This window comes from Pempheris klunzingeri, chromosome 21, assembly GCF_042242105.1.
Source record: "Pempheris klunzingeri isolate RE-2024b chromosome 21, fPemKlu1.hap1, whole genome shotgun sequence".
Taxonomy (NCBI): domain Eukaryota; kingdom Metazoa; phylum Chordata; class Actinopteri; order Acropomatiformes; family Pempheridae; genus Pempheris; species Pempheris klunzingeri.
Window position 1 is genome coordinate 12,961,173 of NC_092032.1, and position 144,179 is coordinate 13,105,351.

The 144,179-nt window shown below is 41.8% G+C and overlaps 6 protein-coding genes across 9 annotated transcripts; 2 read left to right on the forward strand and 4 right to left on the reverse strand.

The window, feature by feature from the left end:
• Window positions 1-16,838: 16,838 nt before the first annotated feature.
• On the forward strand, window positions 16,839-19,887 carry slc35g2b (solute carrier family 35 member G2b). Its single transcript, XM_070853194.1, has 2 exons — window positions 16,839-16,970; window positions 18,205-19,887. The coding sequence occupies exons 1-2, from the start codon at window positions 16,938-16,940 to the stop codon at window positions 19,480-19,482; spliced, it is 1,311 nt and encodes a 436-aa protein (XP_070709295.1). The 5' UTR covers window positions 16,839-16,937; the 3' UTR covers window positions 19,483-19,887.
• Window positions 19,888-22,012: 2,125 nt separating this feature from the next.
• Window positions 22,013-48,822, forward strand: nck1b (NCK adaptor protein 1b). 3 transcript variants are annotated; one of them, XM_070852578.1, is made up of 5 exons: window positions 22,013-22,197; window positions 32,276-32,328; window positions 32,783-33,023; window positions 42,949-43,700; window positions 44,332-48,822. In XM_070852578.1, the coding sequence occupies exons 3-5, from the start codon at window positions 32,798-32,800 to the stop codon at window positions 44,530-44,532; spliced, it is 1,179 nt and encodes a 392-aa protein (XP_070708679.1). In that variant the 5' UTR covers window positions 22,013-22,197; window positions 32,276-32,328; window positions 32,783-32,797; the 3' UTR covers window positions 44,533-48,822. The 3 variants fall into 3 exon arrangements, with proteins under 3 accessions (XP_070708679.1, XP_070708680.1, XP_070708681.1); XM_070852579.1 differs by lacking the exon at window positions 32,276-32,328; XM_070852580.1 differs by lacking the exons at window positions 22,013-22,197; window positions 32,276-32,328; window positions 32,783-33,023 and adding an exon at window positions 35,891-35,975.
• A 93-nt stretch (window positions 48,823-48,915) lies between these two features.
• bdh1 (3-hydroxybutyrate dehydrogenase, type 1) lies at window positions 48,916-52,443 on the reverse strand. The gene is made up of 5 exons (XM_070852581.1): window positions 52,213-52,443; window positions 51,769-51,879; window positions 51,412-51,553; window positions 51,158-51,310; window positions 48,916-50,210 (listed from the first exon to the last, which is right to left on the reverse strand). Exons 1-5 carry the CDS (start codon window positions 52,423-52,425, stop codon window positions 49,744-49,746), a joined length of 1,086 nt encoding a protein of 361 aa, XP_070708682.1. The 5' UTR covers window positions 52,426-52,443; the 3' UTR covers window positions 48,916-49,743.
• A 2,404-nt stretch (window positions 52,444-54,847) lies between these two features.
• Window positions 54,848-65,884, reverse strand: gyg1b (glycogenin 1b). 2 transcript variants are annotated; one of them, XM_070852582.1, is made up of 8 exons: window positions 65,777-65,884; window positions 63,796-63,931; window positions 63,494-63,668; window positions 63,229-63,391; window positions 57,822-57,948; window positions 56,416-56,632; window positions 56,071-56,109; window positions 54,848-55,824 (listed from the first exon to the last, which is right to left on the reverse strand). In XM_070852582.1, exons 1-8 carry the CDS (start codon window positions 65,781-65,783, stop codon window positions 55,678-55,680), a joined length of 1,011 nt encoding a protein of 336 aa, XP_070708683.1. In that variant the 5' UTR covers window positions 65,784-65,884; the 3' UTR covers window positions 54,848-55,677. The 2 variants fall into 2 exon arrangements, with proteins under 2 accessions (XP_070708683.1, XP_070708684.1); XM_070852583.1 differs by lacking the exon at window positions 56,071-56,109.
• A 1,335-nt stretch (window positions 65,885-67,219) lies between these two features.
• On the reverse strand, window positions 67,220-71,966 carry cpb1 (carboxypeptidase B1 (tissue)). Its single transcript, XM_070853177.1, has 11 exons — window positions 71,861-71,966; window positions 71,156-71,231; window positions 70,673-70,797; window positions 70,451-70,550; window positions 70,268-70,369; window positions 70,063-70,167; window positions 69,860-69,970; window positions 69,641-69,731; window positions 68,963-69,165; window positions 67,885-67,969; window positions 67,220-67,588 (listed from the first exon to the last, which is right to left on the reverse strand). The coding sequence occupies exons 1-11, from the start codon at window positions 71,923-71,925 to the stop codon at window positions 67,401-67,403; spliced, it is 1,251 nt and encodes a 416-aa protein (XP_070709278.1). The 5' UTR covers window positions 71,926-71,966; the 3' UTR covers window positions 67,220-67,400.
• Window positions 71,967-72,295: 329 nt separating this feature from the next.
• agtr1b (angiotensin II receptor, type 1b) lies at window positions 72,296-78,865 on the reverse strand. Its single transcript, XM_070852930.1, has 2 exons — window positions 78,765-78,865; window positions 72,296-74,435 (listed from the first exon to the last, which is right to left on the reverse strand). Exon 2 carries the CDS (start codon window positions 74,340-74,342, stop codon window positions 73,251-73,253), a length of 1,092 nt encoding a protein of 363 aa, XP_070709031.1. The 5' UTR covers window positions 74,343-74,435; window positions 78,765-78,865; the 3' UTR covers window positions 72,296-73,250.
• Window positions 78,866-144,179: the final 65,314 nt, after the last annotated feature.

A 144,179-nucleotide genomic window follows, 5' to 3' on the forward strand; every position in this document is an offset into this window, starting at 1 on the left:
AACAAATAAACACTAAATAGATAAACCAGCAGCCTGTTAGTTTAAGGTAGCATGATGACTGGAAACAGCTGCAGTTGCCAGGGCTACCAGCATCTCTATGGCTCGCTAATTAACGTGGTATCTCATTTGTTTAATCCATAAAGCCACAACCTGTGGGCTTTACGCCTCATGTTTGTCCGCATTAAGCAAACGATATGACACTATGTACAATATAGACAATAAAAACTATTACTTAGTGAGCTTCAGAGATGCTGACAGGCAGATGTTGTTACCCTAGTTGTTTCACCCTGTTTCCAGTCTTCATGCTAAGCTAAGCTAAACGAACTGAGAGTGGTAACGAACCTTCTAAATCATGGCCAAAATGTTAAGATACTTCTTTAAAAAAGAAAAAAGGTGCTTTCTAACTAGCATTCCAGTCGTTACTGAAATATTAACCACATGCAAAGAGACATTTGGAGGATGCAACAAGAGTTCTGACAAAATCAAAACAGCTGGCTTTAATTTCCCTAATGATGATACTATGATATGGTGATGTGCTTGTTATGTGCTTGTATACGAGTAATTTTATACATTCAAAATTGGAACTGAGAAAATATTGAAGCCATTTGTAATGAAACAACTGAACTATTGAGTCTGCTTTCAATATTTCATCTTTATAGGCAGCAGTCCAATGCCTAAAGGTAATGGTCAAATACATCACTCATGTTTACTGGCCCTGTGATTGGATTTGTCTTCTCTAATAATGTTGCTCTCAGACTGATGTCAGGGTTTTTTTTTTCTCCATCTACTATTCAGTGTGGGCAAAGGAGCCTTTTAGCTTGCCTGTTGATTTAATGATAAAATGACTGCCATGTCCGCTCGCCAACACACACATGCAAACACAGACAGTAAATATAATCCATGCCTGCAGCCAACTATGAAGAAATGCCTGAAACACAAAAGATAAAAAATGTGGTATGACAGTTCAACCAAACCAAAGAGACAAACATCTGATAATTTATTGACATTTTTAAAAATATTTTTTTCCCATTTAATGACATTTTGTTTCATGAGATTTGTTCCCTACCGCTTAGATAGGACCAGCTTTTTCTATCTGATGTATCAAAGGATAAACTACATGAATACTCTAATTTTAGAAATGCTATGAAAGGTCACGCTTTTTCCACAAACCCTAGCATTTTGAATCACATATTTACTGACATTGTGCATTTATATTTGTATTAGCAAATGCAGGAATATCCATCAATCCATTACCATGTTCTCTGCCAAGTCCATCTACTTATCTGCAACACATCAACAGCAAAATTATTAGAAATTGCCACTATTTTGTCTATTGTGGACATTACAGGATTATATGTGACATTACAGCAAGTGCAGAATTGCATCATGTTCTGTCTCTTTACATTTAGATATTCATACCTGGGTCACTGCCAAAACATCCAAACAAAACTGTAAGTGCAAATACATGTGGATTACTGTTTGATGTATAGGAGAGGATCCCGCTGAGGATATGAAAGCAGCAACTATTGCTCTGCAAAAGAACAGACAGTTGTAAGCTGATTAGTTTTTAACCTTTGCTTCAGTACATTAAACACAGTGCATGAGTCAGCTACATTTACAATGTTTGTTTCCCTCCATTTTCACTGATTCTTTTTTTTTTTTTTTTTTTTTGGTTAATCCCTGAAGATCTGTGACAAGAATAAATGAAAATAAACCGGAATTTAAAATGTGATCACGACATACAATACTCTGGGATACACAGAACACTTGTGTTCTTTGAAAAAGGATTATAAAATGTTTCAGATGATACACTATAGAAAGACGGTATGTAGATATGGCCAAAACTATGTAGACACTTAAAATTACACTTGCATGTATTTGTTGTACATTTCTTTCGAAAACCTCGGGGCCTAAGCTGCTATAACAGTCTCCATCCTTTTAAGAAATTTTGTATACTGGCTGCAGGGATTTGCTCCCATTCAGACACTCAAGCATTAGCAAGGTTGGCCGACGCCATTCCACCTCGCTTCTGTGCAGACCATGTGCGGTCTTCCACACCAAACCAGGAAAACCATTGCAGCACAAGCTGCAAAAACAAAATTGATATATTATTACCTTACAAAGTTGATATGGTACTCATGACAGCCAGCAATTTCCTGTTTACACATCGATCAATGCACAAATAATCATCCTCCTTTAGCTCTGATTTTGGTTTTTACCGAGCTCTGAAGAAACTTTGTTGTTATACTGCGTATTATATTAGCTAGTTGCTAGCTTTGTATGCTGTCTGATGCTGAGCAGGTAGCATGCGGCTGCCTTTCTGCTGCTAGAAATGACGTTATGGGAGCTGTCAGAGTGAACCAAAACAGTAAAGGTGCTGGATGTAAAACCAAAACAATGAGCTGCAAGATATTAAAATTCTCTGTAGAGCCGAGGGGAAATGGCAGAGGGTGATAAACTGGGTGGGTCTTTCACTACAAGCAGCTACTTTTACATTACACATCATAATTTGATCTATTTTTCATATAAACATAATATTGATAGCTTTGTTATTTCCTATAATTGAAATCAAGGGTCCGAGCCAGGATTGTCCACATACTTTTGGCCATATAGTGTATGATATATTGTTCAAACCTTTTGAGGTTGCAGTGTCATTTCGTGCATGACTTTCCTTCATCATAAATACAAACAAACAACTGCCCTCTAAAAGCTTAACACACTTGAATGAGTAAATACTATTAGAGTCTTTCTGCGAGTGAGAGATAACGCCACATCAAGCACCCAGTAAAATGTACCATAAAAATGACATAACACTGAGAATTACGGCAGTTATCGATTCAGGAGTCTTGTCAGTTTTTTATTGCCCAAATAATGTTGCACCTCCTCTGTCTGCCTGCAGCCTCTGGGTCAGTGATTACATGACATGGGTACTGCTCACCTGACCCATCCATCTACGTCACCATTCAATATGAGTCATGCCTCATCGTGTCGTGACCACCTATCAATTCTCCCTCTCTCACGCTCCTCCTCCTGATCCCTTTCTCCCCCTCTCCCTCCCTGTCTTTCCTCGATGTGCTTCCCTGACATTTGTGAACACATTACTGCACAAGTACACACTCTCTACCTATTCCTCCTTCATTATATATAAGCTAAGCAAGGGCAAATCACAAAATTACAGACAATATGTGTAGTCTGATGAAGATGTAACAACTGCCACTGTCAAGGGGACATGGGGGCTTGTTGTTGAAAGCGAAATAAAGCAGCATGACCTGATTACACATCCATTGCGTGTCTCCGCCGTTCAGTATGTGGCATGACTTATTCTCTCTTGAGCTTCATTTTTGTATTCTGTGGAGTCCTAGAAATAGCATTTCGCATTTCAGGCTCCTTTGCAGTCTGCCAGAGTACCCTGTTGACAGCTGCCTGGTCTCATAAATAGGCTCCCCCAGGCCAGATCCTCAGAGAGGAAAAATAGTGCGAGAAATAGGAGACAGAGAAAGAGCATGATAACAGTTGGCAGGACGAGGATCTGTCTCAGTTTAACATGTGCTCATGTCGTTTCTTGATACCAAGAGGAGGCGTGCCAGAAATGAGGGCAGGCAGCGCTTCAAAACCTACTTTAGCAAAGCCCAATACTTCTTTGTGTTGGGAGTTGGTATGAGGAGAAGGGAGAATCCTCTCTAACGAGGCCATTTTGGGATAAAGTGGCAGACAAATCAAGAAATCCTCTAACAAACAGCAGACACTAGCTTACCGGCTCTGACAATAACTTCAGTAACACCGTCTCTCCTAGCAGGAGTTCCTTCTGTTAGCGTAAACGACCTTAAAACTTCTTCTATTTATGGATCCATGCATATTTAAAAATCACTTACTCAGTGATAACGGTGTAAGGCAGATCATACTCTCGCCATGATTCATTGTGAGTAGTGTTTCTGATCAGTGGATCAGTTTTAATGCAAGTGAGTGGGAGGGAACTAATCCACACCTTCAGAGACCCAGACTATCCTGTGGCAACAAGGCCAAAGCCTGTGAGCGGCTGTTACAAGAAAAACCCTTGAAGACGCAAAAAACTACGAACAGCAGCTTGCAACTAATGAGGATCTATTTGAAAAGGATATGTCGCCAGGTTTCTGTGAACAAGACTAAGAGTAGAGCCATGCTCGCAACTGATTTATACTTCTGCAGTGAATCCGTCCTCAGTTTAATGTCCCGGTTAATATCTGTAGTCTCATTTAGCCACATGTTAACAACTGCCCTTTTTAAGACACCTAAAAGCTTCAGAAATTCAGGAGTGGGCTGTTTACTGATGTATTTTATGTCACAAAAAACAAAACGTGAAAAGCACAGACTCTATTTCGGGTATTTATCCAAAAACCCAATGACTTCAAGATGAGGGAATGTAAAACTGTTAACTCAGTTCCAGGTTTTGGGACTCATTCCTGCAGCACTCTATTACAGATCATCCTGTTTTCATGGCAGTCATTATGGATTCTTAAAAAGAGCTTTGTTGTTCTTACTCACCCATGGATTCAGTTATTAACATACATACCCCATGTCATCAGTAATGGTAAATGGTATCATATCTTCTTAATTTCAAATAATCCTGGGGCACAAAAGAGCAATTGACCCAAGCTGCTTGAATATCAGAGGTGTCTTATTGGGTCAACTCATTTTATATCTGTATTTTATCACTATTTATCATCATTGTATGTATTATTGATGAATTTGTGGTGATATACTATAGTGTAGGGTGTGTGTGGTGGTGGCTAATTTGTCAGTTAGACTAGAGTGAGGTTGACGACAGCAGACCAGTGTTTCCCGTTATTTTGGCTGTGCCCCTCAGGATGCGACCTAATCATATCAGTCTGCTTCTGAACATGTAATTGCCCAATGTTCATTCTCTCCCTTTTGCCATTGCGCTGCCTAGTTGCACACGGTGCAATTTGTGCATCCTCGCTCTATGTGATATCAGCCACCTCCTCGCGGTCCATCTGTTCACACAAAGGAGGTGCATGAGGTTGTGTTGTGCACCACTGCTGACCGGCTCCATCTGGTAACAAGGCAGTAAAGATAATGGCCACCGGGAGAGGTAGACGGTCAATAAGGGCTATAGCTAGATCTGCAGGTCGATGAGGTTTTCTGCTGGCTCTGAGGCTGAGGTGCGGGAACAATGATAAACTACAGAGTGCTGTGGTGGCCCTTCGGTGACTTGTAGTAAGCCTGCAGGGAAGAAAATGCCTTACTGGAGGGCTCGTGTGTGCTCTTATTCAGATTTATGTAATGTACAGATATTGATAAAGCCTTTCATGTGACACCTTTTATTTAAACTGCAGCTGAAAATTCAAGATTTTTATGGTAAAACTTTCTCAAACCACATTTTCTTGTGCTGTGTGCATGAAAACCCTGCTATTATCTAATTTTTTTATCATCCCACTATGATTTATGTCCTTCATCTCATGACATTATTCACTGATTAAAATGCATCAGTGCACGGGGCTATTATAAAATCAGTTTTAGCTTAACATAGTGATGATGACATTTGAGGCTGTATTTTATTACAGAATGTTGTGCTTCTGCATCCCTGACATGCCTGATTGAAATGTTGCTGTTCGCACTGGCTTTGTTATCTCACATACTTTACATCCTCTTCTCATTCCTGATTATCTGATTCTTGTCAACCTTTTCACCACAAATGCAAAATTAGCTTAGCAACGGGTTTCACGTCATGGCAACTGTGTTTGCGGAGATAAATGTAATGGGATGACCTGATCGCTCGAATCAATATTCTGTGGTATCTGGCGACAGGGAGCGTTTGGAAAAAACGTCCCCATCAGCCAGAGTCAAAACAAACTGCCCCGCCTCATGGTCTAATGCACTGACAGAACATGTTGATGGGCATTTCAAGGAGGCACTCCGAGGGTGTAATGGAAAATGCAAGAAGTCTTGTTGAATTTAAAAGCTGAATCGAGAATATGTGTAGTCTGGGGTAATGAAGAAATGGCATACAACATCCATCTCTTTTTTTTCCCCTGAGAGACAAATAGTCATGGAAATGGGAGCTTAATAGAGAAAAGAGGCAGAGTTGTTCTGTTTGACACATTTAGAGGATGAGTCTGGCACTTTTATGTTATTGCATAGCATATCCCATTAAAAGTACTACACCCTGTCCATGACCATGCCTTCTAAAACACACATATGTACAAATATATATACACATATTTTGAAACAGCTGAGCAAACAGGGGTAAACAGTGCATTTTTCACTATTTTCAGGTGTGGATTAAGATCCATTTTATTTCAATTTCCCCGTAGTGGGACTAATAAAGGAATATCTTATCTAATCTTGTGTCCCAGGGACTGTTTACAGCACCAGGGCAGAGTGATGTTGGAAGTGACTGCACCAAATGTTCTTTTTTTTTCCTTTAATGATAAATCAGTGCTTAAATTTGTCTTACTCTCATTTCTGTTTTTCATATTTCCTCACAACATAGAGATATATATGCTTTCATAGCCTAGTGCTGTGGTTGTCAGAAGTGATAAGCCTGTCTCCTCATGTGCACATATATGCAGTCTGACGTAGTGACGTAGACAGAGCAGGTCTTATATGCGCATGTTGACCTGGTTAGCAAGTAAGCTGGGTCAAAGTAGGCTAGGTGTTCAACACGATGTCATAAAAGGGGATATTCGATTTCCTGTCAAAACCTTCCTGTGCGCCAGCTAAGCGCCTGAGAGAGAGTGACAGAAACAACAGCTGACAGGTTGACACCTGCACCTCCCAGGTCTGTGCCAGCAGACCACTAGCAACAGGAGCAGCTAGCCCCACTCGGTTCTACTACTCTTCCTTCCCCCCTCCTGAGGCTACTCATAAAGCAGGTTCAGCTTCAGACCACCAGAAAACTACGCACTCCCTGTCTCATAATTCACTGGGGAGAGCATCACCCACTCCTGCAAGGCCCTGCTCAGCTGCTGATACCCATCTTTCTATTTTCACCTGCTTTCATTTGGCCTCGTGTTCTCTCTATGTTAGAGATTTTAAAGATATATGGTCATATAGGATAGCCAGCTCTCATTCAGAGATTTCTTGTTCAAGAAGGCTACAAACTTTTTATTAGATTTTGATCAAGCACTCAGCACTACTGTGTTGTACAGTACTGTCCAGGGTGGAACCATGAAAGAAGTGATAACTTTGCAACGGGTGAATTCATCCATGCCCCCCCTCCCATTTACAGCAACCATGCTCAAGGTGTGGCTGTAAGTCAGTCTGTGAGTGGGTCAGTCCACCACTTTGGTTCAGACTGAAATATCTCTATTTGGCCACTATTGGATAGCAGACATTCATGGTCTCCAGAGGGTCAGGTCAAAATTTTAGTTCCTCCGAAACTTTCACAAATGACCAAAAACCTGCAAAACTAATGACATTTCCATGAACTTCATGTTTAGTGCTGTCAGATTTTAGCATGCTAGCATGCGATATAAGATGGTGAAACAAGCACCTACCAAGTGCTCCAGGCTGTGAAGCCCATTTTCCATTGTGGCCAAACTGTGCATCTGGAAATCAGCACATATATTTTTTGAGAGACTTAAGCCCTGCGAAATAACTCGTTTCACCATCAGAATTTGCTCAGTTTGGTCAGATAATATTTGGAAATTCTAGAAGAGCCACAAATCATTTTATGCCCATTCAGTATAGTGGTGGATTAGCCAGGACACGCTTGTGCGCATGCTCCATGCACATGCATGTACACATGCTCCGCATGTTAGCATACTGATGTTAGCATGCCACTCAAAGCTCCAGTGTGCAAAAGTACAGCCTGTTAGTCTAATTAGTAGTTTTTGGACAGCAAAGGAGCTCTGTGATAGAGAGGGTAATAAGTTGTATCAAACCTTGGCTGCACATGCAGTTCTTTTTAATATGATCAATTTCTTGTTGCTTTTGGTCTTTTTGTGATTTGTTGACAATAAGAAAAATGTACAATATCACAAGACCGATCACTTAGATTTTAGATAAAGCAAGCTCAAGGAATCAAAATAACGCATTGGCAACAAGCTTCATCTCATAAAACAGCTTGTCTTAAAAGTCTGAGCTATATCAACATATATTCTCTTTTCATGGAGTGGCAATGCAGCGTGCAGACAGTGATGAATGGGAGGAATTAGATTTAAATCTCTTTCATATGGGGGCTCCACTGACTCCATAATCCAGACCCCATAATTCCCCCAATAAATCTCCTTTCTCTCTGACCTTCCCCCCTCCCACTACTCCATCTTTAGACAACCCTGTTATGATGCAGATGATGATGATTAACAGCTCCTCCAATAATTTGGCCCCCAGATTTGGCTATAATTACTGTTGTGCATCACAGTGCTGTCACAGCATCGACATAACATATCATAACACACTGCATGTCTTCTTCCCTCGCTCTGCTGTCCAGTAAAATACATTTATTCTCAGGTGTGGCAGTCAATCTGATGCCCATTTGCTGCTGTTTGAGATTGATTTTACTCAGGCCCTCGGCGATGGTGATGGCGGTGGTGTATGCCTCAGTGGACTTTCCATGAGACAGCTGAGGTGTAAAACAGAATATCTTATTGATCCGTTTTCCTCTTTCATGACTTTGTACAAGGGCTATGATACAGTGATATTACTATTTCACTTCTCATACCAAACAAACAGAATACAGAACAGAGAGGGAGTATGAATACATATAAAAGTCAGTGCTAGATGGCAGAGTTTATGCTAGGAAGCAGAAACTAAGTAATAAAGTTTACAATTTGGAAATTCATCTTCATCTTTTCAGCTTCCTGTTTCACTCTATCATGCTCCTGTATTTTTACCCTCCACCACGCATTTATAGCAGGAATATTATCCCTCCGGTGATTGTGACCTCTGTAAGTGACTCATGACATCTGAACAAAAAGTTTAGAGCTGCTTCATCCTCCAACGATGTGCTAAATGTCAGATCTGGGTCAAAATGGTCCAACGTGATCATGAGTTGGAAAAAGAGTCAGCAGTCAGCACTGACTCATCATCCCTCACCTTTGGATGAAGCAACCAGACATAAATATATCAGATAAAAACCACTAATCATAATGTCTGTGACTAAATAACTGGCTGCTGTCTAGTGTCTGATGTGTTCTCATCAAATCCGTTTGCAAGTCATTTACTTCAGAGAGAGCAACTTTCTTAGAGTCAGTGACCAAATGTCCAAGGACCACACCAAAGCTCTGATATGCTTGTGCTTGCAACTAACGATCATGTCGATTAATTTTGCCAATGAATTTCTTGATTAATCAAATAATAATCTGATTCATTTATTGTCCAAAAATATTCTAAGAAATCCCCAGAGCCCAGTTTGATGTCTTGTTTTGATTTCACCGCTTTAAAATGACTTGTTAAATCTATTGATTATTTAAATTGTTAATTTAAAATTGATTAATATACTCGTTGTTTCAGTGCTTGTGTGTAAAAAGAAGAGTGACAAGCCATTTGCCATTAGTTTTATGTACGGCTACACATTGATAATTAATTCAGTATCTATTGATTCAACAGATGCTGAATTAAATCTCCGACATCAAAAATGAAAGATGGCCGTTGCGCTTAATGGTTGGCATCATTTGAATGACATCAGACTGTTTACATGGTTCTTCTGGCATCAGATTTGCGTATTGGATACAGACACACTTTACTGAGCCTACTGCTGATGTAGATGCATCTAATTTGAACTGCAGGTGTGAGTTATTGGTGTACACTATTGCGCCACAGCATTTGCAGCACCTGCTGTCATAAAACACTTTGATGAGTGTTGTTATCGTTCTGTGTTTCTACGGCAGCTACAGCCTGCAGGACTCTCTCACACAGTGAAACTGTGATGTATGCAGTCACAGTTTGGTCCCTTTTGCACCTCATAATTTGGCTGACGCATCCTCTGTGCTCTCCATAACAGCATGATGGATGCACACCGACTTTAAAACATGCTTTTGTGGCTGCTGCACTCTGATGAGCACAACACAGCTACCTCTTGTGCTCATACTGTCTACAGTCGTTATCCCTCTCTTTCAGCTAGCTTTAGACAGGACTTTCAATAAAGCATCATCCATGGCAGAATAATGATCCAGATACTTGCATAATTGTTAATGTATTAAATTGAGCAGAGGGTTTATTTGTGATGTGGGATCAGAGGAAATGTGACGGTTTAATGAGCAGACAGATGCAGAGACAAGGACATTCTAGTGAAAAACGTCACATGCATTATGGATAAGCACACACACATTTACACGCACAAAGCCTGCTGTCCCTGCTCAGCTTCATATGCTAAAGACGTCTAAAAGGGTTGAGGACCAGGCTAATCAAAACCAGAACTGGCCATGTCTTAACCACAGACTCAGATGTAAGGTTAAAGCACCTGGGGCAAAACTGGATGTTTCTATTCCAGATGGTCTATCCAATGTTATTTTAAGATAGAGGAGAAGATATTTCATTTGTAGTGCATTTTGTTCAGCCTAATTAAGGGTCTCTGATATAACAAAACCAGGCTAATCTCAAGGAAATACATTTAATGATCAGGACCTCTCAACACTGAAGTATGTGGTGGTGCCAGCACCATGGAAACAATGCCAATGGAAAGTCAATTAGGATCCCTTGCTGTGGTGGACACAGTAATTTCCTGGTTCAACAATATCACACAGTAGGCAGTGGTGGTCATGTGACATAATTTCAAGAGCAACAAAGTCTGCATAGGGACGACATACTTAACTTATGTCACGTATGCAATTTAAATCACTTAACTTACGTCATATACATAATGTGAAATAAGTTGTGTACTCAACATAACCTCACTCCTGTAACTTACATACTTATCTTAACCCAAACCATGATGTTTTGCAGCCCTGCTATTGTCCAGGGTGTACCCTGCCTCTCGCCCAATGTGAGCTGCAATTGGCTCCAGCCCCCCTGCGACACCTAAGGATAAGCAGTACAGACAATGGATGAATGGATGGATGATGTTTTCCTAAACCCTCGTTGAAGCTGGTAACTCATGCTATAAAGAAATGTTGTCCAGAGGCTTTGATATCTTAAGCAGAAAGGTTTACTGACATTTATTGTTGGCTAAGGAGAACCGAGAAATGATCAACCTTGTGTGAACACTGCCTGATGCCGCCTCAATTCTGAAGTTTGCTTTCCGTGATCAGTGTTTTAATCCCTGCTAGGCATGCCAAAATGACTGTATGTCAATGTGAAGTCATTATACACATACCAGTGAATAGTCTATTGGTTCTCTGGTTTCTAAACCAGAAGCCACTATCAACATCAACCCCCATTGCATTGTATGAGTCACCATCAACACATTCTCCTTAGAAAACAGTCCATCTTTCAGTCCGGAGAACAGCCGACTATCACCGGTGACCTTGGTAACTGTGACAATGGAGCTTCACTCCCTATGCAGGGTACCAGCCTTTCCAAACAACCAGAAAGCTAGACTGTGCTCCATGGACAGAGACACAAACATTTACAACCCCAACAATGTATTTTTGTCCCTAAATCCAATCATATCGTCTTGGTGCCTAAACCTAACCAAAGTGTGATATATCATATATAACTGTTTCTTAGGTGCTGGCATTTAATTTAAAGCAGAAATATTCACTCTTGAACAGGCACAGAGGAACAGTGCCCAACTTCTCCACTTGAATACTCTCATATGATGCTTTCTATGCCACTGAGTTGGGTTTTTCAAGCTCACTCACAACAGCAAACAACACAGTTCACTAATCATTCCAGGATGCAGTACCTCACCTGAAAATGTCACTGAGCACGACATACCACCAGACCCCTTTCAACTCAAGTCTCACACATGCGAAAAGGTGATGAAGACAGTGTGCGGCACCAAATCGTGACTACAGGCAAAGTCTCACCTGCTAGATTCATTTCCACCCAGTGATGCATCTTTTCCTTTAGCTGAATTCACATTTTTACCTTTAACATATCAAATTTTTCCAACACTATCCCACATAATTCAGTTTAGAAGTTTTTTTTGCAGAGATATAACATATATTGTGAACCCTCCTTATTATTTTGTGGTACTACAACAATTGGACTGATATCAAACCACCTCTGTCCAAAGAGGTATGGCCCTAATGCCAGCATGATGAAAGTATCATACGTATACACCCGGTATCCGCATCAGATGCGTTGGTGTTTGTACGCAGCCAAACATACTAACACTAAAAATTGAACTCTCTTAGGAGGAAACACACACATTGAATGACACAACTATCCTCAGGCCAGTTTCACACAGAAAATAAATTAGGCAAATCTTAAAGTGACACATCTGCTGCTCACATTTAATCATGCTAATCAAAGTCTCAAGGTACCGCCACAAGCTGGCTGCGAGACATCTGAAAGTTAATAACAGACCCCGCCATATTCCTCCCAAGTGGTTCACTGAATTGAAATTCCCTCAGAAAGCATTGATAAGCTTTGCTGAGTATTGAGTTATTAAGAGTTCGCAGCAAAGTCTCACTGCAAACGAGCTAAAACAAAAAAGGAAAAAAAATCGACAGCTGCTGGAGATTCAGGATCCAATTATGCTTGGCCTCGGCTGCTCTGAGGAGCTGATAATATCACAGTAAGCGAAAAAAAAAAGTGTGTTTCTGTTACAGTTAGTACAAGTTTGAGTGTTAAGAAGATGTTGAAAAAGTCTGAACTTCTTTCTTCTAATTATAGCAATCTAATTGGATTGCTGTTTTTGGGTAAGTGTAAGAAATAGAAGATTTATCAGATATTTGAGCACGATGATGTTATTTAAAAGCACAACTTTTCATCTTATTGAATTGAAATTCAGAGTCATGTCTACGTATGTGCTCCCTCATTATTGTCTTGTCAGATTCTAATGGATGCGCCATGTGGTCAATTAGCTCCTCCATGTGTTGTCTTCCCCTGTTGTATTAGTGATACTTATGTGAGATAAGACTTTATTTTTTCGTCACACTTTGAGCCTTTGTGATACTGAAACTATTGTAATGACCGATGACAGTTCGGGGTGGAAGAACCAAATCAAAACCAGAGAGGAGGCTCCTTTTTTTTTTTTTTACAAAAGTAGGAATCCTCCTCTGCTCATACATTATTAAAAAGGCTAGATTTAGAACAAACTGCTGAGTTGGCCCATTTATGATTCATGGATGTTTGAGGCGTTATTTGGTTTGGGGTTGAGCAAACAGAGAGACAAATAAAAGCGCGGATAGCTTGCCAGCGGGGATGACCTATTCTCAGAGCAATGTTTGTAGGTAGCATTATGCTGGAAGAAGTTGGCTGGTCCATGAGAGCTGGGCGAACATTAACAGTGTGTTCTCTCAGACAATGAAAGTCTTACAGCCTCCAGCTTATCTGGAGAAACAGCAGATACACAAGCTGAAATAATTGTTAATGTGTTTATAAATTGGTAGATGTTGTGCACTCACATATGAATTTAGCTATTTAGCACTGTTCTTGTTGGTTAACAGGAGAATTGTCTGGCATGCTTGATCATATTCACTGTGGTACTTAGTTTTAGCTCCAAAGGTGAACAAAACAAGAGCCACATCTATTCTTTCACGCACAAATTGCCTATTTAAGCCTCCATTTTCCATTTATTCCACTTTATTTGCTCCATGTCAGTGGAATCCTTCTCCCACCTTGCCCATTCTCCAAATCCTTAAATTGCCGTATAAGCCCGTCACTCAGTGTACCAATAGAAGAGATGGTACTTTGCTGTGCTCTGGTCTCCACCCATTAAAACGGAGATATAACTGCTTAATCAATGACAGATGGCCTAACCCCCAGACGGATGATAAATGGGCCACATGTTCTTAGTGAAAGCCTTTTAGGGGGAAAAAGCAGGGAAAAAAACACAAGTGATCAATACAAGACACACCTCAAGGCCATCCTTTCTCCAACATGCTCACTAAGAGGCTAGTAGGGGTAATACAAAATTCCATTTTCAGTAGAGAACAACTCACTGCAAGAAAATGAAGTAAAGAGGATTAAAGACTGTGATCCTTTGAGTAATTTGGCTGCGAAGGTTCAGCCACCACTAAAATGTGTGAAAGCAAGAAAACAGCTCGCAGATACCAAAATGAAAATGCTTGAAATGTCAACCTAGTGAAAGTGCACAGTTTGAGTTACTGTGTGAGGTCCCTGAGATCAAGAAATCATTAGAGAGGATGTCCCTTCTAATTTTCAATTGTTTTTTTCTTTTTTCAAACATGACAATCTCTGAAACAAAATTAATTAGACGACCCGTGGAGCTCCATTTCTGGCCTCTGCCTTTTCATTTCTATTGCATTGTTCCAATCAGTGCAGAAGTGTGATTCCTTGTAGAAAAACTATTAACTTATGCACATGACTTGAGATTTTGCCACTAATTAGCCCATCGTAGTTCCTGTGCATATTTGTCACAAACTCAAATTATCAGTCGAGGTTGCATTGAAGCTTGCTGCACTACAGGGCACAATAACAAACTAACCCACTATCGCTAGCAATTAATCATAATTATGCGCTCACATCTGTTTTAAATTGTCCTTGTCCTCACATTTAGCTGATGAGCTCAGGCAATTTTTGAAAGCTACTTATATGTAAAAAGATTGCAAAGGACCAGCACTTTCCCTACAAGCTGATATGCAATACAATCAATATACCTCCATTTTAAGGAAAGCATCTGCCTGTGAAGCCTCTGCTAAAGCTGCCTGACATAGAATTACTGTATTCAGGATTAGGAAAGCTTAAAGTGTCTCTATCCCTGGAGACGTTTAATAGAGCAGATTCATTCCCCTGTTAAGTGAGAGTAAAAAAAATCTCCAGCATTTTACTTCCTTGAACTCCTCTTCAGCAATCACATTTTTTCTTAAAGGTAGTCTTAAAAGCCATCCATGAATTTCTTATGGCGAGATTATGCACCCCGGATGGTAAAGTGAGAAGGCATGACGCTATTGCTTCCCAGTTTCATTGTGCTTCAATGAGCTTATGGTGAGTTTATGCTGTTATTTTCTCACCCACACATACACACACTGGAGGCTTAAGCACTTATAGCTTCATACACATCTCAGAAGTCATTGGAAAAATAGTTTCAGTGGGAAAACATACAAAGACTTCAAAAAGCACAACAGAAGCTCACAGCCAATAAACCTATGAAAAGATTTTCAAGTTTCACATTTTGAAAAAACGTGTCTGGTCGCTTTCTTGCCAAGAGTTAGATGTGAAGATTGACACCACTCTGGTGTCTGTGCAGTAGTTACGAAGGCTAGCTTAGCTTAGCATAAAGACTGGAAGGTTGGGGGAGCCTCCGTCCACGCTAATGAGATATTACCTGCTGATTAGCTGACTCTTTTAAACCTTTTGACACAGCCAGGCTAGCTGTTTCCCACAGAATTCAGCCTTTATGCTAAGCTAACCGTGTCCTAGCTGCAGCATTATATTCAACAGGCAGACATGAGTGTGAAAGCAAATGAGAGAATTTCCAAACTATTCCTGTTCCTTTAATGCAACAGTTCTGGACACATTCTTTGACATCTCAGTTGTAGCAACCGGTTTTGTGAGTTTTTGTGATGCATCACCTTTAGATTAAGAAAAACTGAGCAATACTCAGTGATGTTTTTATGGATATTCAGAATAACACATAAATATGACATGCCCAGGTGGTTATATGCCAGTAATTCTAAAATGCTCATCATGTACTTAAACAGTCACTTAAACTATGTAATGTGGCATTACTCTATTATAATGTGTAATTATTGCACCTATTATAAGTCAGTTATATCCCTATAAGTTCATAGTCTGATTTATGGCAACTGTAAATAACTTATTGTAAATGTTGACACAGACTTAATTGCCACAGTATCACAAATCACCTGCCGTGGTGCTCTGCATCAATTAAAACCTCAGTCATGTTACACAGGCAGCGGCCCTATGATCTGTTACCAGCTGGGGTTCCTGTTGCATTGGCCGCAGGCTAATCTCAACAATCTAATTTTAGTGCTTTCAACTTCCCCCATCTTGAAGTGACTTTAAATGCCTGCCTGCCTTTCATCAACATGTGCCACCCCGCTTTACTTTCATCTGGGGTGGTTTTGCATCAGCGTCCAGCACATTTGGCTTCTTTTCCTAAAATGGATCACTGCATATAGCGTATGAAAGTGACGGTTAAAGTGATCTCTTGACAGACAGACAGACAGACAGACAGACAGGGATTTATTGTTCTTGGGCTGGCGGGGACAAGCAGTGAAATGAGTACTGCACACAAGACCAGCAGTCCCATGGGAGTCCTTTTGGAGCTAATGAGAGCATCCCGGAGAGGATTATGGGAATCCCAGTCGCTTCAAGCTTGACACCAAATTAAAAAAAAAAAAAAAAGGCCTTTTCATCCAGCATGTTGAGGATGAGGAGCAAAAGAAGAACAAGGTTGTTCTGTTTCCTTCACAGCATCATTAATTCAGATCCAGAAAAATCCTCTTAAAGTAGATGGGTTTTAATCTCATGAACATGATGATGATGATGATGATGATGACTAGCCGACGCACATCCTTTTTCCCTCCTGAGAGATGACGAATTTGAGAGGGACTAAGTGGGGAGCAGTCTTAGGGAGAAAGAGGAGGAGGAGGAGAAACCACTGGCTGTGACAGTGACAGTTGCTTCCCCCACCACCCCCTCGCTTCAGCTTCATCATCATCACCACCATCATCATCATCACCCTCAGCAACAGCAGTTTCAGCTTCAGCAGCAGCAGCAGAAGCAGCAGAAGCAGAGGCAGAAGCGGCGTCCATCGACAGCGTGGGGAGCAGATAAGCGGCGCACAGCTTCAGGAGGCGCTCCGCTCGCAGGGGAAGATGGAGAAATGGCAGTTTCAGCTGACCATATGTGAGGATCAAGAAATCAAAGGAGGTCTTCATTTATGATACAAGCCCGGGTTTATGCACCAGGAGGAACTATTCAAAGACCAAAAGGTAAGACATTTGCCGCACTCATTTAATACCACAATGCAAACGCATCAATGTGCGAGGATTCTGATTTTACAGAAAGCCCGCAAATTCACGGTCTTTGCATTTTTATCAGTTTATAGCATAAAACACACATAATGGCAACATCCTGCATGTATCAATCTAAATAGTAATTTTGAAGGAAAAAATATGATTTTTGTGTCGATTTTTCTCTCTCATATTTCTGAAAATGATATTTTTGACCCGTTTTGTCAGTTTATGATATTGAGCCATCCGTAAATTGGCTTCAAGTGCTCACAGCGTCGCTTTTACGTGTCTCTTCGGACTCCAAAAAGATCAAACGTCTCCTTTTACAGTGTTATCCCGTGATTATTAGAATCGTTTATTATTCAGGATGAAGTTGTAATGATGTAGGCTATGTGCCAAAAAGGAAGAGCGACCGCTTGTAGGAGGAGAGAGGGTGAATAAGAGTATCAATCTGCCCCCTTGTGGCTTTGATTCATGCTGTGTTTTAAGGAACTGACTGTATTGAATGTGGTGGGATTAAGATTTTTGAAAATATTCTGTATCAGTAGTTTTTGCTCTCAGGCTTTTCTTTATTTCAAAATAAAATTAGTTGATTTTATAACAACATTTGGTAATCTCACCCTCAAACCAAATCCCATTGGTGCTCAAAAGATCAGATATCTCTCATGACTGAAGGGATTAATTCAAACGATTCAGCACCGTCTAACCCTTTCACACTGTCCTTTTTCCAGGGTATGTTAATTTATGGTGTGCAACTCCATTCATCTCCTAAGTGGCCCACATTCATGTATCGTCCCCTCTGTGCTTTCCTGTTATGTAATTTCATCCCCATCAGACTGCATCAGGCTCAGAATGTTTGCTGCTTGGCTTATATGAGCCTGCATGGGATAACACAACGCAAGTGTAAGGCTAGGCAGAGTAAAAAGGTAAGTGAGACAGGGGCGATAAGTGTGTGCCTTGTCCGTGTGCATGCATGTGTGTGAGCGTGAGTGTGTGTGTTATGTGTGTGTGTGTGTGTGTGTGTGTGTGTGTGTGCATGTGTGGGTGTGAGGGGTGGATACTGAGAAAGCAAGTGATGAATTATGCAAACATTTCTCTCAGTTTCAGAAAAGCTCTGTTTTGATCATTAGGGAGGCAAATTCAGATCACAAGGCAATAATAAGTATTATTTTAGCACAATTAACACTGGAATGGTTTTTATTCCATTTTTCAGATTACCCCTTCTGACGCACAAAGAAACATGGATGTATCTTCATCCTCACTGCAGTACGGATCAAAAAAGCGGGTTAAGATTCACCCGGACACGGTGACAGTGAAATATGCCACTCACTTCCCCCAGCCTGGCGATGAGGGGTACGACGACGCGCCCTCTTTTGAGGACTTTGGCGCCTTTGCAGAAGCTAATGTGGGAAAGAGACTGGTATCAGACAGCAAAGGTGGTAGGACTTTCTTTGGAACCATGGAGACCCAGCCTAAGCCTCCAAACGTGCAAAAGGACAAGGGGGTCGGGGGCCAGCTGGCCAGCTTCGGTGAGGCGAATGTGTTGGCCTCCAGGGTGACCTGGATGGCCTTGTTTGGAGCAGCGGTGGCTCATGGATGTGTGGCACTGATTACTCGTTTAGCAGCCGACCGCTCTAAAGTGCCCTCCCTCGAGCTGCTCTTCATCCGCTCCGTGATCCAAGTGCTGTCCATCCTGGTGGTCTTCTATTACCACGAGGCCCCCTTTGGCCCCAAGGGCTACAGGCTGCGTCTCTTCTTCTATGGCGTGTGCAACGTAATCTCAATCACCTGCGCCTACACCTCTTTTGCCATAGTACCGCCCAGTAATGGCACCATCATGTGGCGTGCCTCCACCACAGTTTTCAGTGCAATACTGGCCTTCCTGTTGCTGGATGAGAGGCTGGGCTACACAGATGTGGTCACAGTGGTGGGAAGCGTGTTCGGTCTGTGCCTGGTCATGGTGCCAAACGTAGCAGATGAGGAGAAGTCCAGGCTGGGGTTTTGGAAGGAGGCCTTTGGCTACACAATGACAGTGATGGCCGGCTTGACTGCTGCCCTCTCTATGATCGTCTACAGAGCCATCAAGGAGCGCGTCAGCATGTGGACGGCACTCTTTACCTTCGGCTGGACGGGCACGGTGTGGGGTGCCTCCACCATGTTTATCATGCAGGAGCCCATCATTCCGCTGGATGGGGAGACCTGGGGCTATTTAATTGGGATCTGTATCTGCTCCACCGTGGCGTTCCTCGGAGTCTACTATGCTCTAAACAAGTTCCATCCAGCCTTAGTTAGCACCGTGCAGCACCTAGAGATCGTGGTTGCCATGTTCCTCCAGCTCATCGTCCTGAGGATGATCCCGTCTGTCTATGATGTCATCGGAGGCCTGGTCATCATGGTCAGTGTGTTCACGCTGACGGGAGTCAAGCTGTACAGGGTGAGCAGGGCCATTCGGCAGGATTATCAAGAGATCCTAGACTCGCCCATCAAATGAGTTTTGATATGTCAGTCTATTTGTTTACAATGTTGCTTGGTTGTGCAATTTAAAGAATGTCTGGATCTTCATCTGATGATTTTGTATTGTTGTGTTGTTGGAAGGGTGCCAGTTGTGTAACCAATGTCTTAATATTTGTGTGTGAAATAAAAGACAAATGTAATACGGTGACCATTTCCCCCCCGATAGTACTGCTTTGATGTCAAATTATGTCAAAGACCAAAATGTCAGCTCAAAAAAAGTGTGATTTATTTTTGCTCTAACAATTTAAACCATATTGAATCTGGTCTTGTTGTGAGTGTCAGTGTCAGACAATCTTTTCAATGATATGCACCTTAACATCAACAAGGTGTCCCTCTGTTGTCACACTGCCACACTTGTCACACTGTGTAAATGTCAGCCCAGAAACCGTTCATACAGAATAAAAATAATTACCACCCACGTTTCATAAAATAACTGGTATTGCTTTTCTTAGCCTTAATCTGTCACTGTGTAATTTCTTCAAATAAAATGTCATTTTAGAGGAGGATGTAGTGACTATCGTATACAATATAACTGGGATTATTAGTGTACTATAGATTTACAAGTAGATTGTTCAAGTTTCTGGGAGATCAAACAATATTTTGTGCACAGGAAAACTAGCAATCTGTATTCTTCCATACACTATTTTCTCACAGCTATATTTTGTGCATTAAACTTCACCTCCAGTGCTTTCTCACAGCCTCTCATGTATGTTCTGGCCCCAGCAGCTGCTTGATATGTAACACTAGTGATTACATCCCTAGATGCTGCTTCTGTTTACTTTCATACGCATATCAAACTAATGCCCAGAGGCAGGTGCACTGTATTGAATTAAAGTCCCCTTTAACAACGTGAGACCATCTTCTTTTTCCGTAGTGGACGATTCAGGCAGTGTTTCCTTTCTCTGTGAGAAAACCAAGCCGAGGCTGTCAGTCTCTGCGACCCACCCGCCCTGAGGCAAAGCAACAGTGATGGAATGAAATAAAGACATAATGATGATGCAGAGCGTATGAAAGACGACATGTTACCCGTTGCTGTTCAAAACTGAAACAACATGGATGTTACAATAACAGCCCAGTAGGTGGCATTCACAATCCACTTCATTACCCAGTCACAGTTAGCCGTAGTAATATTTTATTACAGTATATTATGAAGTAATTTGTGGTGAATGCAGTGGTTAAATAGCATTAAACAATTTAAACACCTGATAGAAAACACTTCCTCCAAACCCTTTTAATTTAGTGAGCAGATACATGGAGCAGAGTTATTGGACATATTTGTTGCTGACTACACACAGCACATCACCTAATAACGTGTTCTACATTTATGACACTATTGAATGTTTAACATGCTTTCTATTGCAATGGGAAATGTGGTTAAAACCACACACACACACACGCACACACATACAGCAGAAGTGTGGCTGAAGTCAGATCATTCTGTTTGATGACAATCTACCATCAGTGTTATGGTGAATAAATTTGCGGTTAAACTACGAGCTCCTTTCATTTATGACCAAAAGTTAAAGAGCCACCATCATAAACACATAATGATGTTGCAGAGTCTTTGACTTTGAAAACACACTCTGCCTGTCATGTGACATTTTCTTTTTAAACACCATGATCAGTAGCTGAAGTTTATTTTTCAAACTAGAGAGATGAATAAACGGAGATAACGTAGGTTCAGCTCCTATTTGTGCTGTATCAGTTTTGTTTTGAGATGGGGGATTTGGGTGCAGAAAGCAGAATACATGTAGAGGAGGCCCATCTGTTTGAGCAGGAAACAGACTGCATCCTGCAGCGAGCTGCACAGCCTTCCAAATTACTCTGCAACCCTCCTCACCACAGACATGTTTATTAGAAGTACCATCATTTCCCAGGAGGGGCCTGAATGGAATTTGATTATAAGTTATTGTATGTGTGTGTGTGTGTGTTGCACATTACAGATGACTGAGCATTTTTTATGAAAGGCTCAAAAACACCAGATGTTCAAACTATTAAATATATCTATACATCATAATAAAGCCATCCTTGTTCAAGTACAAACAGGCATATAGCACTGACCTGATTGTCCACAATTTTATATACTAGATATGCCAAGTTGTAAAAAGGGCAAATTATCACTTTTACTAAACTAAACAGGATAACATCAAGTGCTTCAAAAGTCTTGAGTACAACTTTTGGATCACTGATCCTTAGCTAAATATTATTATAAGTAAAAAACAAACAAACATATAAACTAAGCTCTGCCCATGTCTCGTTTCATACACACGTTTCTGTAATAGCAGTGATTAGCTTGTCTCTCCAGACCCAAAAAGCAAAAATCATGATGGATGCTCATGGGAAAGTAAGGCATCAGCAGCTGCAGTGTGATTGACTGACAGCGCCCTTGTCCAATCAATAGAGAGCCGATTCCACTGCAGCCAATCGGATGCGAGTGGGCGGGACCAGGAGTCTGAACAGCTTGTGAAGCTGCTGCTCGCTAGCTTAGCTGCGCCGCTGAGCAATGACATGCTCTGATACAGAAATGCTATTCCAACGGGGCACGGCGTCTCCTCAGACAGGCTAGCTTGCTGGAGTGAAAAATTAACCAGCCAGGGTTCTGGGTGTCATTTGTGTGCACCCACTTCTTGCTTGTGTGACGCTCCTACACGCTTTCTGAAGGAGATAAGAAGAGGTGGCCATCATTTATCGGGTAAGACGTGGTGTGACTGAGCAGGGTAACGTATGGCTGTGAGGTGCCCCTCACGGTGAAGCTATCGGATCCAGGCTTCCCATGAGAGCTACAGGCTAGCTCCTGCTATCCCTCAGTTCACCGAGTAACGTTATAAGTCACGTCGGCTAACCGCTAGCTAGCTGTTAACCCAGACAAAACCAGTCTGTCGCCTTGCCAACATGGCCAGCAGACTGTTACCCAGCTGGCTAGCGGCTAGTTTGGCTCTAACCGAGATATTTGTAACCACTAAAAGCATATGTAGGTTTTTTTTTTCATAGGTTAGTCAAGTTACATAGCGTGACACGCTGTTAAGCTGAAGTTATAGGCTAAAAAAGCTCAGGGGAAAAAAAACTGCTACACAGTCTTTAAATGTGGCTACACTTCATTTCGTGCAGTGTACCACGTTAACGCTTTTATTTCTGAGAGAAAATGGAGAGGACGCCTTAACGGGAGCCACTGTAGACGGTTTACAGTACACATCTTCCAGCTATTTTACTGCATTCACAATGCCTTGTTGTATTTTTTGGGATGCTTGTATTATTTATGTAATGGTAACTAATGCTGAAGTTTAAGTTGTTGGCTGTTGTGCACTGATTGGACCCAGCTTGGTCATGGTCACGATGGAGGCATCCCCTGACATTAACTTATGCTTCCCTGAACGTGTGTAAAATAGCTTGTTATCTCTGATTGTAAACACAATAATAGTTATTATAGTCAGTATATCATCTGCTGGTTTTTGATGATGCATCGGAGTTGGGGAGTATTTTCATATGCTAAGTTTAAGGTGATGACTTCAGGTATCTTGGCTTGTCTGAACAGTCCCAAACTCAAAGATGATCTGTTTATGATGATATAATAGCAAAGCGAAGCTGGCACTTGATAAATGACTTGAATCATTTATTGTAGTTGTTGCTGATTCAATAATTTCAGCTCCAATTCAAAGAGGGGAAACTAACACCTGCTTATCAGTAGGTTGTGTCTGTGAACTTTCATCTTCCTAGGTAGACCAATAATAGGTAGGCAAATGTGGTGTGTAAGTTTCTGTTTTTCTAGAGAATCGCTCCCTCTGTTCATCCCCAACCTGCCATCTTTGTTGTTTCTACCTTGTGCAACCAAAGCCAAACTAAATGTCATGCTTCAGCAGCACAATGGGCGATAAGGCGGTATAATAGTTGGCAAGCTCATGTGGCTTAATGCTTGCGTGACCTGTTACAAAACTTTCTCACCAGTGCTGTGGCACAATCAGTTGATTAATCTGACGTGAGCATGTTATCTCAGATATTTATTTGGAGATATGTGGTTGGTTAGATCTGAGTGGTTTAAAGGGGGTAGCATGTGTGCCTTTCCAAATGCTACAGGGGGGGTCTTTTGCAGCTGCTGAATAGTATAGTTTCTGTAATTATTGTCACGCCGACAGACCTCTTCACAGTCTCTCATTAAGGTTTCAGGGAGGTGAGAGGGGGTTGAGAGACATTTGGTCTGCTCTCAGTGGGAGTCGGAGGGAGGGACAGCCACAGTTTGCAGGGAGAAAGATGGTGGAGACCAGCTTACCAGGACGATTTGCTGGAAAGCTGAAATTATATTTCTCTCAGGCACTGAGGCCAATTTGTGAGACACGTCAAAAATTGGCTATTAAGAGATCTATGGTGCCTGTCAACTGCCAGATCATGAGCTCACTTTCAGGTTAGATGACCCCCTCTCAACTAAATCGTTCACTATTCAGCCATGCATGGTGATATCGCAGTGATGTGGCCCTATTTATAGTTCCTGTTGACTCAGATACCCTCCAACAACACCCTTGTTTGAAAGTTTCGACTGTATAATCTTATGAATATGCAGCGATGACCCTTTTTGTTTAAGATCTCGCCCTTGCCTCAGTGCCTGCTATCAGTGCCCTGAAGCAGCCAAATATGTCCCAGCAGCCAAGGGGAAAATACCAACTGTGCATTTTCATGATAGCCAAAAAACTAATGTGGCTGAAAATTTCCCTGCTCAAATGACAGGCCCGGGAATTTAGTGTATTAACTGATTTTAGGGTTCTTGTGAAATGGACAAACTGGGGATTTTTCTCTGTGGATTAGTCTGTCTCTCTTCTCTCTTGTTATCTCCCTAATCTCAGTTATTGCATACGCTCCCTTCCATTTCCTCATTTTCTTGTATGATTTTGTTTCTTTTCTGTCTGACAAGTTTTCCTTTTGACTGCTCAAGCGTGCTTGAACGTTTCAACAGTCAATAACAAAGGTACTTTCTATATGTTAACTAAGGTCAGCTGCTGAAAAAGGAATTTAATCTTTCGTCAGAGCACATAGAGCAGGAAGAATGACAATTTTACATTACCGTATCAGAATGAAGGAGATATGAACACAAAATCTCTTCAGCCTTTGATGTATGCAACAACAAAAGCGTCAAATACTGCTTACTTGCTGGAGTTTGGTGTGATAACATTACTCCCCACTTCTGCAAATCTTTATAGACTCAAGGGTCTGTGGTTAAGATATTTGCTATCATTTCTCATTTGGTGTAAATTATTTGACTTCCTCGTGTAGGAGAAAAGAAGTGTGCAGTCTCAGTGGTGTTTTTCTCTATTAGTTCATTATGGTTTCAGGGTTTTTCTTTCAGTGGCTTTGGCAGTGTGAAAATGAGGATGTGTGCACTTGCAACTGCTGCTGTTATTGTGATGAGTGAAGTCGTCTTGTATCCATGACCAAAAAAAAAGCACAATTGTGAAAATGTGTTTTTGGAAGTGGAAGTCTCGATGAAAGTAGACTTGAGGCACAGCTGCGTTTCCACTGAGGCTATGTTTAGTCTGCCCACCTCTAGAGATTTTGTGTGAATTCACTAAACCAATAGTAGATGTAACCATCTTCTCTCTACCACAGCTTTGGAAACATCAAAGCACCTCTGAGGACTCTGAATCAGTGGTCCCATGTGAAGCATCCAGACCCTCAAATGGTTCTCCATATAGCACTGTTGTAATTAAAATGTCTTAAAAAGTCTGCACAGAACATCTGATTTTTATGCTCACAATGTACAGATCAATTGACCAACCACGACTTGGCTGCAAACGTGTAACCCCATGTCGGTTTTGTCCACCGACATTTCCAGTAAAGTTTCTTCAAACCAGACAGCGGCGTCCTCAACAATGTTGACAAAAACAGAGAAAGCAGCTTTACTTTGTGCACTTCTATTTTGAGCGTAAAGTAAGAAGACAAATTAGAGGAAAAAAAAGAAAAATGGAGCCGCAGATGGCTGAGACAGCACTCTCAGTCAAGACTACAGCCCATTCATCTCAGTGTCCCTGGGTCCCAACCTTTGGAGAGGTTAATAACAGCCATTGTCGTCTGTCAGTGTTGTGTTTGACAATAGCATATGTTCTGGCTGTACGAGTGGCGGCTTTAAGTAAAATGACATGAGATTATAATGTAAAAGAACCCCCGGTTTTGTCAAGCACAGTCCTCCCAGTGTTGTGTGAAATGTGTGTAGGCTGTTTCTCGGTCAGCCACCACAGAGGTGAGCGTTTCTCCGGAAAAGCTTTTCTTTCTTGTCTCCCTCCCTATCAAGCATCAGATTTTTCTGCCATCGCCGTGCAATCTTGAATGCCTCCCGCTCTCAAGATGCTCACACACAAGTTCCAACACGTGGCCCTCCCAGACTTGTGTCCCAAGTGGCTTGTTCAGTCCTATTGTGACAGCACCCAAGGGCTCATATTCAACAGGATGTAGGAAAACTAAGAGGAAGCCAGTGTATCCATTTCATCTCTCTGACACAGGCTGTCTGGCATTATTATCTTGTGGTTTACAAATGATCTGCTATTTTGACTGCAACAATAGCTTTTTCCAGAAGGCTGCAGTTGCAACGAGATATACAGCTACAGTGTTTGCGTGGCCAGATTTCGATGTCTTTTACTAACTCTTTAATGCTACTAGCAGCTTTAAGTAGCCTGACACCACACAAAACCAAACCACAAACAGATTTATTGTACTGTGGTGCTTGATGTTGGGAATCCTTCTGCTTTGTAAACTCAGATTAGTCATTGGGAAATCCCCTGGAGCTCTCAGACTTTGTGAGGTAACCTGAAAGGTTTATTTTGCTGTTGCCTTGATCCCACTTTTCTTGGATGTGGCCATCATCGGACCCTGGTAGCTGTAAGCAAACGGGCCACCCAGGACAACAAGTGGCAACTACAGCTACTAGCAGGGCGTGGATGTGGATGCGTAGGCTCTGCTGGTGTAGGTGGGGTCTGAGAAAATGGATCCTTTCTTATAGAAGTATTATGTTCTGTTGGGTATTTGCTTACAGAGAAGATGCGAGTGTTTTCATGCAAGTAAGCTGCTGCTGAGGACAGTTAAATATGCTAAACTTGTTTAGTTTAAATACTGGTATGTGATAATGAGATATGTGAAGCCTGTTTATATTGTCAGTGTATTTCCTAAAATACTAATGGGGTGGTCTTATTTCTAAATGTAGCCGGTTCTACAATCATTTTTTTTTTTGTATTTGCTGTGGTGTCTGATAGGGATGCTTTGATCAGGCTTTTCAGGGCTGATACAGATCACTCATTTACTTTTTTGTGATGATCTTGATTTTTTTTTTTTTTTTTTTTTTTTTTTTTCAACCATCCATATAAGACACCCTGTGAAGCAGCCACTTTTGTGTCATGTTTTTGTCATCCCTTTTTATTGCTGAGCTGGTCTCACTATTCCAAATTAAAAGACACAAAAAAGGGACTTGCGAATGACTGCATCAGGCATTTTGTAAGACAGTTTGCTAAAATTGTTTTTATCAGCCGCTTCATACTGTGTGGCATCTCATCCTGTTTTCCAGCCACAAAAATGCCAAGTCAGTTCACCGATGCCATGTCTCTGTGCGCCAGACAAGTAACATCCAGCCTCACGTTTGTGAAGTGGAGCTTGTGTGTGTGTGTAATGAAATGAGAAGTGAAAATGAGGAAGTGAGAACACTTTTGAGCAATGCTTGTTTATTTGCTTTATCTGTATTATGATTAGTTATTGAGATTGTCAAATTTTGCAATAAATACTATGATTTGATAAGAGATTGCTGCCATACATTTCAATGAGGAATAGTCTGTAATTAAAGTTGAGTATACATCGCTCTAGAGCAATAAAAGAGCTCTTTGGTGATATATTATCAAGATTGCCCTAAGCTTCATAAATACTGCTCTTGTCGTTTTAGTTAGTTTATCTGTACAGTTGTCTATACGGCTTAAGTGCTATGCAACATATTTCAAATGGCGGCATTTCTGTATGTGTCTCACAGATTTGTTTTGAGCATAGACTGAGCCTTTGATGTGAAGCTGGCCTAAAAGAAATCTCGAGACTTATGGTGTTGGTTGTTGCTATGAGAGTAAATCTCTGGCAATTCTCAAAGGACACGAGCCCCAGTCTATTTTAGGCCATTCCCAACTGCTGAGGGTGATCCCGAGGGGTGGATAACCAACTGCTTTCACACAGTCATGAGTCAAAATGCTTAGCCCAAAACACTAGAGGCCCCTTTGTCCTTAATTATGTTTTAATATGATAGTGGAACAATACAGTTTTCAAATGGGGAATGCCATATTTTCTCCCAGTAGCACCAGTGTTTAAGTTTTGATTTAGACGTGGTCTCTAAATTGAGGTATATTACATACATCAGTGCAAAGATAAGTTATCTGAACTCATCTGAGCTCCAAGGTCGAGCCTGCACTTTGTCAGATTGCATCACTTTCCCATCATCCGGTCACCCTTGTGTCCACACTTCCTGTCTCACAGCTGGCCTGCCAAGTCTCCCATGACCCTTTGCTGCTATGCTGCTGTTTTGTTTTGAGAGAATCTAGGACAGCTGGGATGAGATGCTCTCTCATGGGTTTTTAGTTGCCGTGGTTCGAAGTGAAAAGGAGCACAGGCGTGTATTCGAGGGGCCCGTCGCCGTCCCGCGCCGCCCGTTTGTGCAGCACACCGGCCCCGTGGCCAAAACGCAAGTTTTGGTGTAAGTTGGAGGGAGCGCAGCAGTGCCAGAGGGGCTGAGTGAGCAGTGAGCATACAGAGCACATTCCAGAAGGCAGCAGAGGCTGTGATTTTAGCAGGCTGTCACAGGGATTAGGTTACTCTGTCTGCCTCTGTGAGCTCATGCTGTTGCCGTCTCAGTGCCCCAGCAATCCTGTTGAGCAGCGGTACAATATTTGCTCCCACAGCGAAGAGAAACAAGGATCCATAATTGTTCTCTTGTTTAGAATACTCAGTATTCAGTTGCCGTAACTTCATTTTTACAAATAACCTCTGATGTTAGCCTTGTAAATAAAGTCAGAGCCATTCACTGGAATTCATGCTAAACACTAACACTATTCCATTCATTTCCTCCTTATGCATATCTCTAGTATTATATCCCTATTGTCATGCATTATCACATAAGCCACTGGGTGTGCTCTTCGACAAGCACTCCACTTTTGTTTTTTTTCCCCCTACAGAGATACAAGGGGTTGTGGCAGCAACTGTAGGCTGCAGGATGTGGTGAACGTTGAACTGTTGTTTCATAGTAACTCACAAAGTTGCATCCTGCATCTCTATTACACCACTGATGCGCAGTTGTCGTGGTTTGTGGTCAACAGTGCTACTTATTCTTTTTAAACTTTATAAGAAAAGGTATTTTCTAAAAAACCTAAGTAGAAAATCACAGCCCTGTGCTTTTTAAGTATTAAAGATAATCATGCCAGATTTGGATTAGTGGTCTAGTGCTGATGGGAAACAGTTGTTGGCACTCGTGAGAACATGAGTGGATCAGTGATACTAACATTGGTTGACCTGTCAGTGGCCCACAAGTGCTGCTATGGCAGTAGATAAAATGGACTCTCTCTATCAGTTTGGTATTTAGTAGTTAACAGTACAGTTTTCTGTCACGTGAAATCATCTTTGCACATTGGGCTCATCCTTGCATTATTGTGAATGAAAGATTTTATTATTTTTTGATTAACAGAACCATCAATTCTGATTATCTATTGATTGTTTTAAGTTATTCTTTAAATTTGGTACCAGCGTCCCAAATTTGAGGATTTGTTGCTTTTCTCTAATTTATATGATTATGAATCAAATATTTTTTGATTTGGGACTGTGGATTGGACAAAACAAGAAGTTTGAGGAGGACATCTTGGGCTTAGGGAAATTGTGATGGGTGTTTCTCACAATTTTCTGAAATTTAGTAGACTAGGCTAAAGGATTGATTCGTCAAATGTGTTATTCAGAGTTTCATTGATAATGAAAATAATAATTAGTTGCAGCTCTAATCAAATACACTGCTATTAAGTTTCCCAATTCAGTGTTCCATAGGTGGACCACTCATTTGCAGTGTAATGGGAGCTATAAGGAAGTGGTATGCTATTCATTTATATTAATGAAAAAAATGAAGATGGGGACATTCTGTTTGTGCTTTTCTATTAGCACGTAGTTTTGATTATCATGAGGAAGGAACGGCACCAGAAGTAGTAGCCACAGTTAGCGGGGAAATCCCTGCCGTCACCACTGGCCACCAGATTTGGTCCCCTGTCTACCATTCTTTGCGGTCTGGTCGCCTTTGTTGACAACCACAAAGCTTGTGCTTACTGATTCTGTTTTTGCTTTATGTCTGGTGCCCAAGTTATTTTCAGCTGGACACGCTTCTTCAAAACATCTATACGACTAGTTACTCATTACAAAGGTCATGATGGGAGCAGTTATTCATTACATCATCATCACCATCATCACTTCTGTTTGAATCTTAACAATTCACAAAACATCTTAAATGTTAAAATCAAATTAATCTTGTGACAGGAAGACAGCCCCACACTTGTTGCATCTTAAGCCCAACCATGATTGGTTTTACAGGTTAAAAAGGCTCCTCAAAATCACATTCTAGCACATTGAACATATAATGATGCAATGTGTTACTAACTTTGATTCAAGAGAAGTATGGATTTATGTATGAGAAAGAAATCAAAAGAAGCACATGTGTGCTGCAGGGTTTGTGGTGGACTGGATACCTGTTAATTCTACCAGGCAGCAGGGTAAAGTGAGATCCACTGTGGATATGACACCATCTGAGCAGTTTGACCTGTCTGACCCCGTGTTTAGTGCTTTGGAGTGGCGTGTGGCCTTGGCTCAGTCTGGAGCTGCGCGATTAGCTCGGAGCATCTGTCGCCCAACTTTTTGATCCTCCCTCACATCTGCACTCGTCGTAAGTCACCGCGGTGTTAATGTGCACTTACTGCTCAGTCACTCTAGACAGTGGGGGGTGAAGGAAGTTAAAAGACGCGAGAAAGGGATGCAGTGTGCTTTCTGAAAATGGGAGATATCTAGCAAAGGGATAGTCCTTTATGGACGACTCTTTCATGCATTGGAAGGGAAAGTTTAAAGTGGGAAAAAAGAGATCGTAAGGGGGGGGTGTTGTAAATGGAGAAGGAGCAAATATACACATTTGTCAGCTTCTCTGGCAGACAGTTATCCAGCCCAGCCCAGGGAGTGGAGAGATTGTTGCCTTTGTCTTGGTGAAAGCGGCAGCACTCGAGGAGAGTAAATCAGCTCTTTGTTTATGTGTGCCGCTCCCTAACATGTCTCCCAGTGTTCATTAATTTAATTAGAGATGGACAAGGAGCATGCAATAGCATGCCATGAGATAAAACCACAGCAATACACCCTAATGTTATTTGGTAAACTAAGTCAACAACACCCTGCATGGGGAAACATATCTCAGAACACAGGTGTCCCCCTTTTTAAAACGTGCTTATATGAAACACAGCCAGTTTGGGATCCTTTATATTACACATTTTAGCTTTAGACCCTTTTCATGGTCTTCAACCAGTGACGAGGGAGAAATGTGACTCTATAATCCTCTGTTTTGTTTTCTGAAATGATGAACCATCTCATCCAGATCTTGGCTTTTTCCTTCAGAAAAGCATGAATGACGTTCTTCTCAGCTCTCACCTATTGCTTATTTACAGTTCATTTTAAACCTCTTGGCTAATCATACTGAAAGCCAGCTTGGCTCCCAGTGCTCCTCATGTTTGCGTAAGATCAGGTTCGAGGCCTATCTCAAGGCCAGCTGCAGCTGAAACCTAGACACCACTGCTTCACATAAAAAAAAAAAAAAATTAAAAAAAAACAGAGCTCTCGATCAGTGAGGTCAGTGTGGCGTTCCTGAAGTTAGTCAGGGGGGGAAAGGTGAAACTCCATCCACTCCCATGACATCAGAGCAGCTAAGCAGTTGCTTCAAAAGTGCTTCACGCTTCCTTCAGTGCTGCTGTATGAACCTAAGCTTAGCCTCGCTGTGCTGATGGCTACACGGGTCATAAGACTGCTTGTTGTGAATGTGCTCATTGTTGAACACAAACAAGTTTTGATTGTGCATCACAGTACTCTCAAATCATAATTTTAAAACGGCTTGGGAGCTTGAAAGTTCTTGTGATAAGCAATATTGCAAACAATGGAGCCATGCTTGTAATGCAGATCACATAATCACAGCATTTGCATAGGCTGCACACTTGGGAATATTTTTAGGCCTGTGCTAAATTCAAAGCAATATCCTACATCATTAGTGCTCAGTGAAAGCTTCACTCCCTGATGTTGCCACGGTGCTGACGCACGGTGCCCCTCTTCTTTACTTTCCCTGTTACAATAGTCTTTGCCATCTTCCTGGCTCCCAGGTTCATGTTCAATGCTGAACACAATAGACAATTGCTGGACTGCTCCTGAGAGGAAACCATCCCCTCTGTAAATTTATGAAGAATGTGGACACTGAGAGATTGGCTCTACACTCTCTGGCAGCTGTCAGTGTTGAAAACTGAAAAGAATAGTCATTTATATCTGTTATTTCAAGAGTACAATCGGTGGGGGGAAATTATGTCTGAAGAGACAAACTGTGGAAATGGTAGCTGGCATACATTCAGCATAGTATATTTGGATAACACTGTCTGTATCTTGGCATGAGTATACCATCAGCACAGCTTTTAGAGTTGCGTATTAATTTAAAAACATTTGTGAGCAAATTTTGAGAGTCAGTTTCTAAATCTCTTGCTTTTTCTGTCTTTTCTTAGGTCAACAGAGAAGTGTCAGAGCCCTTGAAGTTCTCAGCTTTGATGCAGTACAGGTACAGCTTTCTATTTCCAAACACAGTTTCTAAATTTAATTTTGGTGCGTCTCTTGCAGTACCCAATGACTGTGTCATGAACAAGCAGCACAGTTGGAGAATAAAATGTGTATGAAGGCTGGGAAGACGGAGAGGAAACAGATGCTCTTTGTCCTAGATAGGCAAGATATTTCACTTTAAGGCGAAGTTCTGTGGCATTTGGTATCCAAATATGTTTTTTTAGTTGATTTCCTAGTTGTGTTTATGTAATTTAATTCATATTGATTTGTCATCATTTCAGAAGAACAAGTACAGCAGTTGTAACAGCAGAACCTTGTCCCTGTTATGACTGCTGCACATAAACACTGCCCCAGATTAGATTGTACAATAAAGACTTTTTGCAGATCAACTATGTAGAATATTCATTCCAGCCGCTCTGACCTATGTTCTTTGTCTTCTCCTGTCTCTCCACCAGTGCACCTAGTGCAAGATGACGGAAGAGGTGATTGTCATCGCCAAGTTTGACTACATGGCCCAGCAGGACCAGGAGCTGGACATCAAGAAAAACGAGCGCCTCTGGCTCCTCGACGACTCCAAGTCCTGGTGGAGGGTTCGAAATGCCACCAACAAAACAGGCTTTGTGCCGTCCAACTACGTAGAGAGGAAAAACAGCGCCAGGAAAGCTTCTATTGTGAAGAATCTCAAAGACACACTTGGTAAAAAAAAAAAAAAAAATCAGTTCTGGTTTCAGCATGTGATGGCTAGGCAAGCATTGGCCAGATATTTTGTTAGTTTACATTCTCCAAAATCAATGTTTATTCTTATTTTAGGAGCTCACAAGCCTCCAGTTAACCTGTTTGGTATTTGCACTCTAAACTTTTAGATTTCTTCATACATAGTTGGTTATATTTACTCAACCCAAAGGGAGTAGCATCAGAAAACATCCTTTATGTAGGGTAACGCTACCTCAGTTTGTCTTTAACCACATTGTTGCGGTATCTGATGTGCTGTATAACGGCCTCCACAGGAAGATTGTCTCAGGCTGATGTCTGATTGGTTGCAAGACTGAGAGCTTCTTTTTTCTCACAGCTCACTTAGACTGAATCTTTAGTTCCTGGATAGAGTCTGTATAGTTTAGTGTCTATTGTAAGGGGCGGTTTTTCCATTTTACCTTGAAACATTTGCACAGGTAAGACAGTAATATGTTGATATGATTTTTAGCCGTTTTTTGGAGGTTAAATACAGATTCAAACAAAGCTAGAACTTGTTTTATAACTGGCACAAACAAGAAAACCAACCTGTCTGTTTTGTGTTAACAAATCTGAATATCCCCACTTTCTGTTTGTGTGTATTGAGTGTTTGAGGCTATCCTCCTGCCCTTTAATCACAATCAGAATTGGAATGGCACAGGTGTTGTCTGCTCTGTCAACACAAACGTAATATTTCTGGGCACCGCCATTTACCAAGGGCCTTGTACCGCCAGGAGCAAGCCAAATGTTACTGTGTATGTGAGCCAAGGTTACCATTTGTCTTAGCGTAATTCTTCTTGATGACAGACATTCATGATAATTTGGGATATACACACCAGTCTGGAACACAGCCAGATGGCCTGGTATTAGTTTTGCCTGTGATTTCACTTTTTGATCATTTCTTTTGCACATTATAAATAGTGATGGTCTTGTCTTTAGTTTCTGGTGCTTTTCACACTCTAATCTCCAACTTGTTCTGCTCTGCAGGGTATCATTAAGAACATGATGGGATAACCATGTTTGTTTGGACATGTCGGCCATGTTTGTTTACGCCAGATCTCATTAGGTTGGGTTAAAGGTTGTATAGCAGCATTTTTTTTAGTTAAAAGCACACTAAATCGTGTTTCCCTTTTTTTGTAAAGGGTACATGTTGTTGTGGCTGTGATATTATTGCAGTAATAATTATAATCATTGTCTGTTTATTGTAGTTTTCTCTAATTTTTGTGAAGCTGAGATATAAAGAAACCAGCACCTGCTGTTTACAGGTCCATTTCACAAAAACATAACATCAAACCACACTTGTGAGACTGACAAAGGAGGCAGCCTCATCTCCTTTGCTTGTGTTTGATGTGGTGATGTTGATGCATCACTGTGTAGGGTGCTCTCTGCGAGGAAGCCCTGCGCCCCAAAGTAGCTTTTCCTTGCACAGAGGAGCAAAAGAACGGGGGGTTGTTCTAGATACTGCTAACCAGAAGTGTGTCATCAATTTTTAACTATCACACACTGCAGTGTTTGCGAAACACTTATCTGTTGGACACGTGAACTCTGTCTTCCTGTTAGCTGCACTGTGTTTTTCTTTTTTTAAATGTCCGTGTGTGTTGTGGTGAAAAGAGAGTGATGACATTCGGGCATCACAGTGTGCTGAAATGCACTTATGAAATAAGAACAGGGAGGGGCCTCTTTAGCTTTTCTTATATACTGCTCATTTATTGTTTTGCTTCATCTTTTTAAAACTGACTGGAGTCTTTTCCAGTCTGTTTTGTCCTTAAGTGTGTAGATTTTTTTTTTAATATCTGCCTGCTCTGTGTGTGTGGTGTTTTGGGTAGGGGCATCTGTTCACATGAGCCTCCCAACTACTTCCCACCTGTCACTACATCCATTGATCAAATAACCTCAGGTGAACAGCTGCAGGAATGACACAAACACACTCGCTCATGTACCGGCTCAGGTCTCACTCACACATAAACCCAATAAAACACGTACTAATGTAAAACACGAGTTAAGGCAAAATGGAGCCTCGTTAAACACCAGTACAATCGCAGAAAGCTTGTAAATACTTCACCTTCACTTCTCGTTTTTTATGATCAATAAGTAGATTGAGGACATTTTAACTGGCAGCTTGTGGGTGGTTATGTTTTCCGTGTGTGTGTGTGTGTGTGTGTGTGTGTGTGTGTGGGAGAACAATAAGGGAAGCAGCCTGATGACCACACTTTCATATGTTATGTGGGAGGAAAAAATCTATCTTTTTTCTATTTCAAACAAGCCGTTGCTGGGTGTGGAGTGGTGTCATCGCTTGAAAGAATGTGCGAGGGTATGATCTGTCTGCAGATGGCTGTGTTTTGTTGTGTGTGTGTGTGTGTTTCTGTGTTTGAGGACTCATGTTTCCTGGGTTTGTTGTAAAGTTATGAGTGTCTCTACAAACAGCAGTCATGTGACAGTGAGCACTCACTGACTCACTCAGCTGTTGCAGCGTCCCCACAGATCCCCACAGTGTTTTTCTTTTTTAATTTTTTTTTTTCGATCACTACCCTCTCACAAATCCCAGCCTGCTGCTAAATGGTGATGAAATTGCTCCTTCACTTTCCCAGTATCTCTCTTCTTTTATCTTTTTCTTTCTCTAAGTCTGAGCTCCAATCCCCCCTCCACCTCCCTCCTTCTTCCCCTTTCCATGAGGCCTCTGTACTCTGCCTTCCAGAGCTGAACTGGAGGCCTCTCTTATCCCGCGCCCTCATTGGCCAAGCCCGACCACATGGTCACGGAGTGGGCTGCCCTGCTACGCTATCCGCCCAGCTCTCTGGGTGTTCACATGGAATAACTCTACAGCTGCAGTGGGAAGAGAGCAGGGGCCGGGAAAGAGACGGAGAGGGAGAGACGGCAAGCCCAAAATGGACATGGCTAACCTATTCAAACATTTCTTTCGTGAGTTTTCCACTTTCCTCGTCTTCTGCAGCTCCTTAAAGTTGTTCTGTCTTGTTTGTCGTTTCACAAGTGCTCTACAGAGCTTTTGTCTGAAGTTTTAGTGCTTCCTCTTTCTCCCTCTGACTGTGCAGGAGCGGTTGTCAGGTTTTTGTTTTTTCTTTCTTTTTTTTTTTCATCCTCCCTGTCGTAATTTTTACTTTGGTTGGAAGTCGGTCTCAGCTTAAGGTCAGCCAGATGAATGTGTCATAATTAGAGCAGGCGGAAACTGATTTTTGCACTGACATGTTGTGCTGGAAGGGAGAGGGAGAGAGGGTGTCTTAACAGCTTTTGAGGCTGTGTCTGTGTGAGCGGCTGCAAAGACTGGGTGGATATGCTTTTGAAAAGCCTTCTGCTGAGCTGAAGCCTGTAATTGCCCCAGCAATCCTTCAGTCCCTTTCTTTTAAACACACACACACACACACACACACACATATATATATATATATATCATACTTTTTCTTTTAATCTGGATTACATTATCACGGTTGAAGACCCTCTCTCCACCCTGTGTAGGAATATCTCAAGACATGACCAAAGTCTGTTTTCTTTTATGCTACCCTCAGGGCGAGCTCTCTCATTTTGGGAGCCACCCCCCCACCCCACCCTACCACCAGTCATGAGCTACAGTTGAAGGGACACGGGGTGTTCATGTAGAACACTGTAGTCATTGTGTTGGGAGGAGGAAGGGGTCTCTGCTGATTGATGGGACCCGGGCGACCATCTTCTGCACCTCGCTCGGTTATCAGAGGAATGTCATTACCTCGGCAGCTCTGTGGGCCGCGGATACTTTACAGCCACACTGTCACACTTTTTCAAAAGGCCCTGGCACACACCCGTGCTGTAATCGCACCTTGTAACTGTTGAGTGGTATCTCCTGTCTCTGCCTAACTTCCCCACTTGTGCATGTGTGAGTGTGTTTGCCGACTGGCCTGCTTGTAGTCTAAAGAGTCCACAGACAGTTATGGGCTGAGAAGAACATCGAGATGAGCTAACAAACCTTTTGCTTGTGTAAACTGCTAGTCTCTCTCTCTCTCTGTCTCTCTCTCCCCTCCCTCTGTTTTCCTGTTTCTCAGCCTCCCCAGTGAGCGGAAACTCTAATTTGAGCCACATTTCTCCCTGAGCTTTGGAGCAGTGCAGGCCAGAGAGGAAGTGAGAAGTTAGAAGGAAGTTGAATCATTTTGCGGGGTCTGTCCGTGTCGGACTTTCTGGCAGTGTCTGTCCCTCGCTCCCTCTTCCCAACTCCCGCTTCTTTTTTCCAAACCACCCTTTACTGTTCCCCACCACGACCAAGACATAATCATAATTAAGACATTGGCGAAAGAGTCGTCAGTGTCACTTGGGCCTGAGACATTTGTTTTTCTGAGTCTCCTGCCATTAGGAATTGCCTGAGCAGTTGAGTGCAGTGGTCTGGGCTTGTTGAAGACTCACCAGAGTTGTAAACATGTTTGTAGGAAACAGTAGAAGTGTGTACAGCACACCCATCATCTTTATGGCCGCAACTAATAATTATTTTCTCCATTAATTAATTAATTGTTTGGTTTATAACAGAGTTGCAACAATTAGTTGATTAATCGATCCACAGATAATTGGCAGCTCTTTTGATAATTGACAGTCATTGTCAACATTGCCAAGGTTCCATCTTTTAAAATCTGATGATCTGATGCATTTCTTTGTCATACATAATAATAGACTGAATGTCTTTGAGTTTTGGTCTCTTAGAGGGAAAAAATAAGACATTTGAAGACGTCACCTTGGGCTTTAGGAAGTTCTAACAGGCATTTCATGATTTTTTTTTAATGATTCTTCATGAAAATGACAGGTAGATTATTCAATAATGAAAATGGTCATTAGTTGCAGCACTAGTCTACAGAATGTCAGCAATGAGGGGAAAAATGTCCGACAAGCTGGATCTAGTTACTTTTTGCCATTTTTGCTTTAAAAACTGCTCAAACAATAAATTAATTGATCAAATAGTTGGTTTTACTCTAATTGTCTCATGTCCTGCTTTGAATGGGTTTAGTGGTTGCCTGACAGTAATAACCTCCTGTTAACAACTGAATTAAAAGTGAGGCCATGTCATGAGCAGAGCTTGCTATTGTTGTCACACTACTTCTTTGTTACTAAATGAAATGTAGCATGAAGCATCAAAAATTGTCATGTGCTAAAAGCTGGCGTCACGTCTGGTCTGTTTCGTGAACTTGTGAAGTTGTTTCGATGAATCACTTTCTGATTTAAATCATTAGATGCTTTAACCACATAGAAATGCTGCAACAGTTTGAGAGTGAGGTTTTCATTCCAGTGTTGCTGCAGCGATACAGAGGCAGATATCAATAGCCAATAGGATTTCAGAGAGAGATTAACTGCTGGACATAAAATCAATTAATACAACCCCCTGCTTGTTTTACTATCAGGAAGGGTTCTATTCAGGTTAGCCCCTGACTGTATCGCTGCACTGTGCAGAGCTGTAAAAGAAGTTGAAAGAGCTTTGCATGTTTCCTGTGCAGCCATCAGTAAGCCATGTTAGCAGCTTGATTGAAGCCGCGGTCTTAAATACAGCGTGAAACCTCCCCAGTGAAGAATACGCCAATTCGCCCTTTGGTGTGTTGCCTTTTACTTTGTTTGACTCACTCTTTCGTGATGTAATTACATTTAATTTGTTAAGTCTCATTCTAGTCCATATGGCTGTGGGTTGCTGCACTGCGTCACATGTCTTGTGAATGCGAGTGACACATTGTTGTCAGACTTTGAAAAGCCACGGCCTTGCAATTTATTTTGTGATAGGGACTCCCAATTAGGTTTTCTTTTTGTGAGCAAAAAAGCCATTTCACTGCTGCTGAACTGGTCCCAGTGACGGTGTTCTGCTCAAGTACGAGGATGTTCAGACACTGTCAGACAGCCTGACGCAGGGTGTTGTCGTCCACGGAGGAAGAGCCCTGGAATGGAGGGAAACCGAGGGGTCGAAAGGGCCCTGGCAGACAATGGACAACCAGCAAGCGTTGGGAGGCCAGAATTAAAAAACAAAACTAGTTCCTGTCTGTCACTGGCAGACATTCTCCCCAGCACTTTCTTCTCCTCCCGCTGGCGCACCCCACCTGTAAACAAAAAGTGAAGTTTTCGAAGGGGTTTAACATACTCGTGTTCAAGTCTTTGTCATTGTTTTGTAGTGATTTACTGCCATCTGACGCAACATGATTTCCTTCCTCTGCATCCTTCTCTCAGGAAATGAACAGGAAAAAGCATCTGACGTTGAAACAGAAAAGTTTCCAGTGAACACTACTTTTTAATTTCTCTGCTGTCTCTAAGGCTCTTCCCATGTAGGAGTAGCACTGTGGTTTGTGGGTTTCAGGGGAAGCGCTCAGCTACCACATCTGCACATACACAAGCAAAGTTCATGTAGTCTGCAGTATTCAGGGTTAGCTTCAGGTGGAGAGATCACATATGGGCAATGAGAGGAGGACTGTGCTTCTCTCATGGAGGGAGGAGTTTGGGGAGTCACTGGGGGTGGGAGCAAAATGCTGTGTATTTTTAGTTTTTCACCTTCTATTACCGTGGAGTTAGTTAATCAAACTATTTTGCTTGTGCAGGCTTTCTTGCCCCTCTCAAGATACAGTGTTTTAATTAATTTCTACTGGGTTGTGGTAAAGATGGCAAGTCTGGACGGTACTGTGGCCTGCTGGTGAGATGTCCCATGATTAGCGATTCAACAACCAGTGATGTGTCCGTCACAACTATAAGTCCAGACTGAAGTGCTTGACCTCAGACTGCCCAGCCATTGTAATTATGTAACTTTTTTACAAGCCGATAGGTAGTCTATAGCACTCGCATCCAGATGAAGAATGGTAAATGTGGCACAAAATTTAGCTCGTTCTTTCAAAAAAGAAATTTTTACTGGTAAAAAATATTCCTAACTTTTCGTACATGTCCTTTGACAACTTCAAGTTGTGTTGAATGACACAGTTTTTCTCCATACTTTTTTAGAAATATGGTTCAGCATTTTGCGTGTATTCCACCATGTATTTAGCATCCCATACTCCAGATAACTCCCCATCTTCTTGTCTGCAGTCAGATGTGTTTCCTACAAACATTCAGCCTCTTGTCAATACCAAAATGCCAGTGGACATGCCTTGAAGAGGTCCGTAGATTTAATGGTCCAAAGACCTAAGCTTCATTGGACTCCCAAACCCAGCAGAAAAACTTGGCAGAAAGTCAAGGAAGTGCTGGCCAAAATCAGTTGAGCAAAATGCAGCTGTGTCCACCATTAAAGACGGTGTCCTTGCTCTAAGTAGCACCGTGCTGTGCGTTTAGGGTGACAGCCTGGTAAGATAAGAGCTTTTGCTAAATTGTAAAAGGAAGCACAAGCATCACAGTTGTTCCTCACTGCTGTACAAGTGAATTCTCTGCAATTAACCTACAACAGCATGACAGATTGGCCATAAGAGAAGCAGATGCCCTCGATAACAACCCCTTATCTTCTCCCGGTATCTCCTACCTATAATTGTGCAGGCAAATCCCAACTTCCCCTTATTACCTTGACCTAGATGGAGCATCTAGTCAAATGCAGTTGTCTCTTGGTTCTGTGCTTTTTTTAATGCAAAGCGCTCGTGTGACTATAGCAGGAAGCGGCAAATAAAATCCCAGACAAGGGACACAGATAAGGGCAGAGTCACCTGGCCAGAGAGATAAAACATGGGCTCAGTTGTCTCCACTCTCAGCTGGAGCTAACAGATACTTTATTTATGCAGGGTTGACCCCTAACCTTTGTTTGGAGCTAACTAGGTCATTTCCAACTGTGCACAAAATACGTCCTGGGGCCTGCACCTGCACGAACAAGTTCTCTTCCTCAATATGTACATGTGATATTTTAGCTGTAGATACAGTCAGTATCATTTTTGTACCAGTTTAAACATTGAAGAGGAGTAAGCTGTTTGTGTTGGTGTATATACCTTTGTTCATAGGTTTTGTGGCTTTCTTTAATTCTATATGTATATTCATATATAGATTGTAGATGTTTTGGTCATGGCTTTTTGCAGCTCTCCCTTTGAGTTATTTACGCTGCACAGAGACAAAACCTAACCTCGCCAAGCAGACATCAGCTCTTAACACCCTGTCTGGAGTCTGTAGTTATGTACAGTGGTGTGACTAATAACAGGGTCTACCTGGAAGCAATTTGACATTGGACTCTCGGCGCTACCATGAAATTTGTCTGCACTCCTTGAGTCACAGACACATTTCAGTAACAATTTATCTGTGGTAGAACCAATTCAGTATGGCGTTGTGACAAATTAGTCACGTTCCTCGCTAAGAAAACAAACACACACACACACAATCATCCCAGCACAGTCCTGGAGACTCCACCCTGCCTTCCTGTGTAATTTCACCTAGCTGACTTTGGATTATGCAAGCAATAGCTGTGCAAACGTAATCAGAAATAGCCACCACTTAGGTCTGCTCACCTTGTCTGGTATCAAAGTCTGTCTCCACTTTAGTCTGGTTTGCCTGCATCATCAGTTAGGCTTTAGATCTGTGATAATAACTGTAATGTCATATTTGCTTTGCAAAAACCAGCAAAAAAAAGTTGTGGACTGTTTCCACAAGTAATATATAGAGAGATCAATGTGTGAGCACTAGAGCTGCTTTCTGGTCTCTTGGAAAATTTAAAATGAGGTGTGATCTCTCAACTGCGTCCACTGCTAACCACACATGTGTTTCATACAACTGTTAGCATGCCGGGCTGCCAAGTGGAAATTCTTGTCCAGTAAGAGGATGACCACAGGCCTGCCAAAGCTCGGCCTCCAGGCTCTGTAACCCAGGAAAAGGCTAAAGGCCCCGGTAATCCCCCTTCTGTTAGCCTCCGGGCTGTTTTAGAGATGACGCCACTGAGCGCAGGTCTTGCACCATGCCAAGAGGTTGTCCGCATGCATGTATGATTAAAATTCACCCTGTGGTCGTTCACTGTTTGACTAGCTGACATTTAGCGTGCACACAGAAAGGAAAAGCTACTTCTCTGCTAGATCGCAGTCTTGATAAATATGCCCTTTTAATCATCCCTGCTCTACGCTGAAGGGTCAGCTCAGTGGGGTGCCTGGAGCATTGAGGGGGAAGGGAGGGCCGGAGGAGAGGAGAGTTTGTGTGGACAGAGGGGAGGAATGAGAGCAAGAGTGTGCTGGCAGAAATGGGATGGAGTTGGGGTATCCAGCTGCTGTGTAAGCAAGGCCGCAGGTGTCAGGGCAGCCGAAGTGATTAGCGCAATGTGATTAGCAACAATGAGATGTGACTGAGCCCTTTTGGCTGAAGAGTTAAGGCAAGTGTAGCTTGTAATTAATTTCAATGTTAGGTAGCTGTGCTTTGATAAACTGGTGTACATTTTTTTTTTGCTTCCACAGGATTTATAGTCCAATGCCAAAACAGGTTTTCATCCCACTCTGATTTATTTTTTAACATTTTTGTTCCCTCAGCACCTAGGCCTAATCCCCAAGAATGTATCTGGATTTGGAGTGTGGGGGTTATGGCACTGTAATGTGGAAAAGGAATGATTTTTAGCCCTACTTACCCGCCCTCCCTGTATTTCAGCACAACCCCCTAATGCTTATTATCACCGCCTGGTATTTGTCTGGGATTTCTTCTCCTCCCTTAAATTTTCAGAGGTGTTTTTTAATGATGCGTGTGTGGTTTTTGTTTTTCTGTTGAGACTTGTTCCACATCAGTGAAGGATGTGAAAATTGCAATTCCAGGGTCTTGTGTTTTAGTAAAGTGGAGACTTTTACGTTTTAATTTACAAAAAGACCCGGAGGCTTGTGTGTCTGCTAATTCAGGATGTCAGCTGCCTTGTAATTAAGATTCTGACCTAATCCACTGGATGTAATTTTAGTGCAGATGATGATGATGTTTTTCTTTATAAACTCTTACACCTTTCCTTGATTTGTTTTTTTTCTAGGAATTGGGAAGGTGAAGGGCAGAAAAGGGATGAGAGACACAGCCTCCAATGCAGACACGGACATGTACGCAGATAACGGCGAGAGGCTTTACGACCTCAACCTGCCTGCCCTGGTCAAGTTCAGCTACACGGCCGAGCGCGAGGATGAGCTGTCTCTGGTGAAAGGCACGCGAGTGGTGGTGATGGAGAAGTGCAGCGACGGCTGGTGGCGCGGCAGCTATAGCGGGCGGTCTGGCTGGTTCCCCTCCAACTACGTGACAGAGGACGTGGACGGGACGGCGGGGGGAGGGGGCATGGGTGGGCTCGCAGACCCGGCCGGATCGCTAACAGAGAAGCTGGCGGCGGTGGTGAACAGCACCACGAACGGGAACAGAGTGTTGCACACGGTCCAGGCGCTCTACCCCTTCAGCTCGGCCAACGACGAGGAGCTGAACTTCGAGAAGGGCGAGGTGATGGAGGTCGTGGAGAAGCCTGAGAACGACCCGGAGTGGTGGAAGTGTCGCAAAGGGGACGGACAGCTGGGCTTGGTGCCTAAAAACTACGTCACTGTGCTGGACTCCACCTCCCATAAACCCGCAGCAGGGCCTGCTGGGCCGCCCACACCTGACTGTGACTACATCTCGCCCTCAGGCAGCGGGCGCTTCGCGGGGAAGGAGTGGTACTACGGCAAGGTGACGCGCCACCAGGCGGAGGTGGCCCTCAACCAGAGAGGCTCAGAGGGCGACTTCCTCATCCGAGACAGCGAGTCATCGGTCAGTAGCCTGCCCCTGCTTACCAAACGATCATTGACTTTGTTTACATGGCATTAAGGCCCCTTTACACTCTGATTTTGGCTTTCTGAGCTGAGATGGTCAGAGAAACGTTCTAAAATCTTTGCTTTGTGGTCCAAGATTAAACTGAGACACATTCACAGATGGCCAATTTAGAGTTTCAGAGTCCAAACAAGATTCGGTGCGAGCTACCAAATTCTGACAGTGTCATAAATTTGGGAGCAAATTCTCATAATGTGATTGCTGCTACGACCCTAGTCAGCAAACCAGCCAATCAGATTATCACGTGTAATGATGCAGAATACAGTGGCCAGTGCGACAGTCACTGAGCACCAATTTTAAATAAAGTGGAGGGTAAAAAGCCTCTCCTCCTCATCCTCTTTTGCGGTTTTTCTATGCATACAAATGTCAGCACAGTAGTCAGCATTTTTTTATTGTTGTGCTGGATCCAAAATATAAGAGCAGCATTTATCTCGCATTCATTGCAACACTCTGACATGTCTCATATTGATATCGTACAGTCTGACAAAAGATTTCATTTTATGTTGTTGAGTCAGGAGGCGGAAATCTCAAAAGCGCCCTGTGAACACTGTTTTCCTTTTCCTCTCCACAGCCAAACGACTTCTCCATCTCCCTGAAGGCGCAGAGCAAGAACAAGCATTTCAAAGTGCAGCTGAAGGAAAACCTTTACTGCATTGGACAGCGCAAGTTCAACTCCATGGAGGAGCTTGTTGAACACTACAAAAAGGCGCCCATCTTCACCAGTGAGCAGGGAGACAAACTGTACCTGATCAAGGCTCTGGCCGCCTCCTGATCCCTCTCTGTCACACACACACACACACACGCACGCACTTGCACACAGAAACACACATACACACACACTCACTCCTATACATTAACTGCATCCATATATATGTATACAAACAGATACTTATGTCAGAACACACACTAACATTTAAACTCCCAGCCTGAGGACTTTAACACATCATCAGGACTTAAATGCCCGATTTGTGAGCATTCCAAGAGGAGGGATGGAAAAAGCATGGGAGAGACACAGAGGAATGGAAAGGGGAGGCAAAAAGACTATGGACTCCTCAGAGTTGACTACAGACCTCTTGGTCACCTATTTTAAATTATCCAGATGTGTTAGGTCATAGGCAATGCCATGTATTTCCACCTTGGTATCTATTAGAGTTGCATTTAGTTTCCTTTTTTTTTTGTTGATAATATATAATCTTTTTAACAGTTTCTTTTTAAAATGTGATGATTTTTAACTGTAATACACCACAACCACCCGCATGTGGCATTTTTTTCCCCCAGATGTTAGCAAATCCAGAGTCTAGCCTATAGAGGTCTACATTGCAACTCATGTTTGTGTTGTCTGTCTTAATTGGTTCTTTACGGTTGTGGACTCGCTAATCCACAACTTCTGCTAACTGCTAATCATGAATAAAAATTAAGTGACCAAAATATATTTATTGATACAATTCTAATAGGATCATGGTTGTAGAGATCAGAATATCACACTCATGAGCGTCTTTTTTTTTTTTTCTTTTTTCGGAGGATTCCTCTTCTTGTGCGAGTTCAAACTAGTTGTTCAGCTTTCTTTTTGTACAACAGAACTGCTTGTCTCACATATTGCTGTATCCATATCATGTGAATGTTACAAAGCCGAGGCATCGCAGACAGTTAGGTAGGGGGTCAGGTGGGGGTTCAAAATCCCATGATTTGCATGCGTGCACGCAGACAGAATAGCGTCCTCACACCTTCACCGTGTCTCCCAAAAGAGAGCGACGGTCCACACGAGTGATGGAGGGGGTTTATCCATGTGTCTAGAGGTCATGTGAAGAGTCAGAGACTTCCTCAGAGAAGAGTAGCTCCCTCCCCCGCTTCTGACAGCCAACGGCGTCCTCCCGGTGCTGCCAAAGGGGCCGTTTCTCTGGAGAGGAGGAGGAGGAGGAGGAGGAAGGGCAGCAGGGCGGGGAAATGTACGCTGACAGCAGTGTGGCTTCCAAACAACCCGCCAGTTCTGTGGAGCTGGGAGGGGAAATGGAGGGACCAGTCCAGGCAGTCCAGGGGAATGATGTCACTGCTCCTGAATTAGTGATCACTGGAGGGAATGGAGGAGTTGAGGGGGGTCACCCAGGGGTCGCGTTTCTGCGGTTTGCAGCGCATATACATCAAGCTAGGAGACGCCCTCTTCCTCAAAGAGGCACAAAGGATTTTCAGAAAACAATTCCTTATGGCTGTGCAGCTTAAAGAGAAGCAAACTGGTTTAAATGCTCGATGTTTTCTTTGATATGTGGACATTTGGTTTCATGGTCTAAGAAGTTTTGGGGGATCCATCTTGTTTCTTCTGGATTTGTGGTCAATGTCAAGTTAGAATACAGCGCACCTAAGTGTTTTCAGCAGATTGTAGTTCATATTTACAGCACAGGTCTCTAGTGAATGGAGTGAAAATGGACCAAGGAGTGTTTGAATGTTGACGGGCAGCTAGTACCAGCGTGTGCAATCAGAGCTGCAGCAGGGAGCCACTCCAGCCGTGGGCTTAGGGAGACGACGACGACGACGATGATGATGATCGCGATGCTTGTGATGATGAGTTCTCCAGCTGTGGCCAGTTGGACCCGAGTGCACAGAAAAAGAGAGGGGGGGGGGGGTGATTTCGTAGAGGAGGAATGGAAAAATGGACCCTAAAAAACAAAAGTAGGATCAAGGGAGGAGACTTGGAGAATCTGTTCCACTGAACAGAGCGTCTGGATTACCGCTCCCAGTCGCGTACGGGTGGGGAAATGAACGGAGGCCAACGCTGATGTATCACAGCAGAGAAGAAAGGATCTTGGATGGCAGTGTTTTGGGAGGGCTTCTAATGTCTAGTCAGTCCATGCATGAAAAAGAAAAAGTCAGTAATGCCACAAAGGGCACAAAACATGGGTGTGAACCTCTCCATTCCCCAGGTGATCAACAGAGCTGTTGACGGAGTGTTTTCTCTGCTGTTGGAGCTGTAAAAGAATTTGAATTATGATAAGCAGCGAAGTAATTGGCTTTCAGTTTAATTTTATGATGGGTTATAAGTGGCATGCTCTGATTATACGCCGACAGTAGCAGTCGAGATCTTAATTCAAGTGATATCACATCTTATTAAACCGCAAAAAACAACATTCCAGGATTAAAAAGCTTCTGTCAGGAGTCGAAAGATCTTGTTCACGATGACTTTTTTTTTTTTTTTTTTTGGTTACTTTTGGGTCCCAGTATTTATTTCAACCGAACCTGTAACCTTTATTTCAACTTGTGTACAACATCTGTGCCTGTATTCCCTTCATTTTCAGTGATTCCCTTTTGCTTTCTGTGTTCTCAGTCCCCACATAAGTATTTGGGTTACAGGAATCCTGTTACGTGTCATTTATTTCCCCCAATCCCCGGCTGTATTGGTGCCATTTCTTTCTGCCACTTTTCTGTTACACAGTGTTTGCCTACAGTTGTCCTCAACTGCTATCAGCAAAAAAACCCATTTTGATTTTTTATTTTCTTTTGGAGAAATTTCGTCCCTGGCTTCCAGTTGTGCAGCATCTGCAATATCAAGCAGCATTAAAGTGACAAACGCCAACGCAATGTGCCCCAGTTTGAAGGATTTAGGAGATTTTAATGTGCCTTCACAGCTTTCTGTCAACCAAAGGTTAAGTGTCCCCTTTCTTTAAAATCCTTTATCTCGTTCTTCCCACTTCTCTTGTCACCGCTGCGTGCTATTTGGTTAAAGCTTTGCATGTGCGTCAGTCGAGTCTGATAGCAGAGCCGAGGTGTCGGGGTATTTCCTCATATCGGGCTCTCTTTGTTGACGCAAGCTGAAGATGTCTGTCTAACTTTTTTTTTTTTTTTTCTTGTCATGTGTAAAATGCTCATTAGGTGATCTTGTGTGTAGTTTCAAGTGACCTTACCTTTGCCGATTTCATCAAGTATAACTTCTTAATTGAACAGCGAATGCCTACATGTACAGTATAAGATATGCGCTGATGTTGATTCAGAAACATAACCCCAGGTGTGATGTAATCATGACCTGAATCTCATGTATGAGCACCTCAAGTAACGGTATCACACATTGTTGGTTGTGAAGAAGCTGTCATGGTTTCCAAGGAAATAGTTTTTTATGTCTGTATGTATTTCATATACGACTAGTGTAAGACATTCACTTTTGCAGTTTAGCCACTTAAATATGTAAAAAAGAATCAAATCCTCAATACGTAAATGTTTTACTTGATATTCAAACACAGAACCACAGCATCTCCCTGCTTAGATATTGTTAGAAACTGGGATCTCTTTTATTTTACACCAATGGAGGCCGCATGAGCAGAGCCTTGTAGCTGTACAGAGACCATTTGAAATCTGCTTAAAAAGACATCGAAGTCACTTGTGACGGATATTATCAAGAGATTCACTCATCAGACTATTTTCTGTGATCAAGAACTACACTGCAGCCGGAGCTCTTCTTGTTTCTCCACTGCTAAACAAGCCTGAGATAATCTTGAATCCTAAGACTGATTTCTTGATAATAACCAGAACGAGTGACCCCCGTGTTTAACTTTGGTGCTTTTGTGCTGCTTACATTTCTATGGTGTTCTTTGTCTCACAAAGCTTTTTTTTTTTTTTTTTTCTTTCCTGTATGAGAGAGTGAAGAAAACAGATCCATGCTGTGGAACGATAAAAGGCAGTGCTGTGAAATTTAATGTCATGCTCTTAATACTGTTTTTATGGAGGGGAGATCGTCTTCAGGTGTAATAATTTAGAAGAGTTTATTAGAGTGTTCAAAAGACGTAATAAACGACATAAAAATCACCGTCTTGTTTTTCTATGTCACAATGTTTGGATTCTCAGGAAAAGTTGCTGAATGTTGGTACTTCCACTTTCATTTCTTCTTTAAGCAGAATTTTACTGGATTACAAAATACAGCACTGTGATGAAGTATCCTGACTATGACGGCTAGGTAGTTTTTTTTCTTTCTGTGCTCCGGCTTTGCTATAATGTGATTACAAAGCCGCTTAAATTGCTACATTAACATCATCCAACAGACAGCAGATGATTCATGCATGAGGGCAGTGGTGATGGTTTTGTATGATGCAGGGACGCCACTTGGTGGCCATTTGCGTCATTGCAGTTACCGGCACCACCCAGGCCAAACTCAGATGAGACCAACATAACACCATCACATTTTGGTCACTTTATTTCAAACCATTCTTGAGAAAAAATTATACTTTGATTGTAATATTTTTCAAAATAAAATGCTCTTCATTCATATTCTATATACAAAATACTTTTCCACCAGACTAGTGGAGGGAGGGAGGGTGGTTGTTTTTTGTTCAGCGTGCCCATTAATCACGTCAATCATCCTCGCCGTGGAAGTAGCACGCAGGATCTCATGGAGCATGTGAGACAAAGTGGGCTTGTGTTGTCGTTACGTAACTTTTTGGGGCGAGTCGAGCCAAATCTCACCACGGCCTTACAGTAGCTGACCTTGGTTTGTTCCGGCGTCGGCCACAACAGAACAGCAGGAGCCTTCTCTGGAGCTCTACCAGCTTTGGTCCTCATGCCAGTGAGGCTTTAAAAGATTCCCATAAGGCAAAACATTACACTTATCAGAGGCAAAAAAAAGAAGGGGACACACACAACCTTTTTTTTCTTAACGATAATATCACAGCAAGCAATAACGATATAGTATTTCTAGCTACCAGTACATCATAGCCCTGCTGAGACCCAACACAAAGTAGTTACTACTTATCACGGAATATATCTGAATAGATAAAGTTATGGTTCTTGTCAGACATACAAAAAGCAAAGTGCAATAATTTAATTACAGTTTAAAAAACCATTAAGTTTTAAGGCTTGATCAGTGAATGATTTCAAGTGCTGAGGAATACATAGCAGAGACCCCTCTGAGTCTGTAGATCGACGTAGTGCTACACAGTTGGAAATATATGCTACCTGTGATCTGAGGGCTGAAATGGAGGGAGCTTGCACAGGGACAGCTTCTCTTTTAGAAGTAGAGGAAGTCAGATATGGCACCGGGCAGGTGAGTCATCAGCTGCACCCTGATCCACCAGTGCGGCTCTATGGGGTTGTATCGCGTGTAAGGACGCTTGGACATGATGGCATCAGCGATGTCATCCAGGACGGGGGCCACGTCCCTCTGTCCGCTGTTGCAGTAAGAGCGCATCAGAGCCATGTGTTGCTCAAAGTGGGCTTTCCCATAATCCTCCTTGACACGCGAGGGCGCCTCGCTCCACAGCTTATTGGCCGTGGTGGCCACGATGTCACGTGTCAGGATGCCAGTGGCCACGATGAAGTTCCCTGGTTCGATTATGGACACTTTTACTCCCCAGGCCTTCATCTCATAGCGAAGGCAATCGGAAAAAGCTTCCACGCCGTATTTGGACACACAGTAAGGCGACCGCAGGAAATTTCCCATCCGTCCATACATGCTGGCCAGGTTCACAACGCGGCCTGCAGACATCAGGTGACAGAAATGTAGTCAGGATTTTAAACTTTTCTGCAACCAGAAACCTGAGGATATTTCTCCTTAAAAATACTGATTCATTTGAGTGTAAAAGGAAAAACTATTTAATGCATAAAACAGTGTGAGATGAAACTAACTAATGCCCCAGTTGCAGATTCAGACTCAAAGCCTGTTAAGCCTCCACGTCCAAAGTTCAACTGTCTTTGAAAACACTCTAGAAAAAAAGCACAGCCCGGAGCTGAGCTTCAATAAGCTAATAATGTAACGGCATCGCTGCTTCTGGATGAGTCGCTCATTACCAGTTCATTAACAGCAGCGCAGCACGCGGCTGATAATCTTTGTCAGACAACATCTTTGACATTTGCTTTTCTGAACAACAAGGTCTCTTTAAAACATTACCTATCAAGCTGTTGTTGAACCAAAGCTGTGGAATGAACAACTAGTCAGTCCACAGTACTTTAATATTTTCTTTAAAATGTCAGCTAAAAACACACCTCTTTTAACTTTTTGGATCTGTAGCGTGAATTTATAACTTTCTATTTACCGTTTCTATCCTGGTTTAGTATTCATTGTATATTTGTATTGATTTTTTAAAGTGCTCTCTAGCTATGTCAAGAAAAGTGACATTATTTTCAACATTTAAAGTTTTTAAAGTAAAGGATTTATATTTGTCTTTCAAATTTCAGGCTTGTTTGCATTCTTAACATTCCTCACAGAAGTCACGGGACACAATTTAGTGGTTTCTTTCAAACGAGGAATTCTAGGAATGCTCATGATCCTTCATAAAGAAACAATGGGAAATAAACCAAAATGAACCAAGTGCTTTTCCCTTCGAGATTTTCGCTGTTTGGCACTGCCATGTTGTACTGACATGTCTATGTGTCACAAAGCGGTGATTGTGTGTAAAATACAGTGTTATTTTCCAGGTGCTGACCTTTGGCCCGGCGGATTAACGGCAGAACAGCTTTGGTGACCCTGATGGTGCCCCACAAGTTGACCTCTGACACCTGCTTGTAGGTGTCCATGGAAGTAAACTCGACCTCTCCAAACGTTGACACACCGGCGTTGTTCACCACAGCCCACAGACCTGGGTCATGACCAGCGGGACAAAGAAAAAGTTAATCAATGAACACACACACTTTTTTTTTTAAACTAAGTTAGTGAATGCAGCTGATTCATTTACAGCACCTCTTTCTGAATCCGGCAGGTTGTCCTCGATGAATTCCACAGCCTGGTTCACCTGCTCCTCGCTGCAGACATCCAGCTGGACTACCTTCATGCGATCTGAATGAAATTCCTCCAGCTCCTTTGCACCCTCTCCACCTTTATCCTGCAGGGGTGACACGTCTCCTCGGTTACACCGACCCATGACATTAAGATGGTTAAGATCAGAGGTCAGAGTGAGCGATCATGTTACAGTCCGACTCAGAATAAGAGATCAGATTGTGGGTTTTTTATAAATTAGGGGTGTATACAAGCCTCTCTGTGTGCCACTATTCTGTTGTTAGAAGCTACACGAGTAGTTAATTTATGTTCCATCCTTACCTTAAGGAAGCATCCAGCAAAGACCATGAAGCCAAGCTTGTGCAGATGTTTGGCGAGTGCATGTCCAAACCCAGTGTCACAGCCTGTGATGAACACAGCTTTCCCCCTCACCTGCAAGATGTACAAAAGGACAACAGCAAACCTTAGGTGCATTAATATCTGCAGCAGTGTAATAAAATAAGAATATTCCACATGGGGACATTATGAGCACAACTAGATTACACATGTACAAAACAGCAGTATTTCACTATTTGCAGCAACTTCTATAGTTAATAGCGTTATATAATTAATATAATTAGAATATAATTAATAGCGTCCGTGTTATGTTTCACTTGTGGGAAGTGCGTGACAAACTAAAGTGTGTTACAGGACAACAGAGCAAAGCTTAACATGACACACTGGTTCATTTTCCTGCTCATGTGAGAGTCCACACTGTAACGTTACCTCCACCAGTCCTCTGGGGATTCGAGGCGTCGCCACATACAACACAAAAAGTAAATACAGCACAACTATGCACTCGGTCACACTCGTCTCCGGTAATCCCAACATCCTCATGGCTGCGTTCAGCAGAGTGGGCAGCCCGAAACCCAGCAGCACGGTGAGAAACACTGAAAATGACACCAGGAGCGCCACTCGGAACACGGAGAGCGGAGCCATCTTGACGGAATAATGTGTTTACTTTCCTGGCGAGGTCTACATCACCCACGGAGGGGTCACGGCACGCCCCCTGTAGCAGACCACCAGGAGCGTTCACAGCAGCAAGCTGGGTCCTGGAAACCCGCTCTAAGAAGACGGAAATGTTATTTTAGTAAGATTTCTGTCAGCGAACTCACCATATTTATCTTTTTCAGTAACAATAAAGCGTGGAACAGTTAAGCTAGGTGGCTAACGCTAGCTGTTAACGCTTCTAATTACAGTATGTACCTGGGCTGAGATAGCGTTAGCAGTGTCCAACCATTACGTTCACGGAGTTAGCTTGTTGTGCAAATTAAAACGTGTGATTAAAATATTTTTTGTGAAATTCGAGATAGTTTTTAGACTTTATTAAAGTCTGGTCTGGCTCGTGAATGAGTGGAGCGAAACCGGAAGTGAACCCGGGGTAAAATTCTTTCTCCTAAACCTCTTTGTTTAAACGACGTTTCGCAATTCGAAGTGTTTATCAAAGATACTCTGATATCATCTCTGGTCTTCTTCTTCGTCAGTTTCCCCCATTGTTGGCAGCAGCATTTACTTATTTTACATTAATATCAAAAAATTATTTTTTTAATGGAAAATGCAGCTTTTTTTCAATGGCTTCCCTGTAATGTGACGCAATGGCTCCAAATACCGGAAATTATTAGCATACTATACTTCACAAATAGGGCACCTCTCTTTATAATGTTTTTAAGTGCCTCTACTGTTTTTGATTTTTTAATACATATTTTTATGGAAAATTCCTGATTTATTCTCTCTTTTTCTTTGATACCGATAAAATCTCTCTGTATTTATATTGGTTTTTAGTGCTTTTATTTTCTTTTTCACATTATTCCATGTAATGTGACTCCAAATCAATACCAGAATGGCTTCCTTCATCATTCTTGTCTTTATTTTGTTTCATCTTACCTACATCTCACTGACATCTCCTCCTAAATATAGACATATCCAAAAAGTAAATTAATCTAATTTGAAATTTAAAAATCTCTCTTAAACCCAAAAACAATATAAGCAATGACATCCAAAAACAGCTACAGTCCAACTACAGTCTGCTTACAATTTAACCACAATACATCAACCATTGCAGTAATGTTTGAAGTATTCAATTGTTGGTTATAATGAAGACTGGTTAACCTGATACTTTGATTTTAAACACCACTGAATTTGTGAGTTGAATTCTGACAACATGGTATTGAATACACTGTCCAACAAAAAGGAATCCTTTGCAGAGGGCAAATGACCCTTTATCTTAATGCCAAAAGTTTGTTTTCTGTCTCTGACCCTTTTTTGAAGCACCTCATATTTGGAGCTTAGTTGTCGAACCCCTGTGCTTCGTTTTCTAAGATGTCCTCTACCTCCCTCCGCTTCTTTCTACCTCAGGTGCATTATCGCCACCTACTGCTCCTCAGGACCTCAGTCCAGTCATGTCATATGTAAATATTAAGAAGAAGATTAGAAGAAGCACTGACATGCAACATAAAGAGGTGAGTCCCTTTTAGACCAGTGTAGTTATCATTTCTGGCATTGGATTGGTGTCACTGCCTCACATTATATGTAAGCTATTTCCATTAAAATATTTAGGAAAAAAAATAGAAGCATTGGAATCTAGCATGAAGAGGTGTGTCCCATTTGTCCAGTTTAGCGATACATTTTGGTGATAGTGTCACTTCACATTACGTGGAAGCTGTGGAAAAAAAATGCCACAAATTTTAGTGTAACATTAATGTAAAATAGATATTTTACACATTAGTGTTTAAAGGTCATGTGCTACATAAAATTAATTTAGCTTAATTTCTAATCATAATTTTCACCAACATCGCCATGTCAGCATGGAGGTACTGCAATCATCGTTTTTTGATTAAACAATAATTCATTGGTCCCCAAGTCACCCTGTAAGGTTTAAGGGCCCAGGCTGAGAGGTGAGCCATGTATCTACTTTCTCCCATTTTGTGTGCGTTTGTTTGTAGGACTTTCAGGGACACGCACACACACACACACACACACACCAGACTTACAACCTGTTAATTGAGTTTTGGGTCAGTGGTTGAGGGTAGTGTTTGGTTAAGGAAAGTAATGGTCAAGTCTCCAGCATATGAATGCAAGTTTATGCAGATACCTCAAGTGATATAGTGTGCGAGTTTCAAAATAAGTTGCTGGTGTACCATTTCATAGAATGAGCAGCCTTCATTTTAAAACATTGGTATTACAAATACTGGTAGCCAGTTTTGATACATATTTCCCACCTGACAGAGTGAGTAACCTCACTTACTGTATGCACCATTATTCTCCTGTAGCTCACACCGGGAGAGCAGCTCAAGTATCAAAGAACTGGTTTTGAACACTGACAACTGTAGCTAAAGCAAAAAAAAAGAACAGACACGCCAGAGCAAATCCAAAAACATTTAATGTTTTTAATATTTCCAGATGACAGATTTTGTGGTACAGCCAACATCCTGGTCATGTAAAACACAGAAAGTTAAAAAACCTAATCATGTACAGAAACACTGCTAGTCAAGAACAGGTAGAATGATGGCAATGGAGAGAGAAAGACACTAAGGCACTAAGGATAGCGTGCATGTATGGCTAAATGACCATACTATGGCCTTTAGAAGTGCTGTAAACATGTTTTAAATCTATGTTAAACAGAGGCTGTTTTAAATTCAGAAAGGCAAGAGAAATCAACTTCTGAGAAAAGATTATATTAATGCTCAGAAGACTGCTAGATGACTGCATAGTAGAAAAAAAAAAAAAAAAAAAAAAGAAAAATGTTCATGTAGGTGACTGCTAACCTTAGACAGATACAACAGGCCCAGGTCAACTCGTTGCCATCTCCTTTTCCATAAAAAGGAGTCATGACATGAAAAATATATTGTAGTATCTTAAAAAAGTGAATTGGTTATGTTAAATCTTTCCTGATCTTCACAGTGTAGCAGAACAGATACCTGTGGCCAGGTGACGGTCTTGCATAGACTATTAAAGCCGTTCATAAGGTTTAAATTTTAATTTCCCATTTAAACGGCGCCGTCTTTGGAGTGTGGAGGGCGGGTATGGAGTGTGGGGGAGGGGGGGTGCTGGTGGAGGGAGAGACTCAACTCATTTCTAGTTGAGAAACAGGTAAGGAGGGAAAATGCAACCTGTTTTACAGTATTTCCTTGAAAGACCTGTGGTGATTGTTAAACTGCAAGTGCTCTTTTATCATCCCGCTGCCTTGTCTCTTTATTTGAGAAAAGTGTCGAGCTTTCTCTTGATATTGTCAAATGAGTCCATTCCCATGTAGTCTGCCTGACCTTGCTCCCATTTCTGCTTCCGTTCCTCTGAGGACATCTGGGGTTCGAGTGCTTGTGCATGTGAAAGGCTCTCAGCCTGAGCAAAAGTATAAAAGAACACACGACAGTGAGACAAAGAGCAGGAAAACAGAAAATGAATCAATGACTAGACACAGACTGCACGGAGAACATCGTTTGCGCTCACTGCTTTGTGTAAGCACTGAACTCGCCATACGCATTAATGGCAAACAAAAGCGAAAGCTCTGATTTTAGAGGAAGATCAGTAACACTGTTAAACCAAACTGTTATTGACTGCTACGCTATTAGAAAACCAAACCCATACCTGTCCACTCTCAAAAGTGACCATGTCACTGTACTGGAACTTTATGAGATGAACAGGAAGACAGAAAAGGGGTATATCATCCAGAATCGGAGCAAAATATGGTGAAAAGTAAAATACATTTCAGGTGAAGCCACACAAATGTAACAGCTGAATACAGTACAGTTCAAAATAGGTCAATCAAGTGTTTTCCAGCATTAACAAAGCACCACAAAACGGAGCCGTCCAACCAGGAACCCTCGAATCTTCAGCTCTGCCCATTTCCTGCTGGAACAGACTGATACACCAAAGTTGCGTGCAGTGTAAACACAAGGCTGCAGGTCTAATAAGACAAAGATGGGCGCTCACCTCCACACATCCAGAGTTGAATGGCTGGTCTCCATATTGCTCCTGCAGCATGGGCACCACAGCGCTGCAGTACAGGGTCCACCAGTCCAGGAGGAAGCTGGGGTGTGCGCTGGCCTCGTGCACACTCCCTTGAATCTGTTTGGCTTTGGGGTCAAACATGTAACTCCACGGCTTGGTCTTCCCCAGGAAATGGACCACCTTGGCATTGCCACCATATCTGGAATGATTAATATGGTCAATGAGAGTTAGAATGACGCCAAATATTACAGAAGATTGATGGTTAGATTTGGTGAATCAATTTCAGATAAGTGATTTACATTCAGAAAATATGTTTTTTGTGATCATAAAATTATCCCACATTCAACAGTGAACTGAGAAATGTCTGTTTATGTGTTAAATACAACCTGCCAAGTTCGATTAATGGTGACTCCTGGTCTGTTAGTACAGACAGCCTTAATCCACACACCACTTTATTCTTGTCCGACACGGTTGTATTGTAAGGTCGGTTATGCTGGGACAAAAAAGTGGCGACTGCAGTCTGCAGAAAGTTGTGTTGTACATGTTGTCAGCAAACAAGTACATTGGCCACAGTTTTTTATCATTTTAATAGAACATTTATTTGAAAAGCTCTGTGTTTCTACTCATATCACAACATGAAAATATCATGTAAGGTTACCCTTTGTGCTATTATTGTAGTGGTATTAGCAGGCTTGTACTGGACTACTTTATATTGAATAGTGACCATCACAAACCAGGCCAGCCCCTACAGATATAGATTTCTTCTTTGTACTGGCAAACCGCATCTGGTCCTGTGGGGGTTGTTTTGTTTGTTGTGGACAACTACTAACAAGTAAACACATGTTTATCATCTGTGTCATCCTCAGGGTTGCCAGGAAATGCCAAACCTAAGAGCATGTTGATGAGGTTTGTCTCTATGGAGGAGAGGGGTTTAGAAGCAGGGAGGCAACGAGGATGGGGGGGGGGGCTTAAGAACGGGTCCACAATGACCAGTCCTAAAGGCGGACATAAAAGGTCTTTAAATAAACTGCTCTATTTTAGGATTTGGTTTCAGCTGTTGGGAGCTCAGGGTGGATATCCAACCCAGCGCTGAGGCCTGCTGGGGGACGCTCCGGCAGAGTCGCTGGAATCTCAGTGCTCGTCGCTCGTAACCCGATGTCATGTCACGATGGCACTACACGTTCATGTGATCTAGTATCTGCTTACACCTTGGCCTTGCACTCGATACCTCAGTCACATTGATGGACTCTCTGCTGTAGTATAATCAAACAGTCTTGTGGAGGTGTATATATATATATGCTAGTACCTTAAACAGCAGAATCACACCCAAGTTGAATTTCTGTGGTGTTTCTGAAAAGCATTCACACAGTAGTCAGACGGACACTTACTGCTTGAATGCTGGAAGGTAAGTGTAGATGGCTATGCTGCTGAGGTTGTAGATGAACGGGAGGTGTTTCGATATGTCAGCTGTTGCCCAGTTGCTGAAGAAGCCATTCAGAACACCTTGGTCACCTCCTGCAACAGAGGGGGGAGGAAAATTAACATGGGACAGACTTTTCTCAGAACACCAGTGAGCGATACTACAAGAAGTGTGTTTTAAATTCACATCAAAAAACTGCATGTAAAAAGTGTTTTTCCCAGGCAGGGAAAACGTCAGGTAGCTACAGGTGTCAATATAAGAGTCTAATTTCTTTGCATTACAAGCATGGACATGCTGTGAGAGTTGGCTGTTGTGGAGGCTTCACAGCCAACTCTGCTTACGCAACGCACAGCTTACAAAATGCTGTGACGGGTTTAGAGTATGACTGGATAGCTTTTTTTTTTTTTCAAAGAGGAAAAGCTGAGTGAGGGTGCAGTCAGATGATCTGCACACCTGTGACAGCCAGATTAATTAGTCTTTCCGCTTGGTCTACATTTGTCAGGCCGCTTAGATCGGGGCAAGCGAGCCGTTCAGACACGTGTACCCACACACTCAACACTTCCTTCCAAATTTGAAATAAAAAATTAAATATGCAGTCATGCATGTGCACAGTGTAGATTTATAGTGAGCCCAGTGGCCTCACAGAAGGTTAAAGAGACAGGATGTACAGACCATTTAGGTCACATGTGCATTACTGTTGACACCCTACTCTTCACTGATGGCAAAATATCAAAGATCAGTGTGTTGTAGAAATGGCCGGGCAGGGGGGGGGGGGGGGGGGGGGGGGGGGGGTATATAAATATACACACATATATATATTTATAGGAAGGCTAGGCTCTTTTGGCTAATCCATGACAGCAGTGAGGATTTATTCATCTTATATTTGACAAAGATTAATTGCCTGCCGTTTGCCCACTGACCTCCTATATTTGGCTCAGTTCAAACCCAAAATCTGCTCAGCAACACAAGACGCCTTTCAAAAGGCTGCAGTATCATAGCTTGTTAACAGATGCCAATGCTGGTTCGATTGCTTTATTACATCCTTCATATTGTTGTCGTACATCATAATGCTGGACATACAGTAAAGGTCTGAGTGTTAAAGATATAGCAGATTTCCTATGTAATATCAAACACCTCAAAGAAGTAAGTGAAATTAGTTTTACCAGCTGTCCATGTAGACAGTGTGGGAAAGTGCACAGCCATTAGTTAATTCGTTAAAAACATGTTCCTGCATTAAAACATGCTCCTGCATGTTTTAACGAGGATGAGAAAAATCTCAAATACTTCCACTTCGAATCATATCATCACCATATAAAGCTGATATGGCAAACTTGTCCATTTACAACTTTTTTCTGTGCTAGCAGAACAGGTAGCGTACAGTTTTATCTGAGCTTTTTTGCTCAGAACATCTGCTTGCTGTGGAGACGAGACCGATGAGATCAAAAGGGACTGAACCAAGCAGTTCAGTTGCGAACCATAAAATAAAACAGTGAAAGACACCAAAATGTTCTAGTGAGCTGAGCTGAACTGTTGAGTCGAGATGACTCTCTGGGTTTGTCAGATTTTTCTCTTTCTCAAGAGACACAATGCAGAATAATTTAATCCATTAGTGAAATACTGTGGTTTGTGCAGCTTTAATCCTCACTCCAATGCAAACTTTCAGTGGGATGTTTCACTTTTGCCTGACATTTCATATCGAGCAGCTTTTAATATTAACTGACGTGTTCCTGCCCTAAAGGTGCAACACAAATAAAGTCAAGCTGATTGATCAAATCAAGTACAGTCAGTAATCCACCCACAGAGTCCTCAGAGGAGCCTGATCAGCCTCAAGACAAAGAACCTGTGTGGGTGTAACCTGGATGTGCAGAGGCACCATCTTTTTGCTGTAAAGTATAAACTTATTCTTTGATATGATTCTAATTGGAGATGCCTAATTTTAGACTTTTTGTACAATTTCTGGTGTTTATACAATATTTGCCATTTGAGAAGTTTAGTTTATTACATGAAAAAAAATCTAAAAGTAAGGCATCATATTTAAAATGTTTGCCCAGCCCCATTTGTGACTACTCAACTTTAAATAATACAACTAGACACAAGTATTTCAGATGTTCTGCCCCCCCCGTTCTGGTGACATAAATTAACATTGTCCTCTGGGTTAAACATTTGATTTAAAGTTTGCACTCGAGTTGCCTCAGATCACACGCCCTCACTCAATTTGGCAAATGTAGAACTGGGGCATTTTCATGGTGGCTGCTTATATAAACACAGAACTTGGGACAGTTTGGGGTGGAGGGATACATGTGACGTGAAGTAGGTCAGTTACACTTCAAGTATACGACCAGATCTGAAGTGAGCCTTGTTAAATCCTTTTTTCAGTGAATATCTCCTCTGTCACAGCATCAAATAAAAACGCAGCACTGAACAACCAGAATACTGGTTTTTTCGAAACCAGGCAAAAGCATGACACAAGCTTATTGACTATTCATGCCGAATTGCTTCACCTTGTTGCAACATAGTAAGTGACTGACTCAAGGCGAGATGTTGGCCTTTAATAGAACTTTCACATGTAGCTCCTAAAGAGCACAGGACAGGACAGTCTGAAGCCGCAGACTGCTGCAGTTTAAAATAACACACATAGCTGCTGTTTGTCCCAACCCTAAACCTCCACTGGGGATTTCAAACTTAATATGGGGCTGAGTGTCTTCATTTTGAGCGGATGAGCAGAGCTCAGCAAGAATGTGCATCCAACTCTGCCAGTTTGTCTTGGCAGCAGACGACACTGGAGCTACAGATGAGGAGATAGAGCCTCTGGGTGCAACCACAGAAATTATGTTCTTGTTGTCTTTCTTCAGTTTTGCCAATATCATCCATGGACTGCAGAGGTGCACATGCACATCGTGTATTCCTTACAGGAGAGTGGAAGCGAAATGCTAAAGGTCAAAGCATTTTCAACTCATGCCTCAGTGCACATGAAAAAGACAGTCCATGGCTAAAAATAAGACAGCTTTATTCATTAGCATGCCATCAGGCATACAGACTGACATCACATTGAAATATTGGATATAAAAATAGAAATAAAGCGACACTGAAAAATTATTAATTTTCATTCAGAGGGGTCTTTCCTGGAAAAATTAAGACAATGTCTTTTGTTTGTGGTTGTGATGGAATAATTCTTGCCAACAAATACTTTTGGCAGCCAAAATGAGTCGGCACTTGAAAGCTTTGGAAAAACCAATTAGTTTGCTTAATAGTTGCCAATGAACTCCCCCTGATGGAATCTCTTTCACAGTATCACAAGAGAAAACAGCTTGTCATTTAATGTTTAAAAAAAAAAAAAAAAAAAAAAAAAAAAAAAAAAAAAAAAAAGGTTTACTGCAACTAACAAGGACGAAGCTTGGCTGTCCGGAGCCCTACTATGAGTTGCTTCCTGTTTTGTTTACGCCCCAAACAGTTTCCTTTGTTTAGTACCATTTTTTGAGGCCACAGCACCCCAAGTAAACAATGAGTGTGTTTAGTGCCCAACCACTTTATGAGCAAGTAGGCAAGTGTGGTTTTGGCTTATCGTGAGCGTGAAAGGTCATTCTAGACCTTGGAAACAGCATTTTCACAAAAATTATCTTAACATATAAACTTGTCCCCCCCAAGGCTTTCGTCCACATTTCAGTCTTCAACACTGAGTATAGTCCTAAAGCAAATTTTTTGTCATGTGATTGAGACGATATGTGGTTGAAAACTCTAACCTCAAACCTTGAGTTAAGATTATTTTGTCCAAATAGTTATGCTGCATTTTATCGCCTTTTGTTTTTGAAACAGTGTTGAGAGCAATGCAGAGTTCGTCCAGCAGAGAGCATCGACAAGTTTATTCTCTGTAAAATGTCCCTTTCACTACCTGTCTTGGCCACATTTTAACACAAATTTAGGCTGTTCATTTAAAACATGTTTCTTTTCACCTAAAATTACAAGTTTATAGTCTCTAGAAAAAAAAAAAAATTACCCCTCTCTGCAGTTAAAATAAAGGTCGACAGAAGCAGAACACTGAAGGCAAAGTAGTGGCCTATTAATGCATGTACTATGTATCAAACTAAGCAACTATTTACATTTGATAATGAGTGAAAGCTGCAAAACATAGCACTGTACTAAAGTTATTAGCGTATGTATATAAAAAAAAAATTTAAAAAAAGGGTATGTGAAGCAGGTCCAAGTGTTTGAAAGGGACATTAACGAAGCTTACCATTAATAAATGTACTGCCATGGTAAAATGTTTACTGGATACATTTTAAAACATTTCGCTTTCAAAAAGGAAATTGTTGGTTCAAATGTCACGATTGTAGCTGTGAAGTTCAAAAAGTGCTGCAACTTTTTCCCAGAAAGCAAAAGGTAGTAAACCTGCCACATAAGAGAGCCACAGCACCAGACGAGTACGGCGCAATGATCTTTAAAGCTGCTGATTTGAGAAGAGCTGCTCAGTAAACCCGATCTGGAGCCAAAGTGACGACCACAATTCAGTTACAGTACGCCTCGCGGAGGGGAGTTGTTGAATGTCAACCAGCGCTCTGTGCAAAATAGGGCCTCTCAAATTTAACCTCCACCCCACCCCAGCAAGCCCCTGAGAATAACTCAGCAGAGCTAGACAGTCTGTGACAGGAGGGCCTTGTGTCCGGGCACCGGGCTCGATAAAGGCCTTACTTAAAGCAAAAGATAAACAAGCTCGGTTTAACATCACGTTACCAAGAACCCAATGTTACTCAATGCTGGTCAAACCTAAATGTTTCAGACCAACTAAAAAAAGATTGCCGACATCAAAACTCAGTGGTGGTACACCAGAAATACTTGCAATTCTAGACATTCAATCCGTTCTTGTTGAGCACTTGGCAACGAAATGTGAAATGTCTATTTTGAGAGAAAACTTGTAAATGACACATAAATTTCATTTAATACCAGCATGTTGAAATAGCTTCAATATTGAGTTTATGGAATCATTGGAAATAGTTTTGGGGAAAAATCATTTGCTTTGCTGTTGAGAGATAAGATTAATACCACTCTTATTTAGCATATGGCTGTTAAACATGAAGATAAAACAAAAAAAAAACTTGTTAGCTTAGCATAACAACTTGAGACTGGGGAGAAGCTAGCATGGCTCATCCTAGGTGCTAGCACCACTATGGCTCACCAATTAAAATGGCATATTTTGTTCTATTAAATTCATACAAAAGCCCATGTGTAAAAGTTTTGATCATAGGTTAAATTTCATTCATGCTCTTGTGAAGTGAGTGAGTGTGTATCCCTTGGTGAGGTCTTCAAATAACTCGTTTTGTTCCAACAACAGCCCAAAACTAATTCATTTACAGCATCCAAATGTGTTCTTGTTGACTTACCATCAAAGCTGCCGTGTTCTGTAGAATACTGAAGCAGTTTGCCATAAGTCTCCATTGAAGGACAAAAAACAAACACACCAGAGTTGAAACAGTCAGGCCAGCCGGGGTCAGGAGCAGCTGACAACTCTTCTCTGTCAAACAGCTCATCTATATTTGAAAGCACCTAGGATGCAGGAACAAACAAGTACACACACGAATAGTTACAGTAGAGCATCTAGAATTATTCTTGCATGAAAGAAAAAAAAAAAAAAACATTCAGTATCACCAGTGTGTCTGCATCCATGAAAACACATTTGGAGTAATGTGTGAGAGTCCAGCAATGGAGTTTGGTGAAGGTGACGCCCAGATCGGGCCTCTTCATCATGGCCAGGTGTGCCGTGTCGCCGCTGTCCAGCACGTCCACCACCCTCACCTCGTCAAAGATTCTCTTCAGCACGGACCTAATGATTCACAATACCACAGAATGAATCATCATCAACAATCCAGGTGGAAAACAAGACTTGAAAAGAACGCCAACGGCAGTGATTGAGAAATGCTGCCCCGCTGGTTGCAGGTAAGGTTTCTTACTGGCAAGGCTCCGACACTTGTGGACCAATGAGGGCCACCAGCTTCTTGGTTGTATTGTGGCTGCGAAGGGACTTGCCCAAAACCATGACTCCCCGAGCATAGCTGTCATTGGTAGCCAACGTCACAAAAGCCTGGTCTGCAGAGGACAGAAACACAAAGAATTCATGTTTAATTAACAAAGACTTTTTTCCTCATGGACACTGTGATACTATTAGAAGTTGGCTGTTGCTGATCTGTGATGTTAAAATGTTAATTTTGATAATCTGCTTTTTGCTGTAGGCAAGTTTACTGCACATCAAAAGTCATCTACACGAGAAAAACAGATGTCTGGTCACATATAAACACACGTCATGTAATTCAACATATTTGATGGTGGACTTGAAGATGTCCGACTTTGTCCGCCATACACTTGCTGATCAAACTCAGGAGCAAAGAGTACAATCTGCATGTCAAATAATGCCAATAGCACAGTTAGTGGAAAGCAGGGAGCTCCAGTAGAGATAAATCAGAATAAATCTTCAGTCTAACAAGTAGCCGTTGTTATTTAACAGACACCAGGACATTTACAACAAAATTAGCAAAGCGTAGCTGCAATAACTCCCCCCCCTCTAAGTGAAAACAGAAATATTTTGGGTGGATCCTTTCATATCTAAAAGCAAATAAAAACATCTGGCGACTTATTGGTCCAATCAACCCATAATTTCCTCAAGCGCTACGGTCTGGCTTCAGTGAAAGATTTTTTTTTTCCACTTATTTGTTAGAAGAATAAGACAAGTATCCAGCAGCAGAATAACAGTCTCATAAAAAAAAAAAAAAGGTGAATTTTATATGCAGTGTGGTGCCTGCTCTGAACCACCACCTCCTCTTACAGCAGGGAGGAAAATCTGTCAGCTACCTGCCAAGTCATGTCTCAGAACAATGAGTCGCTGTGAGAGAGGACACATAAACTGAGATGATGAAGTCAGCATGGCCGCAAGGGAGCTTGTGTGCCTGCAGCATGCGGGCCAACATGGATCCCACTAGGATTGTAAATCAAACTCTTGGTACTGTACCACTAGCAATGGGCAAAAAAACACAAAACAAATACAGTATGTGCAAATTGTTAAATGCCTCAAGGTTTCTATAATTTTGAGACAGAGCGCAGTGTTGCCAGGAAAAGTAGTCCACTCTCACTGGCTGCACACAGCACCACACCTCCTCTCTGCCTCACACCCCCTTTTAAATTGGTACCAGCGCTGCAGGATTCTATGCATGCAGCCCAACATGAACCTGAAGAAAGCTGAAGAAAGAGAGCAGTGAGTCCAACCACAGCCTCAGCTAGGTGGATGCCTGCACACACACCCCTGCTATCTGCTATCTCCCTCATTCAGATTAAATCACAAGTGGGAGAGGAGTTATGGACGATCCTGGCGTACAGAAGCTCAGAGTTTCTAAACTAAACTAAACTAAACTAGTACAAAAGGGGCCCCTGCAGAAATATTGCTTTTGTTTTTTTAAATGACTTCATTCATAAGAAGGGTGTGGCCAGGAGAGATAATAAGCATCTCAGTTACGTGGTTTAATCACGGCTCATGGTTTTAGCTTACTTCTCCTCAGCATGACACGGACTGGACCAAACGACATTTATGGCTGTCACATCTGGTAAACATGTTTTCAGACATGGCTGACAGCTACATGCTTAAATGTAAGTTGGTCACTGCGACGGACAGCAAAGCACAAACGGAGACGGCACGTACTTTAACCCCACAGACCCCAGGAGACTGCTGCTTAAAATAAACACGACCAAACGACAGAGAAAGCGACTTTTGACGACTGCCATTTTAGCCACATTAGCTGCAAACTGATATCAAACACCGCGAGACTTTTAACTTTTTTTTTTTTTTTTTAAAGAAAACTTCAAAGAAAACGCATTTAAGCGAGAGTTTGGCTCCTCGGTGACAGAGACTACACGCGCTGGTTGAGAGGTTAAAATGTGACATACCTGCCATGGCTGAGGAAGAAGTCGAAGCTACTTTGTAGCCTGGACTTGAGGACACGGCGGCTTTGCTTGGAGGAAAGGAGCGACTAAATATACAGAGGTGGATTTATACCAGCGTGACAGTAGCCAGACACGGCGTCACGTGACGGTCCCCACACACCCACCTGCTCCCTGCGTGAGCCTCCCACACCCCCAGCAGGTCAGGGAGGGCGTTTATTCACAGATTTAAAAGTACTCAGAGTAAATGTCCGCACAAGTAGCATTTCACGCCTCAGAGCAGACTTTAAATGATGTTTTCCCGCTTTTAATTAAGTAAAAAAAGAAAGTGTTGAGGAAGAAAGGAAAGTCCAAAACGTTAGATCTACAGTGACATTCCCAAGACATCACTCTGCAGCCTTGACCTTTCCGACAACTGCCACGTCACTGGTGTCATCTTCACATGTGAGGACAATGTGGAGATGGTGATGATGCCTTAATGATGTGCTAAGATCAGGAACAAGATGTTCCTTAATATACATTTGGTGTTTTGTCGCCATCTTGTGGATGAAGATGGTTTTCAGCCAGACTTTGGCACGAGGGGCAGCACAGGAGGTCACTGGTCTTCTTCTGCTGAATTACATAACAGTGAATTATTTTTAGTGGTCTCAGTAGAGCTCAGTGTCAGATCATGATGGTGTGGTGGTACTTTTGGAGATGGAGCTACTTAATATTTATTCTATTTTTTATATTTAAACGAAAAATAGTAGGTGAGTGTGCTTAAAATGCACAAATAATGGAATATTTCTTTAACCGCATTAGTGATTTTTGGAAAAATATCATCACAGGTTAGGTAGCTTAGCCTAGATTAGAGTAGAAGCATATGAAAACCTTTTTATTTACAAATGCTGGATGTTATGTGTCTACCTTTGCAGAGAAATGTGTGTCACTGCAGTTAAGTTCCCTGCTGATCTTTGGCTCCTTTATTTTCTCCACTCAGGCAGATGCTTGGCAGAGCGGAGCCGCTGCCAAGGAGCACTCTGTGGTCGTCACGTGCTGCGCTGCTGGACTGAAATCCTTAAGAGACTGATACCCCCGCCCGCCCAACCTCCACTGCTGGAACAGTGCCAGCTCAACCAGGGGGATCACTGGGGTTCAAAGGGGCTGATACAGTAAATTAGAGGATGCTTTTGTCTCTTGTGTTGTTGTTGTTGTTTTTTTTTGTCTATTTTAAGGATGAAGACACTGAATTGTTCAGGGCAACAAACTGGATGGTTTGTGTTGTTACATTTAATGTTTTCTTTGACCATGAAAGAAGTTTTCTGGCCTGTTAGTGATGGGCTATAAAGTGTAAGCATTATTTTACTCACCATACATCACTGTTTTGTTGTATATTTTCATACAAATGACAAAGGCTCAGTCCATCAGACACTATATTATCATATACACATAAAAAATTGATTCAGCATGTGGGAATGGATCATTGATTTTATTGTTTGCACTCATCTTGACATTCTGTCAAGCACAGCGAGGAAACATGGCGGGTGGTGCCCGTATCCATGGATACGGGCTGGAGATGGCTGAGAGATTGGAGGGGCTGGGGGCTGGTACAGAGGAGCTGAGTTGGCAGGGGTCCTGGCTGTTCCGCTCTTTAATAGAGGTTCTTCTGCACGTAGGCGGCAATGTACTTGACGGCCAGCATGGTCTCCTCGCATGTGGGCTTGATCTGAGACTCGGGCAGCAGGAAGCCATAACGACCAGTGTCACGCAACTCGAAGGTGTAGGAATACTTCACTCCCAGGTCGTAGGCCCAGTCATCAGAGCCTCCAGCGGCGGGGTCTGAGGGCAGATAAGGAGAGAGGGATTATTCAGAATGGGATATGCTGATGACCTGGGACAGCCTGGACCTGTTTTCATATAAATATTGCTTTCTGGGGTCAAAATCATTTTCTTTGCTAGAAATAGCTTTCTCTCATGAAAAGTCATTGCCTTTTGTTGCCTCTAGAGGCCATATCTCTCAAAAGAGGTTTGTGTGTTTGGAGCACATCATATTGCATGTTATTATGGGTGGAAAATACACTATCACGCTACTATTTCCCCATGGAGACAAATGCAGCAACATTTGCTGTACTTACAGATGGTTGCAGCACCGGGTCCGCTGGTGTAGCGAGTACCATACAGACTGCGCAGAGCAGCAGAGGCGCCCTCAGCAACCTTCAGCTACAAAACAGAGACGAAACACAAGTCAGATATGTTAAAGGACCAATCAGAAGATTTTTAACCCGAGCTATTAACTCTAAACTGAAGAGACGCATAAGCAATACTAAACAGAATCAAACGATTAAAATACAGCTGGGAGTAATAGTAAATAGATGTTTTTCTGCCCTGCAGCATCCACCAGCGAGCCAATTCAAACAAAATATGTTTACTGATATTACAGAAAATAGTTAAAAGCTTCAGTGAGTTCCAACAGGAAATGAAACCCTCTGAGAAATGCACAAGCAGGAAATGATGTTTCTGGGAGGACAGATGAGTTATGACAGATCCCTGGAGTTCTTTTGTTCTGCAAAGTATGAGGAGAGCTCTTAAATTGAGAGTGAGTAATAGAGAGGCAGAGACGTGCGATCTGCCTCAGTTAGTGTGAGAGCTGGAGCAGGGGTGTGAGTGTTAACTGCGCAGCCCTCGGACACCCCAGTGAGAGGTAAAGGAGCCATGAGAATGAGGCCCATGAGCAGGGAGTAAATGATTTGCAGCAGCCTTTAGATAACACACACAATGGGACTGGGTTGGATTCTTGCTTAAGCTTTTGGAAACACCTTTTTTATAATCACTTTCTATCATATTATATCAGATGCTTTGCTCTGAAAGTTCTGCAATTTGTTGAATGTAGATGCACACCTTATTGGAAATGCTGCCTTTTACTTTTTATCTTTGTTATTTGTCTGATGATCATTAAATGAAGAGCCAGCTCGATCCAGAATGTAACATACCTGTGTTTGATGCAGTTAATCTATTGTTATTGCATTCCCAAAGCACATGTTTCCAGTATGGCTGTATGCACAAGGCTGCCACACTATAATGACGCATGTGACACTGCCACGGTGAATAATTATATAGTCGCTGTTGCTGACCGAGCATCTTAGTTAAAACATCCACTGTCCTTTTTCAGTTTTATGTTCACTACGACATTGATGGCTGATAATGATGACTTACGAGCTCACTGTGGTGTGCAGACAGCTCATAGGTGTAAGAGTAGGGGAAGAGCAGCAGCTGGGAGTAGGAGTGGATGGTGATGTAGGCCTTGATGATGGACTTGTTCCTGCGGATGAAGTCGGCTACGTTCTTGACCTCGATCTCAGACTCAGGTTTGTAACCACAGAAGGTGTCGCTGCAGGGGTTGCTGGAGGCTCCAATGGCTGCAGAGGAAATGACATCTGATCAGCTTTTCTTTACTTCTTTAAATGCATTATGACCACGCTTAAAAGTGCACTTCACTGATTGTGCACGTGAATTTAATTTACTTGTCACAAGCAGCGCTATACAGCCTGTGACAATAGCTGCAGTCTTCTGTGGCTCTGGAGAAGGTTTTCTAAAGTCGGACAAAAAACGTCGGGGAGACCACAGATTTATAACAGAAAGCCTGCTTTAAAAACTGGAGCTGTGGAGTTTGAAAGATGTGGGTGTTTAGATGCTACCAAGCTGCATCATGGGAAATGTAGGACTGAAGGTTTTTGGGGTGTGACTCAATCTAGTCAATGAAAGTCATATCACGGCCTCTGCTGCACAGATTTTAGCCGTCCTCACATAAGCCTCCCGCCATCTTTACAGAAGAGCATTCTAACATCGCTGGAGTGCCCCTTTAAGTTAGAAACTTGTATAAGTTACACTTACTGCACCAGCCAGCGTTGAAGTTCCTGTTGGGATCGGCTCCAATGCAGCTGGAGCCAGATTTCCTGGAGCGAGTCTTCCTCCACATCCTGTTCTAAAGTCCCACAAGTCGATAGAATAAACATGTTAGACATGCATTTAACAAATAAATAAAATTAATATAAACAAGACAAAATTATCTAATGGTCAGGCTCTAAAATTATGCTTGAAGTTGTAACATACGGCCTTGTGGGTGTAGTCGTAGCCATCAATGTTAAAGACAGGCAGGACGAAGACATCCATCTGGTTGAGCAGGCTGGTCATCTGAGAGTCACTGCCGTAGGTGGACAGAGCCTGAGGAAGATCGGGAGGAAATTCTGTGCTGTCAAATCAGTGGAAGCTTCTGTTTAAACGCTTGCTATGGCCCATCCAGGTGTCCCCCTTACCTCCTTGACAAACCACTGGCAGAAAGCAGGAGAGATCCACTCTCTAGCGTGGATACCGCAGTCCAGGAAGATAGCGGGTTTGGTGGAGCTGGACTTCTTACCAAGCTGTGAAATCATAAAACATTTGTTAGATGTAATTGCTGGTAATATATATAAAAACATCTTCAACACAAGCCACTGATATAGCAGACAAGTCTTGAAATACCTTGAGAACAGTCATGGGGCGTCCCTCGTAGGTGTTTCCAATCACCTGCTTGCTGATGAGGTTGGAGTTGGAGGTAGCAATGGAAGCGATCCAGGACTGGACCTTAAGTTAAAGGTAGAACGCATAAGTCAGGAAATAACAGTCACTGTAGAGTTTGTTACTGATGGTCTTTCCTCCTCTTACTTTGTCCCAGCTGTTGTACTTGGTGTAGCTGTGAGCTCTGGGAGTGGGCTTGTTGTCAGCCTGGCCATCAACAGCAGTCTGCACGTCCTCAATAAGGATCCTGAGGAGGGATTATTAAAAAAAGTGTTAAAACATCACATGTAAATAATAAAATCTAGTCTTCCAGATGTTTTCATTGCATGTTCCCTGCTTTTATTTTGCATGAATCGTCTAGTGACCTACTCGTGCTCAATGCTGCTCTGCTGCAGGATGGTGTACACCATGTCCAGGTAGCGGGCAGGCACTCTAATGTCCACATCAATGTCGATGGTCACCAGCTCAGAACTCTCTGGACTCCAGAAGTCGACCTGCAGATGGCGCCATAGCCAAACACTTGAGCATGTTGAGAAACTCAGATATGAAATCCTAATACAAACATTTCAGCCTCTTGTTTAACAAATTGTGATTAGCTGAGAGAAATTCTTGCCAAAGATCCAGCAAACATAGACAGTATTTGATCCAATCATTCCAGAAATAATGAGTGCAATTAGAGGTGATTTGCATATCTGAATGAGCAATAAGTGGATCATCAAAAAGACCCCAAAAAGTACAGTTTAGGTTCTTCCACCATCAGCAAATCAATTACACCCCTGTAGCGAGCAAGGATGGCTTCATAGGATGTGTGTGTGTGTGTGTGTGTGTGTGTGTGCGAGGGCAGCAAGGTACCTCAATGCTCTGAGCCAGTTCCTTAATGAGGGTCACATGCTCATCAAACACAGGCTTCAGACGGAAGACTTTTTCTCTGGTGAAGAAAAGGGAGAGATAACAGTTAGAATACAGTACAATAGCCACAGGTTTGTGCCTCTTGTGAGACGCAAACATGTAGAAAATGCAAACTGCACAGGTGCTGGCCTTTCAGTGTATTATTCAGTGTTTGCCGAGGTGCATGTGTCATTTAACATCTGTAAACGTTATAACCACCCTTCTGCATCATTTCCCCTCCACAGTCTCTACAAAGATATAGCCAATAACTGTTTTATTTCTAGTTTATACATGCTAAATTCCACCTTTTAGCTAATTTTCCTTAAAAAATCTGTATCATCGCGGCTGCATAAAGCTGTAGTGGTTGAAAGGCTCTTGGGTGGTCTTGTAGCAGATGAAGGGTTATTGGTTTGAGCCATGTTTCTATCAGTGTACAATACTGCTGAAGTATCATTGAGCGAAGGAGTTAGTCATTTTGACTGAGGATAATTGCTGAAAAAGACCTGTTTCAGAAAGAGGACTTCTGTTGTACAGCACTCACTTTGCTCACATTGGCTCTATATAGCAAACAGGTCATGAATCACAGGACAGCATGTGTTTACAGCGATAGTTTAATGATAACTGATATATGAAATATGGCTTTGGCTTTAACAAAGACTATATATTTACCCCTCGAAGCGAGTGATGTCAGCCAGGGCAAAAGCCACCAATCCGAAAAGCAGGAGGACCTTCATGTTGGCAGTGAGGCTGATCTCACAACTTGAGGGCACTTATAACCCCGGCCTGCCACGCGTCCACCAATCCCCATCTGTGGTGCAGCAACATGTAATACATCCTCCCAAAAAAATCTTACTGTGCACCTGTTTTTTTTTTTTTTTTTTTTTTAGGTGCTACGTGGAGGAACGAGGGCTTGTGTGATGCGTAGTCAATGATTAATAGAAACTAGAGGAGCTTTGAGACGCAGTCACTCAATTTTGATTCCTAATTGTTACTTAATCTCAGATCAGCTGTTATTACAAATGACACGTTTTCATGACCAATCAGGACGGTTTGCGTCTTTTTATTGTGAGGTAATAAAAAAAACTTAAGATTGTGTTTTTTAAATTTTATTCATACTTTCATATATTCACAAACTGTACACTTACAGGGTAGGAAAAAAAAAATCTGTAAACATGTTTAAATATCACAAAGACAACCACCAGATAAACTGACAATGATCACCCTACCTGGAGTGTGTGTAGCACTCCTATTTATACAGCATGTTTCCCCCACGCTAGGCAACATTTCAAGCATTTCAAACTTATTATGCAATCATTTATCATAGATTTTCACAAGGAGCACATTATTTGACATGACCACATATGAATTCAAACACTAGCTATCATACTCACATATGTTATTAACTGATATTAATTAACTTACATCACATGCTTGCTACACTTTTCCAATTGTTCCGTGTGTACAGCTGCTGGCAGAGCGTGCATGGGAGGATTATGATATTTTCTTTCTAGCTTTGGCATCTTTGCTGAGCACTTGATCACTGTTATAAGTGGTGATAGACCCGCTGAGCACACAGAAGGATTATCACTGGACAATATATTACTGCACCGTATCCTTTAGGCACAAAATCCAGCAGTACATGCATCTTATATGAATAATGGGATAAGCGATAATTATGTATAGTCTTACACTCTCAGTCTTATACTCCATTGATATAGTTAGTTCCTTGATTTTCTTTTTTTTTTCTACCTCACTGATGTCATTGAGTTTCTTTCACAGGTATTGAGAGACACATTTGCCAGCATGAATGTGATGAGCATAAGTGTTGTGTGACGTGATGGTTTAGGAATAATCATTGCATTGCACAAGGTAGTGAATGTCTCTTGGACTAACTTACAGAGGGACGTGAATACAACATTTTAACCATTCTGCATGGTTCAGTGCTTGGTAATACAGTTGGGGTTTTAAAGAGCATGGAATGTCTCCATCCCCGGGCCCTTAACCACAGACCAAAAGAGCGGGGAGAATGAACTTGTACCCTCTTTCTGTTTTGTTTTTTTCACTTAACGTCGGAGGAGGCCTTACTTTTGGCTGTGAGGCTCAGTGTCTCAGAAGCCTGAAAGGAGAAGGCGCTCATCTTGGAGCTAATGCTCTGGTGAGGCCCTGTGGGTCCAGCTGGCGCGCAGCGCAACAGGCGCAGTAAGTTTTTGCGGAAGGTGTGCCCGACAAAACCGTACACAATAGGGTTAACGCAGCTGTTGAAGTAGGCAATGCAGATGGTGAAGGGCATGGCGGTGTCAATGATTTCCAGGATGGCACAGTTTTCCACCAGTATCAGCTGGGTGAGCACCTGCATTAAGTGGAACACCTGATGGGGCACCCAGCACAGGAAGAAGGCCAGGACAGCAGCTGCAAGCATGCGCAGCACCTCGTCGTCCCGTGAACGGGAGCTTTTCTGGATGTGTCTCGCCCCCAGCAGCGCCCGTCCGATGCGGCAGTAGCAGGTGATGATGATGACAAAGGGCACCAAGAAGCCCAGCAGGCTTTTCATCAGGCTAATGGCCAGCAGGAGCTCCTTCAGCCTCATGGCATTTTCAATCTTCGCGTGCAGAGTGCCGCACACTGTTTTGTTAGAGTTTGTGATGTTGTGGACATCCCTGGTCAGTGCTGTGGGCACACTGAGCACAAAGGCGAAAAGCCAGATCACTACGCAGGTGATTCGTGCGTACACCACAGTGCGGAACCTGCGTGATCGCACTGGGTGGACAATGGCGAGATACCGGTCAATGCTGAGCGCTGTGAGGAAGAAGATGCTGGTGTAGAGGTTAAACATCACCAGCCCTGCACTGGCCTTGCACAGGAATCCTCCAAAGGGCCAGTGATAGCCTGTGGCAGTGAAAGTGGCCCACATGGGCAGAGTGATGAGGAAAGTGAGGTCAGAAACAGCAAGATTGAGCACAAAAATGTTGGCCACTGTCTTGAGCTTCATGTAGCAGTAGATGACAGCCACCACCATACTGTTTCCGATGATGCCGATGACAAAGTTACAGCCGTAGACGATGGGTATCAGGGTGAAGATGAATTCGTGGCTTCCAGACATGCCGCATGTCAGGGCTATCCCTTCTGTCGCTCCTGCCGTTATATTCTGCATTTTCCCTTTTTAGTGCCAGATCCTGGGACTTTTAAACGGGGGCCCCTGTCGGCAGTGACTGATACAGGCCTTGGGCGAGGGCCTCAGTGAGTCCTATAAAAGAAACACAACAAAAATGTCACAGAGAGTCGATGGGAAGAGCCATCATTACCGCTGGCATGGCCCATAAACGCTAATCCACACGAGAACCCATGAAAGTGCTCACCCTACACCAGCTCATTAAAGACCTGCACATTAAAAGCCATCCTGACGCTTTGTTATTTCTGTAAAATAAGCCATGAAAAACAGATGTTGTATGTTATTCAATAGTCTAAAAATGCCCTTTAAAGCAGTGCTATTTGGACAGTCTGCACTTGACCCTCTCCTTTAAATCGTCTCTCGGCTAATGAATAGCAACACTAAAACTGTGCAGTGTTTTATCAAATGGTCTGTCCATCGGGGTGGACTGTCAGCACCCGGATGGAGAACATTTATGCCTTGTGTTACGACCTGTGTTGATGAAGACTGCATGGCAAAGTGCGAGCTTGGATAACAACGCCATTAAACACTGAGGTACTGAGGGAGCAGGAAGGAGAGAGAGAGAGAGAGAGGGAGGGAGAGAGAGAGGGAGGGAGGGTTGAGGCTCCAGTCACTGTAAAAGACATGTCACGTTTCAAACCCTTGGTGTGCAGAGATACATTGTACCCAGCATGAGAACTTCTAATCAGCACACACCTAAACAAACAGGACAGCAGGGATTCGGCTCTGTGGAAACTTTGCTCTGTGAGAAAATCAAACCTGCGTGCTGCGGAAAATTTGCCTCAGGGCGAGTTTTGGCTTCATTTGTACAAGCAGAATGTGAAATGTGATTTAAAAACAAATTCTCCCCTTTGTTGAGAGTCTTTATGTTTAATAGAATTGCTAAGTGAGCTTCATTAGTGGGGCTGATATAATAATATCAGCATAAGCCTGATGTACACTATTTCTATAGCTGCCAAGATAGATGTTACTAATTACATGAATGTTTGCAGTTACATTAAAAGCAAAGCCAGGGGAAAACTCTCTGAATACAGAGATCAACATAGCATAGCATGTATAACACATACAGATAAAACATAGACGCCACAATAAAAATGGAAATCCTCTGATTTCTAAATTGACTTGACTAAGCAGACGTCTTGCCACAAGATGGCATTCTAGCTTCAAGATTTCCCTCGTTTCCATCTCACAGCTGACACAACACAGTGATATCAGGGTGGAAAACGTATTGATTAATTTTGTTTTGCCTTTGCGAACTCACATAAATCTTTTTGAAAAATATTGAAAAATAGTTTTATGCAGAAATCCAGTTGCTCTTGTCGCTCTTACAGCCACTGTGGACTTTTAAAAACCTGCCCTTTCTGCATTCCTGCTGCCCTCTGTTTGGCATTAAGACAGCCTGAGCCCTTCCAGTAGAACTATTTTATCTCCAAGTCAAAGATCTCCTCATTTTCCACCAGGTTTCAGATGAATTCTTTAAAAAAACCCTTCAGTGCACTAAAGCAACAACCGTATCGGTTGCAGATGTGGGGACGGTTGTGCGTGGAAGATGTGTGGGTGCCAAGGGCAACAGAATAATGAAATATCTCTGCGAGTTTCCTGCACAGACCCTGGTGTAGTAAGGCAGGGTAAAGCACCAACACAGATGTCATTGCTTGGATTTACTGTTCATGTGTTTTCTTTCTTTAATGATTATAGCAGTGGGTGGCTGTAAATTTAAACTATACAGGAGAGAGCGACAAAACACGTATCAATTTCACAGTTTAGGGATTTAAAACTGTTTTAGATAATCTCTTGATGCTAAGAAGATTTTTGATGACCACAAATGGAAATGTGGGGGAACATCGACACCACATGCCTTTTACCATTATTGGTATGGTTGGCATTTTAACCGCCAGTAGTTTTCCATGAGGGAGATGCTCAGGGCGAGGGGACATAAGGGGAGTTAATATAAACAAGGCTGAATGTTATTGCTGCCTATATATGTGAGTCCCATAATAAAGGTGAGGTGGCACAGGCAGAAGGTGACTCGGAAGCAGGTGATTTAGTGTGGCTGTGTCCAGTGAGCTACAGCCCAGAGTGAGATGGCACATTACTGAATGACAGCCATAAACCCCGGGTGACCACAGACAGGAAGGTAAACAGCTACTTCACAGGGTCCAAGAGCAAGCTGCATCCTCTCGGCCGCGACAATGGACTGCGGGGTCCTGCACTGTTTGCAAACACAGCTGCTCACAATGAATGATAAAAATCAGGATTAGAGGGAAGTTTGGGGACGTTTTTGCTCCGCAGTGCAGAGGTTGACTCCTGAATGACACTGCAGCAGCGACATTCCGCTTCTAATCCTATTTCGGGGTATTTAAATGCAGCCTCTTCCTGGGATCATGGGAATTTCTTCAAAAAAACCTAGAAAAGATAAAAATCACAGCCCAGGGTTGGTTTGGGTGGAAACGTGGTTCCCATCAACAGAGCTATCTGAGACTGCCCTTGGCCTGAGCGCCCGGCTGCTCTGACATGAGCACCACCATCTGGCTGCCCATAGAGAGAGCCACTAAAATGTCCGGTTGATGGAGTTAATGATTTATATCAGCCCATTATGAAGTGAGGTTCATCCTAGTAGGAGCACACCATCGCAGCTACCCACCTCATGATCATCCTCTCATTTAGGCCTCTTCTGTCAACAGAACATCCTGCAACAATGGGGGCTTTCTGATGTTGCAACTTAGACATGTTAGAGGAATACAAACTTGATACCTAGCTAACAAATGCCAGTTTTAACACGAGATTACAGCCTCATTTGTCACAATTACTTCTTGTGGAGTAATAATATAGGTGTCTAAAAGTGTGGTGCACCTCAACCGTAGCCTCCTACAACTCACTTCCTCCTGTGTCTCAACTTACAGGGTGTCACTTCGGCTAGAGAGTTTTTGAAGTAGGAAACTTGACCAAGAGTAAACACACTCACGGCTCACTAAAGAAACTCTTCAATGTTCAGTATGGCTGTACCATGCATGGAAGTTGATTGCGATTGCAAAAAACGCACCTAACTAACACAGTTGTCCATTTGAAATGCGTACATACATACATATATGTTCAGAAAGAGAAAGAACAGATGATTTTGATTAGGTGTGTGTGTGTGTGTGTGTGTGTGTGACAGAGAGTGACAGTGTCCATGAGCTAAATGAGGACTTGACTTCTGCACGGAGGAGAGAAGCTAATGGAAATATTGGCCTCAGAAACCATGTCTGCATTTTTCTGTTTATAAAACTGCACTTTCATGTGACTTGCACAATTAAACACAAACAGCCCCCAAAGCGTCCCTTCATTTCCTGTTCTGTATTTTATGAAATGTGCCATCGGCTCTTTCAATTACAATAACAAAACAAATTAGAAATCCTTTTCTCCACTACTTTTTTTCAATCACCAGGATAGTTTGTTAGAAGATTGTTTCACCGTGATGAACCTGAGATTATGCTAAATAACACATTCACTGGCTCTCTGAGTAGCTTTTGTCTCCAACATAGAAGCATTAGGGGGGAAAATAAGTGCAGATAAACTGATACAACTCATATAAACTCATATAAAGCTCTAGGTATTAGAGCGTGATGCTGAGCAGCCCTCTCTGTGAACAATTTGGAGGGGAGCCATGACTTTTTTCTTTAACACGTTCATTCTCCAGTATCACTCTACTTCTCTTTCCTCCAACAGTTACGCCTGTCTCTCTCACTGACAATGCTGAAAATTAAATTTCACTTGTTGTTCTCTCCTTTTATTCGGTTACCTTTCCCTGCTGTTCCGCAGCCACCCTGTTTCCTTTGCCATCTCCCTGCCTGGTCTCTGCCGGATTAAACCCTTCATAAGTGGGGATTTTTAGGGAGCGCAGAGCTACTGTTTGTCAGGAAGTGGATCCAATTCTCTATGGGAATATGAGACAATGTAAACTTCACTATAGACTCCATCCTTCTCTTCCTGTAGTTTGCATAAGGCAGCTCTGCGTTATCCCCATCCCTGCTGCACAGTTACAGTAGCTGCTTTACAGGCTCTGCACACTCAGGACTTTCACATGAACAACTTCAACAAACAATCCCAACAGGTAGCACCAATCAAGTCAGTGAATGCATCTATTATGCCATTTTGTCCTTTGCATTCGCTACATGTGCTGGTTCCCAAGGTAATGCCAGTGACTTTCTACAAAGAGCTTATGAGATGAATATTTAAAGACACTGCAAACTTTTTGTGCAGGTATTGGAGCGTTAGAAACACCTAAAAGCAGCCGTAATGAGGTAAGAGAGAGGCTATCACAGAAAGTCACACTTGAAGAGTTAACAGACTTAGACTGCCAAGTAATTTCTTTAAAAGTTGGTAAAAACATCTTCCTGAGAATGAGGTAATGTGAGCTCTTACCTGTGGTGCTGAATCAGGAGGCTGCTGATGCTTTCAGAGCAGGACAGGCAGAGAGATAGAGAGAGACCACCGCAGCGTGCCAGTGACTGCCTCTGATTTAACTTAACTGGTGGAGCGAGACGAGCAGGAATACCGTCTAACACACAAACACACCCACACACACACACACACACACACCCCACCCCACACCACTACTTTCTCTCTCTCTCTCTCTCTCACACACACACACCCACAAACACGCATTACAATGATGAATGAATTATATTGGAGCTGGTCAGTTACGTATTGTCCTGGCCCATCTCTCTCAGTTTCTAACAGCCTGCGCACACACACACACACAGACACAAGATCTTACACAATATCACCTCTCCTCCGCCTCTCCCTCCCCTCTATCCTCCCCTCTTTCCACCCTACTCCCCAAGATCCATCTCTCTTGCCCCTCTCTTAATGCCTGCTTTTAATCACTCACTTTCTCTTTCATGTGAAATGTATTGCTGCTTTTGACGGGTACGTCTGATTCAAGTGCCAAATCTAGGGCCTGTTGCACACTCTTCTTCCGAGGGTGTTCAATTCAGCGACGCAGTTTAATTAAGACACACAAATGCACACTCTCATAGACAGCTCTTTGGCTGATCTTCCTTTAATATCATGACCACCTCTCTTCCTCCACCAGAGATCATCTCTCATCATATGACAGTCCCCTGTCCCTTGTCCTCTGCACAGCATGAAAGGGACAGCCAGGCTCTGACTGTGATTGGACCTGTCGACACACTGTATTAATAGCTGCCACGAGCTTGCCCTTGGCTTGGATCAGGGTGTATTTGGGGCTAGCAGAGGGGGGAAATTGGCGGGGTGGAGCAAAAGAGTTGGGCTACCGCTTTTCTTTCACTCCTTGCTGGACTTCCTAAAAAACATTTCCTGTTTTCCAGTGTGATTCAGCTGTCAATCATTTGTCAATCTTTTTTTTTCTTTTTAAAAAAAGAGGTGAATGTATTGTTTGAGTGCACATGTGTGTCAGGCTGACACCCCCCCTGTGGCTGAGCTGGCTTTGTCCAGGCTATTTAAGTGTGATTGTGGCACTTGCTGATGAATGTGACTTGTAAAACTGTGCTACACAAAGAGTAATTTCAGGTACAGTAAGTTTGATTGGTGCAAAAAATAGGAATTTGAAGTCTGCACGCTTAACAGTTGTGTAATCCAGCTGTATTAAGAAGGGAGGTCTATTTTTAACAATTGCAGACATCCATCAGACACACCTAGGCACTAAAGATCTCTCACTATTCTTCTCTTTCTCAAGGTCTTGACAGGTGTTGAGAAGTGGGTCACATCCTCACCTCTCTGCCTGAGTCCAAAGCGGCTATCGCAACTCGTGGAGATGGATAATGATGGATGAGGCTGCTGGGCTGTCACCCACTAAATCCCCTCAGTTTCAGTGTCCGCGGCGCAGACAGTGAAGAAAGCCGTCACCTGGGTTAAAGACAAACAAGGAAAGAAAGGAAAAACAAACACTTTGGCCTAAGTGGTAGTCCTGTTTGGTGGCTTTTGCTCGCTCATGTGTGACCTAGTCAAATTTGAGAATGATTGCATTTACCAGGCTTTCTATGGCCGCCTCTTTGGAGGTCACACAGGGTCGAAAATCAACAGGCACAAAGATCTGTAAAACTTCTTGAAAATACATGACATGCACCTGAGTGCTCTTCATGCGTCATACCTGTCATTTGTCAGAAGAGGCAGGTTGCAGAGGGGAGGACAGTATTTCACTCTATCGGAAACACAGCAACAGAGCCATTTACACCTCCAGGGGATTATGATCAGGCTCCATTATGCCTTCAATTACTGTGAATGACAAGAATCCTCCATTAGGCGAATGTTATCTTGTTGCAAATCCTGTCACAGCAATGAGCGCCCATATGGTATCAAATCGTCTGCATGGTCTTGGTGTCGCTGCCACAGGAGTTATCAACAATGGCAATCTGACCCAGGAGACCCCTCAGGAAGCGAGGAGCGAGTTATGTATCAAGCTCTGAATCTACACTGTGTTTCCCACAAAACAAATAATTCTCAGCTGGGGACAGGATGTTGTTGCAACACCCCACACTACAACATTGATTTACACTCCTTGAGTACAAGCAGAAACTGATGTTGATGATCTAAAAATGGACACTCTCAAATGGTCGTTCCCAGCTTATTTCTAAATCCGCATTGTGCAACTATTGGGAATCTGATGCAAAATCCAAAGGATGAGGTAATTTATCACATATTGGGTAATACATCATTTTCTGGGTGAGTAGGGCCAGAAAGAGGACAAGGCTTCATCTCAAGTGTTCATACCCCGGAGGTGTGATAGAGGGTGATGTTCTTGCTAATCAAATCACTCTAACAAGATTAGCTGTGTTAGCACTTAAGCTGTAGTAGAATGAATTGATGACTGAGGTAATTACTGGCAGCACAGAGCACTGCGGGGAACGGTGGACCTTTAACAACAGAACAACACGGGCACGAAAATGCCAAACCATCACATAGCCGCCTGCTGAAGAAAGACAATACTCTGTGAGGTCTGACGACTGAGCTCCAACCATAAAGCGCTGACCAGTATTGAGTGACAAGTAGCTGAGTCATACCTATAAATATATTTGATATGTTTACAGGTCAGTGCTGTGTGTTTTCCATCACGGTTCCATCTATGTGTAAATTGATGGCATTTTTTAACAAGCGAACAAGCAGCCAAGTTGAATTTAATTAAACTCAAATGATTAGGAACATCAGCTGCATGTTTCTTTTCTCACATGCTTGTCATTCATTTCTGTTGAAAGCGCAAGTTACATTCATCTTCAGATTTTCTTCAAAAATCTGTCCATCGTGCACATGTGCACATGTTGCATCACGCTATGAAACTTGTTTCCGCATCATTCCCAAGTGAATTGTACTCATAGACCTCTTGCACAACATTTTCACATGCCATAGCAGGAAAAGCACAGGTGGAACTAATAACATCAAGGATGTCTATGTTCCAGCCATCATTGTTATGAAGTGCAGCAATTAATAATGTTATTAGACCCACCTGTGTTTGACAGGACAAAAAGTATGCAGTAGGAAAAGCTCAGTTTAACTTTACCTTTTAAGGTATCGCCATGGTTTTAAACTCAGAGGCGTGAATGCAAAGATAAAACATGAGAGGCACAAACGGAGACCCAATGATAAGTTGATACAAGGTTGGAAAATAGTGCAGTGAAGCTAGTTTAGGCTGACAGCAAGCATCAGTCATGGGTGAAACACTATTTGCTGCAATTTCTATTCAATACACCCGTGTACATTATGGGTTCAGTTCCCAGGGACTGGGCTGCACCAGAATTGATTTGGGTTGCAAAATACATTTTAGGAATTCCTTCCAAAGTCTTTTATTTAGGATGTATATCTTCAGTGCACTTTTGAGCCATGTGAGGGAGCTTGTTGGCATTTCTACTAACTAGCGTTACAGTTAACGGTTTTCAAAGCTGCCATTCTGCAGGCAAGTGCCTGTCAATTGCATCTAAATGTACTAATTTTGTCTCCTTTCTAAAGTCAGTCTTTAAAATGCCTTTTGTTTTACTGATGAAAGGAAATTAAACCAATGACATAGCCTGTTAACTCAGCCTCAACGCAATTATTTAGGCTCATTTATAGTAGTATTTAACACGTGTTTGTACTTTCAATAAAAGGTACATAAAACAAAGTTTTTATCTATTCGAAATAATAGAAGGTGATGTGGAAATGGTGAAAAAAAATCGTCATGAACATTAATTTATGCACAATTTCGCTACAGGTATTTTGGGCGCAATGGTTTTTGAAAAGTGGGTCCCTAGAAGAAAAGTTGGGGAAACACAGATCTCGTTAATCTATGATCAGGTGGCCTTTCGAAACTCTCGCGAGATTTGAGCTAGGAGTTTAATTAGTCTTAAATAATAGCGATGGTTTGAAACAACGCGTACAAATCTCGCGAGGTCTTAAAATGGCGGTCTATTCAAACTTCGATTCCCAAAATGCTACAAACACTTTACGGCTATTTTTGGTAATGTAGCATTTTAGCTAACTCACCGTCATCCTTCTGGTCACCGCTGCTTCGGGACGTGTTTGCGAGGAAAACAACTTTGTCTGGCGCACCTTCCTGCTGCTTGTGGCCCATTAACTGGATCCTCCATCCAAACCTGAAGCGACGTCACCTGCCCTGCTGTGGAAGTCTGGTTCTCGCCAAATTTTGGTCCATCAAGGTAGGCACTTGCTGCTGGCTGCTGATATACATTGTGTGTAGAGGTCTTGGCTGTGTTCAGGTGCTGTTTGTGGCTGCTTGCTGTTTACTGCTGGTCGACAGGTATGTTGAGGCCTGTGTCTGCTGCCTTCCATTTAAATGCAATATTAGCACGGGTACTAATATTAATTGTGATTTCAGTTATTATGTTTTCTGAGCTTGGTTTCTGATTTCCCATGTAAATGATGATGCTTTCATGCTCTTGATTTGCATAGTGGTGAGATATGAATAAGAGCCATTCCTTTCAGGTTCTTGCTGTTGTTCTGGTGTGGTTTCTTTTTGCATTAGGTGGTGTCACCTATATAGCACTGCTCAGTGTGTAGCTGTTGTCTTGCAAACCACCTTCCCTTGTATTGTTGTTGGCTTGATTGGGAACTGAACATGGCCTTTTTGTCAGATGCTATTGTTTCATCATGTTGTGGCTTTATTGTTATATTTCTCTCTTTATGTTTATGCCTTATTGTCATTTCTGTGTTGTTTTGTGGTTTGTGCAGATGTTACACAGCTCTGTGCATCTCTACCACAACCTTGCACCAGTGTCCAAAATGGCCACGTCCTGCCTATCAGTGCTGCATAACGTTTCCTGCTCATTTTCTCTGCCGTGTTTCTGATTTGCAAACTCTGCTTTAAAGAGCGGCCGCCGTTGCTGCTCACTTAATCTTGCATTTCACAAGCTCCACCTCCACCACAGCATCCACATGTAGAGTCTGTGAGGAGTAAAGTTTATTATCACTGCTTCCCGCTGTGCCGAACCTGGTGAATGCTTGCGGGGAGTGATGAGGTCAGAGTCTGGATGCCAAATTTTCACATAATAAATCCCTGTCATGTCAGTTGGCTGACTGAACCACCCATATCTTCTGCTTTAATGCCCTAACACCATGATATGTGCAACAGTGTGCAGGTCAATATAACTACTGTAGTTTAAGAAGCTTAGTTGATAAACTCTTACTTGACGAACAGCAAGCTGACATGGAGACAGATGCTAATTAAGACATTTATCAGCTTAATTAGCAGCTAATTAACACAAATAGTTATGTGTAAAATATGGCGGTGATTACAGTAACTAGAACATATGAGCCTCGTATTCAAGACTGATGTTCATCAAGGGCAGCCCAGTGCTTCAGTTAACAATGACAAACACTAGGAATGATTTGCATGTGGTTGTAGATGTTGAAGGCTATGAAATATATATTCTCTTAAAAAGATGTTTTGCTGTGTTTTTGCTTGTAGTGCAGATAATATGACCGGAAGACTGGGCTTCAGTAAGCCACCTTTTTATGACATGTATTTTATCTAATGGACACTCAACACTCTCAACACTGCTTTATATAGACGCAACAAACATCCATCTGTAGAGAACTAATTTCTGTGCTCCTGACAGTCCTAAACATCCAGGACTACATATATCACCCTGGGATGGCTCACAAGGGACCCGTCCAATGTGACTTTAACAAGGCTTTTATTTTCTCAGCACGCTGCGTAGGTGTCAAGGACAGCTCTAGCACCATCCCTCTGGTGCAGTCAAGGTTCAGAAAATATTTACTGCATCTCTCTCACTGAATGGACCTGCCTTGTTAGTGTCGTTGCCCGTATGACCTGGACTCAAAGGCTGTGTTTGTGTTGGATGAGTGAGAGGGACGTGGACAAAGCGTAGTAGGACAGAAATTGTGTTTTGTCACAAAATGTGTGTTTGTTTTTTGATTTTGATCTGGAGGTAGTCGGGAACACACACACAACCTGTAAGCACATTGGTTTTTGGATTGACCTCTTGACTCCCGAGTTTCAATCCCTGCTCAACGTCACGGAAATCGCTGACCCAGAGGTTGACCCTGGAGATGTAAAATTATGTGGTCGCCACACTCCTCTGCATCTGAGCAAAAGAACAGATATGACAAAAACAACAAATCTTTTACACAAACAGGAAGCGCCCATGAGATTGGGAGGAAAGTGGTGGGAAGGCCTGTAACGGGCCTCTAAGAGTCACATTGTTTAGGTCTGGGCTCTCCAAGGTTGCCTTTTTACATCTACACACAGGGAGGGATGGGAAAATATTAAAAGGGGGGGAGGGGGTGCTGAGAGAGGCTTGTCTCTTCTCCCTTTAGTGTAACCTCTCCCATGAATATTTTAAGCTCTTTATTAGATCCATTGAGGATTTAGGAAAAATGGCTTGTACTTCCTTCCAGTCCTGTGAGGGTTATAAGCATAGAATGACATTTGAATTCAATAACAGTGAGCTGTCATTCAGACATGTCTTGCTTCCTTAAGGTACTATCTGTTCAGCCAAAGGAGCATTATGGACTGAGATAATGGAGGAAGAGGTAATGTTGCCCTCAAGCAAGGAAGTGAGTGTGTTGTTCTGAAGGTTTGATTGTGTTTATTAAAGCGATTTGTCATTACATTCAGACATCCCAGACACAGATTATAAGATCGTAAACAAATAAATTTTCCTCTATGTCCTTTTATTCTAATAATTTCTTATTTTCTAATCTTTTTACACCCATACTGACAGTGGGCTGTCAGTATGGGTGTGTTGATCCAAATGCTCATTATTGCTCATACACTGTCACTGCTACTTGAAGTAGATCTAAGTTCGTGAACAGTTATGCTCTCTTGCAGTTACTGTACGTGTTCCTGCAGTAAAATCGGTGTGTGCCTGCGTGTGAATGTGCATTAACATAGAAAAGTTCTATGCACACACTGGTGCACCAAGCATCTGGAACCTGTTTCTTATCCCCAGCCAGGCTTTCCTTATGTTAACATGTGAACAGCATTGAGTTTTCTTTCTCACCCATGACCCTCCCACTTGTAAAAGAGTCATAACCAGGCAGGGAAACATTACCAATGAGTTTTCAAGCGAAGTCGACCACAATGAAGCGCAACAATTAAACAAATATTGATAATAAACGTCCAGCAAATACCAGCTGGACACTAAATTGTGCTTTTCAGGTGCAGCTGTGTGTTGATCTATCCAGGAGGGTATGTACAGTTTCTCAGCTTGTACCCACTTCCCGTTTAGACCCCCTCCTGCCACGCTGTTGCTCTCTGGGGCTGCTGGGGAGTTTGAGATCAGCTGAGTCAATAGCCCAGACGCCCTGCAGGCCGTATAAACACCCCCATCCTCCGGGAAGACCGTGACTCGCGCCATGCTGGCGATGTTTTGTCATGTCCTCATCTCTGTAGTAACAAACACATTAGTCTGTGACAGATTTGTTTGGAGGAAATGGTTCAGACTTTGAAGACCCTGGCGTATCACAAATAAACAGGCTTTCTTTTGTTATATGATATTTTTAATTGGAGCAGCTCATAATGCATTAAAACAAATAATGTTAGACTTTGTTACTTTTTCTGAATAGAGCAGATTATGTTGCTTAAACAATATGAAAACATTAAATGATCCACTGAAGAAATACTTTGCTGTATCAAACACTTGTGGCTTAAAGTTTGTCTTTTTTTTTTTTTTATTTCTTTTTTTTTTTAAGAGAATGTGGCTGGGATTTGCTTTGATTTATGACGGCGACAAAGAAAAATGGCTGAAAAGGGTATCAACAAGTATAGTATATCAACATATTTTCACCAAAATATTGTTAAACACATAGCTTCTGTCTTAATTTTGAAATGTGGCCATTGTGAACATGAAGCACTGGTCAGAAGACCTGCTGTCTTAGAAGTTTTTCTTGGTTGTCCTTTTATAAATGATAATGAGTACTCACTCTGCAGTTTAGAAACATCTAGTGATAAACTTGTCAATACTTCAGGAGAAACCTGGGAGATGAACGGATGGAAAGCAATGAAAAATCACAAACGCTCGAGCAGGAAGCTGATGATTATTGCCTTGTGATAAAAGGAAACCTAAAGGTTATGATTCCAGTGGATTCCTCTTAGTGTTCTTTGTACTGCAATAAGCTCCATCCAACTGCTTCTGGTATAGTTTCCAGTAATTAACCCGTATACCTTTATCCCCTGTGTACCATACCAGCCATGACTCAGCAAATGGAGGCATTAACCTTTTTACAAGAACATACTGTATTGCTGTATCACAACTCTCAGCTGAGCTCCACTGCTGACGCTGAGTGCAAACAATGATTTATAATCTGAAAGCCGGACTCTAAAAGGCCTCAGTCGTCTTTCTCTCCCTTCGTCATCAGAATCCTGCATGTTTGCTGCGTATTCTGGGACGCCGAGTTCACTTGACCCAAAGAAAGTAACAGGTCAAGAACTTTGTTCCAGCCAAGTCCAGCAGTCCTCTGTCTATCCCTCCAGTCCTGTTTTGTACACTATGATGCAGATAAGAAAAAATACAGTACTTGTGTTTAGCCGTGTTTCTGGTGAATTAATCATAATTCCTTTGAAGGAGACACAGCGGTGTGATTCCCTGGTGTCTGCTTTTATTTTCTACTAAAGACCAAGTGTTCTGAACACAGTAAAACTTTTCCTGCCCATTCCCTGCATTTTCTGCTGAAGTGGCCTTGCTTAGGGAGTTTGTCTTGGCCAGTTAATGGATGGCACCACGGTCTTGTAATCATCTTGGAAGGAGGAGCTCATACTGGTTTCTAATTTTGTTCTCTACCCTTTATGTTTGTTTTTTGGATGTTTGGAGAAGCAGACATTTCGAGCATCTTTTGGCTTCTTTTAATGTGACATTTCCCAATGAAGTGGAATATGCAGGCATGGGATCATTTCAGCAGGGATGTAAGAATATCCTTCAGGGATTTTATTCGGTTTGCTCGAAAGTCGACATAGAACACGAGTCTCTGGAGAACCACAGGATTTCAGAGCTGGATATTAATCCTCCATTTACCCCCACCCTCACCTCCAGTGAAAATGAATGTATTCCATTTAGACCACAACTGCAGCAGTGCAGTGTACACAAGGCCTTTTTCCATTTGACCTGTGACACACTGCAGCCAATTAGTGCCTAATTTACCAACTAAAGGCATCCTATGCTTCGACCGAAGCTTGCCTGATGAAACAGCATATCAAACCCCTCCCCCTCACCATTCTGACATTGGACAATTTTTGTAATTTCCGAAACTGACAATCAAAACTTTGAACAAACTTCTGTCTTGCATACACCATCCTTAACACACACCTTTTGTATATACTGGAAGGGGTTAGCTGGTTGGCCGAGGTTACTTTTTGCTGGACGAGATCTATGTATAGGTCCCAGACTGTAGGATGAGATGGCAAAAATGTACATTTTCAAGGATTTTGATAAAGATATGAATGTTCAATAATGATTTTTTTTGTCAAACCAAGAGAAAGCAGAATAATTGACGCAGGATAGGAACTACCAGTCTGTACTTACTAACATCCAACCTCAAGACAGACGACTAAAATGGTGTACTGGAAACAACATACTTCAAGCGTACACACATTGCTTGGAAGCATATTTTATTGTGTCAGCATGGTCAAAGGTTTGGAAACCAAGCCAAAGAATTCCCCAACTGGAGCCAAAAGGGTCCAGCATTTTTGTTTTCATGGACAAGAACCATTTTTCCCCAATGACTAATACATAATGGCAATAGTAAGTAATACAAATGCAGGGAAACATGAAAAATATTTGTCATTTTTTAATATACATGACAAAAAGTATTTTATAGAGATTAAGCAATAAATTAATGCGTCCTTGCACATGATTGCGTGTCAGTGTTTCACTTTAAATTTGTCTTTAAGCTTGACTGGTTGGCTTTATCATCAGCTCATCAAACTGCTTTGAATCTTTGTGAATCAGTTACTGAGAGGTAACTAATAACCATTGCTGCTAGCACAATATTTCAAAAACAAAAGAACGTATATATTTTTCACCATTATTATGATTGGAGTCCAGGGCTTCTAAATTGGTCATGAGATGCATGTACTTTGTTATTCTCCCCTGATAATCGCAGAGGCATTCAGCTGCCACATGGGTGCTCGTACTGTGTTTCTGAGGTCAGTTAACCCCTGCTGAGAGAGCCGCAGTGGATGGGAAGAGGAGTGGAGCTAGAGGAAATAACACAGCAGCGGGGTATCTCATGCCAATCAACATACAGCAAAGTGAGAAACATTAGCCAAAAGACTGATGCTTACCTATTTCCCAAGACTGTGTGGGTTGATGTTTTTACCTTGTCTCAGTGGGGTTATGCTGTGGTTCCTTGGATATTTTATCTCATAGGTTTTGCCTGTCGTATGTTGAGGCAGTTTAAATCCAATTACTGCATTTGCTTTGTTTTTACTTTTCTTGTATTAAATCTACAAGTAAATGAGCATCTTATTTTCTGCTGGATGACCGTATTGTCACTCTCATTATGGCATTTATCTCTGTTACCACATGACTTGACATTTAAGGGTCAAGTTTCACAGTACTCCCACTCTGGGTCGGCATGAAGAGAGGAGGCGACTCACAACGAGTCAACTCCTAATGAAATCCCTTCCTGGGAGCTCTGTAAATATTTTCATCCTCTCCCTCAGCCTGCTGATAGACTAATTCCACTCGCTTTCCTAATTAATCACTGAGGAGTGAAGAGTGGCCGAGACGGGAGGAACTCAACAAGCGGCCGCACGACTGTTGTCGGAAACTGTCCACATCAACACCGTGTATGCAACCCTATCCTGTCCACTAATCACATACACATCTAAGCACACGTGTGCACAGGCAGGTAAAAATAGCCCTTGTGCTTTCAACTGGCAAGTCATTTATTTTAGAAATGTAATGCAGAAGTTCCATTTAAAGCTGAAATGATCAGTCGATTAATCCATGAATCAACATAAAATCCCAATTGTAAGGATTTCTCGCTTTTCTTTGTCTTATGACGAAATAAACAGAGTGTATTTGGGTTTGGTTGGACGAGACAAAACTTTGGGGTTTAAGTAGAGGTTTTTCACTGTTTCCTGACATTTCACTGAACTGTCAAGAAAATAATTGATTGATTGATTAAAAATTGAGTGTTGGTTGCAGCTTTAATTCCACCTTTCTTTATACAGAAATTAGAGCTTTCTCAAACAGAAAAGCATGCAATCTATAAACATAAAAGTAATGTGTTCATTGGATCTTATTGGATCACATCTTCACTGAGTTAATGTTCTAATTAGAAACACCTGCAGATCAATATAGCTTAATGCTCTTAGTGACTTTAAAATGCCGGTCAGGAACTGAAACCATGGTCTTTTCAACACTTTTTTGCTATATTCAATACAGAATAGATGCAGAAAGTAAATAATCTATGTATTTCTCTATGGTGGGTCATTGCCGGGCCCCTGGTGTGTACTTGGCCAGTGAAATCCCCCTTGATGAAGTAAAGGCAGAGGAGGGGGTTCCCAGTGCCTGGGAGTTTGCAGGGAAAGTTTTCCCAGCCCAGAGGCCTTCATATGGGAGCGGCAATTCTGAATGGCTGCCACTGTATGGTGAAACATTATCAGCAGTGCAAAGCTTGGGTGCAACTCTCTTTACATATCATCATAATCAGATAGACATCCTTGTTTTTGGTTAATCCAGGTAATTTAATACCTGATAAATCAATGTCGTCATCCTCACACTGACACACGCACAGGACCAATCCAGTTCATCGATTCCCAACACTGAAAGTAAGCTTTATAAAGTATAGCTGCCTTGATAAACAGTAGAGAGAATTCTCTTTAGAAAAATCATCTCTCTGTATGTATATCTGTATTATATCTATTTAACACCCAATCACATTATTATGTCTTGCTACATTTACTTCTATTTATTAGGGACATGCTGCTTTGAGATTTAAAAAACTTGTTTTAGTTTCTTTCCCAAACACACTTTTGTAATATTTAATTGTCCAAGTAGCCGCAGTTATCACAGCATTACGCTGCCGATGGCCTCACGGAGGGGAATCTACTCTCCATTATAAGATGGGGCTGTTTTCTTTAATAAAGATTCATCTGCGGCAGGGGATGAGAAGAAAACATTCAAAAACTGCACTGAAACACAGTATTTCCAGATTTTGTTATTGCAAAAGATTAATCATTCCTCTCCTAATTGAAATAATACACTGACTTTGTTACGGATATATACTTATAGTCTGCACAGCTCATAAATACACACACACGCTCGCACGCGTAATCCAGCTTTGACAGGTGAGATGCACAAGTCATGCTGAGGAAACTGTTGAATCTGTCTTTCTTCCAAACTTTTGCATGGCTCAGACTCCTTCAGTCATCCTGGTTATTTGAAAACCATTACTTGCTGATGGCTGTAATACTGATTGATGAAGTTGAGTTTCCACAAGAGCCTCTTGTCTGTAACTTGGAGTCAGCCAAAACCACAGATGGATACCATGTGGGTCTTCATTATATGTAAAGGAAACTGCTCATCTTGTTTTCATAGTTTTAAGCCTCATCTATTTTCTATATAGTATCAAATGTGTAGTCTGTTTCTCTTGGCTCATGAACAGTATCTGTTTCATATTTGAGTAAATAACCCACGGAAAGGTGTGAGCAAGGGTCACACCTTTTGGAGTGTTAAATGCAAAATTTGATGTTAATAGTGCACTTACACATGCTAAACAGACGTCACAGTTAATAGGTTCTCAGCAAACTGTCCATCATGTTTATTTAATCACTCCTGATGGGCTTTGGGTGATGCAGGCAGATATTGGTCTCAGAGCGAGCGCAGTGCAAATCAGGTTAAATCTTACACTGAATGTGGAGGTGGCCTGCAAATCTGGCCCCTGTTCCATTTCCCCTGGCTGCATTACCCACTTCTAACAAAGTTACGGCACACATCTCATTTTTCATTGGATTAAAAGGGCCATATAGATTTGGACATGAGACACCGCGGTACATCAATCCCCAAGTGCATCTTCCCTGCCGTCCAGATCGTCGCGCACACCCACACCTTCCTCTTTCACACACACTTTATCAGTTTTTCCTCATAACTGGATGTAGTTTGTTGCTGACCTCCCTCACAACAGTCGCTGCTCATTAGCTCCTTGTCTCTTAATTACATTAGAAAAAAGGGGAACAGCGCTAACGATGATAATTTACAATGACTCAGACCCATTAAAAGCTATAACAAGGCAGACAATGGAAAGTAAGGCCACTGATAACTGTGAAACGATCTTTTTTGTATTGCTTTTGTCTGGAGTTTGGTGTTGCAGAGAATTAAATGTGGATTAAAAACAGTACAAACATGGAATAACAGTTTTTTTTTTCTTGATGCGTTATTAATTTCTGTAGTCTTAGCTCTAGGCATGTCCCTTTTTAAAAGTGATGGTAGAAAGCCAGCTTTTTTTCTTCGGCATGAATTTATGTGTTTCTTCATGACGACCAGCTCCATTTTTCATTTTTCACTTCCAAAAGGGCTGATTTCACAACCACCTCTTAGATGAAGAGGTTGTGAAATCATCCAAGAAGTTGATGTCAAGCCCTCAGACAGTTTTACACCATTATATAATTCCCTGTTTGACGACTTGTCATTACTGATGATATGCTTTGTTGAGAGGCAACCTGATGGACTGGGGCGAGAGCTAATCTGGTCAGTAAATATGAGTGTAAACCATAGTTTGAGTTAAAAAACGTGGTTATGTATCAAACTCCGTTAACATCACATCCACATTTTCCAGAACAGCAAAACTCAATGGATTCTTTACATCGAAACAAACTTGAAAAAATACTATTATTCTTCCCTTCTTGGGTCATTTCCTCTCTCTCTCTCTCTCTCTCTATATATATATATATGTATATAGCATAAGTTACACTCCCCAGAGCAAATTACTTTGAGGCAAACCTCAGTTATTGAGTTCGAGTGACATTTGAGGGACATCTTCCCATATTCCTCTCAGCAACTGACGTTTAGATTTTGTTAGCGTGACCTCTGTGTTTAGTCAAGGACGTGCCGTATGTTAAACATTGAGGAGAAAGAGGTTTCCCTCCATGGTAAAGTTATGCTCCCTGGTCATTGGTTTGCACCGTTCAGTCTGTTTTGAAAGAGGCTCTTTCCCATGCCTGTTTCCCATGTATTGTGCAACACGATTTGTACAAAGGAAACGTGGGGGCCTGGAGACATACTTCTCATGAATCCAACAGGTTGCATGACAAACAGTAAAATGGCAGAAATTCATGACAGTATCTCTTTAGGATAAGCTGTGAGTTTAATGATTAGACGTGATTCAATTATTGTGATTTTAGGTATCTCATATACGGCCTGCTTTATCTTATTTCATATGTTCAGGATCTTCTTGTAATTGACTACACCAAAAATACATCACACAATATAAAGGCTGACGATCACGACTGATTTACTTTTGTATTGAGACTTGAATTAACTCTGAGAAGGCATGCATTATGGCGAGAAGGAATGAATAAATTAAGGAGGGAAGGGTGGAAAAGAAGGTAGAAAGGCATTCAGAAACTAAGCTATGAATCAAGGAAAGAAAACCGTTAATTAAGGAAGGAATTGAGGAAGAAACTGAGGGAAGAAAATAATTATGGAATTACGTAAGAAAGGAATCAAGAGAGAAGGAATTAAGGAAATAATTTAATTAAGAATTAAAGGGAGAATTTTAAGTTATCTAGAAGGAATTGGGGAGGAATTAAAGAGGATTTTTTTTAAGAGTCTCTTCATTATACTTCCCTCCCTTGGCGTTTTTTGATTTTTAAGAGCATTACTTTGATATTACATTCTCAAGAAAAGCTGTCAAGCTGGATAATTAATGGGCTTTTTCAGTTCACAGAATGAGTCTATGGATGACACACATTATTGTGCTGTATTGGAGTTACTTTTTCACAGCTTGCCTAAATATTTAAAAGACAGCGCCAAGAACTGTCAAACACCAACATACCTTAGCCATGATATACACCATTATATATTACCAGGTAGGCCATCGTCTCAGACCACGCACACAACAATAAAGAGGACTCGCTGACGTCACCTCAAAGGCCTTCAGAGTCAAGCACATGAAAGGGTCTCACTGTACCATTTTTTCACAAGCTTTACATCCATTAAGGACACTCATGTGGAGCCGGCTGAAACGCAGAGAAGCAAAGGCGTCAGCAGGCAGCTTGTTAACTGTGCGTAACCGGGCTGCGCTGATGTCACTGCAGAGGATGTGTACCACAGCTCATTGTCACAAAAAACACTGTTCCTGGAGAAAGGAGGCTCTGGACTGTTTGATAGGCGCGCAGTAGGCCAGTAGATCACTTCCAGTCACAGCTGGCTCTCTGTTGTACTTGTTTCCACTGATAAGGTTTGTGATTTTCCATAGTCTCCACAATGTGCCTAGTTTTATGTGGCTGTGCATGTTTTCTATGACTATGAGGAAAGATATAACTTATCTTCTGTCCATGTATTTTACAATTACTGTTTGCATAGCTTTAGCAAATGTGAATTTTTATAAACATGATTTCCGTTTCTTAAATGATTTGCTTTTGATTGTTCAGCTTTCTGATATTTTAATGAAGTAAAATGAAGCATTTTGACTCCTTTCTGCTTGATCACCTGTTTCATGAAGCCTTTCCCATCTCTCAACTCTGCCCCATGGTGGACACATGAATTAACACCTGATTGAGAGTCCCTCTCTCATTTTTTTGGAATCCTTTCTCTTCAATAACTCTTGAAGTTGAGTATGAAATGGTAATACACCATCTCTGAGTGTCTTCTAAAGTTGTCATTTCTCCAGAAAATGAATTAAAATGGCTGCCTGGCATGTTTGGAAACAGTTGTGTTTCAGAGGTAAATTTAGTGTTTTCATTGAGGCATTATTTTTTTATTACCACATACAAGACAGGACAAAGCACATTATGATTTAGCCCCATCAATTCCAGCCATGAACACTTGGTACAAGTAATCTTTTTTGTTCAGCTCGCTGGAGATCTACCAGTCTGACAATCAATTTAAAAAAACAAAACAAAAAAAACAAAGTGGATTAAAATGTTTATCCAAAATGAAGACATCTCAGCAGATTATTTATATATTTATGTGCTGCAAAGCAGACATTGAATGTGAGATGTGAATTGGATGGCTGCCATCTTGTGGTTTCTCATCTCAATTACACAAAAACGGATCAATTCAATGAAAGGTCATTTCATGAAATGAAGTAATAGATTCGACCCTTCTTTAGCAGCAATGTAGCTCAAGATTGTTTTTGTCCCCCCGAAGATAAATTTGGTTCTTTCCTGCTTAATGTTTACTTACATTTCATTTTTGTTTGTTGGTTTGCACAGACATGAAAGGTCCCATGCCAGAGGTCAATCTAATGTTTCAGCATCAATACACATAGCGTATAAACCGCCATGACGCCCTAAACATTTTCCTGAAGGCTTTTTTATATAGAGGTTATTAGTAGTTCACACTGCCTCTTTTAGTTGTTCGTTGTTTCTGGCCTTTTCTTATGGATGGCAGTGAAACACAGGCTTGCAAAATCCCCCCCACCCCCCTCGCTCATGTTCCTCACCTTGTGCTGAGCTTTCCCCAATACATTAAACTTCTGCCTACTTTCCTGCTTCATGAAATTTTTCCGCAACTGAGATTCCTGAAATTGCCACGACACTTAAATGACCTCCTCCTCACGCATTCAGTCTAAGGTGCTCGGCAATAAAATGGCAGCTAAATCACTGGAAGTGTGCGTAGTGATAACTATTAAGTTTGACCACCCCACTGGAGATCAATTGATGTGTTGTAGCATGCAGTTAACGGCTGAATGTTTGCACGTCCCATGGTGAGAAGTTGGGGATGCTAACTCTGTGCCTGCACACCAAGCACATCAACTCGCTAGCCTTGGGCAAAGGAAGCAAACATGCTGGAGTATTTCACTTTGTTTGCATCCCTAATGTCAGAACAAAACGGTAGCCCCGGCGGTAACACTCAACGCTTTACTTGTTTATTTATTTCTGTATTTTTGCCCCCTTCTAATCTCCTGTTCCCGAATTAATTACTCAATTAGCATAGTAAATTAGCGAAACAATTATGATGCATGGAAAACTTCCAGCGCACACCATCACAGCCAGTCTGGATGCACTTAGTGAAGTGAGGAGGAGGAAAAAAAATAAAAAAGGGAAACGAGAAGCAGGCAGGGTGGCTCGGAAACTAAAGCCAGAGAATTTGAGAGTTTGTGGAGATATAAAACATTTTAACAAACAGCGCTGCCAAATGAAATGCGATACCCTCTCCTCAGTGTGAGATGCAATAAAAATAGCAGTGCAAATTTATTAGCAATGTATAAAAGTAGCAATGAATTAATTCTTTCTGCTTCTTAGAAGGTTGCATGGAGTGCACAAAGAATTAAATGCTTTCCTTTTTCTACCCCAATGTTCTCTCTCTCACACACACACACACACACATATGTAGAGATGCCGGAGTTGTCATAAGGATGAAGCTAATGAAAAAATGTTGAAAAACTTTTTTATGATTTCCAAGTTATTGCTGAAAGCCTGCAGTTACTTGCATTCACATGTACAGCAAGTGCACAGTGTATGTCTCCAGTACACCATGCAGCAGTTCTTGTGTAAAGTTCCCCATTTTAGCCTTTTTGGAATACACAGCAGTGGGAAAATTGGCATCCATGTATCCCACAACTGGACGGCTGTGTAGCCACCCACTTTGTCTCTTCCAGCTGGCCTACAAGGAAACGGACGAATATCAAAACGCACTCTTCCTCCTGGCAGCTCGGACTGTGACAGCTCTCATGTCCCGTTACGCTGTAACACAAACTGGAACTCTGCTTTAGCCAAAGAGATTCAGCTCACAATTATCGGGACAGGTCAATCGGCTTGAACGGGTCAAGGGATCGGCCGCTGAATAGTTACCACTCTTAGGTCTCATGATGAGGGAGAGTCTGTCTAAAAGGGCATCTCCGTTGGTATAGGAGGCCATTTCCCAACCAGCACCTCCTGTATACTGAGAGAAAGTGTTTGTAGGATGCAAGCAGAGGACCCTCACTGTTGTACCACCTACCTGTGAGAGAGCACTGGACCAGAACCAGCCTGCTGTGCAGGGCGTGGGAGGGACTGACCCTCCTGTGTGTGTCGTCCATCGGCTTCTTATCTCTGAATGCAGGAAGCTGGAACCCCTCACTACTCATCTGGTATGACAGGCTGACAGCTGTGATGGTCGAGGATTCTTGTCATGATTCTTGTGTAGGCAGTAAAAGCGGTTAGTGGTGTTTGAGTCCGTTGTGGGGACCAGTCTGCCGCATAATTTGTAATGTATGTTTTTCTGGTCCATGTCAGACTTTTCATACTCAAACCACGGCCATGGAAAAGAAGTATAGAAGTAGTTATTAGGTAGGAGCTCCTTGGTTTGTCTTGGAGTCCTTCCCTTGTTCCGAGTGACCCCGCACTGTGCCACTCTCCTCCATGTTTGTTTTGCCTTTACCAATTTTCTGCCTACATCCATGCCATGCAGAAGAAAGAACACAACGAAATAAACGAACGCGTCTTTATAATCGCACAATACACATCGTCATAAGGCTCTTTGAAGGAACTTTTTTGTTCATGTTTCCATTGTTCCTCATCTTCATGTGTCGTTTGCTTTGGTCTGAGTTTAAGGCATCTGCTGTGTTGCAGCTCTCTGGTCTTTCCCTCTGACCTCTGACCAGGACACAAACGGCGGTCAACTACAGCCCACTTGGACTGCTCTCTTGGACACAGGAAGGGTAGAGCTGTACACAAAGACTAAACTTTAATTAGATTTAATTAAACAGAAGATCTGTGAGGTTTTAGCTCCGAAAAAAGTAAGTTTTCACTGTATGTGTGGTTTCAGGCAGGTGTGGAATGGTGGCATCACAAATTTCCACTGGCGTGCTCCCAGTGGCATAAGTTCCTTGTGAATATCACATACCTCATTACGCTCCACTCAGTTTAGGTTGAATGTGTAATTAGTTTAATGAGTGTTGTCCACTGAGAGTACTGTGGAGGGACCCATCTCCTAAGCTAATGTATTTGCATGACAGTATAAGAGGCGAGCAGATTGCACATCATAGTCTAACAGTAGGCTACTCTCCTACGTGCAATAAAAGATCAAAAAGTCACTATCGGTTGAAGTGAATGGACTAACATTACGAACTCGACAGCTCTTTCCATTTTAATTGCATTAGATTGCTTGGCAAATATCTGCTTTAATTTGTCCAAGTTTGTCCCCCCCCCCCCCCCCCCCCTTCTTTCATTTATCTCTTCCAAGGCCGACGCAATCTGTTCAGTCTTGTCATGTAAATAAAAGCTGCATCTTGAAAAGAGGAAATTAAATTCAAAGCATCCCACTGGCTGCCTGGCAGCTACATCAAATGACTGAAACAAGAACCTCTGTTATACTTTCTTTGTTTGTTGTGTTTTGCTTAAGAGCTTAAAGCCACTCCAGGGATAAAAGACAGTTCAGGGGCGGAAGTGGAGGAAGATGAAGCAAATGATGTAGATGAAGCTCGCTGATTAACGCACCAAGTGTGCTACATTCTGCACATTTTGGCACTGTGTCCAGTATAATCAAATGTTGGTAAATGCTTTAATGCACTAATCTGATATGAGTGAGAGCAGGCAGGAGTAGGATATAAAGCACAGGACTTGTTAGGACCTGTCTTCTTGTACCTACCTGATTGCAGTACCTGCGTACCTTTTCCATTCAGCCAGACAGCAGAGGTCCAAAACATTATGAGAAGTTGTGCATATTTTGGAACTAAAACTCAATTAAAAATGACTTCAAACAGTCTTATAGCTGGAAAGAGACTGTTTCCTGGCTGTTGCACTTTAATTCAAAACCCATCTATATCGCTAAACTGCTCGAGATTGCAAATTCAGTGGTCCTCTCTCGCTCGTTCTCTCTCTGTCTCTTATTTTTTTTTTTTGGGGAGGAAAGTCAGCAGTTGGAACGTCACCAGTCTTCGCCTGTCAAGGCTGTCACAGCTGGACTCCGCTTGTGAGTTGATTAAAATAGGAGAGTCCATAGCTAATTAAAAAGCTCTTCCCTCTTAATGCGGAGTGTTAAATAAAGGAGCGGGTGAGGGGATATAAACAGCCTCCTGACAGATCGTTCATTTGCAGAAACTCCAGGCTCCCTGTTGGTTTGAGCGGAGCGTGTGAGAGGAGTGTTGATTTGGAGTGGAAATTCAGTGTCAAAGGTCACCTTTATGGAGAGTATGGCGCCATCCTTTAATTGAGTGTCCGTCCTGGGTATCTCCAGTGCATAAAAGTTTTTATTTTGTGATTTCATTCCAGGTTTAGGCATTATAATATCCTTTTTATGATATTGGTTCCCTACCCACGGTGAAGATGGGGAAAAGAGGTAAAAAAGCAGCCTTCCTGTCTGCATTTCCTCTGCCGGCTCAAAGGGCAGGTAAAGTCTTCAGCCTGAGTTTTGTGTTTATTTTACGTGTGACCCCCGCTGCTGCTGCTGTGCTGGTTGGAGCTACCCCTGGAGGTGGGGATGACGGGGTGAGCAGGGAGTGTTTTCCAGTTTAGAGTTACAGTATTCTTGGACTGTGGTCTTAGTTCTCTACTGTAATTACTCCCTATTGTACGGTCAGACTTATCGTGAAGTGACACCCTTATGACAACCAGACTCCCTTGAAAAAACATAAGAATTAAAAAAAAAAAAAAAAAAGGTGCTTCACTTTTTTTTAAACATTCTTCTCGCTACATTTAGTGATGCTAGATTCTCCAAATTTAGTGACATTTCATACCCAGGAATGCATGCTTAAACATAAATAGAAATATGCTGTATACTGTAGCATGTTTGAATTTCCATGCGCCTCTTTCCCTAGAAAAAGTGAATATGATCTATGGTTTAGTTGGTCATGAACTTTGTCATTTTCAACACCTGAGTGCCCCAAGTCACCCAAGAGGCTGAGGGGTAACTGGTGCAATCTGAGCACTGAGATCATTATTCAGCGCACTGGTCATTTTTATCCATTTCCCACATGCAGTAGAGGTAGACCTCCAGTTCTGAATTGTTACACTAAGACAAAAAACACTACCCTTATTTTTGCTGAAATAGAAATGGAGACTGGCATGACTTTAAAAAGAGAACGGGCAATATTTTTTAGGTATGTTTTTCAGCTTATTGTGTCCTCCAGGCAGGATGGCCTGCAGGAGACATGCCACATTGCGCACACACTTGCTGTGTAGTGTTATGTGGCTGGCTTCCTGCCAGTGGCCTAAAAAAAATAAACAATACACCATCTGAAAAATAGGTGAAACAAAACACGTGCATTACTCAGTGAGGATGGTAGCAGTAAAGAAAAAATTTCTGGTCATAAATCTCACCCAGTCATTCCAGCCGCAAAGGTGGGCAAGAAAGGAAATATTGTTTTGAACGTAAGAAAAAGCGGACAACTTGACTTCAGCCTGAAGTTGCATAAATAAAGCTGGCCGTACAAAACGGCGGTCTTTAAGAGCTTTTGTGTGGCCGCAGAGTTTTATGATCCTAATTCTTTCGCATATATTGCCAACATAAATATGGCACTTCACCGTGGGATGTTCCACTGAGGGCCGTTAAGACCACAGGCTTGGCAGCAACAGGTTCGGATACACAACTTTTACTGCAGTCCCTATGAATTTTTCCTATCGATGCCTTCTCTGCATGTTTGGGTGTGAGCATCAAAAAAAAAAATCTGGATTTCTGATGCTGATGGCAGATGATTTGGAGCTTAAACACATGGGAGAATACATCTGAGTTTTGCATCAAAATAGAGAAATTAATAGTGCGTTATGATAGTGAATTGTTATAGTATATAGATATGTTTGGTGGGAGAGAAGAAAGCGGACATTTCTCTTTAGTACACTATACTGTATAAAGACTGTCGCTGAGTGAACACCATAAACAGGAAATATTGTGTTTATGAAAGTATGAAAAAGCAAGACTTTTGCAAAGAAAGATTAACATTCTCCTCTATCCAAATTATTTAAGATCATAGGCTTCGAGAAAACAGAATATGAGAACCTCAAAGGCTATGATGCACAACAGGAAAAAAGCAGTTGACTATATCATCATAACCCTTTGGCAACAACACTGTGGTGGGTGATTCAGAAACATGTGCTGCCATTTTATCATGCCGAGGGCCAAGTTTTGGAGCCTTAAACACCCCGCCAAGGCTTGATAAATCTGGCTTGAAAAATCTCATTTGCAGAGAGTTAGGCATCTGCAACAATATTTATCTTCTTCCCTGTCCAAGGGTAATGGGTTAGGCAGGATGGATGAGGGCACAGTCCTCTTGCCTTCAGGTGCAGCGATCTCACAGAGGACCCGTAGACAGACTGCTTATGACGAAGCAAAAGGAAACACATCAACTCCCTCAGTAAACATATCACCATGGTTGAACAATTGGCTATTAGCATAATTAGCCAGCCTGATCTTAGACTTTTTATGTGTGTGTGTGTGTGTTTGAGTGAGGAGTGGGGGAGCAGTGGGGTTGTTTTGCTGTTGTTCCACAGCAATTAAACCCATCTAATTTCAGGAAGAACAAACATTCTTTGGTGGCTGGGGGAAAGCTTCGGGGCGCAGAAACTTCAGGAAAAATAAAGTCCTTGGTGGCACCAAGTCTTGTCTGATGATGTTTGCTAATTATGCAGCCAAGCACTTCCTGGGAAAACACAAAAAAGTAATAGGCAAGGGTCTGCGCCTGAAGCTTATCAAGAAACAAGCAGGCAACTCTATCTGGATATGGCCTTTTGTATCTCGTATAGAAAAGAAGGGAGGAGGACGGAAAAATAAAAAGAGCCCGAAAACAGAAAATCTAAAGGTCAATTTCCAGTGAAGGACTCTGTCTCAGATGTAATTAACCTTTTGATTTAGGACACTCTGTCTCGTAAATAAGCTGGCAATTAGTTTATTTGGCTATCATGTGATAGTAATGACTCTCATTAGCATGATGTGACCTCCTCTAATCTGTTGCCTCCCAGACTCTTTCGCTGGATTTCTTGTCCTGCCTGGTGAACCGGCCTCTGATGACTGCTGATGCGTTCCCACTGATAGACCACACAAGTCTAATGTAAAAGGGAGAGTTGCTGTGAAGTCAGCACTTCTGTCATCTTTTTATTTCTGCCGCACTCAATCTAATTTTCTCTCCATCAGCCTCTTCACTCTTTCTGGGATTTGCTCTTATCTGCAGAAAGGCGGAGGTCAGAACTCTGCATTTGGAGTGCTCTTTTATAGTAAATACTTGACAGCCAACACATGCACGAGTGATCAACTGCTTAAAAGCCGCTTTCCAAATCAATTCGCAGAAACGAGTCATTTGTTTTTGTTCTCACAAAGCACGCGCTTGCAAGTTCAGATATCAGCTAGGCAGAGGCTACTCGGGTTCTGTAACTTCTTTTTCTTTCTGAAAAAAGTCAATTGGGAAACAAAGTTGCGCAGATAGCAATCAAGAACAACAGAGCAAAGTGTCTTTTCACATTATCAGGTCTAAGTAAGAGTTAACGAGGCAGAGCGTACAGGAAAATGCAAGAACATGGACTCTTAGACTGTAAGCCAGGAAGCCACGGGGTGGTAAGATGTGTGAAATGGTCTTCCCTGTGCAGCCTCGCTGAGCAAGGGCCACAGATGTAAAAATACGGCCTGTTTTTACAGCACACTGACTTTATTGGTGAGTTTTTGATGTAAATGGCGGCAGCAATCGCCTGACTTGGAACTTGCTGACTTTTCTCAAGGAAGAAAAGCTTTCATACCGTTGTTCGCTTTGATTCTCTGCAAAACCATAACCCTGCGTGTGACTTGGTGTCTGTGATGCTAAATGATGTAAGCCTACCTATTAAACCCCCAATGATTAATATGATTATACATGTTTTAAATTACCGAACAGACAATGGTGACACTGTGTATACGTTTGAAAACATGGCGCAAAGCATAAATGTGATATAAATGCCATACTCTGAAAACAAGAAACTCTACGCTTTGTGCGTGCAATACATCACTGAATGCTTTAGGGTGACAAGCTGCAATTAACCGTGCAGTGAGAAGACACTTATAAGCATTTCATATCTCATTAAATACATTTATTTATTTTACAAGAGAGGGCGTTTTTGTTTTCAAAGTTTATTTTTTTGAAACCAACTGATTTGCTTTTTGGTGTCAAAGTTGTGGAAGATTACTGAGCGGAAAATTCTAAAAGAAGACGAAACATGAATAAATGGGAAGTGTGTGTGTGTGTTCATGCTTGAAAGGGCAGATGAGGATGGGGGATTTACCTTTTTAGAGATACCTTTTTATTCCTTTGGGAAAGTGAAAGATCAGTATTAAAATCCTTCTTTTGGGAATCTAAAATTCACAGATTTCCTCCTGAGACAAACACTGGATGAAAAGATTCCCTACAGGCACTACCTTCTTTATTATGGCCCTTTCCTTTTCACTTTGTCTCTCCGTATCGCTGTGAGAGCCAATGTTATCTGTGAAATAGTTATTTAAACGGGGGGGGAAACAAAACAAAAGGCAGCTGCGGATGGATGAGGAGCAGAAGGCAGTGGCATAAAATCTCCAGTAAATGTCAGTGCTACTAAACGGGCAGGATTGCGGCCCTAACCCCCCCCCCCCACTCCATCCAGCCCACAGCAACATTGAAATAACAATGATCATAAAACCCGAGGAGGTTACCACTCTGCTGCAAGACTTGGATGATCAAATCGTAACTTCACTGACAAGTCCCAAATGAGAGATCGGTGGACAAATGACTTGCCTGTGCTCGGTCAGTGTTACCTAGTGAGGAGATGGACAATTCTGACGCACTCTCCTGGTGCACATAATAAACAGCTAATACATACCTGCATATATTCTGCTAATTGTATTCCATTTGATTGCTGTTTTGATTCAGAGAAGATAATTTTTTTTGTTATCGCTGAGACACCCTCAGGCTGACTCACGCTGTCAAAGAGGCCCAATCACACTCGCACACTATAAAGAGATGATTTTACACAAGAATGACAATATGCGCTGTATGTATGCAAAGGATGCACAAACAAAGTCTGTCTCTAAGAAAGCATGAAACACTAACGCACAGCAAGAAAGATCACAATGTTCCACCTTATACCACTTGGCAAAAACAGTATTCAGGCTCTGTGATAATAGCACTAATAAAGAGCTAATCAGAAACAGTCTCCAAAGGAGAAAAAAAAGGTGTTTCTGCGTGTTACTTCAAAATACCCCGCTTTGCATGTGTGCATTGGCTCCAGCTCGGTGTCCAGATCATCATCCTCCAACATCAAAGACGTCCAGCTCCAGCTGAGATGTTTATCTGCTTCCAAGTGTTGAAGCCACCCAGCCAAAAAGAACAATGGTGTGTTTTCACCACCTCAGCGTCCCATGCTCGTTCACTGTACTGCTCCAATAGTCAATATCCCAGAGTTCATAGCTAGTGCAGCCATTAAACATCTTTGCTCTGAGAGTGGTGCGTCCACTGCATTGCAGAAAAATTTAAAAGCCTCTCTTCCACAATCGCTTTGAGCAAAGAGAAAAGAAAACTTCCTCGTGTTTGAGTCCAACTATGTTTCCAGATGTGCCGGGGGTCAGGGGTTAAAGATAAAAGTACCAGGATGTGGCGTACCCCAACTAGCAACCGGTTTGCAGTGTGTGCATTCCTCACTGGAGGGGGGGCGATGAGCAGAGCGCCTTGTGTTTCTTCTTACCACCGCTCCCAGCGAGCGGCCTCATTTTGCGGTGGTGAATTATGATACCACAACTTTCGTGCTTGCTACTTTGGCGGTGTTTACCAGTGGCACCAAGGCAGAATGTCAACCATGTTAAACATAGCGGGCAAAAACAAGTGGGGAAGTTGTTTTCGGTCCTAGCTGGAGTAGAGTTCTCAGACGTGCCTCTGACCTCCTCCACAGGGAGTCTGTAGAAGTGTTAAAATATTCTATATCTTTCTTTCCAGAGCAAATGAAATCATTTAGCACCACATCCTTGATTAGAAATGTAAAAGATGAACTGTAAGTGCAGTGTATAGCAGGCCAAGCGGAGAGCAGGGTTTGACTGATGGCTCTGACTAAGGACCGGCCTTTCCACCCCCTGCCTGGTGCTGAGCAGCAATAGAGACATCACAAGTTATGCATAGGGGTCTATTACGTCGATTCAAGAATATCTCCCAGAAATTGGGCTAATTTCACAAAAAAACGCTAATACGATTATTTCAAGTGTGTCAGAGGCTTAATAAGTGTGGAAATTGGCCTGTCATATAAGACCTGAGAGTGGTGGTAAATTGCGTGATTACAGTCGCAAAGCCTTGGCCTCCCTTATTGTTTCTTTACATATCGTAATCTGCTAAATGAAAATGGACTGGACAACTTCATTTGAATTCTAAAAAAAGTAGGTAACATTAATATGACAGAGACAACTTTATTGTGGTATTATGGTAATAATGAGCTTTAGAGGATGTACAAAGATTACATGTCCCTTGAGATGGCTTCTTTTATTAGTAGGCTCCTGAGTGTTGGCTCCGAAAAAATTGTTTTATTGCCCCCCCAGCCTCTGGCAGACTGGTTCTGCAGAAGCACGATCACAGTGGCCCTGGCTATTGAAAGGGAGGGGGAAAAATACAAAATATGTTATAATGATGGTAAATGCAAAGAACAATTGATTGCACAATTATAAACATTCCCTGTAAGATATATTTTTGCAATAGTTCAGAGGGTCTTGGAGGTGAAGCAGTGTGTACACAGCTATAGGTTGAGGCTGCTTTGGGGTGGCACGCTTGCTGAAGAGAGCCCGCAGGGCCACTAGATGGAGTCAGATCCTACAGAAGAGCTTTGGGACCTTGGTAGACACAAGACAACAACAGCAGAAGTGAGGCACAGGACACGTAGCCCCTTCGTGTGCTCAGACCTTTGGAAGCGAGAATGCATAGTTTCCTGCACAGAGACCACAGCACAATCTGCCAGTGGCCTGCTCTTACTTAGTATCCTAGGAGCACGTGTGATTCATAAATAGACTGCACGCATAGATGCATATCATGGGAGCAGCTACTCTTTATTAAAATGATGATAATCACCTCTAGTGCAACCTCTCATACCTCTCATACAGTGAGCTAATTATCTATGCTAGTGTTTGATTACCCATAAAGCTATATGTAAGGAGACTCTGTGTGACTAGAAATAGACTTTTTTTTTTTTTTGGTACTTTAAATATTAGAAAAGAAACATCGACAACCTGTTTTTTTTTTTTTTCTTTGCTTTTTACACCTGCATGCTCCCCTTTTTTAAGTGCTGCTCAAAAACACACTAACATCCTAACTTACAGGTTTAAACGCTACACAAGTTTGACAAAAGGTGCGAAATTCACACCTTCTCAGAGTTTGTAATTTTACAGGATTTTCTGTGAGGTCAATCTCCATCACCATCATGATTTGGGCATTTTTTTCTTTCCTTTTTTTGGGAGGGACAGAGCAAAGGAGAAGAGTAAAAAGGAATCAAATGCATCGTGTAATGGGCTGACGGCACGCCTTACTGTGTGATATGATAATGCTGATACAGAAGCATGTCCCATTCTCTAATGGAGAGAAAATTATATAGTTAGATACATCGATAAGGGGAAAGTGACATGCGATTCTCTTTTTTCTTTTTTTTTTTTTAATTCTCTGTCTCTGCTTTGAATCCAAGAGTAGCATTTCAGTGTTAATGGTGTATAAAAGCAGAAAAATTATTATAATTAGAGGGCATTACTGGTCCAGTTTTAGCAGATATAAACAGTGCAGTCCAGTCTGCTCCAAAAGAATATAAATATTTTTTAAAAAACAGTAGTAGTTTTGTATTGTAGATGTATTTGTAGATTTAGGGACAAAACATATTTTAGCATCACTGCATTTATTTGAGTATCACATACATACGCATGTCACTGTTCAGTGTCTTGACACAATGTAATGTAAGATTGAAGGGAAACAAATTTAAGTGCTAGTCCCACCGGAGTAAACGCGAACTCTGTCAACAGATGTTTAAGGCCGTGAAAAGGAAAAAAAAAAGAACACCCCACCATTTCTCTTGATCTCTCACGTGAATTGCACCATTTAGCATGTAGCAGTTGTGACAGGTAATTGAGTGCAGAATCCAGTGAGGAGGATCTGTGTCATAGTAAATAATGCATTGTTTCAGAGCCTTTATGAATATTTATAGTTAGTTGATTGAGAGACATTAAACACATGCTTTTTATATACGTCTAAGTTTGTTTTTCTACCGGTTATAAGATAAATCCTATTAAAAAGAAGGTGTTTAGACGTGTTTCTGAGCACAAAAATAAAAGTTCAGCACCCCGTTTCTGTTAAGCTGGCGCTCCTGCTCGTCACAAAGTCCACTTCAGCAGCTGATACGTGTTAAATGCTGCACTGAATTAACCATTGTTGTTGGATGATCTCATTTACGTCCTGCTTTGAGCTCAAACTTTTAATTCTCTTTATATACTGAAATATTAAAAGCCTAATATGTCATCTGTCACGACTGTCATTTATCATCTTAGCTGCGGCGTGTCCTGTGGGCCTGTAAAGATTTCCCTCCAAATTGCTTTTTATTAAATTGCCAGCATTTGTTCCTGTTTATATGCCTGTCCTTGCATTTCATTTTGAACTTGGCTCCATTAGCAGCTGCCTATCTGCATCTTGAGGTTTTGCCCTTCCATGCCTTTATTCACCAGATGACCCAACATCCCCGTTTCTGTCAGGCTCAGACAGCTGAGCTGATTAAGAAGTTGCCTTTTGAGCACTAATTTATTCCATTCCACCATTTTGTTATATGGCCATTGTTTCATTTAAAGTTTACCCTGCATCTCCTTAGATGGAAGTCACGCTAATTCTGATTTCCTTTTGGGAGAGCTATTTAGTTTTACAATGTATGATGGATCTGATTAGTCATTCAGGCCGGTCTCTGCTTTTATGCTTACATTAACTAACACAAAGAGCCCCCCCACAGGTTAAAGTTTAAATGTGGATTAGCAGATAAAGCAACTCCTGATTAGGTTACTGCGGGGCTTAGAGGAGGGGGAAAAAAATGGATTTTCCCTGCACATTATTTCACAAACATCTTCACTCTGCCTTCTTTCGCTCCCTCTCTTTTCTTCTCCGGCTTCATCCTCTCACACTCACTCCCAGCATGGATATCTATTTTGGCGCAAAATCTTTGAACAATTATGCAAATGCATGTAAGGCAATGCACAATACAGTATGGAAATGGCTCGGAGAGAAAATGGACTCATTAAGGACAGATGGCATGAGTGCTAAAAGCCATTTGTTATGGATGCAGGAAGACATTTCAGACAATGTCAGAACCTGAGAGACATCAGATATGCTTTTCACACCAAGCACTATTTGTTGTGGTGGTGTAGTTCTTGATTATTCCAGCATGCTGATGATTATAAATGAGCTACTTCTAAAAGATGAGGCAGAGACTTCTCTTAATGTGTTATGACTGTGGCGTATAGATATGTATTTGTCGGAATATATATTTTCTTTTTTTTTTTTTGTTTAAGAGATGACAGACTTGTAACATCTCATCATCTCCCCACATTTCCTTTTTTTTTACCGTTGTGTCAAACGATGGCATTGATCACTACAAGACCTTTTAACAGAATTATGTATGTTTGATCAAAGTATAAGCACGCTTCCATATGTTAAATATGGAAGCGTGCATTGAGATAAGACTGAAGCGGATGGGAATGTAGAAACGGTTGTGATGTAAGCGTGTGAAATTACATGCACCGTATGCATGACTTCTGCCCCGATATTACATGCATTTCATCGTCACTTCATACAACATGAATTGAACTGCATATAAAAGGGAGCAGAAACGCCTGTAAGAGATTACAGTTTCCATATATTGAAATGTTCTTTGAAATGGCAACTCATGCGAGACACGCATAGCGAACAGTGGGGTTCTTTTTTTTTTTTTTTTTTCCACAATTAATAAAATTAAGTCTCTCTATTGTCTGGTAAGGATAAGATGGCGCAATTATCACTGAGGCCGGTGTTATCCCCAGGTGGGAGAAAATTATTTGCAGCAGAGATTAAGCTTTACAATCTATTGCAGATGGCAGTATAGACACAGCAGCATGGACGCAGGATTCACTCTGAAGACCTGCAACAGTAACGCGTCTGAAGGGGGGAGTTCTAGGTGGAGATATGTGGGCTTTGACATAGCCACTGTTTATTTTGTCTTAGGCCCTCTGTGGGCTTCCCCAGTACCACTGTCTGGGCCTTTGATGTCACTAAGGTTATTGTTGACTATTCTCTGCTGTCTGCCTCAATATTCATCTGAGCTTCACATGGGACACAGAGGAGAGAGGCAAAGGCTGCCATTTATTTCTACACTAATTTTCCTTTGTGATGGATGGCTTTCTTATTGTGTCATTTGCCCCTTTTGAAAAATGCTCCTTGGAGCAGAAGAAATTACCAGCTTCCAAATCATACAATCAAGCACAGTTCTCTGAAAAAAAAAAAAAAAAAAAAAGCTAGTCAGTGTGACAGAGAAGACTATCCAGAACCTTCTAAATTAGAGAAGCAATGTTACTGATATGTGGGATTTAAAAATTCTTTTAGTGCTCTAAATTAAACAAACTGTAAATATGAAACATAACTTCAGAGCTGCTGTGTGTCAGTATGTTCAGAGAAAAACACTCAAACAGCAATTTGAATAAATGTTGCAGTTATTTTCTGTTAAGAGAATTTCTATTACAATATATCAACCAATTACACGATAAGATTTCTGTGGCTTTGATACACACTGCTCAGTCGCAAAGTAATACAAGAATTTGTTTAACTAAAATCTGTTTAATATCATATAAACTGTAAGTACAGTATCATATGATAAAATGACAAATATGATGAATAAATCATAATGTAAATACTACAGTGTGTACTAAAATGCAAAGCAAAAACTTTTTTGCGCAATTTAACTCTGCTGATCTTGACTTTGTTTTCTGCTCTAAATTTAAAATCTTTTTACTTAGTTATCTGAGTGTACAGAGTAAATAAGTGTTGCAAATCCAAATGTTTTAGCATCAAACTCTGTCATGAAAAACAAATCCTACAAAAAGTCACAGAACAAATAAATGAAGAGTTTCAAAGGCTTTCATATTCAGGGCTTTCTCTTTGTTGTATTCAGGTTGTCTTTTGTCCGTCCTCCGACTATTGTGGCACGACACACAGACTTCTAAAGGCCAAAGTTTCTTATTAAATTATTTCTGGGTGAGATGAACAGAGGCTGAATAGAATCATTAAACTTCACCAGTTATAGGAATGCATGCGCCGCGCTGCCGTCTGCTGCGAGATGAAAAGCTGTGCATTTTCATGCTCCTTCAAAACCTTTAACTTGCCATGAAAAGATATGACATCAATCCTGGCAAAAACACAAGGGAGAAATGAATGATACCATTGTGGTCTCTAAACATCAATCATGCTCAATACTTTGGAAAAACAATGCATTTTTGTTTGCATTTCAGAGGTGACAAACAACACTTGTGACTGGCTTAACATTGTCAATTCCCATTACTCAAAACCTGAAGCAAATCAGAATTAAACTGTGGCCCTGTTGCTAGGCAGCTGAGTTCTCTTGACATGGTGGTTAGTTTTTCTTTCATTGCTTGACAAGAGCGAAGTGAAAGGAGTTTAGAAAAACTTGCTTAAGGCGCTCAGAGGAAGGGGATAATTGGAGTCTGTGGATTGTGTAGTGGCCCTTGTGTGGAAACTTCCAGAGCTGGAGACAGAGGGAGTCGGACGCAACAAAATTTAAACTCTTGTATACAAACTTGACCCCGGGACTACTGCGGGGTTTTCCACACTTGGTTTGCAGAGTGTTTGCCCCAGTGTGGCCCAGGGCTCAGTGTCAACACGCCAGTGTATAGAGAAACAGGTGAGGGAGCAGTGCTGGAGAGCAAGTCCTGGCAACAATGACGGTGCTCCAGTTTAATCTACATTTTGAAGTGGAGAGAAGAAAGTGTAAAAATAGAAATGGAGGGAGAGGGAGGGAGGGGGGGGGGGTAGCTGAGGATATTTTATACAGGAGGTTTGGGTGCTGCGAGACAGCATGCATCATAGCTCATATTTCTCTATCAGGCAAACACAATCAAGTGAGGTCATCGTGATACTGTTGCCATGGTCAATTTTATTAGTCTGTGCCTTGAAATATAGAAGAAGCTGGTTAAGCAAACAATGAGAAGGGGTCTACGCCTTTTATGACCCATGGAGGAGCCCAGCCTGTGAAAGTGCACACCCAGTTTAAGAGGGAACCAATTAATGCTGGATTAACATTCATGGTTATTTACAGTTGCTTTTGTGCTTGTTTCTGCACTCCGACTTCCACACAGAGGAGATGGGGGGGGGGCAGGGAGAGACCGAGAGAGAGAGAGCGAGAGAGAGACAGGGAGGGAGACTGGGAGAGAGAGAGAGGGAGCGCCGAGGGGCTCGGAGGTTGTTTGGACGCAAGAGGTGCAGCGAGGTGGCTGGGTCCATTGTGAGGACACCACCTCTCTCATTATGCCCTCTCAATCAACACTCCTGCTCACAGGAAGCCCCTGTAAAGCCCATCTGCCATAGCTAATCTACAGGCAGCCCTGCGCTTGCGTCTGGGCCTGCTACCCTTAGCCGCATTATTCTCAGATCCAAGGCTTCGCCAGGGATCAGCCAAAGCCCATTAAAGTAAATAATAGCCAGAAATGACAGGCTTAGCGAGGATTGGGGAGGAAGTTGAAGACCAGTTTGAGCTGTGAGCTCTGATTAATAGAGAAAAGCATTTTGGGGGAGAGAGGGGGTTAGATGGAGAGAGAAAGTGAGGGAGAGACGGGGGGAGAGAATGAAGGAAAAAAAAAAAATGACCTTAGTCTGCTGCAAAGAATTCCTCAACCTCAGGGTTGTTAGGACTAGTGCTACCATCTGAAGCATTAGCAATCCTTGAGCTACTTTTGCTTTGATGAAGCTCAAACAGGATGGGGTGAAGGGCAGAGAGGAGGGGAAGGGGAGAACGGGTGATGAGGCAGGGGGTGGGATGCATGCCACGGTCTTCAGAAGGCCCCAAGACCAAGCGTCAAGAGTCAGTCTCAGCAGCGAAAAAACAAAGTTTGTGGGTACACAGAGCATTAATAACACTAATGGGTTTTTGCAGTTGCCCTTTAAGTGTTGGGGTCAGTTTTAGTGGGGTTAGTTTTTTCTTTCTCAGTTATACTTTAGTTTGCTGCTGTATAATTACTGTTAATACGGTGTTAGAGATTAGAGCTGAAACATTAGTCAGCATGAAATCAATTGACTACAGGTTTGAATATTGTCTTTTTCCAGCTTCTCAAAGCTGCTTTTTTTTTCACTTGTTTATATCACTGTAAATTGAATGTCTTTGGGGATTTAGACTTTAGCTGGCCAAAACAAGCAATTTGAAGACATCCCCTGGGACTCTGGTAAATAGTGATGGGCATTTTGTGCTACTGATGTTTAAAAGAATAACAATTAACAGATTAACTGAAAAGATAATGGATGGATTGGTCAATAATGACTAGATTAGAGTCAACTGAATCCATTTAACCAGAAAGCGCATATGGATAAATGTAAAGATGGATGAATTATAATGGGAGATGTGCAAAGTGAACAATAAACCAACAAATCTACAGAAATCACAAAAGATGAATATTTATGAATTTATTTTTATAATATTTCATTCTCCACGAGAAGTCCTAATATGTGATGATGTCAGTGTTCCGTCACTGTCGTATTATATTTGTGTTGCGTGTCATTGTGTGTGTTTTCTGGGCTTGAATGCTTTTCTCGCCACAACATTGTTATTTGTAGTGGAAGTAAGCCTGTTGGCCAGTTTGAAAGGGCTACTTTGTCATGGTCAGCTAAAGGTTAAACAATTGAAGCAGCTCCCTAGAGTCAAGTTAGTGCCAAGTTAGGCATGGAAACCAGTGTTTAGAAGTTTGTAAAAGGGGAGAAATAACCCACCTTGGTTAGCATTTAACTGACTGCTGACACCCTCAGGCATTAGACCAAACATGACCCTGAGACCCAGATCCAGCAGAACATAGTGTAAATGCTGTCACTCTCAGAACATACCATTTTAGCTCTGAATTATAGTTTAGTTGCAACCGAAAAAGCCACAATAAGTCCAGGGAAAACAGGCACAAATTAAACATCCAGTACCACAAGCTGTGAATTGCTGAGTAGGGGATGTTTTGGTGCACTGAAAGGATGGATAACACTGATCGCAGGAGTGTTTTCGCTGTCCACACTCGGATGTTTATTGCCACAAAAAAAGCTTATTCCACTTTGTGCTTGAGCTCAGCCTGGGATTTAACATGATTTGTCACTGGGCCGACAGTGGAGACGGTCTAAGCGAGATTATGTGAAGCAGTTCCACCTCTGCTTAACTACTGTAAAAATTGCTTATACGCCTGTGAAGGAATTGGAATGCATTCAGGAAGCGAATGATCAGGCTTGTGGTCGGTCGGGCCGCTTCTTATGGGATCCTCTGATTGGATGGACGCCCCAGACACCTGGGGCGCAGGAAGAAACAAGTTAGCGCTGCATGAAAGGTACGTTCACTCCTAAGAATATTGTCTATTGATCTATCAGTTACTCGAATCTTCAAAACGCCGGCGAGGGGGAGAAAAAAGACGTGTGGAGACCTCTGTCTCAGAGATGTAATGAAGAATTTAAGATCCTCCGAATGTTTTATTGACAAGAGACAGTAAGAAGATATGATACATAGAAACCGACAAGGCCTCTGGGGAAACACTTAAGGTTTCTTAAAGAAGTGTTTAATGGTATCGATTTTTATTGTTCACTGAACAGTGTGAAGACTTTGACTGGTTTATTGAACGGATTTAGACACATGCTCTTAAACACAGAGAGGAAGAAGACTTTTCAGTTCTTAGATTTAATCCATCAAACAAACGTGTGCATTGAATTTTAATAAGCTCGGCAACTATAAGCCACACTCCACACAGCTGCGCTTGCATTTCAGACAGTAGCTACTTCCTCCAAATGCCTCTTATGTCATAGTCCCCTGTGCAGGATGTGGTTTGTTTCCCACTAATGCGACAGATGTTAGGACCTCAGCAGCCAGTAGAGGCCTCTCATGTCTTATACAACCCTTGATGGAAGTTAGAGAATTGCATGAGTAAAAGCTAAATAGACATTTTGGATGATATAAGATAGACTGCACTGTAAATATCACAAATACAACAAAGTATTTAGAAAATGGGAGTAAAATATAACAATTATATGTTCTTAAAGACTTCTAGACAAGCCTCCGCTCTTGACAGGCTTGCTGGCTATTTTAGGAATAAATGAATCAGTCACCTTTCTCTTTCCGGCTGGTGAATTCAGAGGTTGGAGCCACATCACAGCTCTTTGACCAAAGGCCTCTTTTTCCGCCCCTCTCTGTCCACCCTGATCTTTCCTCTTCAGAGCACTGAATACTCATCCTTGACCGGCTCGCCTAAATGAACCCTGCTCTCCTCATGTACCACAAAAGTACCACTGTGTGGTGTCACCATGGCTTTCTTCCCAGGAGACAGTGTGATTTCTATATCCGTTGTCATGGTGATGTGGCGAGGAGGGAGGAAAATGGAGCTCTAACCTCTGGCTTCAGCAGGCTCCCAGGCCAGACGGTTCATTTGGGGAGAGCAGGAAACGGCACTCTGCCTGTTTGTTTGTGTGCTGACAATACCAGCACTTGAAGAGGTGAAATGGGGACTTTGTGGCGCTATCTGTCAGCCACTATGAGGCCATACGGGAGCATCTGTGATACAGTAAATGTCAATAAGGACAGTGTAGAATTATTAAGTAGATCTTATTAAAAACCTTGAACACTGAAGCGCCTTTGTCATAACAAAGAGATGAGGCATCATCACAAGGCAGAGGGAGGTTCACTCTATTTCAACACCCCTTACTGAAAGCAAACTCTATTTCATGGAAGGTAATACAATTCCTCAATTTCAGAGGATTGCCCTCAAACACTCCTGCCAGACACACCTGATACTCCTCGAGCTCGGAATCAAAAGAACTGAGAGGTGTTTTTATCTAAGTCCCTAAATGGTTAACGGGGGGGGGGCTGCATTACATTTACCCAAAACCCACAATTTAAAGAGGCTGGGAGGCAAAATGAAGACATTGGCATTATTAAAATCAAATCTGGAATGGCTGACACGCACTCTCCTCCTAATGATGAGGGAGTGCCATGGCCAGTGGAGAGGAAGAGAACACCATTTTCTATTCATTTGGCAGCGTGCCCAGATCTCATTCAACCAAAAAGTCTTCTCAATCCAAACTTAATCCCAGCCAATTAAAAGATGGTGTGGCTTTTCCTCCTCCGTCGTTATGCTGATGAGTCTGCAGTTCATCACCAGGAAGGTAGAGAGAGGTGTTTTTTTAATTTTTAATTTTTTTTGAGGGGGGGCAGAATATGTCTTATATTAAATATTTGTGTCAAAACGGTCATGACCGGATAAACTGTAATGTGTTGCAATGTAATGATTAAACTTAAAGGGATTGATCTGAGAGGAAAAAATTAATATTTATTGATGTAGGGGAGTATGCTTTGTGTTTTTCCCCGGCTCCTAGGGGGAAGGTGTGAAATCTAATAAAGCCATTCTCAGGAGGGGTGGCTTTGATCAGAGATTCTCTAAACAAGCTGCAAGTCCCATGTGAACACAAGATCTATATGCTCCAACATGTGCTATCTTTACATCTCGACTTCTGTTTTCGCTAAAAGAGAGCTGTTGTATTGGAAACAGCTGAACCATTTCATTTTCAGCCCGAGGCAACATTCTCGTCTCAAAGAAGTGTCTGGATGCACCGCAAAATGTGTCAGAAATATTTCCCTTAAAGAAGTGCTTCTTTTTCAATATAGCTTCCCAAGGTGCAAATGTGCCGCTTTTCAGAAAACATGTTTTTATGTTAATGAGGTCAGGCATGTGTTTGACTTGTATTCTGTTTTACTCAACCAAATCTGTAGAAGTAAAAGTATTGTTACTTTTGTAAATTGTGTCAAACAAGGTGTCTGGATGGAGGTAATGATACAAGCATAAATATGTATATGCAGTACGTTTTGTTTTTTCAAACACAACAACACATGGAACATGTACTAATTAGTGAAAGACAAAGTGAAAAACAATAAAGGTGAAAATGATGTTTTTCATCACTATACAGCACTTTTATATTTGCATAGTGACAAATTATTGTACGACTGATCGTTTACATTAGATGCTACAACTATTAGAAAGGGGAAAGGAGCAGTTGTGCGACGTGTCAGGGTTGAAATAGCATATAGAAAGAGTCAGATAATGTGGCGAGGGATGATGCGTGATGCAGCAGAACTGCAGTAATCTGCTGATATGATGATGCAGAGTGGGCTGTGGCTCCATGCGGAGTCTGTGTGTGCCTCACTGTGGCTCCTCTCACACTCCAGAAGGTCACACAGGAAGTGGCTTGTGCACATGCACACACACACACACACGTTTTGGTCCAACCTCTTAAAATAGCCATAGAGGTCTGAGGCACATACTACTGATACAGCAAATGAATATCTGCTACACAAACTAGCTGATTATGATTTTGTAGAGATAGGGATTATCAGTTTTGCCATTTTTGGTTTCACTTTAAGTGGCTTTTACATTGTTAAAATCATCTTATTCCACACTGTCTGACAGTATCCTATATAAGTGGTATTGCATTGTTCCAGCTCTCATTAAAGAGGTATGATTTTAACACTTATCAAAATATTCAAACGCCTTAAGATGTTTTGTATGGCTCCTTCAAATGGAAATATTAGATGTCTTGTGCATCATTTTATACGCATTTCTCCAAAATTCTGCCAGACATGTTTTGGTAACTTCACAAGTTTTGAGATATCACTAGAATATAAAATTTGAGTGTCCCAGTTGCAGGTCAGTACTTGTTATGGCGATTATTGTTCAGATTAATGGATTTTTGAGGTTTCTATTAATATCAATATTTGGGTAGTTTTAAGAATTAGATAACGTTTTATCGGCCAATAGTAGTGTTTTTAACATGAGCTTATATTGGCTGATATATTGGTCTAGTTTCACAGATTAATCGTTTAATGACCTTTTGACATTTTACACTTTTCCAGAAGACACGGTAATTTGTTCATATTGGTTGTTTTTGCCTGACTAATGGTCCAAAATGATACTCAAAAAGATGTATTTTCTGAATATATAGTGGAGAAAAGGACATTTCATGTAAGAACCACCAGTTGTTTCACATATTGGCTTGATGAACAACCCACATTTTAGTCAATTTTAACTAACTCATTAATTATTTCAGAGGTTATTGTGTCTTAAACACTTATGGATGTGGCTGTGATTTGGTGTAAAATGCCACACTATAAAAAATATTCACCAAAATATTGCTAACATAGGAAAAGGAGAGGAAAAACCAAAGCAGTGAGAGAACATGTTCCAGTGGGATAGCCATGCAGCCGTGTGAACACACTTAACTAACAACTTCCTTCACATTGGATGCACTTTGACAAACAGCCCTGCTCCTCAGCGCTTACGCCATGTGCCTCAGCATTAACGCTAACGCCCTGTGGTATGGTCGGCTGGACAGGCACTTGACTGATGGCTCTATTAGAGCCCCCCACCATGGCACCTAGTCCTATCCCGGGCCTTTCTGCGGACTGGACGTGCTGCTGACAACGCACTGATGGGCTGAAGGGGAAGACTAAATGGAGGATCTAAACAACCACAACCACATTCAGAGACACGCCAATAGACCAACACACATAAAAACAGACCCCGGCTCATGTTGAGCAAGATACATGCATGAACGCACACGCACACGCACACGCACACACACACAGACACACACACACACACACACACACACACACACACACAAGGAAGTAGAAAGGATTTAGCCATGCTTCACCTTTTGTATTTGGTTGGAACAATGGCTTACACAAATACAACACACAGCTGATCTGCACCCCTCCGATTCCACCTCTTTGGTGGCTTGTTCCTGAGACCACCATGAAACATGGAGGCCACTGAAAGGCTGGCTCTCGATAATCAGCTCTGAAGGGGGTGGAAAATACAATTCATATCTCCACTCTTCTTGGGAAAGCAACCACTGGAGCAGGAAATGACAGTGGATGTTTTAATCTTCAAACGGTGAGCACCACGCTCCCTCAGGCTAGATGGAAGAATCTGCTCAAATGTGACGGAGCTGCCTACCCGTTTGAACAGCCTGCTCCCTACAACAGCTCAGACCTCTCCTTGTAAATGTTCAGAAAATTGGACGTCTATTCTAAAATAAATGTATATTCAACTGCAAACATGAAAATCGAAGAATTTTAACAGAGCTCTTGGTTCGTTTTTCCTCAAGCCTCCATGCAATTCACAAGCTCTTAGATAGTGAACCTGTAATGTGGAGCTCCTTGGTTAAGACAGGCAGACGGCGCTGTCTCTCGAGGCCCAGTCCGACACTACTCTCCTGGGCGACACTATAAACACCTAGCCCCTGTGGCACCTGTCATCCACGGCTGCCTGCTCCCTTCCAACAGGCCTCGCAGGGAATTTGCAAGGTGGAGAAATGACATGACAAACAATTATATCCCAACACCCCTCGATGAGTGGGTATGTTGCTCCTTTCAAGACTTCCCTAATCCTAACATGAATCTGATATAGAGGATTTCACTTGTAGCCTGAAGATGGTGGCAAAATGAAGAAGGAAGAGAGCGGAAAAAAAGTAAAATGGGTGACATTCAACCAAATAGAGTGTGTCTGGTCCAAATTTGGATCGGAATAAGCTCAATTTATCAACGTCAATAACGGAGGCAATCCCAGGATAGAGAGACATGCATATTAATTGAAAATAATCAGATTAAGCCACTACAGACTGACATTTTGAAATGGGCACTTTATCTTCAGGGCTGGAGAGATGCAAGATTGCCGACGTACAAATCAGAGAACACTGCTTAATTGCATGTTATCACCCTATGATTGCCTTGGCATTATATAAAACAGTATGGTAATTACTCCACAGATAGTGATGTAAATAGCCTGAGGCTGCTGCTCCCATAAGAGGAAATGGAGAGAGGGCACTGGGCTGAACATCTGGGCGAAGAGGTAGCACGATTAGAAGTGTATAGTCAGGTGATTAGCTACATCACGCAGGCGCTAGCAGTAACGTATATTTGGCAGCAACATTCACACTTGACAGTGAACACTTGATTGTGAGCCTTAAACAGAGTTGGTTTCAAGAGATCCTTAAATGTACATAAACATGATTTAAAACCCGGAATCTATAGGAGGATGTGTTCGGGCTTGATGAAGAAGAATGTAAGTGGCCCTCATGGTGTCACTGCCGCCCAGCCCAGTGAACAGATGCACTATGGGCCAGCTGGAGGTCCCCTCCCTCAGCAGAGGCCCCCTAGCCCCGGAGGAAACACAGCTCTGAGGGCTGCCGTCATATGTTTTCAACGTTTGTACAACGCCTGATAAATGTAATGTAAAAGGGGCTTTGTGTGCGGAGGGCAGTGGGGGTTGACTGTGATTGCTGGTAATAACTGACTAATAGAATAAAGCAATAACGCACAGCCTCAGGGCAGGAGCTCTGTACCGACAATTTCATACTGCAGATTTATCATCATGGGCAAATTAGCATTTCAGTCTGTTCACTTTCCCATCTGAAGGAGCTCCGTCATGAGACCGCGTGCTCCGAAAAAGATGTCTGTCAACTTCAGGTCTCCTTCGTCATGACACTCCATAACTCTCGTAACGCCCCACGGAGAAAGACATCTCTAAGTTGACAGGGGACATTAATGACAGAGATTTGCGGCACTGCTTTTGTAGGCACTTCATAAACAATTGACCATTAAAATACGATTCCAATATTGGGCACTAATGCAAAGTTGATATTTAAATTTGGTCAGTCTATGTGCATTAATATAACAATCCACATATGTCACTGGCTTGGTTTCTTACCATAACACATCTTTAACAGGATGAGAACATACGAATTTATTCACCCATTCATCACTTTTACCTCTAACGGGGCTGCTCCACATATTGTGGGTACTTGCACGAAGCTTTTACGACACTAAAAAAGCATTAAATTTTATAACTGCTTGAAGCTCTTTATCAAGACTGATTTATCTAAGTATACACATTCAAATACAATTCGGTTGTAAGGGATAATGGACGTCATTGTTGTTTTTTATATATTTGACTGCAATATATGGGTCATACAATGAAGTCTGTAGTAGTTACCAAGGTCTCAAAACTGATATTTATTCGCCTGCTTAAAATCTCTGTTGTTCCATATTGTTAAAATTCAAACAAATACCTTAGAATACCTGTATCAAGCCTAAAATCCCCCATTTAGAGTTATATTTATTTCCTCTACTTTTTATGCACTTTCTACTCTTGTCAAAACCACAGCGGAGATGAAAAGAGATTGTGCTCTTCTTTAAGTTTGCCTTTACTTAGTGTTAATTTTCCACAGAGTGGTCGTTTCTCACTAACAGAGTCAACGAACGACTGAATGAGCAAATGGTACTCAGTGGATAATTTTGTTTACAATGTTCCGGAGGCCTATGATGAGAATATTAATTAGGCCCATCTATGACGGTCAGATAATAACAATGTCAGTGGGCTGAATGGATTCTGTGACCTGTAAAAGGCCTATTCACAATCTCCAGTCTGCCATAGTTCATTCTTTTGGCCACAGGCAGCAGACTTTTTCACACCCTTTCTAAATGTTCTGATTGTCCCGTCGCTGAAACACTGTGGATAAAGTATGTTAAGAAATCCAAATATGTTAGAGTGCATGTTTTACGTCAAACAAAGTTGAAACCCACGGCTCGTTTGGAACTTTTTTTTTTCTGTCTTAACATTAATTTTCTGAAAAGACGTCAATTAATGCATATCCTCCCTGCAAAAGCATCGACTTGGTATATTTGAGCTGTAATTACATGACACGGATCTCACGCACACTAAAGCAGAGGAAACGTCCTACCACACCCATAGCCGATGGTCACTTGTCCTGCTAATGAATTGGTGATGCTTTTGTCTGAAACCACTGGGACTGAAAGTTTTAGAGAAGAAAAAGAGTAGAAAAGAAAATCATCCTGGATTATCTGTTGTAACTTTGTAACTAACTCACATTGTAACCGTGTCGGGACAGTAACATGACTTGAGATCCATCATAATATGCAGCCAGCACACTGCAGGATCTTGGATTAATAGTCCTGATGTAAAGAGTATCCCTTGTTTGCCCTGTTAATATGAGAACATTAGTCAAGTTGTGTCTCCTGGGACGTCAGTGGGATGCCTCTGCTCAGATGACGGGATGCCTCCGTTAGCGAGGCCAAAGAAATTTGCTGTACAGGCTACTAACAGCAATCGGAGCACTTAAGAAACACAGCCAATAAAAACATGACATCCTCACACCGACTAAAAAGAAGGGTTTCAAGGGTCAGTAGGTTCATTGTATGTATGATTGTTAAGTCTCATGGGAAAAGGCAGGATAAGCTTTTTGTTTTTTCTCTTGAGCTCAGTCACAACATCCCGTGAAACGAGATGGATAATCCACGTGCATTCAGGAGGTTTTCCAACTGCAAAGTGATTGATTTCCTTCAAGAAAAGTTTAGTTTCCTTGTAATATTTTGTAGTAAGTGAAGTCCAGACACACATTTCTATAACTGGGTTTATTTCTAGATATTCAAATTAAAATGAACAGTCTGATTATATTATAGTCTCGTCTTTTCTAACATTTCATTGACTTCGAGCATAAATTTAAAGCTGTCATGGCACTGTGAACAAATCTTTTGTCAAAACCAGTTGATGACAGTCAGACTTAAACGATATCCAGCCGTACAGTGTATGTTGTAATAAGTAGCCTTATATTCATTCATGTAATCACAGCAGTGTGCTAGTTTTGATTAAGTCAATGCTGATTTATGGATAGCTGTATTATGGATAGCATTTATGCTACAGGTGATAATGGCAACAAAATGCTGTGCCATACACGTGCATATCATTGCACCAGAAAGACCAAAGGTAAGACAAAGGTAAGGAATCTTTTATCACTTTGTCAGAAAAGTTTCTACATGTGGGATGCTCTTGTAAACTCCTCTGTGGCTCCATCAAGGAAAGGTGGCAACAATAGATCTGCGAAACAAAGGAAAGAACATTAGCGTCAATTATCAGGAGCTTTGCGGTGTGGCCAGAAATCAATAAGAAAATTGATATTATGGGGGGGTTTCTGTAGGTGCATCATGATATTTATCTTTTTACAGAAACCACATAAACTTATACATGAAGGAGGATTCACATCCAAGTAGTTTTGAACAAAAAAGCACTGTGGGGCAGCAAATGACCATTATTTATTATTCATCATAATAAGTCATCTGCAGATTGTCTTGGTTAATTGTTCAATCATTTGATCTTTAATATCAGAAGATGGTGAAAAATTACTTAAATCTTATGGTGACATCCTGAAATTGCTTTTTTTGGGGTTACCAACAGTCCAAAACCCAAATATGTCCAGCATACTATCACACAAGAGACAGAAAAAAAATATCAAATTCCCACAGTTGAGAAACTGGGATTATGTTTGGCATGTTTGCTTGAAAAATGACTTAAACCATGAATCTGTTAACAAACCACCATGGCTACAGATTGATCTTATTTTTGTCATTCAACAAGCTTTAAGGAGCACTACAAAGATGTATAGCGAGAGAGCCAAACCTCATTTGAAGGAAAACAAATTAGAGAAAAAGTGTAAGATACACATTTACACTAGCTACAAACAAGAGCTCAAAGTGCTTCGAGCTAAATTTCTTCAGGATTAACTCCCTGGAGAGCATTTGGCGTAAATCAAACCATCAACCCCCCCCCCCAAAAAAAAAAAAAAAAAATACAATCTTTGTGAATCGAGTCAAAGAGGCATTTTGTCTCCTCATTTCAGGAACACTTAGTGTTGTATTAGAATTACTGGGCTGGCAGGCATGTGGCTAGTGGCAGTGGACTGCGGTGAATGAGTTAAATCAGCCCCTTGTGAACTCGACCCGGTGTCGTCAAGAGAGGAAAGAGGCCAAAGACTCACGCAATGAGGGTAATCCAACAGTGAGCCGGTGTGGCAGCGCTGCTTCCCGCTGGTCCCAGAAAGGCTCAAATAACTCCCATGTGCACCCAAGGAGAGCAGAGGACAGGCATACATCAGAGGGGGAGCTGGAGGTTGAAGCAGTGTGGATTTATCCTGGAGATGCTCCAATTGCAGCCTCAACCTAGTTGCTTTAGTTTCATCAATTCTGCCAATGGCGGAGTCATTCACTGCAGGTGATGGCTCTGTGTACTGTCTGCTGTCACAAAGATCGGTCACCATAACGCTAGGTCCAGCTATGGCTTTGTTACACAATTTGGAACTAACTAACCGATTTTAACTGTGTTTTGACTATGTTGCATGTCTACACCTAGAAACGTGACCGTATTCTTTGTATTCTACTCTAAAACGTGGCTGTTTAAATGAATGTGAATAGCAAATTATTTAAGATTAACAAAATTAGTGAAGAGTTTTGTCTTATGTTACGCATAACAGTGGAACACAGGTATTACATTGAGCATCATGTTACATAAACACAAAATATACAATCAGTCCTGTAGAGGATTCTTCACACTTTTTACCAAGATATGTACACAGTGATTCTGGCATTTGTGTACTGTGGTTTATTTGTTATTGACCAACATATACACTGGTTAAAATGTTATCTGCTTTAAAATGTTGGCCAAGATGTCGGCCCAGCTGATATATTGGTCAGGATCTAATAGTTTCTTGCATACTAACTCTCAAAATGAGTACCTTTTATCATTTATAGCATTGGTGTGGTGAGACTGTTCATGCTGTTAAAAGTATCTGTATCTACTAATTGCTCCAAATGTTATTTTCCAATCATTTATCCTCCTCAGCCAAGTGTCTACAGTGTGTTGGCTTAGCAGACTAATTAATTTGAACTGAAGATTTCCCCAAGCTGCTTTTCCTTCCTCTAATGAGAGACAAGTGCCAGTCAAAGTGGGAGCCGCACTGCTGTCCAACATTAAAATAGAAGCCTTCAGCGGTCTGTCTGGGGCGTGACGGGGGTTGGAGGGGTGATTGCTCCGACCAGCAGCCACCACCTGCTTTGCTTGTTCACGCTGTCATTGGTGCCCTTTTTTGGTGCGTGCAGAGTCTTTAAGAGTTTAGCTATGCCTTTGATGCCTTCTTTGATTTTTAGAATATGCACAGGATCAATAAGGAGCACAGACTTCAAAGCTCAAGCACCCCTCACCTGCTGCTGGTCACCATTTCTGAAGTGTTTCCAATCACATACAGAGACTAAGCAAACAGTCAGGAGGGGCAGGGTGGAAGCTGACTTCACGATCAATAAAAACTAAAACCATGCGTAGAGAAATTTGGCAGCATGATCAGACTAAAAATGTTTTAGCCACTTGAGGTTCCTTTTTCATTTGAACAAGATATTTCTTTGCATATGAATAAGATTCGAGGAAAGAAACAGCAGTGGATTTCAAAGTGAGAACATGCAAGGCTCTTTCTTAAATATCATTTACAGCGATGGCCTTATTTTATGAGCCAAAATGTATGCTTATAATTCCACTGTAGACACACACACACACACACTTCAAAGTGCTTAGTTTAATGCGTAATAATCTCCAAGAGCAATAACGGTTTAATAACTCACTCACATGTCTCTAATATGTCACTCAAGTCTCAAACACTAAACATTTGATAATAATGCTTTTTTTTCTTTTTTCTTCTACAAATCTAGTAACCTAAGTGGCAGCAAAGTTCAAAGAAGCAGATTGTAATGCATGTTATGGAAATAAACCCGTGGCTGATTATCCTTTAAATCTCCGGCTGCCCCAACCCCCTCTAAAAATGGCTGTCATGATGAAATGACTATCCTTTATTACATTCTTCTCCCTTAATCCTCCTCAATTTATTAGAGGGGGAGTGCCTCGGCACAACAATGCCAAAACTCATTTCCATGGGAGCCCACACGGCATGATGTCCATGAAGGGAGAGACAACTGATTTCCTATGCAAAGGGTCCTTTTTGAAAGGGGGGGGGGGGGGGGGGACAACTGATTCTTTTAGTGCAAATGACTTCAGTGTTTTGTTTAGGGGGGCCGCGGGTAGTGAAGCCAGCATGACTTCTGCTTGCACACTTTAATTCAGCTGATGCAGGTGCATGGCTAATTGCAGGTGTGGCACTGGCCAGCCTCCACCTCTCTGTATATCCTCATCCACACACACACAGAAGCACACTCAGACACTTGGCTCTCTGTATAGACATTAGCCAGGTACTGAGAGAATAGATCAGCAAGCACCTCATTTGCATTTCGCCATTCAAACTCCGCTGTAAGTCTGAGAGACACTGAAGGGCCCTATTCAGAAATCTTAATAGTCTAGTGGGTATCACAGTGTGGGAAAGCTAAGCACAAACTTTCTGTGTGAGGAAAATTTACAAAAGACTTACTGTTAACTGTTAGCTTATTGTCCCTGAAATAAATAATAGGAGGAAATTCAGTTCAGCTCCTGAAGGAGAGGCTGTAATATGGCAAACGCCAAGTCTAGCAGCAAACGCGGAAGAGCAAATCCTATAATGAAGAGCTTTAATTTCCATTTTGTCTGTTAAACAAGATTTTAACCACACTCACTTATCGTCTTTACTATTAACGTTTCATTTTTGTACTATCCCATCATCCTCCCCCAGACCTCCTCCTCTCGTGAATGTGATGTGAGAAATACCGTAAAAACGAGAGAGGGAGGGAAAAAAGAAAACCTCTTAATGAAACCTCTCTCCCCAATCCCAAATGAGAGGAAATCACTCATCAAGTGATTATGAAACTGTTGGCATTATAGAAATCAGAGTGAAAGAATAGAGTCAGGAGGAAAGGAGGGAGGGGGTTGGCAATTTGTTCTCAATGGACAGCGGATGAAGAGGTGGCAAGTTAAAGTCTCCAGTCTGAAGGGTCTCCTTGTAAAGCTAATTCCAGTTAATGGCCAGGGAACACGGCTCCACTAACCCACTGTAGCTGACATCCCGGCTCCAGGTAATCAGACTGACATTAATGCAGGCTCCAAAAGAGACACCTCGTCATCAGGAATTTTCCTCATTGGCACCGAAAATGCCAGGCTGCACACCTCTGACTGCGTGGCCCCCACATCTATTAACCTTATTGATTTGGAGCCCTGCTGAGCCCCTCCAGAGCTCCCGCCCCCCTGCTGCTGGACTGAAGTGGATCAATCCTACGCCGGGGGCCACAACTCGATAACAACCCAGTGTCAGAGACTACTGTTTACAAACTGAAATAAATACGCACAAAGATGCTGCTCTTTATATTCACTGCTCATCTGTGGACACTTTTGCATCTGAAGATGATTTTAAAAAGTTTTAATAAGTGATACTCGCGTCTAAATAACAACTGGTTTGATAACCTCACCCAAAACTGACCACGAGTATTCACCCATGTCCTGTTGTGTCATTTTAGATAAAAACATACATACAAATACAAAGACATGAAATTAAATATAGATATATATCAAATGAACACTTACTGTCAAGTATAATAAGCTATGTTGCTTCTACCAGGTTAGTCAAAACTATTAATTGATTTTTTTTTTGCAGTGCAGTTGATTTGCACTAACTAAGTGCCCTCCAGAGAAAATATTCTGCATGAAACACCTCAGGCAATCGGCATACTGTTCTGCTACAATTGTACGCTCAGATTTTAATCAATGCAAATTACATGTAACAAACTACTTAATACTTTGCTCCACTGGGACAATAGCTAGAAAGCTACATGACCACACAACTAGCTGTTTACTCAGTGCTTTTCAAAAGAAATTTCTAGCTAAATATTATACTGTTGTTTCTGTGGAAGCATTTTGTATGATTTTCCTCTTCACTGGTAATCTAACAATATAGAGAGTCTGTATGACTCTGTATGCAGTTTTCAAGTGATTCTCATGCATAAAGCCAAGCTTTGCTCAAATGAGCCAAGTTCCATTCCTTTTTGAAGTGGGGTCTCAAGAATAAAAAAGGCATCTGTGAAAACAACCCACTGTGTCTTTAAACCCTGAGCACATTCTTACTGACCAGCTGTAACAACTCCAGCAGTACAGCAACACTAGGAAGTCACTGATATCTATTGTAACACTATGGGACCTTTGGTTGGAGTCTACTATCAACATCACGACTGCTGATGTTTAATTTTCTCAGCAGCATTTCATCTTCCTACGCCAAGCAGCTCTGGCATGCAGCAAGTGCCGCATGACAGAAGTGGCAGCAGCAGCGCTCACATTTTCTGCAAATGTAAATGGCTGGTAATACTGTAACATTTTACTGTGCCAGAGTGGAAAGCACTGTGAGGCAGTACAGTGCTGGGTGCCTGGTAAGCCACTACAGACTCTGTGTGATGGAGGCATAAGCATCAGTGTCGGGAACGGTCGGTCTCATCTGCGACTCATCATCAGCCAGTGGAGCCCAGCAGGGGGAAAAATGTACACCCAGGGCAAATCTGTAAACACCAATTTAATCTGCATGGAGAAAGTTACTGTCATCAGCTGTGACAGCAAAAGCCTCTGGGCCACGCCAATGCGCAAAGAGTCACTCTTCTTCCCCCAATATCTCTGTCAAATGCAGACATTAAGCCATTATGGACGTCAAAAATCTGCCATTGAGAAGTTCTTTTCTCTCTGCCAGTCAACGCTGCAGAATGGATTCTACAGGGCCACAGTGTAAATTATGTGGATACCCTGCAGTTCCTCCTTTACATTAATTGCTGATAAATTGCTGTTGACCTTTGGAATTAGACTTAGAAAATTTGGCATTTATCACCATATAATTATTCATGTTTCACAAGGGCTGACTTGGGAGTTTTTGACAATTATGAGGCAAGCAGTGGTGAGGAAAATTTGTAAACCTTAATGGTCAGATCTTGTTGTAATTAATTTAGGGTCATACTCAGACTTAAGAGGATTTTCCCCATATCTGTAGCTTTTAGAATTGACTGCGGGCATAGTCGTCATGTTGTTTCTTGGCAGCAGAGCCAGACTAAGGCAAAGTCAACACCAGGGACGATGAACATTTAACAATAATGAGAATTACTGGCGGTCCCTCCCCCGTTTTTCATACCCTAACATCCTGATTTCATGGGTGACACTTAGGGACCCCCCAGGCTCTCTAATGTGCGCTTGGGGACCCATGTGGTAGTCATAGCCAAGGCTTTTTACAGACACAAGGATAAGTGTAGCAGTGCATAGGAAACGCAGCATGTTCTTTGAATTTGATTCAGCACAAATGTCATGTAAACTTAATTTTTGTAAGCATTTCTTCAGCTAAACAGTTGTTTACACATAAGTAAAGCCATCGTGATCTGGATTTTCTTTATGTCCCTCCAGTGTCGGCATTCTGTAGCTGATTATCAAGGCAAACCGCAAATTGTCAGTGTGACTATTTAATGGTAGCAGTTTTCTCACCACCAGTAGAAACTGATGTCACTAGACTGGTGGCCTAGCATCCACGGTCTGCGATCTGTCAATCCCATTTGGGGTCATCGTGTTTGCAATGGCAGGGACTTACACGGTTCAGCTGGCTTGGGCCCAGAGAGGGGATGGGGGCAAGGCGAGCGGGCTATCGCGCTGCCCCCTGGGGCGGCGCCTGACAGACTAGGAACATCAGGACAGATTTGGGAAGGCAATGTCGACGGGGGAGCATGAGAGGGTCCGGCAGCGAGGGAGCAACCCTGCAGCAGGGCAGCTTCCCAGAATTCATTACTCACAGCTAATTTACAAACAAGGGGAAAACCTGGCTGCAGGACAGACTTCAGCTTGTGGCCTCCTGCTACTGTTCTGCACCATTCACATGACTTCTCAATCCAAGTTTTCCTTGGCGGGCTTAGGGTAAAATGAAATGTCTGAAACTTCCATATGGGTTGATGGAGTTTAGAGAGGGAGCCCTTACCACAGCCGTGTGTACTTTAGCCCACTATCAAGAGCAGGGGAGCCCTGAGTGAATCATGTACAGTATCTGACCTTACAAGACAGTCTACTCGTAAACGTGCATATAAAATAAGTGATTTGATTTACCTTACACTGTGTATATTTTCTATCTAATCAAATTGCAGTCCTGCAGGTCCTTGATTCACTTTGAAGATGCTAGAGGTTGGGGAACATCTCCAGGAGAGCCAAATATTGCATCACCCCTGCTGCTTTAACCCATTTACTTCATATCACCAAGCCAAGGCCAGGGATTCCAGCACGGGAGTGGTTTTGCGCTGCGCTGGGCTAAAATAATTATATGACACCTTCAATTGTCTCGTCACCCCCTTTAACCAAGACATTCACAGCCGCTAATTGAATGAACTGAAAGGAAGGAAAGCCCAGACAATTCCAGTAACTCGTAAATCTTCCATAAACGTTATTTGTTGGGGGGGCGGGTGTTGAATCCCATGCTGTTAAATTCCTTAGGCCTGCTGTTGTCGATTAAAAGGACAGTCAGCTGGACACCCCTGTCCTACTGTGTAATGGTCAGTGGCCAGGCCAGAAACCCCTGCTGCTCTGAGTAAATTAACACTGGGCAGGACATTCTCTGTTGTTTTAAATCACTATACAAATACATGGGCAACACCCTCAGGAGGCCAAATGTCAACACAGACAAATAAAATACTGTTTGGAGAACCATCATATATGTAAACACAAGCCATGAAGCTTTATTTATTCTACACATTTTCCTGAGTAGCTGTTGATCAGATGCTAACTGAGAGTACGTTGTCAGGGGTGGCGGAGGATTAAAGTGGCATCTAATTGAATATTTGCTGTTGCTGTACTGCGTGGTTACATTACAAAGCTATAAAAAGCTTTGTATTTAAAGGGATGGCACTCAATACAACCCCAAAATTGGAGAAGATGACCTTTAAATTGTAAATAGATGGTCCCAGTATCTACGCTGTAACCCACAAAGAAATTAAATTACACAGGGATACAGCATAATTAGATACCATTTAAAAAAAGGAGATAGTCTAATTATTGGTGAAGCAGCTTAAGTTGCTTTGCTCCTTAATTGAAGTACATCATGAATGCAGTGTGAATCTGTCCTGGCATGTTCAAACCAAATCTAAATCTTAATTAAATTTTGTGCAAAAGAAAGTGTTAGAGAGGACTCTTAATCCATTTAAGGAAGGATGGTGAAGGGCTATTAGAGGGTGTTAATTCGTTAATCAGAACTTTGTGTGGCTATCCTTTACTATATTGAAGTCTGCACTATATTTGAACCACACAGCGGGAGGTGTATACAAATAGCCCCTAGCCATTGTGGATGTAGGTGCTGGGCCAGGAAATTAGAAAAGGCATTGAGTGAAGTCAGGAAAAAAAAAGCTCTCATGATGGTGTAATATTCTTTTTCATGTGTTTTTTCTCCCCGTTTTCCATCATGTTGTCCTATTATGCCACACTGTTGATATTTCCTATTGAAATGGGATCATCCTCAAACAAGTACCTAAGACAGGTAAGCCATGAGTGGCCATGGTAATAAAGGCTCCACAGGGGTCAAGTTCCTGTGTAAAGCCTCGTTAATGACATCATAATGGACGGGAGACTATGGTGTAACTACTGACTACAACTTCAAAGTAGGTGAGGGATGGAGAGAGAAAAGAAGCTTAGAAGATGAGGAGACCTCTCTATGACCACGTCCTCTAATAGAAACACCATCCATCCCCGTGTCGCAGCGTGGCCTCTCGGTCTCAAAGCCTCTAACTGCAACACAAATATATGCACAGAAATGCACAACAAAGCCAATTGCTTTTAAGCCCGCAATTGAATTTTCTAGTCCTAATACAGCTGCTGAAGAAGCAGTGCGCTATTCATGATGCTTTACTGCCGAAAAAGAAAAGTTGAGGACACATCCTTGACAAAATCCTCTTTTCAGACATAATCCACCTAGCACCATTTTACTTGAGGACTGGAGTGTGTAACATCTGATCTTATCCCAAAAGCTATTCAGCACTATGTAGTGCTGGGTTGATTATGTTCCTGGTACACACAGGACCCTTTCACTCCTTAGTGCCTTCCCATCACACCTGGGATAATAAAGAGGATTTAAACAGGTCTGAATAGGTTAACCAGGTGTTGAAACAAATAATGGTTTAAAATTGTAATTAACATGGCTTGAATAGAGCATTGCTCTTGGTAAAGGTCTCCTCTGTTGAATGACTTTGGTATGCAAGGGAACACAAGACTGAAAGGGCCCCGTCTTTGTCACTGGAGAGAATAAGGAACTAATGGGGAATTAAGATCTTTAGAGCCTGTGCGCTTCTGTTATATGGCTTTTCCCCTTTTCTTCAAGGATGTAATGCCACAGTTCATAGTCCTGCCCAGCGAATTAGTTGCACTTCCCCTAAATGTTTAACTGCTGCCAGTGTGCTATGGTAAAATGTTACCTAATTAAAAGGGCCTGTGTTCGCCTAAGACCACAGTTATTCCAGAAAACAACAAAAGAAGACAAGAAAACAAAGCTTAAGCAATCTATCCAGTACAAACATAGCATGCAATGTTGTTTTTTTTTGTTGTTATTAAAAGCACCTTTAGCATTAACGATTGTGCTATTATCTATAAATACAGGCATGGTATACAGTAGGACATTTGCACCCCTTGCCTGACACTTATACATGGAAAGCATTAGCATTTAAATGGACTTCTTTTCTTAATGTGGGCATTTCATTATAAGCCTCTGTGGTCAGAAACACATGCCTGTCTCTGGAGCTGACGTAGATGAAGAGCACAGACACTGTAGAGGTTTAGAGCAAGAGGTTAGCATGCAATTCTAATTTAGAGAATTCATTTTATTACAGCTGCGAGGAGAAAATTTTTTGTGTGTGTGTCCTCTTACAATTGGAGGAAGATACCTCCATGCCACTGGAAAGTCAAATTTTCAGTTCCTCTCAGCTGCAAGTAAGTCAAAGCCAAAGGGTCACATTCTGCAAAGTTTCCAAACATCAGTCGAAGAACTTCCACACGGTTCTTCATTTCCTGAGTGTTTTGAAGCCCCCCACAGAGAAGGTCCTAATCTTGACGCATCAAGCAATGAACAGAGGGAAAAAAGGCTGATTGCAAGTGATTGACAGGCCATGCGGTTTCCACAATAACTCCTTTTTGGCTTTCTATGGAAGTCCAATTCATCATCAGAATTAGATGACTCTAAAAGGGCCTATTATCATAAGGGTGTGCATGTGAGTGGCGCAATCGACTACCTGTGAATCGATCGAACTGTCTGAGTCAAGCACTCAACGTGTGTGTGTGTGTGTGTGTGTTAAAAATAAAGCCAAAGTGTGGGGAGAATATGCCAGATTTTCACATATTGTGCAGTATTTTACTTTCTCTTTTACAACCGCTGCTGAATGTGGCTTCTTACTTGTAGGTCCACGCTGTCATTTTATAGGATTATGGATTACTTGCTTAGAGTAGTTTTTCAACACCAGTCCAGTGATGAATAGGCAGTTTCACACGCAGATGCAGATCACGTCAATGAACTATTAGTGCGAGAAAGAAGAAAACGTAGATAAATTCAACATACTCACTGTGCAACGGCACTCTCAGAAGAGAATCTGTTTTATTACCAAAGTGGAAGTTCTGACGCCATAACAGGAAAAAACAACCATTTCACCCCTGCAGAGGAATGAGTAATGAGCAAACATACCCAAGCTTCGTCTCTTCATCTCTCCCCCTCTCTCACACAAACACACACGCAAACAAAAATACCAAATGGTGTTATTGGCAGAGTGCAGATCCTCTGTATAAAAAGGTCATGCATGCTTTGAGGAGGGAACATTGTCTTCATCTGTTTCAGGATGGCTAAAATATGACTGCATTAACCAATGGTTGTTGTCTAGAGCTGCCTCTCTAAGAGCTTTACCATTATATATACATTTATGTATGTATAAACAAACATGCGCACATTCAAGTGGTATCCCATGATGTAGATAAACACGTTTTATGAATTTGTTGATCTGCAAATAAACACAGAAGCAGGAAATCTCTAAGTGTTGTTTGAATGCAGCTCTGATGAACTCTAATAGATTTTCAGCAGTGTGTGTGTGTGTGCGCGTGTTTATGCGCCTGTGTTTGCATGGTCAGGAAGCAGGCCAAAGCAAGCGTCAGCATCAGCGTCAGTGCTGTGTAGCGTCAGTGTGTCAGAGGCAGCGGGGGCCGTGGCACCCATGCAGGCTTCCCATCAGCACAGGGATGGAGCTGAGTCGGCGAGACAGCACCGCGGCACACTCCGAACTTACTTAGTGTAATTAAAGTTGAGAAAGGTTAAAGTTTGACACTGAGATGAGGTGAAGGGTTCTTTCTCCCAGGCAAGAGACAATATAGGGTACCTCGTCAAAGCGGCTAACCGGTAAAGCCCATGACCCTCCTGGAAAGCAAGGGAGACAAAGTGGAAATACAGGCGCACATCCAGTATCATGATTAGGTGTTGGGCCTTGAGAGGAGGGGACAATTGTGTGTACATGTAATTAAATTGGCCAACCTTTTGTGGCACTCCTCCTATTCAGGCAGAAACAGGGACATCCATCCGGAAGAAGGAGTGTGTAATAGTCTGTGATCCGTGTCTGGAAGGAGTGTGTGGATGTGCTGAGGATTTAATCCTTAGAACAAACACAACAAGATGTAACGTCAAGTCTAGAGATACTGGGAGTTTAACGGTTTGAGAATGCCACAGATTGGCTTGTCAGCAATTCACAAGAGTCAAGATTCAAGACTAAGGAAGAAATTGTTACCCTGCCTTTTGTGTTAGTGAGGTCGCCTTTATTTTGTGAAATTCTGCAGAAACAGATTTATGTTTGATGCAGCCACAGGAAGTTAAATGAACAGTTTATGGTTTTCAGTGATGCAGTTTGCAACTGAACCTTTTAAAACAATAGCTCTCCATAGAGAAATGGTTCACCATTTAACTTTTCTCCAGGAAGGAAAATGGGAAAGAAAATGAGCCTCAACATATCAGCTCTCATGAGCACTTTACCACTAAAACCATTTAAGGACAAAAAAGGCAGAATAGAATTGTTTTATATTACAAAGATGAATTATAATTCCCTCAAAGGACTTTTGTATTGGATACAGTATTTGTAATACAAGTAGTTTGCATTATTGGAGTTTTAAATGTTATAATAGAGTAATAGAGTAACCATTTAGGAAATCTTAGCTGTTGTCCAATAGTGTATCAAGCATAAACAGTTTTTCTATGCACAAGTGTGCACTTGTACAAATGCACATGCAAACAAACTCACACATTCATCTGCACATGTTGTAGTTTACACATGCAATGAGAATACACACAAGCTTACTCAGTGGTGGAAATAGTATTCAGATTCTTTACTTAAGTGAAATGACCAACGTGAGAATACTGAATTACAAGTAAAAGTCGTGCAAAGTTGTCACAACCCTACTTACTCATCAACCATTCAAGGGAAAAGGTCTCTTTGGTAGATTGTACATATTTTATATTTTCATATAATGGTTCCTTTTTTACTGTTGATTTTATGCCTTAAGTGTTGGTTGTCTTGTGGTGGCTGTATGTTGTCTGTGGGGTGTCTGTCTGTACTGCTGCCATGACGACAAAGTAATTTCCTGTGAAGGATCAATCAAGGAACTATGCTATACTATAGTAACTCATGCACATTTGAAACGTGACAAGGAGAGACACTGCTTTTTTGTAAGAGGTCACAAAGAAGTGGAGGCACTGGTTTAATCTTTAACAAGTCATTTTGTTTTATAAGCTTATTATGTCAACTTTTGTCAAATAAACATGGTGAAGTAAAAAGCACAATAATCCCCTCTGAAATATAGCAGAGTAGAGGTATAAAGTAGTACGACATGATAATAATAATAAAGTACAAGAACCTCAAAATTGCACTTAAGTCCATCACTTCAGTAAATGTTTCTTTCCACCCCAGGAACACACAGGAGCATGAGCACATACACATGTGTACACATAACAACACACATGGACCATATTTGTATTCAATCATACACACTCAGATGCAGACGTAGGAGGAACAATTGCCACTTTGCAGGCGCGGCCTGCGCTCTTTCAGCTTGAAGAGATGGAACACATGTCCCGGGCTTTGTGGATGTCAGGAGCCCATACAGGAAGCCCACCGTGTTTTGTTGATGTGTCACTTGCACCCTCTCCTCTCTTGGTGTGGTGAAACCCACTTTCTGTAAATGATAGACCCCTTTGTCTGCCGTCAAAAGGACTCCTTTACTCTCTGCCATTCTCGCATGGGTCTTGGCAGCTGTCATGCAAAACCAGTGAATATCATTAGAAATTAATTCATCCAATCTATAAGTAATTACATTTTTTTTTTCTTAAATTCCCTCTGAGCTGACCCCCTCCACCTCGCACCACACCCAATCATAATTATTGCTCCTAGCAACAAACTATAGCTCCCCAAAAACACAAATAAACAGCAGACACCTCAAATCATTTGTAATGTGAGCAGGGATGCTTAATAGAAACATCATTAAAATCATACATTTATTATGCAGACGCTGATGGAGTTAGTTATGTCTGTCCAAACGTCTGCATTACAAATGTCTCACTTGATTAACTGTCAAATTTGATTACAGATGGATTATATATTTAACAGCTGTAGGTAGACCACATCCCGGTGCTTTTCTTTTATGTTTTCTGGTCAGTCATTAGCATACAATTTGCAAGCATATGTGTGTGTGTGTGTGTGTGAAAATTACATAGCTAATTTGAATCACCGTTTTGGACTGAATTAACTCATTTGTAAGAATGATAATTGACAAAATGTTAAAAATAAAAGATAACATGTAAAAGATATACAACGTTAGAGCCACTGTAATCAAGAAAATGGCGACAAAACTAAGTTATTGAATGCTGATTGTGGTTTTAAACTTAAAACTTCAGCTGACATCCATTTTTGGAGAGAAAGAAAAGCACACACCACCCAATCCTCCACAGACACTTTGAGCTCCAGCAGATATTAACATGTAATGTGCTAGCTCACACCTTTTAAAACGAAGAGGTAATGGGCACTGCGTTTTGATGTCTTGTCCTTTAACTTTTTAGTCTGGCATTTTTAATCCAGTTCAGATTAAAACACTCCCCTGTTCAGATACTCAAGCTCTGCAATATAAAGCTCCTAATCTCTGGTTCCCAACCGTAGAAAATCCTATTAAGATCACCTTCAGTTTAACACACACATTGTTACGAAATGCAAAATATGCAGCTTCACCGGTACACTTTTAATTGAGGGTAAAGTGCCCCCGGTAGATAGATAGTGCACTGTATGCAAAAACCATTTGAGTAATTTTGAGAATGCCTGTCAAGGAGAACCTCCAAACCATAGCTTCTCTCTTGGGGGCTCCCACAGGGCTGAGCCACGGGTGGGGGGCACAGGGGTTCCGTGGGGTATCATCGGGTGTCTCACAAGAGGTGTCAGCTTGGGAGGATTTGACTGATTAGGTAATATTCCTGCATGTTCTCGTGTAAGCAACATTCTGAGAACTCATTTCGAGGCGCCTATCCCCCTGTAATTCTTGTCCTCGCCGTCACTCTCTCACAGCAACTTTCATCTCTTAACATGGCGACTCAGTGCTTAAAGAGCTGCCTGTGACAACAACCTTGATGGCAGTGGCAGGCGTCAGCTTTCTATCGCAAAGCCACTTACCCAAGAGGGCCCCCCCCCCCCCGGTGGATATGGTGACGCTTAAATTGCCCTCACGTCCACCATAGCAACCACACGGCGACATGGGAAAAGAGTGTCTAGGCAGAGGTTTGCTACCATTCATCATCATAACCCCCTGTCCCACAGAAATGACCTCGTAAATGCATCCGGCTCACCGACTAATGAGAGGTTGCTAACCTGTTGTTGCTGACTGCAGTGTCAGTTTCCAGGAGTTAAAGCGGGGAAAAAAAAATATAATTTCCAAGGTGACCTGTGACTATTTCATTGGAAATATTTGTAACTGGTGGTGAAGAAGTTTTTAAAAAATCAAACAAAACTGAGCATGTTAAAAGGCAACAAAACAAAAGCTAATGCAATAAATGACCACTTTATAGAACATAAAAGAGCATGTCAGTTCACTTGAAAGCCTCTGAGGACATCTGACAGCCTTTTGATGTACAGTAGCCTCGTAGCAAAGCGTTCTTGACTCCTTAGATAAATATGGATTGAAAGATTAAACATGGCCCCTCATTTGAAATCCCCACATTGCACTTTGCTTTGCTGCATTATTAAGATACAATTACATGCCACATCTTATATTCACTGTTAAATAAAGCTCTTCACACCTTTCAGTACCTGCAACCCAGTTCAAATGATTCCTGCTACTGTGTGTCTATAAGTCTGTCTGATTTATACAGCAGTAATTGAACAGTAATCATATTAGTAGATTATCTTTTGTAAGGAATGAAAACTGTCTTAGACATAGCAAGTAGAGCACTTGGCCGTAGACATGGATATTATGGGGGATGGGAGCTAGTTAAGCTTTCTTTAAAGCATAACAGCTTTGGTGGGAATAGATGAGCCTTTTATTTCAATGATTTGTGATTCATGGATTTCAAGAGATGCTAAACCCAATTTCTGGACCCCTCTTTCAAATAAGCATGTGTTGATATAAACAGGACGGTGGTCAGCCATCTGTTTTAAAGATAAACGTGTGATCAAAGGGCATAACAAAACGTGCAAGGGCCTTTTTTTCCTCCTCCTCCTCCTCTTCTTCTTTTTTTTTTCTTGAAGGAGAGTTTAAAGAATGTGGAGCGGTTTCCAGGGGATACGAATGAAAAGCTTTCGGAAATGTGGGGAGGAATTGAGCTGAAGGGGCAGCTTCTGAGAGAAATTCCCCTGTAGCTTTTGGAGCCATGTGAGGAATCACCGGGGTTCTTCTTATCACACAAAGGAAGGGAAAGATGTGGTAATATTCAGTTACGGTGCTCCCCAGTTCTCCTTTAATGAATGTTGTTTATTAATAAAAGAGACAGCAACACACTGGCGCCCCTAGTCGACCTTTAACCCCTACTGTGTCCCCTAAAATTGCTATTATTGTTGCTTGTGTTTGCCATTTCACTCTCTGAGGGCTTAACTTTTGGCTCATGTGTTCAATTCTTAAAAAGCAAATACACATTGTACATAAATAAACACAACATAGAATATTGCCACATATTTGGTTATATTTTTTCATTTCTTTCTATGATTTCAAAGTTAACAGTTAGGAAAAACCGAGTTAGAGCCGCAACAATTGTTAAAAATTGATGTTACCTGCATTTCCTTGCTTTAACTTTATTGTAGACTGAATATCTTTTGAGTATCTCTCTGGCTGGGCAAAGCAACACATTTGAAGGTGTCATCACTAGACCGTCTATCTGAATCAAGAAAATAATTGCAGATTCATTTTCAAACTTTCGTTTCCATTCCTTTTCAACTCTGCATAACTGTTATGACAAAGTTGGCATGCATTTTAAGTTTTGCATATTTGCACATTTAACATTAAACTGATTTATGAAACACCTTTACAAAAAAAAAAGGGAGATTCTTGGGTAATTTTGCCAAAACTGACAAGTTCCTCTGTTGATGCTGAAGTTCCGGCAGGAGGCTTTTCAAAGCCAAGTTCTGTGTTACAGATGAACGGCTAAAGGTGGGGCGCTGGAGAGTCTTTCGCCTTGAGCGTTCCACCCAGCCACTACAGTAGGAGTCCGCCTGCCTCTTGACCCTCTTACACACAAAGGATTAAAGAGGGGAGAGACATCTGACAGAACACACGCCAGCCACACTCAGCCTTGGCTTGGATTTCTTTGCATATACACACACACACAGAGGTGCCCGCACACACACACACACGTGCACACAGAGGATAAAATTTGTATTAAGGTTCCTTCAGATGTCCACAATATGGACAAAAACTACATCTCATTTAAACAGATTATAAATCAGTTCAGAATCTGGCTCACGTTTGACAAATCAGTGCTACAGATGCTATTTTTCCTTCTTAAACATGTCTGCATGATTTGTGGAAAAGTTAGGACCATTAGAGTTTCTGCTGGCAAGGTTGATGGTAAAGAGCTATGATTGCATAAGATGGTCACAGTGTTCGCAATCACCCTAGCAACCAGTCCATCTGAAGGAAACATGCCCCACCGTTATTTAGAGCACACCTAGTAAAAATTATTATTTTTTTTTTATGTTTTTGGTTACACACCATCCTGGATATATATTTAAGACAGGAAGTCGTCCTCAGCCTGTGATGTTCTCATTATTGGTATGTTGATCATTCTTACCCGACTGCCCTCATTAAGTCTGACAAGTCACGCAGTGATTAAAAATTGGAATGCTGCAACAACAGTGTAAGCATTAGGATCAGTGACTGCCTTAACTCCCAGTGACAAGGAAAGCCTGGCCAACGACTCCTCTCCAGTCAGTGGGAAATCTTCAGCCTGGCTGCCTTCTGCCGATCCAAAGCGACAGCTCCTGAAAGTGTAAGCGAGACCGCAAGTCCAGCAAGGGCTTCTGGGGTGGGGGTTGGTATTTCCACTCTTTGCGTCTATTATTATCTGGGTTTAATCAGCTACAACACTAAGGTGAAAAGGTTTTACACAAGCAAGCACTGCAGCAAAGCCATGACTCCAAAGCATGGCCACCACCTTGACTGGAAAATACTGTACCATATGCTGTTTTTACAGTCTGCGCCATAACAAATATTCAGGTCGACAGTTGCGAAGACACCAAGCCAGCTTTGGTGTATCGTTGCTTCCTCACTGCAAGTGAAAGTGAGAAAACATGGCATTGGGAGAACGGAAAGATCTGTTTGCATGATCATCGTCCAAGTTCAAGGACTCTAATTAATCATTTCTGACGGCGACTTCACAAGTCAGACAAAGGTGCTGAAGTTTCAGCACAACACAAACACACAGTATAACTTCAATGAAAGTTTTTAAGAAGAATCTATACAGATATGAAAAAAAAAAACAAGCATCATATCTAAGGTGTTCCTATGCTTCAGTGCTTGTTCATAACATGTAAATGCAATAGTGTCATTTACACAAAATATTGATAGTTTGCAGTCCGGTGTGGTCTTGCTCAGTTTGTGGGCAAAGGTGATAGATTGTTGGTGAAGAGCCAATGGATAGCAACGTCTCCACCCATATGCTCGCGATGGCAGGAAACGACTGGGTGAAGGCTCAACACGTGCCAGCCAGGCTTTGGCCTGCCACCAGACCCTGTCATCACCTTCACCTGCTGGGAGCAGAAGGCTGCATGAAACTATTAAAATCCAGGAGCTAGAGTCCTGAACCAGAAAACAGATTCTTTTGAAGAAAAGGACACTGCTTTAGATATTTTAACGCACGCAAAAGAAGCAGTTTTAAAGGGCACATGTTGATGATGTTGGAGGGAAAACAAGATTAACTTTAATGTCTTTGGTTTGTCTAGTGTTCTTTTAGTAAACACTGTAATAACAGAGTGATTTTTTTTTCCTTCTTTTTTTCCTTAAAGGAATCCTGTGGGGCTTTTGGCCACTAGTGGTACTATGGAGCAATGTTTTTACAAAGATGTCTCCGTTCTGTTTACTGTGTATCGTGCATGTGTATGCAGATGATGCGACACACATAGCCTCCACTCAGCTTCACGCTATTCCACCGATCAGCAGTTATTGGCAATAGTGTGCAAAGAAGCACAGCAGTGTGCCGACATGTGGAAGGAGGAAAGCTGCTAGCCAGTAAATGTGGATGTAAACAACGAAGATGTAAAACTATTCAAAAAATTGATTTTGCAGTATTTCATGAAGATGGATTTCAGCGGATTTGCATTCTCAGATTAGGAAACATTTCTTAACATATTTTTCTTATGATTATAATATAATGGATACAGGAAAATATAATTCATTCAGTGTTTTTAAACACTTGAACATTGTGGTAAGGACTGATTCCCACTTAAACACTGAAGGCCAGAGGATTGTATGGTTCTACAAAAAGACCACAGGACCAGTGCCATTGGTTTTGGACAGAACTGGGCAGAGGGAGAGGAACTTAAGCTGAGATATTTCACTCAGAACAGCAGTTGATGGCAGCTTGGCTTTCTTGTGCTTAAGGACCAAATAAAAATGGGATGCCAACATGCATTTAACACTTCAGACAGTTGCTGTCCTTCAGAAAAGGCCTTGTTGAGTTTATACAGTGACAGACTGCCAATTAATGATTGCATCACAGTGCAGGGATCTATTAACAGTGAAATAAAAGGCATATCTACTTATCAGAACAGAACAGAACAGAAATAAAGACATCTCTAAACAGTTGCAAGACAGCAGTGAATAATGGATAGTCTCATGCAGCACTTGCACTATTTATGTATTTAATGAATAGTACTTGCTAAGCATAGTGGCTTGAAGTTCACTGCAGAGTCCTGGGAGACATTTTTGCATTCTTATTTCTCTGTGTCAACGTTTTTAATTATATGTTGGCAGGGCTTAAGATCTCATTAAATTTGAGAGTATCATTTGGATGCTTGAAAGACAGCTTAGTGTCACTCAGTGCTATGGTGATGGATATAATAAATCCTATGCTTTCTAATCCCATGATGTTAAATTCATTTTCCAAACCTACACATAAATCGCCAAAGACAACCCTCTCAAATGCGTAATAGCAGATGTCACAGTATTTACAGACAAGTTGGAATACCCTTATTTCACAAGTGTCAGATAAAGACTGAGAGAAGTCAAGAAAGAGAGGAAGGAGGAAACAGATTGTCACCCTGCGCCCTCCGAACTAAGATGCACTCACTTGTACATCACTGCCGGCGTTTCTTAAAGCATCTAGCCAACATTTGGTTTGGTTTGTGATATGTATTTATATTGATACTTGTGGCATTTTTAGCACAAACCTATGTACATTTTGGATATTGCTGCTAATACAGCCATAAAGATTGAGATATATTTTAACATCTCTATTTAATCACATATGGACAGATTTTATACTTTTTTTGTTATACTTTGCCATCGTCTGCATTGCTATTTGTAGCGTATTATCACCTTCATACTCAAAGTGTATATAGCTTACAATATGTGTATATATATATATATATATACAATTCACAGAAAGGTGAGACATAAAGAAAAAGCCAGCTGTCAGCTACTTCAACATCACGAACTACGCCATGTTTTTATCAATACACTACAAAGCTAGGGGCCGTTCAGATGATGTGTATAAAAATACGTGGGGAAAATGCCAGTTGTGCTACTTTTAGCCTTTTATCCAATGTGTTTGGGAGGTTGTGCAACTGTCGTGCCTGCTGTTACTAGGCAACCAAAAAAGGACACTGGAAATGTTTAGCCTAGCAAGGAGACCTTAGAGCTAACATTAGAACAAACTAAATTAGCCAGCTAGTGCAACCATTAACTGTTTTTATGTTATAAGTTGTATCATCATGCTCACCAGTCATCCAAAGTTCTAAGATATATATCCAGGCGTTGTTCCTTCTGTTGGTATCAAAATATTAAGAACTTCACAGGTCGTACAGCTCCAGGTATCCCTGAACAAGTATAATCAGCCACTCCTTATTATTATCCATCCTCAGTGTGGATAAGCTTTCAACAGGCTGTTGTGACGAACTTGGAAAGGGTGAAGCAAGACCTGTGGAGCTGATTGGTTAATTCTTGGCACATGACCTGCGGTACACTTGCTGCATTCGAAAAAGTTGACATTTTTCCATCTTAATGCAACGCTGATGCAGCTAAAAAAAAAAAAAAATGCGATGGTGGCACTTTTGATTTTTAATGTGCTACCTCTGCTCTGCTACATCAGTTTTGATCCTTTTTTTTTTTTAAATCTGTCCATCATTAGTGTGATAATGTATGATAATGAGTGCAATGCTAAATCGGTGGAGTACTTAAAGGGGACAGACTTTTGCATTGTTGTTTTGTTTTGCCTGTTTCTTTTCCTTTTTTAAACATTCCCTTTCAGACATGATTTAAGGCATAAAATTGCTTTGCTTGGTGCATAACTTATGTTTGAACTGTGTTTCCCACAAAAAAGCTCAATTACCTTCATACAAATAACACTTACTCCTATGATTGGCCCCCAAACTAATTGTGATGTCACAAAAACATGCACAATAACAATCACATTTTTTTAGTAGAGGGGGACTTTAAGCTTTCTATTGCCAGGCCTGCACTGCAAATGTGCTGCGCCACTCCACTGCTGTAAAAATGAAAACACTCAGACTGCTAAACAGTTTTTGTGCCTGATTGCTGCTTGGTCAACCTTACACCAATGCCTATACGAGTTGTTGCTATTTTTCTAGAAAAATGCAATGAACTGCACCAGTGTCTGCCAGAATCCTTGAACGGACATTTCAGCATTACCCATTTGTGAAATTGAATGAAAGAAGCAGATAAAGAACTGTGCCTGAAAACTACAAAGCAATTAAAAAAATCAAACCTGATTCCCAACATCTGTCCAGTCACATTTGACTGTTTCCGGGTTTCTTAATCAGCGAACAGAATAAGATTAAGGGATTGTACTCATTGAGCCAAGCGCAGTGTTCACTTTGAAATGAATGAAGACTCAACAGGTAATTACTCCACCTGGTATTGACACTGGACATTGATTTTTCCGCTCCCCAGACTGGAGTAAGATAACTGAGATTTCTCTGATTCTTGTTTGGGAACATTGATCACAGGGGACAACATACTGGTGTAGTGTACAAAACAAGATACTGATCCTGAGACTGCTCGCAATATCTGAAATGAGTATAAATATGAAATTAAACTCCAGAGGTAGCAAGAGGGGGTAGAGTGATTACATAATGACCTTGACATGCTAATCAAAATGTGGCGTAATTTCTGTACTTATGTGTTTACCTCTTAATGACTTACAGTAAGTTACATATACTTGTGGCTTTGTAAACTACCAATAATTTTTTCTGTACTAACATTAATTAATTCTGGTGAGCAGGTATTAGGTTTTAGTTCCACTAAGTGTGTTTTTTTTTTTTTTTTGGCCTTTGGGACAAACCCATCACAACATGATATAATATCAGGGGCGACAATGTGCTAAACTCAAAGCACGGCTCAGTCCCTGCATCCCATATTATTTTCCGTGAATTCTTTCACACCAGTTTACATTGACTAAACTTCAGAGGACAAATGGAGCAATTACTTATAAGAGACAAGATATTATTATTTGGTCAATAAAAGGATATAATAC

What these genes read in the sequence shown, in the direction of transcription:
- agtr1b (XM_070852930.1), bottom strand. Translation starts at nt 74,342, where the DNA reads ATGCAGAATATAACGGCAGGAGCGACAGAAGGGATAGCCCTGACATGC.
- gyg1b (XM_070852582.1), bottom strand. An exon ending in TCATGGATGCAGACACACTG is followed by an intron (nt 63,392 to 63,493) that starts GTGATACTGAAT and finishes CCTGCATCCTAG; the next exon opens with GTGCTTTCAAATATAGATGA. An exon ending in TCAACTCTGGATGTGTGGAG is followed by an intron (nt 56,110 to 56,415) that starts GTGAGCGCCCAT and finishes CATCTCATAAAG; the next exon opens with TTCCAGTACAGTGACATGGT.
- nck1b (XM_070852578.1), top strand. Translation starts at nt 32,798, where the DNA reads ATGACGGAAGAGGTGATTGTCATCGCCAAGTTTGACTACATGGCCCAG. An exon ending in GAATCTCAAAGACACACTTG is followed by an intron (nt 33,024 to 42,948) that starts GTAAAAAAAAAA and finishes TTTTTTTTCTAG; the next exon opens with GAATTGGGAAGGTGAAGGGC. An exon ending in TCCGAGACAGCGAGTCATCG is followed by an intron (nt 43,701 to 44,331) that starts GTCAGTAGCCTG and finishes TCCTCTCCACAG; the next exon opens with CCAAACGACTTCTCCATCTC.
- slc35g2b (XM_070853194.1), top strand. Translation starts at nt 16,938, where the DNA reads ATGCACCAGGAGGAACTATTCAAAGACCAAAAG. An exon ending in AACTATTCAAAGACCAAAAG is followed by an intron (nt 16,971 to 18,204) that starts GTAAGACATTTG and finishes TCCATTTTTCAG; the next exon opens with ATTACCCCTTCTGACGCACA.
- cpb1 (XM_070853177.1), bottom strand. Translation starts at nt 71,925, where the DNA reads ATGAAGGTCCTCCTGCTTTTCGGATTGGTGGCTTTTGCCCTGGCTGAC. An exon ending in CAGAGCAGCATTGAGCACGA is followed by an intron (nt 70,551 to 70,672) that starts GTAGGTCACTAG and finishes ATCCCTCCTCAG; the next exon opens with GATCCTTATTGAGGACGTGC. An exon ending in AGTACAACAGCTGGGACAAA is followed by an intron (nt 70,370 to 70,450) that starts GTAAGAGGAGGA and finishes CTTTAACTTAAG; the next exon opens with GTCCAGTCCTGGATCGCTTC.
- bdh1 (XM_070852581.1), bottom strand. Translation starts at nt 52,425, where the DNA reads ATGGCTCCGCTCTCCGTGTTCCGAGTGGCGCTCCTGGTGTCATTTTCA. An exon ending in TTGCTGGATGCTTCCTTAAG is followed by an intron (nt 51,554 to 51,768) that starts GTAAGGATGGAA and finishes TCACCCCTGCAG; the next exon opens with GATAAAGGTGGAGAGGGTGC. An exon ending in CCTGCCGGATTCAGAAAGAG is followed by an intron (nt 51,311 to 51,411) that starts GTGCTGTAAATG and finishes GTCATGACCCAG; the next exon opens with GTCTGTGGGCTGTGGTGAAC.